Source organism: Pelophylax lessonae (genome assembly GCF_965119305.1).
Source record: "Pelophylax lessonae genome assembly, chromosome: 1".
Classification (NCBI taxonomy): domain Eukaryota; kingdom Metazoa; phylum Chordata; class Amphibia; order Anura; family Ranidae; genus Pelophylax; species Pelophylax lessonae.
The window spans coordinates 544,713,202-544,857,380 of record NC_138768.1 but is presented as its reverse complement, the minus strand read 5'-3'; the positions used below and the strand labels follow the sequence as shown (position 1 = coordinate 544,857,380).

The 144,179-nt window shown below is 43.9% G+C and overlaps 1 protein-coding gene across 1 annotated transcript; it reads right to left on the bottom strand.

Annotated features, from left to right (window-relative positions):
- Window positions 1-56,474: 56,474 nt before the first annotated feature.
- On the bottom strand, window positions 56,475-105,359 carry FUT10 (fucosyltransferase 10). Its single transcript, XM_082243218.1, has 5 exons — window positions 105,205-105,359; window positions 100,045-100,232; window positions 72,502-72,784; window positions 63,890-64,725; window positions 56,475-56,917 (listed from the first exon to the last, which is right to left on the bottom strand). Exons 2-5 carry the CDS (start codon window positions 100,120-100,122, stop codon window positions 56,693-56,695), a joined length of 1,422 nt encoding a protein of 473 aa, XP_082099344.1. The 5' UTR covers window positions 100,123-100,232; window positions 105,205-105,359; the 3' UTR covers window positions 56,475-56,692.
- Window positions 105,360-144,179: the final 38,820 nt, after the last annotated feature.

Here is a 144,179-nt window from a genome sequence, read left to right as displayed (position 1 = left end):
CTCAACCTATTGGGAATGCAGCTGATCAGCTGTGACTGTGTCAGAAAGACAGAGTAATGGGAGAGAGAACTGAAAAAAAATATACAGGCTAGGACAAGGAGTATAGGAAGAACTGCAGGGAGAGAAGTTACTGAGATAACAAACTCACCTAGCAGAGCTAACATTGAAGCCAGGGCTGAGAGGGGGGCCCACACAGGGAGGGGGATTAGTGACAGATGACAATTGTGTCTCTCTTCCTCTAGCAGCTGAAAGCGGGGGGGAAAGAGCAGCTTTCATCTGCTGTAAGAAGAGAGACACAATTGTCATCTGACAGTAATCCCCCTCCTAGTATGGGCCCCCCTGTGTGCTTGGGCCCCCTACAAGAGGACTGGTGGTTCCCCCCCCCCCCCCCATCAGCGGCACTGCTTAAAGGCAAGTGTAAATATTCCTTACCATAGGTAAAATATATATATATTTGCTAACCCAAGAGGGTCTACAGGTAAAGTCTACTACTAAAATCAAGGCATTTTATATATACAAGAACGCTATGTACAGTATATAATGAAATTTTGCATATGCTGAAATGTTTGTGCTGGTAAAAAGAACAACATTATGAATATGTGCCTAGAGATGTCGCGAACATAAAATTTTATGTTCGCGAACGGCGAACGCAAACTTCCGCAAATGTTCACGAACGGGCGAACCTGGGCGAACCGCCATAGACTTCAATAGGCAGGCGAATTTTAAAACCCACAGGGACTCTTTCTGGCCACAATAGTGATGGAAAAGTTGTTTCAAGGGGACTAACACCTGGACTGTGGCATGCCGGAGGGGGATCCATGGCAAAACTCCCATGGAAAATTACGTAGTTGATGCAGAGTCGGGTTTTAATCCATAAAGGGCATAAATCACCTAACATTCCTAAATTGTTTGGAATAACGTGCTTTAAATCATCCAGTGTGTGAATACGATCAGGTATGATGTTGTATTGATCAGGTAGTGTTAGGGCTACGCCCGCTTCACAGCGACAGACCAAACTCTGACAGACCAAACTCCCCGTTTAACCGCAAACAGTCCATTTGCAGTGGGCACAGTACAGTCTGTGGGCCTGACACTCACTGGCAGGCAACTGCAATTATATTACAGAGGAAAAATTAAATATATAAATATCACTACTTGTACTAAATTAATAGACAATGTAATCCACTGCGCTTTAGGAAATACAGGTAACACAAACCTGAAAGGATAACACAAATAACACAAATTGCTGCTACTTAAATGAGTAAATATAATAAAAAATAAAATTCATCCAGGGTGGCACAGCACCATGCAGATAAAAAATTAATTTATTTTTTCCTATAATAAAAAATAAAATTCATCCAGAAAAAACAGGAACTGGCTTTTTCATTCGAATTTCAGTAGTGCAGGGATGGTGATAACCTCTTACCAAATAAATAGGATGATAACATATACCAAAATATATGAATCAGATGTGATAAATATAAGCATAAAATCATAAATACATAAAAGCATGAAATCACATCAATAGGAGTCCATAAAGTCCATAGGTATAAAGTGCATAGAGCAATGAAAGTGCAAACATGAAGGATCACAGGTGCAACTTACGGGGACCACCCTTGCTTGCCACCACCACACCCTTGCTTGTCACCACTACACAGTGCCGGGAGAAGTATCTGAAATTCAGACTCACCAGACGCCTATGCTTCACCACTCTCATGGACTAGCCAACAACAGCATACAGTAAAACCTTGGATTGCGAGCATAATTGGTTCCGGAACCATGCTTGTAATCCAAAGCACTCTTATATCAAAGCGAATTTCCCCATAAGAAATAATAGAAACTCAGATGATTTGTTCCACAACCATTTATTCATAAGTCCTTCGGTTTATAGTCCATATAAAAAGATTCTAGCAATGTGATTGGTTGTGTAACCATAAAATGTCCATCCACAAATAGCCGCTTCCACAAGGGGATTAGAAGCAAAATCCAGCAGGAGCTACAGAGTATTAAAGAGAAGAGAGCGCCTCTAAGTGTAGCAATATAGTTCCATTTAATGAGGGTTCAATATTTAGCAACTCATATGGTTGATGAATAAAACAGGCACATCTAAGTAGGTAGGCATCCGGGGTAAATATGTCCACATAGACTATCTTCTGCACCGCCAGCTGCCAGTCTGTAATCCTGACCAGGAAGACCACCCTGCAGTAAAGCGATCTGAAAGCGAGGGGCAGCATGGAAGGGATGACGTAGATGGCGGTGCGGAGGATGGTCTATGTGGACAGCTTTAGCCTGGATGGCTGCATCCTTAGATGTGCCTGTTCCAATCATCAACCATGTGAGTTGCTAAATGTTGTACCTTCATTAAATGTAACCTTATTGCTACACTTAGAGGCGCCTCTCTTCTCTTTTATACTCAGCTGTGACTTGAGGCTACTTGTATATCAAGACATCGCTTGTATATCAAGTCAAAATTTATTTGAAAATTATGCTTGTCTTGCAAAGCGCTCTTAAACCAAGTTACTCTCAAACCAAGGTTTTACTGTATAGTAAAATCAGGTTTCCTCTAGACCTCTGATTTGTGCTGCAAAGACTCCTCTGGAAGATTTCCTGGTAAATTTATAGTGAGTCTGAATTTCAGATACTTCTCCCGGCACTGTGTAGTGGTGACAAGCAAGGGTGGTCCCCATAAGTCGGAATGTTGCAGTTCTGGCAGGAAGAGGAGTTGGGGTGCTAGAATTGAGGAGAAGGAGTGTTGGGTGTGGGCAGTGAGGGGGGAGAGTTGGGGTGCTAGTTGTGACAAAGAGAAGGGTTGGAGTGGCACTCTATACATGATGTGTTTCTTAAAAAAATAAGGCAAATTACTATTTGCTAAATTGAATTATTATTAATCACTAAAAATTTTTAGTTAGCTCTAGCATAAGCAAAATAACCCACAAATATGAGTTTTATATAGGTCTTAATTACTTATGAACTTGTCCTTGAGCTTGGGTATGGTCTAAACCTTCATATTAGCTGTCATTGCTGGGCCAATGAGCTATAAGGGAGAGTTTTTCGCACCTTGCAGGGGATGCATGCAAAGTGGTGGGGATGCCTATGACAGCAGGCACTTAACCCCCACCACCCCCAGACTCTCCCCCCACCACACACATACACACCACCAGACACACACACCCCTTATACAGTAACATACAATGTAGCACCCTGACCCCTCCAACATACAATACAGCCTTCCATTCTCACACATACATACAGTGAAGCCCACCTGTTCCTCACACATACTGTACATAAAATGCAGCCCCCCATCACTCAAAGCATGCAATTCTGCTCCTTTTCCACTGATAGGTGGTTGGTTTGGTTGTGAAATTGTGCATTACTTTGCTGATTCCAGGAACAGGCTAGATTTGCCTTGGACTCATGCTTGACCTGAACCTCATTCCTACAGGGGATACAAGAGATTGACACTTCCAGAAGTATCACTTTCTCAGCAGACTTTAGAGAAAGCTTTCTCTTTAACATTTGTCAGCACAAGCTTTGTGGACATTTTCTTTTTTTTATCTGACAGGATGGATTTAACAAAAAGGACAGTTACTGTAAATTACCAAATAATTGAAGACTGAACTGTAAACATAAAAAAGTCTGAGTGATGAGGTCTAGGTAATAAATAACCTTTATTTGGAATTCAGATGCACAATCATTTTGTAAATTGTAGAATAAATCAAATACTGGTGGAGCAAGAGTCTGAAGCTGGTGAAACCTGTGCAGTGATAGTAAATTCTTCCTGAACAAGCAATGTTTATTTATAGAGAGGCCAAGTATTTTATACTATTCTTTTCCTTTCATAACTCCTTGTGGAAATAAATCATTAACTTTGAAGTCAGTCCAACTACTCAGCACTTATTTAATTAGAGTAAATTTACATCTTTATTTGGGGAGTAAAAGAGTATCTAGCTTCAAGAAGCCAATGTTGCCTTTTAAATAATCTTAACAAAAAATAGCAGCTCACTAAGCGTACAGAGAATGTGCACAGAGTGCAGTTTTTAAATTGTGAAATATTAATGAATAGATCTTGTGCAATTGTAGGCTGTTTGCTGAATATAAGATACAAATATTGCCCAGAGATTACATTTTTTTTTAGCTATGCATTTGCCTGAGCATTGTGCCACATTACATTTTAAGTGCTACACATTTGAACTTCAGTACCAAGTGGTGAATGCTGCTGTTTTGGATGCTTAAGCCCCGTACACACGTACCGATTGTTGGCCGTAAATATTCGGCCGACGACCGATCGGCCGATTGTAGGCTTGTTAGTATGATGCTTCTGACAGCCGACAGCGCATTTTCGGCCGAACAGAATCTGTCGTGCAGGCATTAAAATTTTTGTTGGCCAACACCAGAACGGCCGATTGTTTGCCAGTCAGTACAGATTTCAGCCGACAGACAGCCAATTAACAAGACTGGGCATGCTCAGAAAAGAAAAAAGACAAGGAAAGTTAACCATCACATGACATCACTTCTGCAGTCGGCTGTTGTTGGCCGACAAAATTCGTGTGCAGTCTTTTGCAGTTTTCAGCAGACACGACAGCCCTGGACAAAAGACGGCCGATCGTTCTGCCGACGATCAGTATGTGTGTATGGGGCTTTAGGCTGCATTTATATACATCCTGCTAGGACACCTATCACCACCCATTTTTGTACATATTTTTACCCCACAATCAGGGTGGATTTGATTTAAATCAAGTTGATTTAACCACTTGCCGACCGCCGCACGACTATTTACTGCGGCGGTCAGCCCCTCACAGGCAAAGCGACGTAGGACTACGTTGCTAGCCTGTGAGGGTCTAGGGAGCGAGCGCGCGCCCCCGCTCGGTCACAGACCCCCCCCCCCCGCGCGCGAGTGCCCGGCACCCGCGATCGTCCGTTACACCGGGAGAAAGGCAGGCGGCTAATGTAAACAAAGCCGCCTGTCATTCTTCCCTGTGAAAGAATGGGGATCAAACGGTTCTGCTATGTAGGACCGTTGATCTCTGTTCTTACACAAGTAGCCACATCCAATCACAGTTAGAAGCACGCCCCTAGGGATACACTTAACCCCTCCCTCTCAAAAAAAGTTAACCCCTTCACTGCCAGTGTCATTTTTACAGTAACAGTGCATATGTATAGCACTGATTACTGTAGTAATGTCACTGGTAACCCCAAAAGTGTCAAAAATGTCAGTCAAGGGTCCGATCTGTCCGCCGCAATGTCGCAGTCCCGCAAAAAAAATTGCAGATCGCCGCCATTACTCGTTAAAAAAAAAAAAACAACAAAAATGACAAAAATCTTTCCCTTAGTTAGTAAACGCAATAACTTTTGCGCAAACCAATCAAAATACGCTTTTTGCGATTTTTTTTTACCAAACATATGTAGCTTAAAACAAATTGGCCTAAAATGTTAAAAAAATTTGGATTTTTTACATTTTTTGGGTGGAATTTCATATAAAAAAATTGGAAAAATATTGCTATTTTTGCAAAATTGACGCTCTTTTTATGTTTATAACGCATGATCAAAAAATCACACAGGTGATCAAATACCACCAAAAGAAAGCTCTGTTTGTGGGAAAAAAAGGACGTTAAATTTATTTAGGTACAGCGTCGCACGACCGCGCAATTGTCCATTAAAGTCACGCAATGCCGAATCGCAAAATAGGCCCTGGTCAGGAAGGGGGTAAAATCTTCCGGGGCTTAAGTGGTTAAAACACAATTTAAATCATGATTTAAATCACTAGTAAAAAGGCTTTATTTAAATCAACTCGATTTAATGCATCATTTTTAAAGAGCAACTGTCATCTCTGTCCTGCAGCAGCTCCTCCTCTGACCCGCTGTTGACTCACCGACAGTCTCATTCACTTTAATGGGACGGCTGGTGATGCGGCAGTGACACAACAAGGTGGGGGACGTGGAGATGCCCGTTAACAGGCACTGCCATGATGAATTTGAAATAACAGGTACTCTTTTTAAATGTAAGGATTCATTCTTGCTGGTAGTTAATGTGAAGTTGTGTAAATGCATCAATGCAGTGCATTTTATCTCATCTTGCAGAGCTTGGATTTATTGAATGCGTTTACCAAAAATGTAAATATTGCAGAATATACAGCCTTATGCTACATAACTAAGCTCAATTTCATGCTGAATAAACTAAATTATTAACCGTTTGCCGACCGCCAACAGTAATATTACTGTGGCAGTGCGGCTCCCCTGCGTCCAGTCACATAGTACTACGTGACTGGAGTGCATGCGATTCCAGTGGCGCGCGTTTAGACACAGTGGGAGGCGGGCCGCGGGAGGAGATGCCGCGATTGCCGCCTTCCTCCCGCAATCATCCGGGAAACGGAGAGAAGACCCGCCTGCTTATGTAAACAAAGCAGGCGGATCTTCTGTGAGACAGGCAGGGACAGATGAGCAGTTTCAGCTAAGTTGAAACTGCAATCTGTCTGTGCCTGTCACAGAACCCCCCCCCCCCCCACACACACACACACACACACACACAGTTAGTAAGCACATAGGCAAACATTAACCCCTTTGATCACCCACAGGGTTAACCCCTTCCCTGCCAATGGCATTATTACAGTAACAGTGCATATTTTTAGCCCTGATTACTGTAGTAATGTCACTGGTTCCCCCAAAAGTGTCAAAAATGTCAGTCAGGGGTCCGATCTGTCCGCCGCAATGTCGCAGTCCCGCAAAAAAAATGCAGATCGCCGCCATTACTAGTAATAAAAGAACATTAAAATTACATAAATCTTTCCTGTAGTTAGTAGACGTGATAACGTTTGTGCAAACCAATCAAAACATGCTTATTGCGATTTTTTTTAACAAAAATATGTAGCAGAAAACAAATTGGCATAAAATGTTAAAAAAATTTTGATTTTTAATTTTTTTTTTGGGAATGTCCTATAGCAGAATGTGAAAAATATTGTTTTTTTCACAATTTTTGCTCTTTTTTTTGTTTATATCGCAAAAAATTAAAAATCGGACAGGTGATCAAATACCACCAAAAGAAAGCTCTATTTGTGGGAAAGAAAAGGACGTAAATTTGTTCGGGTACAGCGTCGCACGACCGCACAATTGTCCGTTAAAGTAACGCAGTGCCGAATTACAAAATAGGGCCTGGTCATTAAGGGGGCAAATCCTTCCGGGGCTGAAGTGGTTAATGTATCTGAACAAAATAACAGAGTGGGCAAATACATGGCAAATGAGATTAATGTAGAGAAGTGTAAGGTATTGCACTTGGGCACTAAAAACATAAACACCCAAAATGCTTTGGGGGGGGGGGGACCCCTGTGGGAATCAAAAATGGAGAAAGATCTGGGAGTCTTAGTAGAAAACAGGATCTTAATTATGAAGAGCGCTTACAAGCTTACAAGCACTAGATTTATTCTCCCTGGAAAGGAGACACCTGAGAGGGGACATGATAGCGATATACAAATACCTCAACGGTGATCTCAGTGAAGAAAAAAAACTGTTCAGTCGCAAAGAATGCATGAGGACACGTGGCCATACAATGCAATTAGAGGAGAAGAGATTTAACCTCAGGCTACACAGGGGTTTTTTTTACAGTAAGGGCAACAAGATTGTGGAATTTCTGTTCCATAAGTGGCAGTAACTGCAGGAAGTATGGCTACTTTTAACCACTTGCTGACCGCTCACATTGAGCGTACTGCGGCAAAGTGGCTCGTTATCGTCCAGCGACGTAGACCTACGTCGCTGGACCCCTCCCCTCGTGGGCGGCGCATGCACGCCGCCGGAGGCTTGCTCCCGCTGTATTCAGACACAGCGGGAGTCGGGCCAGGGGAGGAGAGGCGGTGATCACCGTCGCTCTTCCCCGATCGTCGGGGATCGAGTGAGGAGATCCGCCCACTTGTGTAAACAAAGCGGGCAGATATCCTATGTGACAGGCAGGGACAGATTACAGGATTCAGCATAGCTGAACCTGCGATCTGTGCCTGTGTCACACAGTCCCCTCCCCCCACACACGTCAGTAAGCACCAGGCATACATTAATCCCTTGATCACCAATAAAGTTAACCCCTTCCCTGCCAGTGTCATTATTTCAGTAACAGTGCATATTTACCCCAAAATTGTCACATTTCTATACAATGTTTCTTTTTCATTCTATTTTTTTCTTTTGTGTTCACAACTACAAGAAAGCACAGCGATTATTCAAAATGTATCCCATGCACAGAAATAAATACAAATCATAATCTCTATTCTTCCCATGAGGATGCAAAGATTGAAGTCTATGGATCCACCATACCTCTCTTTGTTTTAACTTTAAAATCCTGTCCCTGCTCCCTCTGTCCCTGGGCACTTCTTCCAAAATCATAAAACGCAGATCTGAATCCTTATGTCCCTGTTCAAGAAAATGTACCGGCAATCCAAGCTGTTTATTCCTAATAGAGCTGCAATGCTTGGCAATTATGTCTTTAATTTTCTGTGTGGTTTCTTCCACATATATCAACTTGCATGGGCACACTAAGAACTAGAATTACTATGGGGAGACATAAAAAAAGATGTGAGGCGATTGCCCTTTTCTATGCAATTTCATAGTTAGCATCTTTAAAATCATTAGACAGCATTGGCCCTTACTGAAACGTGCATACCCACAGATAGACCTTTTTCAACAGGTACCTTTAAAAGCATTCCATAGGAATAAAACATTGAGAGACACATTGGTACAGTCAGAGTTTAGGACTAGGAAGACAGAGGTAAATATGACTTTTCTGGGTAGAAAGAGAAATGGACGCTTCCCCTGCCTGAATTGTATACAGTGTAATCTGATGATGAAAGGAGATAATTATAGTCATCCAGGTAATCGACAGAGATTTTAAATGTAGCCGGGATCGGAGTACTACAATATATATATATGCACTTACACGTTTATCGTTATTGTTGGAATTGCCTGTGTGCCCTTTAAGACTGCTTTCAGAAGGAGATCGGTCTTTCGCAGGAAGTGGAAGAATTGGGTTGTGGCAGATGTAGTCCTGTAGTGGGAGCAGAATGTTATCTGGATTGCTGAAGGAACTGTACTCCCAGGGAGCAATGGGGAAGTGAAGGACCATGGGAGAGACTATAAACCTATCTGCTCAACAGTGTGAACGCTCTCTTGCTTCCAGGACCCAGTGAGTGCGGATCAGCCTGTTGTGTGCTCACAAAATTGTCGGTGGCTGAGACCTGGTACACGAGGCCTAATCCGAGTGCGGAGCTCATCCTCAGCGGAGCGGATGCTGATAGCTACACTGTGGGAGCTGACACAGTATAGGTGAAGAGGAAGCGAGTGGAGGCCGAACGGACAGCCTGTGGCAGCAGAGCATCGCTCACTCCCAGACGCCGGAGCGTGGAAAAGTGCATCGCCTGTCTTGCAGGATCCTCACGGACGGACATCATAGAAAGAAAGGGTGCCTCTGTGGAATCCTAACCACAAGTATAACCTTTACTTCATCAACACACTGACAGCAGATAATATTGCACACGTTATTTTCCTTGGGATTACAAATACCACATTGGACTGTGATAAGAGCTTCAACTGCCGGTGAAGACTGAGCAACGCCTTGCTAGGGGAAGGATGTTGACACCTGTTACATCTTAAAGGGGACACATTTATAAGGGGACACAAATATCCATGCGTGCTGGCCCTCAAGAACACTTGTGACAGATGTTGTTGCAAAACAGCTTATTTTTACTGGACCAGTGCTCAGGATCAGTGCTGCTTTGTCTTCAGCCTCCTGTGTATACTGTGATTCTGTAGAAATAGAAAAAGAGACTGGTGTCTGAAATTACCCTAGGCACCACATCCCCAAATGAAGCACATGGCTAAGGAGGTAGATACAGGATTACAAGGGTGCCACACACAAGATATAATATTAAAAATCTATTTTTATTATAATCATTTAAATATTTTATCAAATAAAAACATTTGAAAGGAATTTCTCTATACAGTACTGTTGCAATGTGTTCATCTCTACATGTTTCGCCAGACTTTGGCTTCTTGAGGACATTTTGAGGAGTTTTGCATAAGTTTACTACAAAAGAGCAATATATTAGTACATAAATACATCAATACAAAAAAAATGCCAATTAAATCTACATTTAAACTTTGAATCATGATATATATATATATATATATATATATATATATATATATATATATATATATATATATATATATATATATATATATATATATATGTTGTTCAGATAGATCTGGGTAATTGAAACCCATAATTTCAATGAGCACACATATTCATGGGTAAACTGAGGGAGTCCTCTCATATTATTGTTTAGTCAATAGGTGTCTGTTAGGAATCCAACATCATATATTGCACAGGGGTATCAGTGACAGCCGAGGGGAGAACAGGAGCTTAATTGACAAACCCACTGCCTGAGGGGGGGGGGGGGGGGAGACACACCCTTAGTTGATTGATAAAAATATGCTGAAAAATGTCTTATAAACCTCACAAGGAGAAAGGAAAATCATACCTCAAATTGACACAAATTAATACAAAATTCCAAGAATATTTGAATGTATCTCTCAAATCTAAGTTTTGAAATCACTATACAGACTTTGTTGATCCAAGAATGAGGTTAGGGGTATGAAAATAACCAAAGATCTTCCATCGGTACAAAAACTGAAACTAAGATAATAGTAAAATATTAGATATACTGTCCCTCTAAAGGCATTCCTTATACCATCAACAAAATTAGTAAACTAGATCTTGTCATTATACTCAGAATGTATTTTGATTTGTCACCCTCAGGCAGAGCTCCAGCATGAAGTTGCCATGTCCTAGGACCCCTTATATTCTCCTCCACACCCCCCCCCCCCCGGCGTCAAATGGCGCCATGGGAGATGCCAAACAATTCCCACCGCGCATGCGCGGTCCTCATCGGAAGTGTCGTATAGCGCAAGCACGATTCATCCAGCGTCTCTATGATGGAAAAGATAAAACTGATGCCCATAGCTGGCGTGGACATGAATACCTGTCAGCCAGGCCCGACATCCACTCAAAGGGAACAGCTGAATGGTCATCAGTAGATTAAATAAAAGGGACTAACACTGATGCACATAGTGGCAAACAGGTGCTAGCAGAGAGACTCAGGAGAAACTGGCTCCCCCCAGTGGCACCCTGGGTGTCCGTAGGATCACCCATCCATCAGGCAAATGAATGTTGGATACCTGCCATCTAGTGGATAAATGATAATAAAATAATGAGTTGAAAAATAGAAATTAATAGATATATTCTAAATCCTTTCATAGGTCAACAGGGATACCCCAGATGACCCTTACAACAAGATATTATGAGTACTCATTAAGTTAAATACCAAATAAGAGCATTAAAATCAAAAAATGTTAATATAAATTTTTATCAAGGTGGCCCGATAAAGAAGGAGCAATTAGGAGAAAGAAGACTAAGTCATAAAAAGGACTTAAAGCTTAGGGATCCATTAAGCCCTGGCATTCTAGTCACTTTTAAAGTATGGATCCTTTTTGTTTCACGTTGTAATAGGATTTTGTCTATGTCACCCTTAGTTCATGTTTAGCTACATATTCGAGTGCAAAAAACGTAATTTTTGTCAAATCAAAGCTATGAAAAAGACCCATGTGTCTACTTATGGGGGTTCCATCCTTTCTTTCTCTTCTTTTTTTTTTTTTTTTTTTAGATATAAGGGACACATGGTCCCTAATTCTGTGGAAGTGTCTCTTAGTTTTTTCCAATATAGAAGGCACATCAAGTGCATTGCATGTAGTACACTATTCCAATAGATTGGCAATTAGCAAAAAAATGTAATCTAAATGTACGACCATTGGGAAAGATGATTTCCCGAGTTTCCATAATAAATTTACAAAAGTTACATTTGTGACATGAGGCTGTGCCAGTTCTTTTTGGCTTAATGTGTCTTTGCTCTGAGTAATGGCTTTGGACCAATTCGTCCTTTTAAAGACTGTGATCACCTATAGGTGATCCGGGGATGTGCTTTAACCACTTAAGGACTGGAAGGTTTCACCTACTCAATGACCATGCCATTTTTTATAAACAAAAAAATAGCGACAATTCTAAAAAAAATATATATATATATATATGTTTATATATATATATATATATATATATATATATATATACAGTATATATATATATATATATATATATATATATATATATATATATATATATATATATATATATATTTTTTTTTTTTTTTTTTACTTTCTGCTATAAAAAATATCCAATAAAAAAAAAATGTAAAAAGCTATTTTTTCATCACTTTAAGCCAATATGTATTCTGCTACATATGTTTAGTAAAAAATATCCCAATAAGTGTAAATTGATTGCTTTGCGCAAAAGTTATTGCGTCTACAAACTAGGGGAAAGATCTATGTCATTTTTGTTTATTTACTTATTTATTTTTTTACTAGTAGTGGCAGCGATTTTTAGCAGGACTGCGACATTGCACATTCCACACTAACTGCTACATGAAGCAACATACATGCACATCGTTTTGCGTAACAGAGCCGACCTGCCGCTGTATAACTATGGCGGATCTGCACTTTCCCCCATATATAGGAATCAGCCACCAAGATGATCGATATTGCAGATATCGTCGTGAAATTGATTGTACCGCTATTGCAGCTAGAGGCATCACCCTGGTACCGGCATATATAGCCGACAGTCTTGTAATGACAACCGTAGCGGCTGAGAAGCCGCTGGGCTTTCATTACAAGGAGCGGGAGGGGACGCCCCCCCCCCTCCCGCCGCCTTCCGCGGCCCGCCCTTATCTTCCGTCCAGGCAACCAGCCTGCACGGCCGCCGAAGACCCGATCAAAACCGCATTCAGCTCTGATCGGGTCTCCATGCAAAAACCCGGAAGTGATGTCATGACATCACTTCCGGGTACTGGCACCAGATTCAAAAAATTACAGCATTCAAAACAGCCAAATTCTGCATTTTGAATGCTTTTAAGTGCAGAGGAGGGGTTTGGTTTGGGGTTTGAGATCCCTCCACAGGAGTACCTGTCAAAGAAAAAAAAAAATTTAAATGTACAAAAATATCGGCCCATATCAGGCGATACCGAAATGCATTGACCAAAATATCGGTATCGGCAAAGAAAAACTGATGTCGGTTGATCACTAGTATATACAGTACATACATATATCATATCATCATTACAACAGTATAGCCAGCTATAGTTATAGTTATGCCCCTGCTTGCAGAGGATTTTGTAATTTCAGGAAGAGAACTCTCAAATTCCCAGGTTCCACCTTATAAAGCTGCATGGAAAAATTAGAAAAATGTGTCACCTGCCTGACTGTGCAGTGCAGAAGACTTATGTGAATAACAAGACTAGCTTAACAAAGTTACGCATTCTTTGGTTTGCCAAACTGTTCAAACATACTGGATTGTGATTCTGTCCATTGTGTATATTCTGTATTTAGCTGTTTGCCCAGAGCACCGCTTACAAATTCAATACTGAATTATGTCTAAGAAAAGCTGAAACGCTTCATAAGGCTGCATTTTAAATTTATTAGGCAATACATTTTATCACTCTTTGTGCCTAGCTCTTCACAACATTCCAAAGGCACAATTTGTTAACATTTCTGGTAATATTCTATTACCATCAAAGGCCACCCCAGATAGATTCAGCTCATTATGTCTTTGCCCCCATTGACACTGCAGCAAACAATGGGATGTAGGCAAATGAGCTTTGCAAGTAAAATATGTAGGATGCTTTATGGTAATGATCTGTTTTGATGAGGGAAAGCTATAAATGTATCCAGTGCCACAGCGGCATCTAGTGGTCAAAATGTATATATACTGTGTATAGCTGCATCTCCAAAAATTTGATCAGCAAAAAGTTAATTTATTTCAGTAATTCAATTCAAAAAGTGAAACTCATATATTATATAGATTCAATACACACAGAGTGATATATTTTAAGCATTTCTTTCTTTTAATTTTGAGGATTATGGCTTACAACTAGTAAAAACCCAAGATTCAAGATTCAAGAATCAATATTGTAGATTCATGGTGTCACACTCTAATCAGCGAATTAACTGAAAACACCTGTTAAGGTTTCCTGAGCCTTTAAATGGTCTCTCGGTCTAGCACGGTAGGTTACACAATCATGTGGAAGACTGCTGACTTGACAGTTTCCCAGAAGACAGGCATTGACACCCTCAACAAATGGGTAAATCACAAAAGGTCATTGCTAAAAAAAAAAGCTGGTTGTTCACAGAGTACTGTATCCAAGCATATTATTGGAAAGTTGAGTGGAAGGAAAAAGTGTGGTAGAAAAGGTGCACAATCAACAAGGATAACCGCAGCCTTGAGAGGATTGTAAAGCAAAGGCCATTCAAAAAATGGGGGGAGATTTACAAGGAGTGGACTACGGCTGATGTCAGTGCTTCAAGAGCCACCACACACAGACATATCCAGGACATGGGCTACAACTATGGTATTCCTTGTGTCAAGCCACTCCTGAACCAGAGATAATGTCAGAAGCATCTTACCTGGGCTAAGGAGAAAAAGGACTGGACTGTTGCTCAGTGGTCCAAAGTCCTCTTTTCAGGTGAAAGTAAATTTTGCATTTAATTTGGAAATCAAGGTCCCAGAGTCTGGAGGAAGAGTGGCACAGAATCCAAGTTGCATGAGGTCCAGTGTGAAGTCTCCACAGTCTGTGATGATTTAGGGAGCCATGTCATCTGCTGGTGTTTGTCCACTGTGTTTTATCTAGTCCAAAGTCAGCGCAGCCCTCTACCAGGAAATTATAGAGCACTTCATGCTTCCCTCTGCTGACCAGCTTTATGGAGATGCTATAAAGAAAATATAGCTGTGCTTGAGCTGCAAAAGCAACCTAGAAAAACTAAACTAAAGTATTGCATAATATTTGAATATCAACATCAAATCACAGCCATAAAAATCAATGTGCAATCCCACGTGAACCAATACAATATATGTGACTTAAAACCAATTTAAGGGATTAGTCCAATATATCCCAAAAATAAATTTAAAAAAAGTTCACCGAACAGTGTGCATATGTAGAAGGCTCTTTACTCTTATAAATTAGGTGCTACACTGAACTCAATAGTTTCAAATGAAAAATTCAAGGAAATATGTGCAAGTTTCGAAGGCTCTTCACTCTTATAAATGAAGTGCTCCACCACCAAACAAGTGATCCTCCACCAGCTAAGGTGCTCACTCACCTTGTTAGTGGACCCATAAACTAATACAGGTCTATCAGGCCTAAGGTAAAAAAGAGAGAAAGAAACGGGACTTTAGGTATTGAACTCCCCCGTCAGGTAGTCATAAAATTACAACTGTATAAATAAAACACTTTCTTTATTGATTAAATTTAAAAACTTCACTCAATGGAGACATAGCATAAAGATCAATTACAAAACATTGAAACGAATGTAACCCATAACACTAGTTCCCCAACAAGGAAACTTGGGGGTAACACCCCGATATGCATCAGCTTGGACAACTGAATAGCCAATGATTTGGGGGACGGGACTCCTCCTGACGTGTTTCGCCTTGTGGCTTCCTCAGGGGTATTTACAAAGGGGCTTCACATGGGATACTATAAACATAAAAAGAAAAATCACCAACTAGATTTAAACATATATACTGTACTGGCAAATATTTTAATGAACAATATCATTTCACAAAAACTCACAAATAAGTAGATAGTGTTGCAGTTTAATGGAGAAAATCAATGAGGATTGCAGCAAGCAATTGAATGGACACTTGCAGCCAAAGAACAGGAGGCAGGAGCAAGGCAATCTATCAGGCTTAACAGGACCACATCAATGATTTGACGATCCTCTGGTTTAATTAATCAGTTTGGCTTCTCTTTACATGTATACAACAACCTCAGAGGGCCCCATCTCCAGCAAGTACTCTCTGCTGCAGCTGCTGACTGGCACTTCCGTGCACCCACAAACAGGAAGCAAAAAACACACATGGGTATGGGTGCCTGGAATTTCACTTGCTAACAACCTCTTACAGAAGCACTCAGATTGAGAGAAGAAATGACAGCACTAGGTGCCAGGTAAGCTCCATGGAAAATATAGTGAAAAGGAATACACTGGAATTTGCTGAGAGAACAGCGAGATTAACATATCAATCTGCTGCTATGCCTTGACTTCAATCAACAGGACGTGGATGTTAAAATGTGTTGTCATCGTCCATGCTGTAAGGTTGAGCTATGTAAGTCTCAGAATTGAATGAATGCTAATGCAAAGATTTGGCATGTAAATCGGCTCCAATATAGGCATTCATCTGATTTAGATGTCTGCCTGGACTTCATCTTTAAAGAGACCCTGTCACCTTTTTTTTAACCTGTACAGTGCCTATATTTAATGTTTTATCACTTAATTTACCATTGGTTTGCACTGTAAACTCTTGTTTAGTGCCTCCTTCCTGCTGATGGCAAATATCTTGCTAACTGCTGCAGGGAACCCATCTTGGATGTGCAAACAGCCCATAGGCATGCGCAGGGGTTGTGCCAGGTGTGCCTGGGCACACCCTAATCACTAAGTGCGGTGCTGATTCCCCCTACTGCCCAAGCTTCCCGCCCCCCCCTTGTTGGCCCCCCACCCTGCAGTACTGCCAGTTTCCCTCCTCTCCTTTCCCCCCGACTGCTGTGGGGGATGTTTCAGGAAGGGGCTAGTAAATATGTCATTTAAATTCCTTCCTTTTCTAAATGAACACATTTGCTCACTGTGTCCATTCACAACTGAAGCATAGTAAACTATGTTTACTATGCTTCAGTTTGTGAATGAATAAGAAACCACTAATCACAGAGCACTTTGCGTTCATTCATTCCCCCGTGCAGCTGATGCTGCAAAGAGAGGTGTGTGTGTGTTTGAGCTTTAGGCTCAGTTCATATATATATGCAAATTAGATGTGTTTTTTTTCTGCATCCAAATTGCATAACATTTGAACTTATGTAAATCAAGTTGCGCTAATGTGATCTATGGAGGTATAAAGTCCACAAAGTCCCAATATTGAGGAGACGGAAAGATGGCCGCCGCGGATAGAAGAGAACATTGAGAGAGAGAGCGAGGATCCCAGAATTCATGTTTGGACCCCGATTATTGATTTCCATACAAGCTTGACTGAGTGTAACATCTGGTAAGAGGCGACCCCTACTGGTGCTTATCTGGTATTGCATCCTGTGTCACTTGGATTGATTTCTACACACTTGCTTTAAACTTGTTTTTGGTAAGAGGCTGATCTAGTTGGTGATGGTCCAAACACATATCTTCAACACTCTATCTTTCACTTGGGCTTATAAGATAATTTTGTCTGGTAAGAGGCAACTCCAACTGGAATATTTTTTGCACCTTATCCTGCATCTGTTTTGTTAGGGTTATTCACCCCAAATTTTTATAAATTTTTTTAAAATTTTTTTTTTTTTTGTTTCACTCTGCTATTTTGGTGGCAGCCTTTTACACGTTTCCCAATCTCCACTTTAAGTCACACTCAAGGTGATACTATATATTTTTTTGTTGGGTTTTACGCTATTGCGTTTGTTTGTATTTTTTACATGATCCAATGACCTCCTAGTTCACTGCTCACACGGGCCTGGATCATCTATCAAAGTGACAAGATTAAGCATATCCGCTTTATTCTTACCTCAATCTGGTAAGCGTACACTCTTAAGGGAGTCGAGTTCAGGATCTTACCCAAGATATTTTCCATCTGTCATCAATATTGGGACTTTGTGGACTTTATACCTCCATAGATCACATTAGCGCAACTTGATTTACATATATTCTTTAGGGTGTGGTCACACTTGAAGTTGCTGCTTGTTTGTTTTATTCCTTTAGCGCGGTTAATTCCCTAATTTACTACATAACATTTGAACTGGCAGCCTTCTCAATGCAGCTGGTCCACCCATGTGCGGGGTGGCGGGGTGCGATTTTAAGAGTGTCCTGTGTGATTTTGGGTCTGGTTCAGGTGTGATTTCAGGTAAAAATACACACCTGAATCGCTCCTGGACCGGTGAACAGAACAATACTGGACTCCCGCACTGAAACCACAGCCGGACATGTGTGAACCCAGCCTTAGGATGCACACCCTAATGCAATAGGCTGCGCACACCTAGGCGACAGCTGTAGTCTTGCATATGTGCTGTATTGTACAAGAGGGGTGTGCGCTCTTCTGTTGTACAGATGTCTAAGGGTCAAGAGGAGAACTTACTAGCATAGACATGAACATTTTATTTATTTTTTTCTTTGTCATCTCCATCTCTGTAACCTCCAACTCAAAAAAGATTCCTCAAGTGATACAAATTTTCTAATTACTTTTACAGCTTTTATATAAAGGTTCCAAAACTACAGTATATGTATACACACAACCACATACACTAATACGCTGCTCAAAAAAATTAAAGGAACACATTGAAAACACATCAGATCTCAATGGGTAAACATTTAATGCTGGATATCTATACTGATATTTACTGTGTAATGTGTTAGGAATGAAAGGATGCCACATCGTTCAATGGAAATAATACTTATCAACCTACAGAGAGCTGAATTCAATGATGCAGCAGGCTAGTCCATTTTGCTGAAATGTTATTGCAGCATCTCAAAATAGTACTCAGTAGTTTGTATTGCCCCCATGTGCCTGTATGCATGCCTGACAATGTTGGGGCATACTCCTATGAGACAACAGATGGTGTCCTGGGGTATTTCCTTCCAGATCTGTGCCAGAGCATCACTGAGCTCCTGAACAGACTCAGGTGCAACCTGGCAGCGACGGATGGACTAAAATATAATGTCCCAGAGGTGTTCTATTGGATTTAGGTCAGGCGAGCATGGGGACCATTCAATGGTATCAATTCCTTCATCCTCCAGGAACTGGCTGCATACTCTCGCCACAAGAGGCTGGGCATTGTCGTGCACCGGAAGGAATCCAGGACCCACTGCACCAGCGTAGGGTCTGACAACAGATCCAAGGATTTCATCCTGATACCTAATGGGAGTCAGGGTGCTATTGTCTAGCCTGTAGAGGTCTGTGCGTCCCTCCATGAATATGCCTCCTCAGACCATCACTGACCCACCATCATACTGGTCATACTTAACGATGTTACAGGCAGCATAACGTTCTCCACAGCTTCTCCAGACCCTTTCACGTCTGTCACATGCTCAGGATAAACCTGTGAAAAGCACAGGGCGCCAGTTGTGGACCTGCCGATTCTGGTGTTCAGTGGCAAATGCCAATCGAGCTCCACAGTGCCAGGCAGAGAGCACAGGGCCCACTAGAGGATGTTGGGCCCTCAGGCCACCCTCATAAAGTCTGTTTCTGATTGTTTGGTCACAGACATTTTTCACCAGTGGCCTGCTGGAGGTCATTTTGTAGGGTTCTAGCAGTGCTCATCCTGTTCCTCCTAGCATAAAGGAGGATACTGGTCCTGCTGATGGGTTAAGGACCTTCTATGGCCCTGTTCAGCTCTCCTAGAGTAACTGCCTGTCTCTGGAATCTCCTCCATGCTCTTGAGACTGTGCTGGGAGACACAGCAAACCTTCTGACAATGGCAGGTATTGATGTGCCATCCTGGAGGATTTGGACTGCCTGTGCAACCTCTATAGCAGGGGTACTCAAATGTAAACTTGAAAGGTCCACTTACCAATTTTCCATTCAGTCTGAGGTCCGGAAAAGTGACCGTCAAATTCCAAATACAGAACGCCAACAACAAAAAAAGGCATTCCCCAAAACTTTTGAACTATACACAAAAAAATTACCTAACAAATACACAACCAATATGTGAAATATGACACTGTTTGATTCATAGATGGGAGAGACTGTAAACAGAATTTTGTGTCTTTTAGCTATCTTCCCATCAGCCTGATTTATAAATGGTGGAAAACAAATATATATGTGCACGTAAAATAAATTTATAATTTTAACTATACAGAACTACAGAAATGTTTTTAAAAAGATGAATGTATTTCATCTGCATACCCACTGAAAATATACAGCAAAAATAGTTTGTACTACTGTAAACCATAAAAATGAAGTCTCACTGAATTTTTAAATAATTATTTTCATTATATGATATGAAAACAATCATTAAATGATATGAAAACAATTCTTTTAAAATACAGTGAGACTTCATTTTTATGGTTTACAGTAGTATAAACAATTTTTTGCTGTATATTTTCAGTGGATATGCAGGTGAAATACATTAATCTTTTTAAAAAACATTTCTGTAGTTCCGTAAAGTTAAAATTATAGATTTATTTTACGTGCAAGCATTCAGCATTCCCGCACTTATTTGTCTTCCCAGTTGCTGTAGAGAAGAGACACCTTTCACTCGGAAGACACTTCAGAACACTTTCTAATAGAAGAGTGGGGGAGCTCAGGCGCAAGGAGGAATAAGTTCATCCTCTGTGTGAATTCTGGGCGGCGGGCGTGTGACGTCAGTAGTTGCTAGACGCCAGGCGGCCGGTGATCTAGCAACCAGTGATCTGGAAAACAAACAGGCAGCTACTTTGGAGCAGACCGCTTCAGTGGTCCAGATTTAAGTGCGCCTGGGTCGAGATGCGGCCCGGAGTCTGCCTATTGAGGACCCCGGCTCTATAGGGTCCAGGTCTCGCCTCATGCTATCAGTAGTGACACTGACCCTAGCCAAATGCAAAACTAGTGAAAAACAGTCACAAAAGATGAGTAGGGAAAAAATGTCCTTGGCCTCCACCCGTAAAACCATTCCTGTTTTGGAGGTTGTCTCATTGCTGCCCATCTAGTGCACCTGCTGTTAATTTAATTAACACCAAAGCAGCTGAAACTGATTAACAACCCCCTCTGCTACTTAACTGACCAGATCAATATCCCAGGAGTTTATTTGACTTGATGCTATACTCTGACTAAAAAGTGTTCCTTTAATTTTCTTGAGCAGTGTGTGTGTATAATATATATATATATATATATATATATATATATATATATATATATATATATATATATATATATATATATATATATATATATATATATATATATATATTTCATGCAACTGTAAGTATGTAGGATAGCCCCTGGGCAGGCATTGGGATATCAAGGAGGTCCAAGAGAGAAGGCAGCCAAGAAAGACTCCATTTAAAATAGACCAGGTTCAAAATAGATGGATTATCAAGCCCCAAACCAATCCAAGCCACCAGAAAACTACTACTGCAATGCCCTTTTACCGTCAGCCTAAGATTTTTTGCTGTTAGACCACTACCAATGCATTCAAACTACCATTGCTATTTTTTTCATGTGTCTTGAAGAAATGAGACACGTGTTGAATTATGAGGATTTATTGCCACACAACATACTTTTTGAACTAGGCAATGAGCCGTCTGTTTTGAATAACATATTATGTTATGTAATATACATAATGCAGTAAATTAGTTGCAGTTGGTTTCTAAGTTGTGCAACAAGCACAAATTGTTCTTATTGACTTATTACAGTCTCTACGTGATTTAAATGTACTATTATTTTGGAATAAAATTTGTATTTTTTATAAATCACAGTTGTGTTCCCTTTCATGTCAGTAAAGTCCAATTGCCTATTAAAAAGCTCAATATACAGTGGGTACGGAAAGTATTCAGACCCCCTTAAATTTTTCACTCTTTGTTATATTGCAGCCATTTGCTAAAATCTTTTAAGTTCTTCTTCCTCATGAATGTACACATAGCACCCCATACTGACAGAAAAACACAGAATTGTTGACATTGTTGCAGATTTATTAAAAAAGAAAAACTGAAATATCACATGGTCCTAAGTATTCAGACCCTTTGCTGTGACACTCATATATTTAACTCAGGTGCTTTCCATTTCTTCTGATCATCCTTGAGATGGTTCTACACCTTCATTTGAGTCCAGCTGTGTTTGATTATACTGATTGGACTTGATTAGGAAAGCCACACACCTGTCTATATAAGACCTTCCAGATCACAATGCATGTCAGAGCAAATGAGAATCATGAGGTCAAAGGAACTGCCTGAAGAGCTCAGAGACAGAATTGTGGCAAGGCACAGATCTGGCCAAGGTTACAAAAAGATTTCTGCTGCATTTAAGGTTCCTAAGAGCACAGTGGCCTCCATAATCCTCAAATGAAAGACGTTTGGGAGGACCAGAACCCTTCCTAGAGCTGGCCGTCTGGCCAAACAGAGCTATCGGGGGAGAAGAGCCTTGGTGAGAGAGGTAAAGAAGAACCCAAAGATCACTCTGGCTGAGCTCCAGAGATGCAGTCAGGAGATGGGAGAAAGTTGTAGAAAGTCAACCATCACTGCAGCCCTCCACCAGTCGGGGCTTTATGGCAGAGTGGCCCGACGGAAGCCTCTCCTCAGTGTAAGACACATGAAAGCCCACATGGAGTTTGCTAAAAAACACCTGAAGGACTCCAAGATGGTGAGAAATAAGATTCTCTGGTCTGATGAGACCAAAATAGAACTTTTTGGCCTTAATTCTAAGCGGTATGTGTGGAGAAAACCAGGCACTGCTCATCACCTGTCCAATACAGTCCCAACAGTGAAGCATGGTGGTGGCAGCATCATGCTGTGGGGGTGTTTTTCAGCTGCAGGGACAGGACGACTGGTTGCAATCGAGGGAAAGATGAATGCGGCCAAGTACAGGGATATCCTGGACAAAAACCTTCTCCAGAGTGCTCTGGACCTCAGACTGGGCCGAAGGTTTACCTTCCAACAAGACAATAACCCTAAGCACACAGCTAAAATAACGAAGGAGTGGCTTCACAACAACTCCGTGACTGTTCTTGAATGGCCCAGCCAGAGCCCTGACTTAAACCCAATTGAGCATCTCTGGAGAGACCTAAAAATGGCTGTCCACCAACATTTACCATCCAACCTGACAGAACTGGAGAGGATCTGCAAGGAGGAATGGCAGAGGATCCCCAAATCCAGGTGTGAAAGACTTGTTGCATCTTTCCCAAAAAGACTCCTGGCTGTATTAGATCAAAAGGGGGCTTCTACTAAATACTGAGCAAAGGGTCTGAATACTTAGGACCATGTGATATTTAAGTTTTTCTTTTGTAATAAATCTGCAACAATGTCAACAATTCTGTGTTTTTCTGTCAGTATGGGGTGCTATGTGTACATTCATGAGGAAGAAGAATGAACTTAAATGATTTTAGCAAATGGCTGCAATATAACAAAGAGTGAAAAATTTAAGGGGGTCTGAATACTTTCCGTACCCACTGTATGACACTCCCGCAAGTATTGGATGAGATGCAGTAAGGCTATGGGTATGTATATGATTTGGTTTAAAGCATGAAGTGTTTAAATGATAAAGTTGGATGTGGTGAGTGGTGACTGAGTCTGCTTAAATAAGATTTAGATCATCAAGTAAATTCATGTTCTGTATGTCAATCAAAATACAAGATGCAGTCTTCTATGCTGCTATTGAAAACATATCATAAGATCAGCAAGCCAGCAATCCTTTATGATTCACCTGATGTCTGAAATGTTTTATTGATCCATACAGGCCCCTCAAGTAACAGAAGTGGACACCCTTCATCCAAATTAGATTTTTGACCTATGTTGCAACCCAATAATTTTACTTAAGAAATGGATTTTGCATTTGAAAAGAACCTATAACTTAAATAACATCTATAGCTATAAAATAAGCTGCTATAAAATAAAGTATATTCATGAATTAACAATCAAAATCTAGATTCAGTAATATTTTTTTTACAGAATAACTCAATATGCAGCTGTAGTTATAATGACATTCTACATTTTAATGTCACAATAGCTGTAATATTTTATTTGGGGAAAGTTGATGACATTTACAAATGAACTACATGTGATAAAGTGTTGCTACTCTGAGATAAGCTTCAACAACAAACCGGAAAAGATCACACACAAAGCACTGCTGCTCCTGGAGGTATTCAGAGATAAACATATTTTGATACTGGCAACTGTAAACGCAGAGAAATGTAGCATTGATTTATTTCTATTTTATAAAGTGAATCTGTTTCAAATCCAAATTCAATTTGAGCGTAAGATGACCAAACTGACAAGCAGAGGGATGCTGGGATACTGTATAAAAGCCAGGAGCACTTGTGCTCGAGTTCTTATGTCTGGATAGTGGAGTCCCAGAGGGAGGGAGCTGCTGCCTCCTTGTCTGTAGAAATGTCATGTGGCCTCTGAACTTAGATCGGTTGTCTTAGAATGGCCAATAATAAAAGTTTGTTCACTATAAAAGGCAGGGTTACCAGTTGTCATAATGGCAATATGCTTGGTTGTGACAGGGAAAGGATAGTGGATAGTCTAGGATAAAGTGCAAAGGAACAGATTAGCATAGAGTTTGTAGGCACTTGTATCTTAACGTAGATGTGAACCCTTCTGTGCATCTTGGTAAATTTAGAGGTGGATGAAGGGAATTTCTTCTTGCTGCAAATGTGTGTCCTACAGCCTCCTCATACATTGTCTACAATCATAACAAAATGTGTGTTTTTTAATAGGGCATATTTTCTATTTTTGCTGGCATCTACAGTAGGGATCCCGGTGGGCAGAGGAAGAGGAGTGCTGAGAGCGCTGCTGGGGCCGGGACCAATGACGCAGACCTGCACTACAGTGTGTCAAGCCAGGGAGACCTGTATCTCAGAGGTGTGATGTATGCAGATTGTGAGGGCAGAGCAAAGGCCGCAAGATGCACAAGCAACCACTGCAACGGCAGACAGTTCCGCTCTTAAAGTGGCAGAGGGGAGTCAATGGAATCCAGGGTTCAAGGCTTCTAATGTGTCCAGTGCGGAGGAGGCTGCAGCCATTGACATAGGGTTGCCCCACTCTCAGTGTCAGTATGGGTCCCTGGAAGAGGGAATTGATGTGTGGAAATTGGTAGAAGAGACTAAATGGGACTGGGGGACAGAGGAGAGAAGCAGCTCTGCAAGTCCCAGTTTGCTCAGTGATGACGAGACTGAGGGGGCTGTTCGCATGCAGTGTGCCATGAGCTTGGGGTCCTGTGAGGCCTATGCCACAAAGGTCCCAGATCTATCCCCACCTCGCACCTACACCCTGGCTCAGGACCAGAATGAAGCCTATGCCAGTCTCATCAAGGAGGAGGAGACCCTATACACCCCCATGGGAGAGGAGACAGACAGACTTCCCAGGTTCTCTCAGTTCCAGCGCCTAGTACAGAAGAAGGTGGCCCTAGAGAATGGGTATAATTATCCGTACGCTCCTCGGGAGATCATGGAAGAGTTTGAGGCCAAGAGAGGGGCTTGGTCAGGCAGTTTGGGACTTTTATATCCCCAAGCCTTATCGCAATAAGACAAAGCCTGAACTGTGGGACACCCTCTTGTCTGTCAAGGCCAATTGGAACCTGGGGCGGTCTATCTACATAGATAGTTTGGAAGTTTGCCGCCCAAATGAAAAAGGCCAAGCTTGGGCCATCAGGATTCGAGCCACCAGAAGTAAGGAGGGGATTCATGAACTATATCTTAAGGTAACCGTGTAATCAGGGGAGACAGGTCCAGTCATCTTCCAGCAGGCCCTACGGGGATAGTGCTAAACTTACAATGCTGGAGTACATTTTCTTATATGCCTTGCCTTTGCGCACAAATCTGTAAAAATCTAAAAAATCCTTTTAAAGTGGTATTAAAGTAATTTTTGAAAAATCAGATAATCAGCGCATACTACAGAGTATGGAAGTGTCTGACAAAGGCTAGTTAGAGGTGAAAAAAGTAGATATATAGGGTCTTCAAGTCTGTATTAGAGCCCAATACATTTGACTGGCTGTTCACCTCTATGGAAGGGTCTGCTGTGAGTGATTGTGCAAGACAATCCTGGTTGCCATTTTGTTGGAGTCCCTGAGGCACCTGGCGAGCTTCAACTGTTCCCATCTTCTCAGTCATATGGTGTAAGCTGAAGCAGAGCGGAGAGAAATGACTGAAGTGGAGTATGGCGGTCGGAGGTTCCGTGTTATATAGAATTCCTTGGCGGTGGAGCGGAGCTCAGAGACTATGCGGCCATCTTTTAGTTCGGAAGTTATAGTTTAAAGTCACTGTTAGTCTTTGGATTGCAAGATGAGGATCACTTTTGAGTTCTGGAATGCATCTTATCTGTACAGGAAGTAATTGCACATTAGCTCTTCCAGTTTGTTTTTCCTATTGGGTAAATGGATCACATGACAGGACATGGTAGTATGATTATTTCTGGTTCCTGTAACATAGGAAGACTTTCAGTTTCTAGTCATGTGGCGCTGCAGAGACCAAAATACAGGGCTTGTTTTGAATTTTTAGCTAATCACTAGTGTTGAGCGAACACGGACTGTATTATTCGTGTTCGTACCGAATAATTGGATTTTTTTTACCCGAACACGGACACGGACACTTTACTGTATGTTCGGGTAAAAATCCGTGTTCGGTCGTTTTATTTCCGGGTTTTGCATGCTTTGGCGCTCTTTTCATGGCGGGCTTTCAACAGCCAATCAACAATCGTTTAACTGGTGTGCCTTAAGCCATCCCAGCCATGCCTGAAAATGTCTTAGTAGCTGTGATTGGCCGTCTGAAGCATGTGACCAAGTCTTTATAAGTTCGAGGCAGCCGCCGCAGCAGCGTCATTCTGCTGCTTAGCTAAGGGACAGAGCACACATCAATGTGCTGGCTGCTGATTAGGGAAAGATAGGCAGGAAAAAACCATTTGTGTCCGGATAGAATTGAGGGACAGGTCGGAGTGTTTAGGCAGGGCGAGTTGTAGGCATTTTAGGGATAGAGTCTGCTGAATTATAGGGTCAGTGTCTTCTACAAACTACAATCGATATTGCTGTGTGGGGGGTGGGGTGAATCTGCACTCAATCCTGATCTACGATCTCTTCTCAATCCTGTTAGGGACAGAGTCTGCTGAATTTTAGGGAAACTGTGTTCTACAAACTACAATCGATATTGCTGTGTGGTGTGGGATTGGAGATAGGCAGGTGTCAGTGATCCACATCCATTTTTCTGTGTGTGAGCTGCAGTGAACACAATCTTTTTGGGCTGCAGTGAACACAATCTTTTTGGACTGCAGTGAACACAATCTTTTTGGGCTGCAGTGAACACAATCTTTTTGGGCTGCAGTGAACACAATCTTTTTGGGGTGCAGTGAACAAAATCTTTTTGGGGTGCAGTGAACACAATCCTTTTTGGTGTGCAGTGAACACAATCTTTGTGGGGTGCAGTGAACAAAATCCTTTGTGGGGTGCAGTGAACACAATCTTTTTGGGGTGCAGTGAACAAAATCCTTTTTGGGGTGCAGTGAACAACATCCTTTTTGGGGTGCAGTGAACACAATCTTTTTGGGGTGCAGTGAACAAAATCCTTTGTGGGGTGCAGTGAACACAATCTTTTTGGGGTGCAGTGAACACAATCTTTTTGGGGTGGAGTGAACAACATCCTTTTTGGGGTGCAGTGAACAAAATCCTTTTTGGGGTGCAGTGAACAAAATCATTTTTGGGGTGCAGTGAACACAATCTTTTTGGGGTGCAGTGAACACAATCTTTGTGGGGTGCAGTGAACACAATCTTTTTGGGGTGGAGTGAACAACATCCTTTTTGGGGTGCAGTGAACAACATCCTTTTTGGGGTGCAGTGAACACAATCTTTTTGGGGTGCAGTGAACACAATCTTTGTGGGGTACAGTGAACAGAATCTTTGTGGGGTGCAGTGAACACAATCTTTGGGGGGTACAGTGAACACAATCTTTTTGGGGTGCAGTGAACACAATCTTTGTGGGGTGCAGTGAACACAATCTTTTTGGGGTGGAGTGAACAAAATCATTTTTGGGGTGCAGTGAACAACATCCTTTTTGGGGTGCAGTGATCAAAATCCTTTTTGGGGTGCAGTGAACACAATCTTTTTGGGGTGCAGTGAACAAAATCCTTTGTGGGGTGCAGTGAACAGAATCTTTGTGGGGTGCAGTGAACACAATCTTTGGGGGGGTACAGTGAACACAATCTTTTTGGGGTGCAGTGAACACAATCTTTGTGGGGTACAGTGAACAGAATCTTTGTGGGGTGCAGTGAACACAATCTTTGGGGGGTACAGTGAACACAATCTTTTTGGGGTGCAGTGAACACAATCTTTGGGGGGTACAGTGAACACAATCTTTTTGGGGTGCAGTGAACACAATCTTTGTGGGGTGCAGTGAACACAATCTTTGGGGGGGTACAGTGAACACAATCTTTTTGGGGTGCAGTGAACAACATCCTTTTAGGGTGCAGTGAACACAATCTTTGTGGGGTGCAGTGAACAACATCCTTTAAGGGTGCAGTGAACACAATCTTTGTGGGGTACAGTGAACAGAATCTTTGTGGGGTGCAGTGAACACAATCTTTGGGGGGTACAGTGAACACAATCTTTGTGAGGTGCAGTGAACACAATCTTTGTGGGGTGCAGTGAACACAATCATTGTGGGGTGCAGTGAACTCAATCTTTGTGGGGTACAGTGAACACAATCTCATACTTCTGAAGATTTGAGGGTGCTGCCTGTTCCATACTCCCCCTACTCCTCATCTAGCCTTTTAGGGGTACAAACAATAGTAATTGGGGCCTAGTGTGGTTGTGTACGTGTGATATACATACACTTTTTTTGGATCATATTTTCTATTCCGCTATTTAATCAAAAACCTTTGGGGATCAGTTAAATTGGGGGATAGTCTGTGTTGGTACGTGTGAGAGAGATCCACCTTTCCAAGTTGTTGGGGTTCATCTCATACTTCTGAAGGTTTGAGGGTGCTGCCTGTTCCATACTCCCCCTACTCCTAGCCTTTTAGGGGTACAAACAATAGTAATTGGGGCCTAGTGTGGTTGTGTACGTGTGATATACATACACTTTTTTTGGATCATATTTTCTATTCCGCTATTTAATCAAAAACCTTTGGGGATCAGTTAAATTGGGGGATAGTCTGTGTTGGTACGTGTGAGAGAGATCCACCTTTCCAAGTTGTTGGGGTTCATCTCATACTTCTGAAGGTTTGAGGGTGCTGCCTGTTCCATACCCCCCCTACTCCTCATCTAGCCTTTTAGGGGTACAAACAATAGTAATTGGGGCCTAGTGTGGTTGTGTACGTGTGATATACATACACTTTTTTTGGATCATATTTTCTATTCCGCTATTTAATCAAAAACCTTTGGGGATCAGTTAAATTGGGGGATAGTCTGTGTTGGTACGTGTGAGAGAGATCCACCTTTCCAAGTTGTTGGGGTTCATCTCATACTTCTGAAGGTTTGAGGGTGCTGCCTGTTCCATACTCCCCCTACTCCTCATCTAGCCTTTTAGGGGTACAAACAATAGTAATTGGGGCCCAGTGTGGTTGTGTACGTGTGATATACATACACTTTTTTTGGATCATATTTTCTATTCCGCTATTTAATCAAAAACCTTTGGGGATCAGTTAAATTGGGGGATAGTCTGTGTTGGTACGTGTGAGAGAGATCCACCTTTCCAAGTTGTTGGGGTTCATCTCATACTTCTGAAGGTTTGAGGGTGCTGCCTGTTCCATACCCCCCCTACTCCTCATCTAGCCTTTTAGGGGTACAAACAATAGTAATTGGGGCCTAGTGTGGTTGTGTACGTGTGATATACATACACTTTTTTTGGATCATATTTTCTATTCCGCTATTTAATCAAAAACCTTTGGGGATCAGTTAAATTGGGGGATAGTCTGTGTTGGTACGTGTGAGAGAGATCCACCTTTCCAAGTTGTTGGGGTTCATCTCATACTTCTGAAGGTTTGAGGGTGCTGCCTGTTCCATACCCCCCCTACTCCTCATCTAGCCTTTTAGGGGTACAAACAATAGTAATTGGGGCCTAGTGTGGTTGTGTACGTGTGATATACATACACTTTTTTTGGATCATATTTTCTATTCCGCTATTTAATCAAAAACCTTTGGGGATCAGTTAAATTGGGGGATAGTCTGTGTTGGTACGTGTGAGAGAGATCCACCTTTCCAAGTTGTTGGGGTTCATCTCATACTTCTGAAGGTTTGAGGGTGCTGCCTGTTCCATACTCCCCCTACTAGTCATCTAGCCTTTTAGGGGTACAAACAATAGTAATTGGGGCCCAGTGTGGTTGTGTACGTGTGATATACATACACTTTTTTTGGATCATATTTTCTATTCCGCTATTTAATCAAAAACCTTTGGGGATCAGTTAAATTGGGGGATAGTCTGTGTTGGTACGTGTGAGAGAGATCCACCTTTCCAAGTTGTTGGGGTTCATCTCATACTTCTGAAGGTTTGAGGGTGCTGCCTGTTCCATACTCCCCCTACTCCTCATCTAGCCTTTTAGGGGTACAAACAATAGTAATTGGGGCCCAGTGTGGTTGTGTACGTGTGATATACATACACTTTTTTTGGATCATATTTTCTATTCCGCTATTTAATCAAAAACCTTTGGGGATCAGTTAAATTGGGGGATAGTCTGTGTTGGTACGTGTGAGAGAGATCCACCTTTCCAAGTTGTTGGGGTTCATCTCATACTTCTGAAGGTTTGAGGGTGCTGCCTGTTCCATACCCCCCCTACTCCTCATCTAGCCTTTTAGGGGTACAAACAATAGTAATTGGGGCCTAGTGTGGTTGTGTACGTGTGATATACATACACTTTTTTTGGATCATATTTTCTATTCCGCTATTTAATCAAAAACCTTTGGGGATCAGTTAAATTGGGGGATAGTCTGTGTTGGTACGTGTGAGAGAGATCCACCTTTCCAAGTTGTTGGGGTTCATCTCATACTTCTGAAGGTTTGAGGGTGCTGCCTGTTCCATACCCCCCCTACTCCTCATCTAGCCTTTTAGGGGTACAAACAATAGTAATTGGGGCCTAGTGTGGTTGTGTACGTGTGATATACATACACTTTTTTTGGATCATATTTTCTATTCCGCTATTTAATCAAAAACCTTTGGGGATCAGTTAAATTGGGGGATAGTCTGTGTTGGTACGTGTGAGAGAGATCCACCTTTCCAAGTTGTTGGGGTTCATCTCATACTTCTGAAGGTTTGAGGGTGCTGCCTGTTCCATACTCCCCCTACTCCTAGCCTTTTAGGGGTACAAACAATAGTAATTGGGGCCTAGTGTGGTTGTGTACGTGTGATATACATACACTTTTTTTGGATCATATTTTCTATTCCGCTATTTAATCAAAAACCTTTGGGGATCAGTTAAATTGGGGGATAGTCTGTGTTGGTACGTGTGAGAGAGATCCACCTTTCCAAGTTGTTGGGGTTCATCTCATACTTCTGAAGGTTTGAGGGTGCTGCCTGTTCCATACCCCCCCTACTCCTCATCTAGCCTTTTAGGGGTACAAACAATAGTAATTGGGGCCTAGTGTGGTTGTGTACGTGTGATATACATACACTTTTTTTGGATCATATTTTCTATTCCGCTATTTAATCAAAAACCTTTGGGGATCAGTTAAATTGGGGGATAGTCTGTGTTGGTACGTGTGAGAGAGATCCACCTTTCCAAGTTGTTGGGGTTCATCTCATACTTCTGAAGGTTTGAGGGTGCTGCCTGTTCCATACTCCCCCTACTCCTCATCTAGCCTTTTAGGGGTACAAACAATAGTAATTGGGGCCCAGTGTGGTTGTGTACGTGTGATATACATACACTTTTTTTGGATCATATTTTCTATTCCGCTATTTAATCAAAAACCTTTGGGGATCAGTTAAATTGGGGGATAGTCTGTGTTGGTACGTGTGAGAGAGATCCACCTTTCCAAGTTGTTGGGGTTCATCTCATACTTCTGAAGGTTTGAGGGTGCTGCCTGTTCCATACTCCCCCTACTCCTAGCCTTTTAGGGGTACAAACAATAGAAATTGGGGCCTAGTGTGGTTGTGTACGTGTGATATACATACACTTTTTTTGGATCATATTTTCTATTCCGCTATTTAATCAAAAACCTTTGGGGATCAGTTAAATTGGGGGATAGTCTGTGTTGGTACGTGTGAGAGAGATCCACCTTTCCAAGTTTTTGGGGTTCATCTCATACTTCTGAAGGTTTGAGGGTGCTGCCTGTTCCATACCCCCCCTACTCCTCATCTAGCCTTTTAGGGGTACAAACAATAGTAATTGGGGCCTAGTGTGGTTGTGTACGTGTGATATACATACACTTTTTTTGGATCATATTTTCTATTCCGCTATTTAATCAAAAACCTTTGGGGATCAGTTAAATTGGGGGATAGTCTGTGTTGGTACGTGTGAGAGAGATCCACCTTTCCAAGTTGTTGGGGTTCATCTCATACTTCTGAAGGTTTGAGGGTGCTGCCTGTTCCATACCCCCCCTACTCCTCATCTAGCCTTTTAGGGGTACAAACAATAGTAATTGGGGCCTAGTGTGGTTGTGTACGTGTGATATACATACACTTTTTTTGGATCATATTTTCTATTCCGCTATTTAATCAAAAACCTTTGGGGATCAGTTAAATTGGGGGATAGTCTGTGTTGGTACGTGTGAGAGAGATCCACCTTTCCAAGTTGTTGGGGTTCATCTCATACTTCTGAAGGTTTGAGGGTGCTGCCTGTTCCATACTCCCCCTACTCCTCATCTAGCCTTTTAGGGGTACAAACAATAGTAATTGGGGCCTAGTGTGGTTGTGTACGTGTGATATACATACACTTTTTTTGGATCATATTTTCTATTCCGCTATTTAATCAAAAACCTTTGGGGATCAGTTAAATTGGGGGATAGTCTGTGTTGGTACGTGTGAGAGAGATCCACCTTTCCAAGTTGTTGGGGTTCATCTCATACTTCTGAAGGTTTGAGGGTGCTGCCTGTTCCATACTCCCCCTACTCCTAGCCTTTTAGGGGTACAAACAATAGTAATTGGGGCCTAGTGTGGTTGTGTACGTGTGATATACATACACTTTTTTTGGATCATATTTTCTATTCCGCTATTTAATCAAAAACCTTTGGGGATCAGTTAAATTGGGGGATAGTCTGTGTTGGTACGTGTGAGAGAGATCCACCTTTCCAAGTTGTTGGGGTTCATCTCATACTTCTGAAGGTTTGAGGGTGCTGCCTGTTCCATACTCCCCCTACTCCTCATCTAGCCTTTTAGGGGTACAAACAATAGTAATTGGGGCCTAGTGTGGTTGTGTACGTGTGATATACATACACTTTTTTTGGATCATATTTTCTATTCCGCTATTTAATCAAAAACCTTTGGGGATCAGTTAAATTGGGGGATAGTCTGTGTTGGTACGTGTGAGAGAGATCCACCTTTCCAAGTTGTTGGGGTTCATCTCATACTTCTGAAGGTTTGAGGGTGCTGCCTGTTCCATACTCCCCCTACTCCTCATCTAGCCTTTTAGGGGTACAAACAATAGTAATTGGGGCCTAGTGTGGTTGTGTACGTGTGATATACATACACTTTTTTTGGATCATATTTTCTATTCCGCTATTTAATCAAAAACCTTTGGGGATCAGTTAAATTGGGGGATAGTCTGTGTTGGTACGTGTGAGAGAGATCCACCTTTCCAAGTTGTTGGGGTTCATCTCATACTTCTGAAGGTTTGAGGGTGCTGCCTGTTCCATACCCCCCCTACTCCTCATCTAGCCTTTTAGGGGTACAAACAATAGTAATTGGGGCCTAGTGTGGTTGTGTACGTGTGATATACATACACTTTTTTTGGATCATATTTTCTATTCCGCTATTTAATCAAAAACCTTTGGGGATCAGTTAAATTGGGGGATAGTCTGTGTTGGTACGTGTGAGAGAGATCCACCTTTCCAAGTTTTTGGGGTTCATCTCATACTTCTGAAGATTTGAGGGTGCTGCCTGTTCCATACTCCTCCTCCTACTGCTCAACCATCCTTTTAGGGGTACAAACAATAGTAGTTGGGGCCTAGTGTAGTGGTGTACGTGCGAGATACATACACTTTCTTTTTGATCATATTTTCTATTCCGCTATTCAATTAAAACCTTTGGGGATCAATTCAATTGCGAGATAGTCTGTGTCGGTACGTGTGAGATCCACCTTTCCAAGTTGTTGGGGTTCATCTCATACTTCTGAAGATTTGAGGGTGCTGCCTGTTCCATACTCCTGCTCCTACTGCTCAACCATCCTTTTAGGGGTACAAACAATAGTAATTGGGGCCTAGTGTGGTTGTGTACGTGCGAGATACATACACTTTTTTTGATCATATTTCCTATTCCGCTATTCAATAAAAACCTTTGAGGATCAATTGAATTGCGGGATAGTCTGTGTCGGTACGTGTGAGATCCACCTTTCCAAGTTTTTGGGGTTCATCTCATACTTCTGAAGATTTGAGGGTGCTGCCTGTTCCATACTCCTCCTCCTACTCCTCATCCATCCTTTTAGGGGTACACACAATAGTAATTGGGGCCTAGTGTGGTTGTGTACGTGCGAGATACATACACTTTTTTTGATCATATTTCCTATTCCGCTATTCAATAAAAACCTTTGAGGATCAATTGAATTGCGGGATAGTCTGTGTCGGTACGTGTGAGATCCACCTTTCCAAGTTTTTGGGGTTCATCTCATACTTCTGAAGATTTGAGGGTGCTGTCTGTTCCATACTCCTCCTACTCCTCATCCATCCTTTTAGGGGTAGAAACAGAAGTAATTGGGGCCTAGTGTGGTTTTGTACGTGCGAGATACATACACTTTTTTGGATCATATTTCCTATTCCGCTATTCAATAAAAACCTTTCTAGGGCAAGATCTTAAATTACAGAAATATGAGGAGACCGTCAAATAAGGGCCGTGGCCTGGGTCGTGGTGCTGCTGGTAGAGCTCCTGTTGCAAGGAGAGGACGTGGTCGATCTGTGCCAGCTACACGCACAAGTGAAACACCTTCCTCAAGTGTGAGTAGGCGACAGAACCTGCATCAGTATTTGGTAGGGCATCAAACGCCCCTAGAAGTGATGAGGCCAGAACAAGTTGAGGCGATAGTAGATTGGTTTGCTGCTGACAGTGCCTCCAGTTCCTTCACATTGTCTCCCACCCAGTCTACTGCAGAAAGGTCAGAGTTGGCACCTGCAGCCAATGTCCAACCGTCTTTCACCTCACCCCCTTGCAAATCAGGCCAGCAGTCTGAGCCCCAAGCCATACAGCAGTCTCTTATTCTTTTTGAGGACTCTGTCAGCAGGGTTTCCCAGGGCCATCCACCTAGCCCTGCCCCAGAAGTGGAAGAGATTGAGTGCAGCGATGCCCAACCACTTATTTCTCAAGATGAGTACATGCAAGGATCATCGCAGCACGTCTCCGATGATGACGAAACGCAGGTGCCAACTGCTGCGGCGTTCAGCATTGTGGAGACCGACAAGGAGGGCAGGGGTGAAGACTGGGTGGAAGATGATGTGGAGGACGATGAGGTCCTCGACCCCACATGGAATGAACGTCATGCAGGTGACCTGAGTAGTTTGGAGGAAGAGGCGGTGGTCGCACAGAGCCACCAGCACAGCAGAAGAGGGAGCAGGGTGCAGAAGCGGAGCGGCCGTGCCCTAGACACTACGCCCGCTACTGCCCAACGCAGCAAGGGAACGAGCGCACCAAAGTCAGCTCAAAGGAGTTCTCTAGCGTGGAAGTTCTTTAGAAAATGTGCTGATGACAGGACACGAGTGGTTTGCACCCTGTGCAATCAGAGCTTGAAGCGAGGCATAAACCTTCTCAACCTGAGCACAACCTGCATGATCAGGCATCTAAGTGCAAAGCACGAGCTGCAGTGGAGTACACACCTTCAAAACCAAGAAACGTCTCTGGCTCATCCTGCTTCCTCTTCTGCTGCAGTCTCGGCCGCTCCAGCCACATCTGTAGTGATACCGGCACCTGCCACCCCGCAAACAGACGATCTGTCAGCAACACCACCACCTGGGTCACCAACAACCATCTCCACAATGTCCCGTGGAAGCGTTCAGCTTTCCATCTCCCAAACACTTGAGAGGAAGAGGAAGTACCCCCCTACCCACCCGCGATCCCTGGCCCTGAATGCCAGCATTTCAAAATTATTGGCCTTTGAAATGCTGTCATTCCGTCTGGTGGAGACGCACAGTTTTAAAAACCTTATGTCGGTGGCTGTCCCACAGTACGTCGTGCCCAGCCGCCACTACTTTTCCAGGCAAGCCATCCCTTCCCTGCACAACCAAGTGGGGGAAAATATCAGGTGTGCACTGCGCAACGCCATCTGTGCCAAGGTCCACCTAACTACGGATACGTGGACCAGTAAGCACGGTCAGGGGCGTTATATCTCCCTAACGGCACACTGGGTAAATGCAGTGGCGGATGGGCCTGAGGCGGATAGCAATTTGGCGCATGTCCTTCCACCACCGAGGATTGCAGGGCGCTTCAGTTTGCCTCCTGTTCCTAACTCCTCCTACTCCGCTTCCTCATCCTCTACCGCCTCCTCATCCGGACAGCGTAACACCTTCACCACCAACTTCAGCACGGCCAGGGGTAAACGACAGCAGGCAGTTTTACAACTTGCCTGTTTGGGGGACAAACCACACACCGCGCAGGAGTTGTGGAGGAGCATGGAACAGCAGACAAATGAGTGGTTGCTGCCAGCGAGCCTCAAGCCCGGCCTGGTGGTGTGCGATAACGGGCGAAATCTCATAGCAGCTCTGGGCCTAGCCGGTTTGACGCACATCCCTTGCCTGGCGCATGTGCTGAATTTGGTGGTGCAGAGGTTCCTTAAAAACTACCCCGATATGTCAGAGCTGCTGCAGAAAGTGCGGGCCGTTTGTGCGCACTTTCGGCGTTCTCACCCTGCTGCTGCTCGCCTGGCAGCGCTGCAGCGTAACTTCGGCCTTCCCGCTCACCGCCTCATATGTGACGTGCCCACAAGGTGGAACTCCACCTTGCACATGCTGGAAAGACTGTGCGAGCAGCAGCAGGCCATAGTGGAGTTTCAGCTGCAGCACGCACGCGTGAGTCGCTCTGCGGAACAGCACCACTTCACCACCAATAACTGGGCCTCCATGCGAGACCTGTGTGCCTTGTTGCGCTGTTTTGAGTACTCCATCAACATGGCCAGTGGCAATGACGCCGTTCTCAGCTTAACTATCCCACTTCTATGCCTCCTTGAAAAAACAATTCGGGCGATGATGGAAGAGGATGTGGCACAGGATGAGGAGGAGGAGGAGGATGAAGAGGTAACATTTCCAAGGCTTTCAGGGCAGTCATTCACAAGGGGCTCCGAGGGTGGGTTCCTGCACACGCAAACGCCAGGGACGCAATTGTCCAGCAGGGGCACAGTTCTGGAGGATGAGGAGGATGAGGAGGAGGAGGAGCTGGAGGAGGAGATGGAACCATGTTCACAGCAGGGTGGCACCCAGGCCAGCTCATGGCCATCACTGGTGCGTGGCTGGGGGGATACAGAGGACACGGACGATACACCTCCCACAGAGGACAGCCTTTCGTTGCCTCTGGGCAGCCTGGCACACATGAGCGATTACATGCTGCAGTGTCTCCACAACGACCGCCGAGTTGCCCACATTCTAACTTGTGCTGATTACTGGGTGGCCACGCTGCTGGATCCCCGTTACAAGGACAACGTACCGTCCTTAATTCACTCACTGGAGCGCGATCGCAAGATGCGCGAGTACAAGCGCACGCTGGTAGACGCCATGCTGCTGGCATTCCCATCTGACAGCGGGGCCACAGTGGAAGCACAAGGCAGAGGAGGAGGAGGAGGAGGTCGCCAACGCAACCAGGGCACCGCCAGCACCTCAGAAGGCAGGGTTAGCATGGCCGAAATGTGGAAAAGCTTTGTCAGCACGCCACAACAAACAGCAGCACCAGCAGCTCAGATGGAACGTCTTAGCAGGAGGCAGCATTTTACCAACATGGTGGAGCAGTATGTGTGCACACGCCTACATGTAGTGAATGACGGGTCTGCCCCCTTCAACTTCTGGGTCTCCAAATTGGGCACATGGCCTGAGCTTGCCCTTTACGCCTTGGAGGTGCTGGCGTGCCCTGCAGCCAGTGTATTATCTGAACGGGTATTTAGCACGGCTGGGGGCGTTATAACAGACAAGCGCAGCCGCCTGTCCAGAGACAATGTGGACAAGCTCACGTTCATTAAAATGAACCAGGCATGGATCCCACGGGACTTTTCCGTACCTTATGCAGAATAGCAATGGATACCGACCTTACCCACCCATTGTTCCATTTTTGCTCTTTCTCACTCTTTTGGGGTGTACCCTCATTTAAAATTTTTGAAAAGAAGCAGTGTTGGCTACCTCGTCCTCCTCCTCAGGGCCAGATTAATGTAGGGGCTATTGGAGCTGCAGCTCCAGGCCCCTACCTTTTATATAGGCCCCGGGTTGGCCATATTCACTGTTACCGCTCTTCTGTCACTTGTAAACACAGAAGTCTGGCTTCTATGCTCGCTTCCCCAGGCAGCACCCTCAGAACCTCCCCACACAGCGTGAAGGCCGGACAAGGAGGGACAGTTGGCGATGCATGGATGTGTTTATGGGCTTCAGAGACAGCATCCCATGTTGAATTAGGCATGCATGGCTGCACCCTTCCTCCTCTGGGTGCATGGCAAGGCACGGCCCTTAAGGCCCTTCAAAATCCTCAGCACCAAGCCCATGATGCTGTTAATCCGGCCCTGGTCCTCCTCCACCGCCGCTTCCACCTACACCGCCCATAGGTGTGCGCAGCCTATTGCATTAAGGTGTGCACCCCAAAGTTGAAATACACATGCATGTGTTTGCCAGCAGGGAGAGTAATGTATCGGGGCCATGTACCTGTAGGCAAGGAGAAATAGAGCAGAGCAGGTCCCAGGGAGATCTTTCCCATCTCCTCACTGGCAATGCTATGTGCCCTAGGTGATTAGGGTGTGCCCAGGCACACCCAGCACACCCTGTGCGCACGCCTATGTCACCGCCACATCCACCACCACCTCAACCTCCCTCCTACTCCATATGGGCCTCGTCCTTCAGAGATGAAGAAGAACATTGTTTTATTTTTCTGTTTTTTTTTGTTGTTTTAAGTTATTTCCCTATCCACATTTGTTTGCAGAGCACTTGCCATGCTCTTAATTACGTTTTGCTGCCATTTGCAGCACTCTAGCCCTTTCCTTTGGTGTTTTAGAGCCATTTTAGTGCCTTAAAGTTCGGGTCCCCATTGACTTCAATGGGGTTCGGTGTCCGGGAAAAGTTCGGTAAAAGTCCGGGACACGGACCCGGACTTTTTTTTAAAGTTCGGCCGAACCCGTCGAACACGGACATCTAGGTGTCCGCTCAACCCTACTAATCACCATTAATTTTTAGCATGGAGTTTTGGCTTTTCAGATTGTGCTCTGTCATGCCCTGGGGAATGTGTTTCTGGCAACTGTATTCACACAGCTGAGATGAATTTTCCTTAATCACTTGTGTATAGTTTGTGTTGCCTCTTACATTTCTTAAGGTGACAGAAAGTCTTTGTGGCCCTAAAATATCAGTGGTATTTGTTATTGATTTTGCTTTTTGTATATGGCTTCTGCATTTTGACCTGAATAAAATTGGGAAGTGTATTGGCTGAATGCTGGTGTCTTGATCGAATGGTTGTTGATGGGGCCACAATGGACCATGCACTTCCTAATGAAGGAAACATATGGGTGTGGTGCTGGATAGATTTATAACAAAAGTTTTTGTACTTGAACCAGAGCTTCCTTACCCTATGTGGGGCACAGCATATTACAGGATTCCAGCACAGCCATATCCATCCGGCACCCTAAATCCAAAGATCTTAGCAAACTTAGGGCTTGTTCACACTTGACTAAATTTCTAACGCTTAACAAATGCTCCTATAGTGTTTGTATAGCGTTAGTATGGGTGTCAGAATGGCGTCAATGAGCTTTAGTATGGTGTGTTTTACAAGCATTAAAAACGCTCCCCAAACTCCCTATGCACGGTTTTGAAGCATTTGATGAGCGTTAGGCATTAAAAGCAGGAGTTTGAGAGGCGCTAAAAATGCCCCTCAAAAATGCCCCACATGGTGCTGTTTACACTATCAAAACATGAAGCCTTAGCATCACGTCGCTTCAAAATTAAAGCCTCATGTTGAGTCAGGAGGCGTTTGAAGCCTTTTTAACTCCTCTCACTCAAGTCTATGGTCAGGCAGGCAGTTGCCGAGCAATTGCGGGGCGTTAAGATTAGCTTATTAACTGTAATGGAATAGGCATTTGTGGAGCAGTTTTAACACATCTTAAAGCTCATCAAGCGCTTCAGAACTGCCCATAGGGCATTTGGGGAGCATTTTTAGCTCCTCGTTAATGCTTAGAAAATGTCTGTCTAACGCCCATACTAAGGCTATAGGAGTGCTTGTTAATCGTTAGAAATTTTGCCAAGTGTGAACAACCCCTAATGCACGCTAAATCCGCTCTACAATGGGAAGTGACAGAAATAAACAAATTTTAACGCCCCGCCACCGCACTGCAACCATGCTGCAAACGCCTGCCAGTGCATTTGCTGAGCGTTGCCAAAGACTTGAATGGAAGGCGTTGAAGGGTTTCAAATGCCTTCTGACTCAACATGAGGCTTCAATTTTGTAGCAAAGCTAACGCTTAATGTTTTTGTATTGTGAACAGCAATGTGTGCTGTCTATTGAACCTTGTCCATAGGCGTTTGAGTGGTGTTTTAATGCCTCTCAAACACCTGCTTTTAATGCCAATTTTGGGTTTGTAGTCTTTTCATTAAGCAGGCCTATAATAATTTCCTCATGTAATAGTCTGCACCGTGCTACTTACTGTCTCAGCTCACTAACATAGTGCTGAATACTCCCCGAGCCTTACAACATCTGTGGAAATGAACTCTGACCACTAAAGCATTTGTAGCTGGTTTAAAATACTGTTCCAAGGCTTGAACTGAATCTACGTAAGAAGAATCGAATCCCAGAGTTGAGACATCCTATTGTATTCGGAACCTACTGAGTTAAAGGGTAACTCCACTTTTGTGGGGAAAAAAATAATATAGCATACACAACTGCGACACAAGTCATATTGTAATTGAATGTTATTAAAAAATACATTTCCTTTTCAATCTGCAGCCGCTGTAATTTTCTGAAATTACAACGCAACATGGCTACCAGGAGTTGTTCAGTACACAGAATGTGTACTGACCACACCCCAGAAACACCATTTCCTGCTTGTGTGATTGGCTTACTGATTTTCCCGTAAGTCTGCACTAAGATACAAGTAAGATTTCAGGCATGTCCTGGAACAAAAATTTCATTTTTGGTAAGATACTACCAATAGAAACACGTCTAAAGCGATGCAGGCCCAGCAGCTTTCCTCATTAGTGCTCTGCATGTGCACAGCTGATTGATAACTATTAAACTACTCCCATTAGACTCACTTAACACAGGGGCACAGAGGAACAAACAGTGATTTCTTCAGAATAACAAAAGGTAGGAATCTGCAACAAAGGTTGTTTTAATTCTTGCAATGTACAGAGATCACCCAAAGGGGAATGTTTTTTTTATCAACAAAAGTTGGAGTTACGCTTCAAGAAGCAAGGCCATCTGTCTCTCAGGTGAGGCCCCATCCCGGCCAGGTGCTAGTAAGTAGGTAGGACATTTTCATATCCGAGATCCCAGGGCACTGCAGGCTAGCCAACATACTGCAGATATTTCTGAGGAGGCTGCACACAGGGGTCAAGTATCTTTGTTACCATTGTTGTGTTTCAGCCGTGCAGACAGACTGTTAACAGGTCACCATCTTTATTAAAGTATAACTAAAGGAAAAATGTTTTTTTTGTTTTGGATAGAGTGGAGAGGGAGTAGAACGCTTGTCAGTTTTTATTGCTATCTGTGCCTCTGTTAGGGAGATTCCCCCTCTCTATTTGCTCTGTTTATCATTATTGAAAATTAAAGTAAAAAGAAAATCCCAATATTTGGGTTGTCCCCAGAAAAGTAATAGAGGAGAAATCTTCCAATGGGGATACTTGTTCTGGTGACCTGGGGGTCCCTAAGGAATTCCCTTAATTTGCAGGGACTTTCTCTCACTTCCTGTTTGGCTAGGGGACAGGATGTGAAGGGAAATCTCTGTGTAGCACCCTCCTAAGTAGGTGCTAGGTGAAACATATATGTGACCCGGTTCTGCTTATCAGGAGGGTCTGATATGTCAGTTAGCCTGTCACATGTTTTCAGGTGTGTTCTGTTGAGTCTGGGGAGTCTCCCCACTGTATCCAATGAGGGACCTTGTTGGACAGTGGAGGAAACCTAGCCAATAGCACACCAGGGTTTATGACTGTCCCAGTGGGTGGGCATTGCTGCAATGCATCCTGGGATTGGTAATAAATCTGGAGGGAGCATGTGACTGAGTGTCTGGGCAGGAAGCCAGGTCCCAGTAGGAGGGTGATGGCTGTCTCTCCTCCTGTTGCTGAGGAAGGTGGTCCAGGCAGTCGGCCTAGGGACCAGGGGATGAGCTGTGCTGTAGAGGATCCAGTGTGTGCTGACCAAGTAGAGCTGTGGGGCAGGATTCTTCTGGAAAACAGTATCGTGAGTACCTAAGCATCTGCCCGGGGGGGGTCTGCCTAAGAGAGTGGACCGCTCCAGAAAGATCAAGGGGATCCAAGAGCCAGCTAACCCAGAGTGTTACTGTAAAAGGGGGTGCCAAGTTGTAAAGCCCTGAAGATTAGGGAGTAAAGGGGGCGTCAGGAAGGGCCCTGAAGTTGCTCAGCACCTTTGGGAAAGGAGTGCCTTAGAAAGCTAAAGGACTCTTTCACAGTTAAAAGGCAAAGTGAATTAGGCAGCCTAGCCGTGACTAGCTTAACTCAGCATTACTCAGCATTTAACCAGCTTTAATCAGCATTTAATCAGCATTATTCAGCATTTATCATAGCATTTTGCCCCTGCTTATTGTGCATAGTTTAGTTCCGTTGGGAGTATCCCACTCATCCCTTCTCCTATCCAAGTTCCTAATAAAACATAAAAACCAAAGAAACTGGACTGGTCCTTGTCTGAGGTAAAAACACTTGGAAACATGTCAGAATGTTCTACTGTTGCTAATGGTAACAAAGGGGAACCTGTCATCAGCAGCTCCCTTGGGAATAGTGCTACGTCCGCAATGGGACACAGATGGCGAAAAAAAATCTGACAGAAGTTATAATATAAAATATAAATATTTTGCCTATATTTCTACTTTAATCACACAAACTTCCTGCTCTAACTTCTATTACTATTTGTTAAAGCAGAAATGCCATAACATTTTCATAAAATGGCAATACACAGTACTTAACAAATATACAACACAGACCCTCCAATTCAGAATGAGTCTGATATATGGTGAAACAAAGAAAAGAAAGGAAGAGGAGGCGCAAACACCTAGTGCATTACCCGTGGTCAATGTAGCTAATATTTAATAAAAAATGCCAAATGCATACTCACAGACATAAAGATAAAAACATGTTACAAGAATCCACCATGTGTGAACTGGAACAAGTCCTTCAGTCAGGACCGCTAACGCGTTTCGGGGGTCAGGCCCCCTTCCTCAGAGCTGGTCTTACCACATGCATATCACAAATATATATAACAGCTTTAATTGCATCAGTTCAATCCCCCTCCCTCCCTCCTCCCTTTAGGAGAACGAGGGCGGGACCATCCAGTGCTTCTAATAATGGCTCTCTCAGCCTTATGTGAAAGTTAACCCCTTGCTCATCTTGGTCTGAAAGATCATAATGTGCCCATCAGAAAGTGTGCATATATGGGCCAATGAGTCAGGAGTGAAACCATTAGGATGACTATTGTTATTGGTATATGTATGTTCATATATGTATGTTCAGAGTGGACACTTGTTAACAGGAAGCTGGATGGTTAACAACATATTAGGGAGATTGCATACACTTCGTACATACCCCGCCATGATTACTGGCCCATATCCTCCTGTTCTATGTAGCAGCGGCATCGGTGGTGTAAATGTTTCCCCCTGTTGTGTACATGTGTCCGCAGCTTCCTGTTCGGGATCGGCGTTGGTCCCGGGTCTCAGGACGCTCACCCGCCACTCTGCGCCCTGGGACCCGTGTCAACATACTTCTGGGATCGTGATGCAATGTGAGGCCCGCCCCTGCTGGTTGCCGTGGGAACCTGTAAACGTTCTCCACTCGTTTGGCATTAACTGCCGCCACCTAGCGGCTGCAGTGATGTACTGCACCCTGAAGATGTAATCTCGCATAGCTATGTTAGTGCGAGTTTGCCTCAAGAAAAAGGCCCCAAACGTAGGGGTAGGAGGAAAAGTTCCCTTTCCATCACTGTAACCGCTGGCTATGCAGGGATAATATTCTCCAACCCGGAGTCCAATAACAATGCATAAACATGTCATCAATCCAATCGTGGATTGACCGTGTGCATGAATGGTGTGCATATACCCATATATATAGATATATACACACTCGTATACCCGTGTGGAGCACTGAATAATCACGTCCCCTCCCTCCTGGCATATATCAAATACAAGCATCTTATAGCTATCAAATATATAAAATATGGAACTAAGGTTAGTTGAGACACATTAATTTGTATGTGCATCCAACCCGTAGAAAGTCCATATCCAATGTGGATGCAACTAAAATCATTTAAAACCATTATTTGATTAATCTGCTAAAGTGCAATAGTGGTTAAAATTATAATAATTTTCATGTAAAATATATTATTTGTTAAATTTATAAAAATTTTTTATAAAAAACAACAAAGAATTGTGGACCAAGTCCACCCTAGGTGCTCGTGCCCAAATGATGTCTCGTATAGTGAAAAACCTGACTGCTGTTACTGCCTAACACTTGGAATTCTTCAGTGATCCCCTGAAACCTCTTCCATCTCACCCCCCCCCCTTTCCCTAATCCTGTCTTCACTCTATATTTTCCTTGACTACGGTGCTGGGTGGCACAAGACCTACATCAACGGATCACAGCTGAGATGTCTAAGCCCTCATTCAATCCCCTGGGAGCCAAAGAACCCAGTAGGTGAATCCAGTATGTTTCTCTACTGCACAGCTTTTGGAACCTAAGGCCAGCATCTGTGTAGCCTGTAATGGACTCTATTCCAAAGGCTCTCAGACCTATGGATTTTTTGTCATGTACGTCCCGGAAGTGGCAAGAGAGGGAATGTTTGTCAAAGCCTTTGTGGATGTTTCTTTTGTGTTCACCAAACCTAGTTCTAAAGGTACGTGAGGTTCGTCCTACATAAAGAAATCCGCAGGGGCAGACCAGGCCATATACCACAAACTCGGTGGAACAGTTAATGAACTGTTTAGTGGCATGTACTCTCCCATCTATCCCCATGACCTCTTTTTTCCGGTGCCACATATATTGGCATAATCCGCAATTGGACACTCCACATCTGTAGTATCCCTTCTGGTCGAAAATGGTCTTCCACATTGGTGCCATCTCTTTCTTACCAGGTTTAACTCGACTAGGTGCTATCACACTCTTCAAATCTCTTGGTCTGCGATAGATCACCTTAGGTTTCTTTGGGATTGCTCCTGAAAGTAGAGGGTCTTTTTCTAGGATGCCCCAATGCTTTTCCAAGATGTTTTTAATAGCAAATGCCTTTTGATTGTACTTGGTGCAGAATGTCACTTGATGGTCTTCTTTTTCATGACTGTGTCTGCCTCTCCTAGGTTCCCTCCCATCGGTGTATTCCTGCCTATATTTTACATAGGCCCTATTTATACATTGGCATTTTTTATTAAATATTAGCTACATTGACCACGGGTAATGCTCTAGGTGTTTGCGCCTCCTCTTCCTTTCTTTTCTATGTACCCGCTTTGGAGTTCCCTGCCTGAGGAGAGCAGCACGCCAGTCTTCCCATTCGGAGTGAGCGCTGGGCTGAATTTTTTGTACTATGGTGAAACAAAGACCTAGTTCTTCATAGTAACAAAAGGTCGGAATCTGCTGCAAAATTTGTTAAATTCACTGCAATGTACATTAATCACCCAGAGGGGATTGTTTTTTCCCCAATAAAAAATGATTTACTCTCTAAGTTTTTACTCCTTGTTTAGGTTTACTGGTCCGGAAAAGGCAGTGTTAGTTGAGCTCATGTCCAGTGCAAGGCGATGGGCTTTGCATTGGACTTGATAACATTAGAGGACCTGTGACCACTGGAGCATAGGAAGAAGGAGATGCAGGGATTGGTCCAAAAGAATGCAGTAGAAGGGGATTGGGTAGGTAAACATTTTTTGCAGCCCATAAATCAAAGTGAGTGTAGCACAAAGAACAGATTGGTCTGGTGATTTGGTCCCGGGTTTAATTCACTAATAGACACACAGCAGCCAAGCACACAACATTTCAGTATCCAGAATCAGTGAACATGCCGTGCAACTCTTTTTGTGTTTTTTTTTATTTTTGAGGTAGAACTTGGATTGGGTAGGGTTGAGCCTAGGGATACTCCAGGCAACAATACTTGAACAATGAGGACTTTAAACTTAATCAAAATTTCAGAGTGAAAATAGTTGTAGATCCGAGCAGCAAACAAACAGGAATCCAAAAAGATACCCAGTCCTGAATGCAAAGGGTAGCAACCAAAGGTCTTCCAAAGAAGTTAAGGGAAGTCTATGGATCCAATTAGCAAGTATTCACTGTTTCTGATTTTCAGACAGCCAAGTGCAGGTTCAGCAAACTTCAGTACTTCAGTTGTCTATGTACCAGATCTGTAGTGGACTTTCTGAAAGTCTGAAGGATAGGTCAGAGACTCAGAGGTCACCCAGCCAAGCTGTAGCTGGGACCCCACAGAAATGCTGCAGTCCACGTTGCCGCAGCCCTCAGGCTGGGACTTACTCCCCCAGGACCAAGAGCCCTCTGCTCTGGACTCTGGCCTATTTATACCTCTCTCAGCCCCCTGCTGGTCACCTGCATAATAACCAGGGATTGCCTGAGAACATATCAATATGCAGGCTTGGTTCAGGATTCCCCCACCCACTATGTCCCAGGATTCCCTGGGAGACAGAGGGAAGCTAATGAACCCATACCTTTGAAGTCTAGAGCAGACCTGGCTAATCAAACCATGTCTCCCTGATTACAGAGAGGCCAAAAACGAAATTTATCAGAACAGTAGCTCTGAGGGCTCTACATGAGCATTTAACCTTTGTAATGCAGGGGCAGGCCCACTGCAAGGGAGCATTTTAATTACCCTGCAGTTGACAGTTGTGGATCTTTTGTTCTTTCACATCTACATTGTAGTGACATTGAAAGGGTTAATAAAGCCCAGAATTCAATCTGTATGGGTACCAAACATATCCTACAAGCCTCCCCTCTGCAGTATGCAATGCTCTTCAGAAGCTGCTGCATCTGAAAAAGTTAAACATTCTTCCAGCACTGGAACTTGCTAGGAGAATGTTTAGGGAGCGACAGATTTGCTTGCAGACAAGGACTTTTTACCTTATGTATCTGCCCAAGGGACATAGGGTTCATACACACTGGGCTTAAAAAATGCTCCTTCTACAGGAGTTTTGCCTGTAGAAGCAGCTTGTGTTCATGCACATTAGGACGCTTAGAGGCGTATTTTAAGCTCAGCGTTTAGATGCAGAAAAACCCTTCTGGTTTGCGTTTATGAAAGGAGTTTTCTGGCAGAAGAACCAGCATTTTTTTAAAGCCCAGTGTGCATGGATTCTTACAGTAGAACTATAGGCAAAACTTATTTTTCATTTTGGATAGAGTAAGGGAGGGTCATAAACCATGAAAGGTTTATTTTTACCCTCTTTGCCCAATGGGGAGAATTACCTTCACTTACTGTCCCATAGCCAAAACAGGAAGTGAGGAAATCCCCGCAAATTAAGGGACTCTCTTGGCGTCCCCATTAGATTTCCCCTCGATTACTTTTCTGGGGAGAACCCAACATTTTGGATTTTCTTTTGCTTTCGTTTTCATTAATACTGGTAAACAGAACTAATAGAGAGTGTGAATCTCCCTGGAGCACAGACAGCCACTAAAAACCTGACAGGTATTCTAATCCATCTCTACCCTATCCAAAACTAAAAAAAAAAGTTTTATTTTTAGTTATACTCTAAGCTGCCTGTAGATTGATTGGAATTTGGTTGGTTCAGCAGTGATCTGCCCAATATCAATCAATGTATGGTCACTGTGGTTGTACAGAAGTTGATCTTTCAATTGACTTCTGTACAGCCGCCCAGCTGGAAAACTTCCTCTCAATCAATGCTGTAGTCTATCGATTACAACACTGCTCTGTGTATTCTGATGGAGGAGAAGTTTCCCCTCTGTCAGAACACAATGACACAGCTGGTAGGATTCACCTATTCACCACTAATGTCTGTGTAGCGCTACCCTCGCAGGAGCCACTGGAAGTATTGGGTCCTCTGCTCATTCTCTGGCCGTAGCCAGAACCTTAGTCTTACTGGTACCACCAGAATACCTCAGTCGGGAACTCCCAGCAGTTATGCAAGAATAGCATACACTGCTTAATGGAAGATAAACAGTTTATATTGGCAAACCAAAGTTGACAGTAGCGCAGTAAATAGGTAGTTCAACATTAACACATAAAAGACCAGTTCAATAACTGATACAATGCAGTCAACTCAGGTACCTCAAGGGACGAACTTGTGTGCACTGCAGTACCAAAGCATAAACAATAGCTCTCCGCCTGAGAGATTACATACTAAGTGACCAAAGAGGAAATAACAATAAATGCTCAGACTAATTCTCTTGAGGACTCTCAGACAACAGGGCCAGGCTTAAGCCCGAGAATTTGGCACACTACCCGCAACCCAGCAATGCCTCCAGGTAGAGTACAACTTCTGGACAGCTCTGGATGTTAGCTTCTGCCAGCTCAGGTGGGGCCCTTTAACACTGGCCCACACAAACTGTTTTGGGGAAAATAGAGTTCAAGAACAGGAAAATAACAGGTTATTATCCTTTACAATGCGCTAGCCAGTGCACATACTTCTATTCTCTAAATTATAATTAAAAATACAGTGTCCAGTGCTTCAAAATATTAATAAAGTTTATCAATACTATAAAACAATCCAACATGGAAAACTTCAGCAGAGATATTCCATGTGAACTTGTAGAAACCAGCTTCCTAAAGTGCCAACGTGCTGTGCAAGTATTGCAGACAAACATAAGAGCTTTCTGTGCTATATTTCAGTGCTCCATCACCATAGTCGCACAGGAAAACTCACCAGATTTCCATGACCACCCACTACAGGTAAGTCATATAAGGCATGAGTATTGCACCAGGGTTCTAGGTGTCTCTATCTTCCTCTCTTTATATGTCTTATCCACCAGGGTTCACTCCACCAGGCCCATCGGCTGTTTAAAAAAGCAGAAGGGTGCCAACATAGTGGGAAATCGAGTCCCAGCCAGGCCATTGCAAACCACAGTTTTACAGATCGATGGATTTTTTATTTAAAGCGATAAAATCTACCCATGGAATGTAAGTTTTTTTGGATGCTTGGATCCTATGAATTTCCAGAGAAAGTGGAATTTTAACTACAGCCTGCTAGTGTGAAACCCCTGGAACCACTCAATTGATCACTCCTGTGGTGATTTATCTCCCTGTCAGACTGTTTAACTTAGCACTGCAAGGTTTCTGAGTCCATGCTTTCTGGTAAGCGTATATATTTTTCTTGGTGGTGGATATCACGTCCCTGGTGTTCTACTTAACGTCCTGTTGAGAACAGTCTACCATCACAGAATTTCTTCACACTTTATAGGATTGATATATATATGTATATATATATATATATATATATATATATATATATATATATATATATATTTATTTGTAGTTCAACACTGGATTATTTGCACTGTATAATTTGGAATTAACACCACCTCTACTCGGAGTACATGCACTTTAGGTCCACAAGTTTATTTCACTATTTTTTTGTAACACTTGTTAGGTATTTTGGTTTATATGTCATACATGTAACCTCAATATAGTACTTATGTACATTTTGCACATTATTTATTTTGATCACATTGGTGTGGTTCCCTTCATTGAACCACTAAAACTTAAGCACAGCACTTTATCACACAAAACAGAAACATACCGTACATTGTTAAAAACAACCTGCTGCCTGTACTCCACCCATTGGACCTATGATGTAAGGGTATTTTATGCAGGCATAGTCCCTTCAAAAATCCTCCACTGGCAAGATTTTATATGGCCATCAAAGTAAAGAATCAGTGTGATGGAGATGAAATAAGAGACTTTCCAAAAGATTTATTAAATTGAAGCCTAATGAGGTTGCGTCAAGTAGGCTTAACTTAGGAGATAAAGGTTGCAAACAATTCCTCAAATCATGGTGCTGAGAGTTCCATTGATGGGTAGTTGTACACAAAATCCTGGAAAAGAGCATGCATAATACATATAATACATCTTGTATAATCTCAGGTAAGTCAAGGAACCAACTTCTAAGGAATGTGGGTCGTTTGGGATTTTAGACAAGGACCGATGGATTCACCATATCATGGTCTAGAGGTGGTGAGTGACACAGGGGGATGGGGACACACAGGCCTCAGATAACTGGAAATAGTTCACACTGCCTAACCCCAGTCATCTCCCTCACACTGATAAATCAATTAGTGCTTGGTATGCAGCAGTTATTTCCTGTTCTAGAGGAGATTACCGTAATAAGCTTGTATTGTTATGTTTACTCCCTGTTTCATTTCTTATTTTATAAAGGCATGGATTCTTCTCCCTCACGGGGTGTCTGCTCTGCTCACATATTGATCAGGGTGCAATAATAAAACTTTCAAAGTGTTCACAGCCACTCATCAACAAGATGTATTCAAGATTATTTAGCGCTGAGAGTCCAAAGTATTCCATAGAGTCTCCGCTATTTTCAAGCATCCATGTATTCCAATATAGCCGATGCATAAGGATTCCAACTTTGATGGCTTTGGAGAGTATTGGCCACATGTAGCAAATGTGCAACAAAAACGTCTTTGCCAAAGGAATGTTCAATACTTCTCAAACAGCCTGGTTCTTCCTATTGTGGGGTTGATTAGCTCGGTGGTAGGCGTAGATGACCCCTTGGGGGGGTTCGTTACACAGGGAGATAGCCGAGAAGTGGTTGCAAACAAAACAGTTTGTTTATTCTTGCTATTTTCTTCACACAAGTGCAAGCATCAAAAACATCAAAATAAAAATAAAACACAAAAGAAATCCTTGCCACTGTGGGCGGCTACCTTCTCACATACCGGAACCTATCTTATGAAGTCTGTCCCCAACCTACTGTTGGGCAGACTTGGCTGATCATACAGCAGACTCTCAATAGTCCATGTTTTATCTTCACACAACAAATGTCCATTGAACATGTCCCTTTTGCTCTTCACATTGAACATGTCCCTTTGCTTGTCGCTTCACATAACAAACAGTTAATTGATTTCTTCCACATAGAAATAGTTCAAGATCTCACCTTGAGTAGTCTTCAGTCTTAATTAATTTTCCCTTCACACAGGAAATGTCCATTGGTTTCTTTTCACATAGAAACGATCCAAGACCTCACCTTGAGTAGTCTTCACACTTGTTACCCTCCTCAGCTTCACATCGCTTCAGGAGGTCTTCCCCATGCTCACACAGCTTTCAGGGGGCACACATCTGCCTGTCCTCCTCTCCCAGCCCACACGGCGACAGGAGGCAGCAATCCTTAGACTTCCTTTGGACAAATTATAGAGACCTTAACTTCCTCATTCCGAACAGCTGAAGGCCTTTCAACTTGCTTAAGCCGTCCTGGCTACCTTTTCAGCCGACACCCTATAGTAATTGGTGAACTTTCTACACCAGGTGGAAATGTATCTCCTGTCTGTGACTACATCCACAGATTTACCTGACTTCCTGTCACACTATGTATACAGATCATGTAAACAAAATGGCTGCCAGTGATGCAATTGCGCATGCCTGGTGCGTAATGATGTCACAACGCAAAGCGCGATGACGCACGTGGTGTCCTAACGTCATCCGCAGCGGCCATTTTAAATCCAAAGCAATCAAAGCCATTGAAGATGAGGGAAGGGTTTACAGGGGGATATTAGTAGCGTGCATTCTCAATAGACACCATTAGATGTCTCACTAGTACATCTAGCTTCGATCAAACATGAATTTATATTGTATATAGAAAAGATACTATCCCTTGCTATGAAACCCCTATGCCCTCAATACCCTCATGCCACAATTGCCATAAATGATATAGACAGCAATCAGGAGCTGTCATAAACTCTAGATATGACGTATGAGCATTTCCTAATATTATTGATATTATTATTATTACCCACTTGCTTTTTTAAAGGAAAAAAAAAAAAAGAAGAAAAGAAACAGAAAAGAGCTCTTTTCAAGGCCAGAATAGAGTAAAGCTTATACCACAGGTGTCAAACACAAGGCCCGCGGGCCGAATCCAGCCATCCAGGCCATTTCATGTGGCCCTTGCACCTCTCATGCAGCTGCTGCATCTCCCTCATCTCTGCCCCCACCTTGTCTCAGCAGATGGCAGCAGAGAGGAGAGATCTCCTCTGCCAGATCCTGTGCTTCCCCCTGCAGATGCAGAGAGGACCCTCCCAAATTAGCAGTTGGCAGTAGAGGTGAGGACACAACTCCTCCTACAGATCCTGCACCTCTCTGCAGCTGCAGCTCCCCCTACTCTCCACCTCCACTGGTCTCAGCATTCAGCAGACTCCAGAAGCTGACTCCAGCCCTCCTCCAGACACTGCAGTTGCTGCTTCCCAGCTCTGCCTCCAGCTTCTTCCCAGCAGCAGCACATGGTGAAGGAGATACACTGTGATGTGAGGGATGATAGGGTAGGGGCTCTTGACTTCTGATAGTGGTGGGCTATAGATAGAACTGGCCCTCTGAGGGCGACCAAAATGGGGATGCAGCCCACCATGAAATTGAGTTTGACACCTCTGGCTTAGACCATCATTGAGGCCTGGTGGCTTGGTCGCTTCCAACTCCCAGATCCACCTGACCTCATGTTGTAAAAGTATACGATCAAAATCTCCCCCCTGGCGCTACAGGAAACTACTTCACCAACCTAACAGCTTAGATATTTTGGGTCTCTATTGCGTTGTAAGCATACATGATGGGCGATGGGAGCTTTTAAATGGTATGTTGAAATCTCATAAATATGGACTCGTAGGCGTCTCCTAACTGTGTGGATGGTCTTCCCAATATGGAAGGATCCACAGGTGCACCCACAGATGCAAAGGAGGACATATGCCACACCCACATGTCACATGTCATCTGTTAATTTCCCCTGTAGGTAGGATTGAGTTAGAACCCTTATAAGGGCTTTATTGCTGTCTGTGTCGCCATTGGGAAGCTTCATTCTAATTGTCTTGGTGATTATGGTCACTGGGACAGAAAGTGGGGAATATCCAATATTTTGAGATATCTTATATAGTTGTTCCAGTGACAACTAAGAGAGGTAGGTAACGCTAACTCTAAAGAGATCTCCATTCACTTCATGTTGTGCCTTGAAACAGTAATCCAGAAAGGAAAAAAAAACTGACATGGGCTTTTACTATTCCCTACAAAAAAAAAGAGATATACTAAGAGTCGGTTCACACTATGGCGATCCGACTTAGGGGGGCGACCTGTGAAGTCGCGTGCAGCGCGACTTCGGCGCGACTTGCACGGACTTCATAAAATTAATGTCTATGCAAGTCACTCCAGGTCACCCGTAGTACAGGAACCTTTTTCTAAGTCGGAGCGACTTGTGTCGCTCCTATTAGAACCGTTCCTGTATTAGACAATGGACCGCGACTTGTTTGGCTGACAAGTAGCCTGACAAGTCGTATTGGTGTGAACGGGCTCTTAAAGTTGCTAAAAGCGCAACATTTTTTTTCTAAAATAACAAACATGTTATAATTACCTGCTCTGTGCAATGGTTTTGCAGAGAGGCCCCAAACTTTTTCTGCTGCCAGAACCTCCTTATCTTTGTATGCCTCCCTGAGGGAGGAGAAGGACAGGGACTTCCGGTCAGACTGATTTGGGGGCTGGTGATGCACCGAGAGAGATTGGTATACACCTAAGCCGGGATCAGTTGATTTCCTCTTATAAATATTGAGCTTAACCATTGGAGATAGATGGAATATATTGCTGAAGATTGAGAGGCCGGGAGGAGTTAACAATTACATCATATAACGCTCGTTCTGAGTGTTGTGGAGGTGAGCGGCCACTGCATTCGGTGTTGGATTGCTTGCTCACCTGCGCACATTTACCTGGCTGTAACTTGAAGTTTGATTGCACCCTGTTTATTCACCTGGATTCCTTTATTGAATTTCCTGAGCACCCTGCACCTTAATCACCCAAATATATTTTTGAAGGACTTATGGACATTATGCACTTTATGTAGCACTACTGCACTTTGTATATCTACTTCATTCATTCACTTATTTATATTTAAAGTCACATTGATTATTATTATTACTATTTATTTCTTCCACGATTTATCCATTTTGTGGTTTTTCACAAGATATTTTTTTCAGATTTCTGCATTAATTTATGCCTTGTATTAATACCGATTATTTTATTCATTCACTGATAGTTGATCACTGAATATTGTTACGGCATTTTATGCACATTTCATCAATTTGATATTTATTGTTTATGAATTTTATTTCATTCACCATTTAATTTTTTACATCGATTACCAATAGAACCTCATTCTGATCTATTTCCTCTATCATTACCTGCAATACCTCTGTGCTTTCGGATTTTTCTGGAGATTTTAATTATTGTGATTGGAAGGTTTTTAATTATTGTGATTGGAAGATTCTTATCTATACTATCTCCTACTGTTATTTAATTTCTATGGAATATTGATTTTAGATTGGCCGACGTTTTATCCATTCTGTGTTTTTTAGAATCTTCGCGTTTATTTCTGGGATTGATACAACTAGAGTGGTTCATCTTAAGAGTGGAGCGCTGATTTTTTGCTTTTCAATAACACATTGAACATGTAGTCACAAGTAAGATTTTTATTTCTATTTCAGTCAGTTTAGTTAAAGTGGTATTGAACACTCCTTTTAAACAATACATAATTATTTGCAGACCTCATGTACTCGTATAGCTGCTTTTCTCTTTTTCTTTATACTGTCTTTTTGCAGTTAAAGTTATAGACTTCTCTTTAAAGCAAAGCTCAGTTGCCTTGCAGGGGCTCCCTGGGGCCACCTTCACAAATGCACTCCCCGTCAAGACTGTGTGCTGTTTTGCATGAGCACAATAAGCTGAAGATAAATGCACAGGCAAAGCGTGCATGCTCAATGGGCAGTTGGTGCAAAGAGTCATGGGCGACGTAGACCCAATCCAGTATATCATCTGAGTGTTACTTGATATGAGCAGTTTGCACTCCCTGGCAGAAGTTCAGGGTAGCACTGTAATGACACTGGCAGCTACAGGAACAAAAAAGTGAGTCTTTGGGGTAAAATGAGAATAAGTGAACTGGTAATAATTAAAAATCATGTGCTGTCAAAGGAAAAAAAAGCTTTTATTCCTAGAGTTTAATACTACTTTAACCACTTCCCTACCGGCGCATTGTAAAATGACACCGGCAGGAACACTTTCTCCCTCCGGGCAGACGTCATATAATTCATATGTCTCACACATGTGGTATCGCCATACTCAGGAGGAGTAGCAGAATTTATTTTGGGGGGAATTGCAAGTATGCATATGCTGTGTGTTAGAAATAACCTGTTATTATGACAATTTTGTGTAAAAAAAAAAATGTATTTCCTAATTTTCCCAAGAATTGTGGGAAAAAAATGACAACTTCAAAAAACTCACCATGCCTCTTACTAAATACCCTGGAATGTCTACTTTCCAAAAAGGGGTCATTTGGGGGTATTTGTATTATCCTGACATTTCAGGGCCTCAAGAAATGAGATAGGCCGTCGATACATCAGGTGTGATTAGGTTTGATCAATTTTCAATGATTGGCACAAAAGCTTGTAGACTCTATAACTTTCACACGGACTAAATAATATCCACTAATTTGGATTACTTTTACCAAATATTTGTAGCAGTATAAATTTTGGCCCAAATTTCTGAAAAAAAAATAACTTATTTGCAAAATTTTATAAGAGAAACTAAAAAAAAAAAAGTTTTTCGTTTTCAAAATTTTTACTCTTTTTTCACTTATGTCCCACAAAATAAAAAACCCAGTGGTGATTAAATACCACCATAAGAAAGCTCTATTTGTGTGAAAAAAAATGACAAAAAATTTGATTGGGTAATAAAATAAAGCCTTGGACCCTTTTGAGGAATCCTTGATGACATTTCTTCACTCTGATATCGAAGTACAACTCCAGGCAAATACCTAAAATATAAACATATAAACTGTTTTAATTACCACCCTCCAAAGTTTTTTGTTTTTTAATTCTGTTCAGCCGCTCTTGTTGTACAGGCAGTCCTGCATATCAACCCAGCCCGGTCAGTGGCCTAACTTTACTTCCTTGCAATTCATAAATACAGATTGCTCACCTACACACCCCAGGCTCATGATAATTAATTACAACCACCACATGATGGGCTTGTCACTCTGTTTTTCTCACTGTTAGCATTCTCCCAGTATTAGACTGACAGCACTGTGCAATGCAGTAAAGTCTGCACACTAATGTCAAGTCCTCATACAGACTGATATGTAAGGAATTATACAAAGCTGATATACAGAGAGATTCAGGTAAATATCTACTAAATGTATTTAAACATACATTTAAACATGGTTTTGAGGAATATAGAACTGAATTTTTTGGCATATGCCTAGACTTCAGTTTAATGTTTGAAAACAAGGTTCCAAAAGTCCTGAGTGGTAAAATTTTTGTTTCTGTCAACCAGTAGTCTGAGTGCCTGAGCTTCTCTTTTTGACTGTTCAAAGCTGGGCTTCCACATGTCTCTCATACTAGACTTTGATGCACGTTCTTGGAAGAATGAAAAGGATTCTGGCACAGGACATGTTAGGTGAGTCACCTCTGCTTTCCACTTCTTTTCTTTTAGACCCTGTAAAAATATAAAAATAGATGTCAATTGACAAGTAGAGGGCACATGGACCGCAAATCACTGCAGCTGCTTTTACCTACAGTATGTGCTAACTGTTAAAATATAATAGTTTTGGTGTAAAACCTTTAGGATATTTTTCACACTCTTTACTATGACATAATAGACACATTAGTAGACCTAATAGACAAATAGGAAATAATTATCGATCTTGACACATGCTGCTGCGAATACGTCAATTCTGATGAAATGCGTAGGTAGTCCACACTCATGATATCACCACGCCCGCCGATCATACGAGGCGGTCAGTTTGATTCTGGTATATGCTTCTGCATATATGCTTGCTTTTATCTATCATATTGTGAAAAGTTGGTGATTTTATTTTTAAGCAATTTTATATACAGTTCTACACTATTGGAATACTTTTGATATACAGTGGGTACGGAAAGTATTCAGACCCCCTTAAATTTTTCACTCTTTGTTATATTGCAGCCATTTGCTAAAATCATTTAAGTTCATTCTTCTTCCTCATGAATGTACACATAGCACCCCATACTGACAGAAAAACACAGAATTGTTGACATTGTTGCAGATTTAATAAAAAAGAAAAACTGAAATATCACATGGTCCTAAGTATTCAGACCCTTTGCTGTGACACTCATATATTTAACTCAGGTGCTTTCCATTTCTTCTGATCAACACCCCATTTTTGCATTCGCAGAGAAAAGAAGAGGTCTTTTTTTTTTTTTGGCATGCTATGTCAAAAATATCCCAATATGCTCTTTATAGACTTTGTGATATAAAAATCGAATATGCACTGTAAGTTTTTCCTCCTTTAAAAGGATCCAGGTTTTTAGTGTGGCCACCTAAGTTACCCTCTGGTTTCCTAAAACAGTGTGGCCACCTAAGTTACCCTCTGGTTTCCTAAAACTATAGTCCCACTATAGTCCCACTATAGCATCATCTATCTTGAAAATTTCAATTTTTTTCCCTAACCTTGGGGTATTCCCAGCTATTTTGTGGCATCTCCCCTAATATGAAAGAGATCAAACAGGGAGAGTGGTATCTCCTTCTAATGGCCTGCTAACTCATACAAAGGGATCTCACTGCTGGAGTTCCCATTGCACAGTCATATGGGGACTCTGGGAGTGTAGAAACAAGAAATCTGTGGGAATACAGAGGGTGTCCAAGATTAAATAGACAGAGAAGGTAGAAGTAAAAAGTCCAGAGAGATAAGGAAGCAGCTGGTATGCTAGTTCAGCTGGCTATACATGGATTGAAATTTGGACAGTTCAACAGGGACCAACAGAATTTCAATGCATGTATGGGCAGGCTGGGATACATGAAGGATCTACGGATTGACTTTTGCACAACTACCCTGGTCAGATTTCCCCACTAGATCAGCACTGTAGGCTATAGCTTGCAACACTGATCAGGGAAGTCTCCCTGCTGTCAGAATACAATAGCTCAGCAGGGAGGTTTCCCCCATCCACATTGGGAATCTAATCAACTTTTTTTTCATTCAACTTTCCTCCTGGGACTGCCTTAGGGATCAAAGACAAGACACAAAACTAAAGCCCCGTACACACGTACCGATGGTCGGCTTACAAATGTTCCTCTTTTCTCCCCGGGATGTCGGTGTCTGCTGAAAAGTGCAAAGACAGCACAAGGACAGCACAAGAATTTTGTCCGCCGACTGCAGAAGTGATGTCATGTAATGGTTAACTTTCCCTGTGTTTTCTATTTTCTGAGCATGCCCAGTCTTGCAAATCTGCGGTCTGTCGGCCGAATTGTGTACTGACAGGCGAACAATCGTCCGTTCTGGTGTCGGCATACAAATATTTTCATGTTTGCACGAAAGACTTTTGTCCGCGGATTGTGCGCAGACATCTGTCGGAGGCACCATACTAACACGCGTACAATCGGCAGATCCTTCGTCCACCGACGTTTGTATGCCGACGATCGGTACGTGTGTACGGGCCTTTAGTGTAGGTCTCAAATCAGAGCAGACTGTACAGGAAGATAAAAGGAAATGGTAGCATAGATAGGCAAAGCCGAACTCCAGGCAGATATAAAAGATACAAATTAATTATGGTATCAGCCTTTTGCAGTTGTTGTATAGCAAAGCTCAAACTTGCAGAGGTAGAAGCAGCAAAAGCAGCCAATCAGTTGTGCCGAAATGCAAAAAGCACGCTGATATGAGGAGAGAGATGAGTGACAGACAAAATAGCTAATCTGTCCCCTACTTCTCCATTTACTGTACAGACACATGTTGGAGATGAGGAGAAGATCTGTGTCACTTAACTGCAGCAGAAAAATCAGATCTGCCAGACAAGGCTTTGCTATGTGGCAGAGCAGTGTAAATCCCAGAACTGGATAGAATGAAATACAAAAACTGTTCCCATGCATGTATTTTATTTGTGAATCTATGTTTGTGCCTGGAGCTGAGCTTTTTGTAGAACATACTGTAGAATCAGTAAGGCTAGCAAAATTGGGGAACATCAGTAGTCACTTCCAGTTTTGGTGGAACGCGCGCTGGGCGAGTCAGCGGTGCTTCCTGCTTATTTACTTTTGTATGCAAATGCTTCAGTCAAATTGTAAGTGCAATTTTAATACTCGGGGTTATTAATAAAATGTTTTTACACTATGGGAAATCTTTCCTTGCTGTTTTTTAAATACCATTATATTGAGGATATATGTGGATCCATTTGATGCACTAGTGAGATTGACTCAAGTGCTTCAAGAAATATCTCCAGATAACAGCGGATGGTCGGATGATGAGGCACACTTAACACTAATGCCCCATACACACGTGCAGATTATCTGCAGACTTTTGTCTGCAGACTTACCTTTTCTTTGTAGTGCAAGGGCCTGCCGGATTACATACAAATTGAAAGTGTTTAGATTTGACCTCATATTATATGGTTTTGGTAAGTCTGCAGACAAAAGTCTGCAGATAATCTGCACGTGTGTATGGGGCATAACCTTGATGTATTGGTGTGAGGTTACACCAGCCAGTGCTTTTTAGACTCAAGTGCACTGCCCTGGAGTCAATTGGATCTGGTTTCATGTGCCTTTTTTGTATATAATTCTCATAAGGACGGACCAATTGAGGACGCATTATTAAAGCAGAGTTCCCGCCTGCTGACTTTTACTATAAGGACACTTACCTTTCCACGGAGTCCGAAATGTCGGCACCCCAAGCCAATCCATCCATCAGCTCTGAGTGCAGGTGCCGGCATTTCTAATAAGGAAAAATGGCAGCGAAGCCTGCAGGCTTCACTGCTAGTTTCATACTGCGCATGGGGGAGTCATGCGGCGCTTTTTGAATGGTCCCGTTGTCTTCTGGAACACAAACAGGTCCCAGGGGAAGGAGCAGGGCATGCTGCAATCGCGTCAATGACATATCTCAGGGCGACAGAAGACAAAAGTCCAGAAGAAAAAGAGCAGAAAAGGTACCAAAAAGCCAAAAAAGAAGAAAATATATACAGTACCTCAAATTTCTGAAAAACTTTTATTATATCTTTTCAGGTGACAACACCAAAGAAATTACACTTTGCTACAATGTAAAGGAGTGAGTGTACAGGTTGTATAACAGTGTAAATGTGCTGTCCTTCAAAATAACTCAACACACAGCCATTAATGTCTAAACCGCTGGCAACAAGTGAGTACACCCCTAAGTGAAAATGTCCAAATTGGGCCCAAAGTGTCAATATTTTGTGCGCCCACCATTATTTTCCAGCACTGCCTTAACCCTCTTGGGCATAGAGTTCACCAGATCTTTACAGGTTGCCTCTAGAGTCCTCTTCCACTTCACCAGGGCGACATCATGGAGCTGGTGGATGTTAGAGACCTTGCGCTTCTCCATCTTCAGTTTGAGGATGCCCCACAGATGCTCAATAGGGTTTAGGTCTGGAGACATGCTTGGCCAGTTAATCACCTTTACCCTCAGCTTCTTTAGCAAGGCAGTGGTCATCTTGGAGGTGTGTTTGGGGTCGTTATGTTGGAATACTGCCCTGCGGCCCAGTCTCTGAAGAGAGGGGATTATGCTCTGCTTCAGTATGTCACAGTACATGTTGGCATTCATGGTTCCCTCAATGAACTGTAGCTTCCCAGTGTCGGCAGCACTCATGCAGCCCCAGACCATGACACTCCCACCACCATGCTTGACTGTAGGCAAGACAAACTTGTCTTTGTACTCCTTACCTGGTTGCCGCCACACATGCTTGACACCATCTGAACCAAATAAGTTTATCTTGGTCTCATCAGACAACAGGACATGTTTGCAGGCTTTCTTGTGAAGAGGCTTCCTTTTGGGACAACAACCATGCAGACCAATTTAATGCAGTGTGCGGCGTATGGTCTGAGCACTGACAGGCTGATCCCCCACCCCTTCAACCTCTGCAGCAATGCTGGCAGCACTCATACATCTATTTCCCAAAGAAAACCTCTGGATATGACGCTGAGCACGTGCACTCTTTGCCATGCGGTGTCATGTTGAACTTACAGTGACCAGTATGAAAGAGTGAGAGCACACCTGAGACCTTGTAACACTAACGAGTCACATGACACCAGGGAGGAAAAAAATTGTTAATCTGGCACAATTTGGACATTTTCACTTAGGGGTGAAAAATCACTCACTTTTGTTGCCAGCCGTTTCAACATTAATGGCTGTGTGTTGAGTTATTTTGCAAAAGTAACACTGTTATACAAACTGTACACTCACTACATTACATTGTAGCAAATTGTAGCAAAGTGTCATTTCTTCAGTGTTGTCACATGAAAAGATATATTAAATATTTACAAAAATGTGGAAGGGGTACTTACTTTTTGAGATACTGTACATCTTCAAAAATAAGGGGGGGGGGTTGGGGTATACTGTTTGTTAAGACAGAGTTGTCTTTTTGCCTGGAACTCCGCTTTAATCTTAGGTTTGGTAAGGTATATAGAGTGATTTATGCTCATATATTTGCATAGTGGAGCTGACAGTGGGTTTTAAAAGAATACACACATAAATCAACACACTTTTGTGAGTAATTTGATTTTTGATTTGTGGTGATCAAGTTATGTTGCAGTATTACACTATGTGATTTCACTTGATTTTTCGGAGCTTCCAAACACTGATTTCAGGAGAGGGGAGGAAGAATCATTCTGGAGGAGAAATAAAGATACAGAATGACAGCCACGTTGGAACAATATAGAATGCTCTACTTGAGATATTTGAGAGTTATAATACATAAATAAGAACACATTTGTGGATTCTGTGGAGATAGTCTATGATATTGATGTAAGTACAATATAAACATATTATCTTTCACATTAACTGGATTAGACATACTACACTATACAGCATTTTTGTTTTAAGAGATTTTTTTTACTGTTGTGAGGGAAATACTACAAAGGAGTTACAACCAGAGAGGACAATACCGATGTTGCCTGGTCTACATTGGACATTGAAAAGTTTGAGAGAAAGATTCTTTGGAAGGACATGTTTTTGGGATTGGGACTTTAGAATTCTTTTAAGTTTGCAAATAGTGAACGTTGATTTTATATACAAATTATCTCCCTATTGGGATTACAGGGTTTTTCAGCTGTTGCTAAAACATCTGGGTGGATATTGGTATAGCCCCTAGTACCCTATTTGTGCAATATCCTTCTAGATAAGTATAAATGTTTGCTATTTTCAACTCCCACACTTCTCTTTTAAATAGTCAGAAGGCACTGTTTATATAAGACACGGATATGAAGAACACAGAGACACAAACTAGGGCAAGATGCAGGCAAACAGGAAATAGAAAAGACATGAGATACAGAATAATAAAGTGGGTAAAGTTGGCCATACATAGGTTAAAAATTTGGCCTGCTGAATAATCTGAAATTCAAGCCTTGGGTTGCCTGGTTGGCACTACCCAGCTAAATAAACCTTGAATGAAAAATCAAAGGAGGCAGGTGGAAAACTGTTGGCTGAACAGCGACTGAATCCTATCAGATGCAATCACTGTTCTTGTGTTCAGACAATTGTGGGCACTGCTGTCTAAACATGATAGCTGGCAGGAGATATTCTTCCATCCATGTGGTTTAGTGTGGATGGAGAAATCTATGTGCGTATAACTAGCATTACTGGTGGAGGACACACAGAGAAAAGACCAAGCTACAGCTTTAGCAATATTTTTGCTTTTTTGGAATATAAGAAACTATTAGTGGACATGTGCTAGAAACTAAATTTCAATTTCAGAGTGTTCTCAGATACTGGAAACACAAAATCCCAATGCTGTTAAAACAATAAAAGATCTTACCATATCTGTCCAATAAACTTCATCTGTGCTTGTTTTGTTCCCATACATCATACCCTGTATCATGTTTTACTCCAAGGATTATGATGCCACCATTGAGTAAACATATCCTTCAACAAGCCTCCTTCTTGGACTGAGCCAGTCCATAGGTGACGTCAGTAGAGCTTGGAGCTCCCAAAGGACTTAAATGTTGCATTAGGTGACCAATTAGGTCACCGTTCCACTAGAAATACTGTTCATTCTTTGGCATCTTATAGATGCTGAGAGTATATATGCAGCAGGAATAGGGCAGATTACAGAGAAACAGATTACCATAAAAAGATTATAGTATTTTATGTTCCTGTATAGATTTTCTAAACTATTAATATATCCTGAGCGTACTGTAAAAAAAAGACTGATTTTGGGTTTTCACGTTAAAAAAAAAGAACCTTTAAAATAAAATTATCATGCCAGAACAAATAAATTATTTAGGTCAATAGAAAGTTTGAAAACTGTCTTTGACCATGAACAGTTCATTATGATTTAATGCACAGGTTAACAAAAATAAATCCAGCAAGCAATGAGATCACTTGTTTAGATGAAATAACATGTCTGCTGGTTTTAAAATATTACTAAAATGTCGTTCATGTTCAAATTTGTGACTAGCAATAGTTTGTTTTTATATTATGATATTCACACATACCTTTTCTGTCAGCCTTATGTTATCCCAAACTCTTGTACAGACCATGCATTCAAATGCATCAATATAATTGTCTTGTGTTACATCTTGTACACCCCATTTTCTTTCTTTGATAGCAGTGACCAAGTGCATGTTGCTAATATGACCTTTTAGTTTCCAATCTAAAAATTCCATGTACAAGCTGTCATTTTTGTCCAGCTGTTTTATATACCTTGCTAGTTCTCGTGGATGTGAAAATTTAGTAACAATGATTGCACTTTTATTACTGGGCAACCAGTCCTTGACATTTGGGGCACCATAGTAGATGGGCACAGATCCTAGCTTAAGGGGTCTCCACAACTTCTCTGTTATGTAATCCTCACAAACAGCATTTTCAAATGCCAGGATAAATTTATACTGAGCAAGGATTTGATAGAACTGTGCATGATCCATAAATGAAGGGTTGTTCACCTCTGAAGGGAGATCACGATTATGTAAGCATTCTCCATAGGAATCCACAGGAATGTATTTCATTAGTTCTTGAATGTAAGTGTCGCGATCTGATGGTGGGTCACAATCTGACTGCACATATACCACTGGAGCAAGTTTCTTCCTTAGGGCATTCTTTTTTCCTACAGCCACAAAGTACTCAAGTGATGTTAGTATTTGTAGACCTTCCAAATACTGGCTTGTCAAAGGCAAGTGGGAATGTCGGCTAAATGTCGCTGTGTGGTTAAAAAGGGCAATGGTGGGTGGATGGAAGAGTTTGTAATTGTTTTTTGGAGACTCCTCGTGAAATAAAGCCCATTCGTGATGCCATTTACGTGGAATTGGTAAACTGTCTATATTGAAGTCTGTGCCTAAGAAGAAAAAAAAATTCACATAAAATATTACCGGATGACAGACTTATGGTACGTACCTACAAATAAAAAGTTAGTTTGCTCTTCTTAAGCATTCCTCAAAGAGTGGAATGTGTACACGCACTACATTTCAAATTGTGTTAGCATTAACTACAGGCCTATTTTAATTTCAGCACTTAGCTAGCCACAGTGCAGAAAATATAAGTGTGTAGCCGGGATCTGACTACTGTAACCTGATGTAGCAGACTCAATCTCCACTTCTTTAAACTATTCCTATTTTCCTCCTAGTGCTGGACTCAGATCAATTGCATCACACTCCTGAGCCAGTGAAGGGGAGCATTGTGGGAATTGTAGTCCTCTGCGCAGCCATCACTGTACTGCTGAAACCTTAACAGACTACATCCCCCAACAATCCACCCTCTCCAGGGGAGAATTATGGGAGAGGCTATAAGAGCAACCTCCCAATAGGCCCGCACACTCTTCTTCCTGGGACCCACCATGTGAGCACCGTTTCACTGCTTTGCTAAGGGTTTGCAGCCCACCATGGCGCCAGAGGTTAGTGCTGTTTATGCCCAAACGGATCTGCTGTGCAGCACCACACTAAAAACCTCCTGCGACTTCTGGCAGTGACAGGGAGACAGTGCAGTGGGTGACAGCCCAGACTGCTGAATTTATCAGATGGATCCATTGGATTCAGCCCCTGCTTACTGGTGTACAGATCATGCATGGTTTCCTGTGTGTGCATCAGCCATCCCCAGGATCTGGTGAGTGGGCTCATGCCCAAATCATCTACAGTCTGTCAGTAACTATCACTATATGGACACTGCATGCAGACAACATAACCTGGATTAGCAAGGGATTTGACACAGTGCCATGCCTAGCATTCTTCTGCTGATTATTAACCCCTTATGTTACACACTGAGAATTCCCTTTTTACACCTGAGCTCCATGGAAGACAACCCTCAGCCCTAACATTTTGACTACTACCACTTTCTTGCTTTCAAAGGGTAGAGAGACTGGTTCCAATATAGTTCAATCCCCTCATTTGGATTATAATCTATTTAGGCCGGCCCTTGCCCTTTTAGTGGTAGCATAATCAGCTAAAGTAACTCTGATAATCTCATTGCTAAGTGTCTATATTGCTTTGTACATTGGAGTGTTGCTGTCATCTACTGTTATTGCTATTTGTGTATATCAGACTGCTGGGTTTTCAATTCAACCGGATTTTGGGGTGCTTTCCCAGGATTAGGCTAATTGACGCGCTTATACACCCCGTTTTTCTGTCTTGATAATTCAAGTACTGTTGAACTCAGTTTGCATTGTGTCTGTGTTTTACTTAAAGGGGTATACACTGTGTCAGAACCTAGGGTGTCAGATGGGCTGGGAAGTTCCCAGGGCAGCACAGGAGGACGAGAAATATATACACAGGAGGACGAGAAATATATAGTGGCCCCCACAGGGGGATGGCACTACATTTGAGGGCTCATCCAGGATGTCCTTTGCTGCAGGCCTCAGCCAGCCCAGTTACGAGCCACCGAGTGAGCAAGATATGGATTCAGCCACTGAAGCCACTTGGGGACAAGCGCAAGGGGCTCAGATGGAGCGTTGCACTGTCATAGAGGTCCCAGGGAGCGAGTGCACCGAGAGAGATCCAACAGTGGGTGAGAGCCCAAGTACCAGACCAGAGAGCATACATTTTGGATGTGAGGGCAGAGTTCATCCTGGACTGTGTTCGGATACTGATGAAATGGGCGGAAGACATACTCGCCTGCTTCAGGGAAGAAGAGGTTCACCTAGCGGAGGGGGTAGATGCCTGGGGGATTCTGTTATTGTCAGGAGAAGAAAGGCAGCCACAGGCCAGTGCAGGGAACATGGGACTGACTGGCCCAGACTACTGTAGGGCCAGGGCCCCCCTAAATCGTTATATGCCGATATGACCCAGCTAGTTGAGAGTCTTGTTAAGAATTGCTCTGCCACTGCCAACAAAGGGTATAGGAAACTTTTCTTTTCAAAGGGTATAGGAGATCTTTTTTTCCTCAGAGCAAATACCAACCCCTCAGGGTGAAGAAGAGTTTAAAACATGGATGAGTCAGGCCACCCAGGCAGTAGAAGAGTGGAGCGATCTGGAAGCTGTAAAGCCTTAGAGGTCCAGCGGCAGGGATAATTCGTAACTTGTGAATGGGAATGAAGGACTGTGTAGCTATGGACTAAATAGAGGCCTTGTACACTGTATTCAGAAGGGTAGAGAAGACCTCTGATCTCTTGTATAAGTTTAACCACACTCCCCAGCGAAGGGACAGAGAATTTCAGAATACGTCTCCCGAGTGGATAGAGTGTTGCACCATATCATCCTGAAGAGGGGCATAGATCCCATGGACACTGACTGAGCCTGCCTGGATCGAGTTTTACAAGGTGCATGTCCAATTCACCCAATTGTTTTGAAGTTACTGTTGAAGGGAGCTCAAGCTTTTCCCACTTACCCAAATTTGATGAGAGAAGTGAAGGAAGAAGTTTTACTAGAAAAAAAGTCAGAAGGCAAGAGAGTCGGCTGCGGCTAGGGGAAGAAGGGAGAAAGTATCCGTCCGTGCAGCTCAAATGGAACCCGGCTTCTTGGAGGAAGATAGCAAAGCAGAGACAGAGCGAGAGGGGCATGACAGCCAAAAGTTAGTTAGTGAACCAAAGCAAGTGGAACTGCTGACCCGAATGCAACAGGCTTTGATGCGAGTGATGGAGACTCAGGGGAAGATGCATGAGTCAAAGTCTGACTCAGGAGGTCCGAAGTTGTCCCAAGTCAGAGGAAAGAAGTGTTTCAGATGTGGGGACGTTGGGCATTTCAGGGGCTCAATGTCCAAAATAAGGAATTAGGCCAGAGTGGTTAGCAGAGGTGTTAAAGGCATTACAGAAGCTGCTCTTTGGAAAGCAAGGGGGGAAATTCAGAGGGCCTCAGTGAAGGAGCCAACTGAGGGGTCCCAGGAAGAATCAGAGCTCCAAAGCTTGGAAAGAAACGAGGCAGAAATGTCAGGCAAGATCTTCCAGCTGTCCTCCTGCGCTGTCTTTTGGATCTAAAGATGAGCCACCTAACCAGGGGAGAAAGCAAAAAGTCAATGCACTCCCTTCTACTTGATCAAAAAAAAAAAGTAATCACAGCAAAGGAAGAGATCGAGGGTACAGGCGGACAAGCCTAAAGCAAAGAACTTGCCGAAAACCCTAGTAGGTCCATCCCAGATAGTCTCGTTCCAAGTAGAGGGAATCTATATCAAACCATTGTTAGATACTGAGGCTCAAGTGACTTTATTGTAGAGGGATTCCTACGACAAGTATTTTAAGCATATCCCACCGTGTAAGCTGAAAGAGCTAGAAATCTAGGTTTTCAGCACTAAAAATTTACCTTATGATGGATACATCCCTATTAGGATAACCTTCGGCCCCTTTTTGACTGGGAATGAGGAGACATTTGACACAATGGCAGTTTTCTGTCCTCTGCCCCCTGGAGCAGGTCAGAATTCCTTGTTTATCGGACCAACACTGATGTTGTGAGAAGATACACCCACAGCTGAGACAGGCGTAGTCCAGGAAGAAAGGGCACCGGCTGAAGGAGTGGGAACACTATGGTGACTGGACACCAGAGAGAGAGAGTGTTGCAGCCAGGAGAGAGAGCTTGCATGAAGGCTACAGTCAAGCTGTCATGGGATCAGCCCCGTCCCTTCATAGTGCTGGAAGCTGACCCTTTGGGAGAGGAGACAGGGATAGAAATCGATTCCAGAAATAGTGCCCAGTAAGATGCGATTGAGAAATGGGGGTAGAATTCCAATTATTGTTCTGAACATCAGCAGTCAACCTGTCAGCTTGAAGCCTCATATGGTGATAGGACGGGAGAGTACAGTTAGTCCTATGGTGCCAGGCGATTTGGCCCAGAGAACAAACAGCGAAGGTCGTGAAATGAGAGTTACATGCTCAATGCTCCATTCTGCCCCCCAAGAGGGAAGAGAGGGTCAAGGCAAAGCTAGCCAGATGGGAAGAGATGTTCTCTAAGAATGACTTTGATGTGGGTTGTACGGCTGAGTGAAGATAAGCCTTTCAGAAAGAGAGCTTGATGGATACCTTTGAGTGATTGAGTGATCTCAAAGATCTCAGGGAACAGTTGGCTGAGTTGAAGAAATCTCGAGTCATCAGCAGTGGTGTATTTAGGTTTTGTGCTGCCCTAGGCCTGATTAAACTTGTGCACCCCTAATTTAAATATGACCCACCCCTTCCTGTAAATGCAATACCCCTTCCTATTTATGACTCATCCTGCCTCAGTGGCCATCAGTGCAGCCCCATCATTGGCCATCAGTCCAGCCCCATCATTGGCCATCAGTCCAGCCCCATCAGTGGCCATCAGTGCAGCTCCATCAGTGCAGCCCCATCAGTGACCATCAGTGCAGCCTATTAGTGCATCAAATCAGTGCTGCCTTATTGGTGCAGCCCCATCAGAGCAGCTCATCAGTGCCGCCTCATCAGTGGCTCATTAGTGCCTGTCAGTGCAGTTTCAGTACCCACCATTGCAGTCTCATCAGTGCAGCATATCAGCGCCCATCAGTGCAGCCTTATCAGTGGCCATCAGTGCAGCCTTATCAGTTCCACCTCATCAGTGGCCATCAGGGCAGCCTTATCAGTTCTACCTCATCAGTGGACACCAGTGCAGCCTTATCAGTTCCTCCTCATCAGTGGTCATCAGTGCAGCCTTTTCAGTTCCACCTCATCAGTGGCCATCAGTACAGCCTTATCAGTAGTGCCCATTAGTACTGCCTTATGTCACTGGATTAGTAAGATTACTCCTTTCTTTTAAGATATTTGGACTTGTATTTGCTGCCACTGAATGTAATCATAGGATTATTTCACTTATTTGTAAATTGACTAGGAAGTCCATAGTCAGACAAATAAGTGAAATAATCAATGGCAGCAAACACAAGTCCAAATATCTTATAAAATTGGAGTAATCTAAATCAACCGAGTGACATATTGCAATAGCCTTAATTGTATATGATGCAACTCAATATGCTTGTTCAAGGACAAGGATGTTTAAAGAAATGAAAATTATTGACATGATGCTTGCCATACCTGGGGGCAGAGTAGGGAAGGTGGAGCATTGGGCTGCAGTGCCACATTTATTAGCATTGGTTGCCATTGGGCCAGTTGTATTAAGTGTGGTCGGCGGCCTGCAGTCTGTCCGAATATCCTCACCAGCTGGTATTATAGCGGCAGGTAGCAGTGTGACCGCTTTATAGGGGTGCCAGACTGATTTGTTTCTGCCCTTTGGCTCAATTCGCCCCATAGGACTGCCACTATATGAAAAGTGTAGCGCAAGCCAGTGGGGACCCTTTTCGTGCTGGAGTCGGGAGGGGGCTGCGGGTTTTTTTTTGTGTGAGGTACAGCTTTTTTGCTGCCCCCTGAAAAGTGTCGCCCTAGGCCTGGGCCTTGTCGGCCTAGGCCAAGATACAGCACTGGTCATCAGAGAAGCCAGGAGTCCTTACACATCCCCCATAGTGGTGGTACGCAAGAAAAATGGGTCCTTCTGGATGTGTATCGATTATCAAACACTGAATCGAAGAACAATCCCAGATCAGTACCCCATGCCCCGAATAGGAGATGCTCTGCAGTGTCTGTCCAGAGCGAAGTGGTTCAGCGTGTTGGATCTGAAGAGTGGGTATTATCAGATACCAATGCACCCGATGACAGAGAGAAGACAGCTTTCATTTGTCAGTCGGGTTTCTTCGAGTTTGCAACAGGATTTGAGAAGGGATCCGAACGAGGATCCACTAGGTAACCTTATTAGTAAGGCGTTAATAGCTCAAGACCCCCAATTATGCTAAATTGCTCCATCAGGGACTCCAGTATAGTTCATAGAGAGTGGGAACTAATGCATTTGTAAGATGGTGTCATTTTCCGGAAAGGCTCCGAAAATTGTTCCTCCCTGAGAAGCATCGGCATGTAGTATTGACAGCAGAGCCCCCCCCCCCCGCCCCCAAAACACCCCTCATGTTGAGGGCATGAGGCCTGGTATGGTTCAGGAGGGGGGCGCTCCCTCACTCCCCCCCTTCTCCTTTTCCTGGCCTGCTGGGCTGCATGCTCAGATAAGGATCTGGTATATAGTTTGGGGGGGGCTCCAAGCCATTTTTTCATTCTGGTGTGGGATTCCCCTTAAAATTCATACCAGACCCAAAGGGCCTGACATGGATTGGGGGGGCCCCTACGCGTTTTTTTTTTCTTCAAATTTTTCTATTACCGGCAATATTTTTTTATTTTTCATTTTGCTGTCAGCAGGTAAGCCCACTGACAGCTGGTGACTCATCCATTGTTAAGGACTGAGTGGCCAGCTTCCAGGTCTTAAAGTGCACTGTGCAGCACAGAGTGCATTGCGGAGCACTCAGCGGGTGAACATCCCGCAGAGCACTCCGCAAATTTACTTGTTCACGGAACAGGCGATGTTCGGGCTGAACTTTTGCTTGGCTCGAACTGTTCGCACAACTCTAAAGGGCAGCAATGGACCCAGCTAATGCTATCACTATAAGTCTGTTATTTTTAACTTCGTTTAACAGACCAAGCTGTCCAGCAAAGTGGCAGTTACAAGGTTGGGACTAACCATTTTCTACTGACAGAGGTAATTACCATGATCAGTTTTTATTCATTTATGTAAAACGTTTATTCCACAAGGAAAAAAAAACTGTTGCTGGAACTGCTTAAAAAGTGTTAACTGGTGTTCAGCTTTAATTTGTTAGTCAAATCTAAATCTGTTAGTACATTTTACACTACCCTCTTCTCAGATTGACAATGCTTCTGTCCAGACTCCAGAGGTGTCTCTGTTGCACCATCCTTCCACCAGGGGAGGACTGGGCCAGGGGGCAGGGGGGCAATTGCCTCCCGGGATGCTCTGATGCCTCGTAAAAATGCTGCACCGCTTCTGCCACAGACATGCCTAAAGGATTCCTGGAGAAGAGAAGTAAAAATTCCCCCATAGCTTACCTACTGAAAGCGGGATGAAGAAAAGGACAGAGAGCAGGCCTCCCCATCCCCCCCCCCCCAGCATGGATGATGTAAACGGTGTCTGAGCAGAGGCTGGTTCCATGCCCCACTGGAGACTCTCCCCCCCCGGCCAGCCCCGAGTTCAGCCAGTGAGTAGAGAGTACCTGGAGTGGAGCTTCAGCCTGGAATGGGGGTGAGGAGGCCAGGAAGCCGGAGAGTGGGACGAGGGCCAAGTCGCTGCACCATGGGCCTCTGGTTTGTACTTGCCCCCTGGGCTGAAAGTTGCCAGTCAGCCCCTGCCTTCCAACCTAAGACAGGAAACATGTTCCTAGTCAGATCCTCAAATAACAAACTAATGCAGCCACCACATTTAAGAGTTTTAAAAGGTAAAATAGATTACATTTACATGCAAAGTAAGTAAGTAAACCCAACCTTATTCTTAGGAAATTATAGGAATGACAAAACTAATATATGGGGGAACATTCTATCTTTACTTCTGAATAACTAGTTATTTAGAACCAGAACAAAGTGGATAATCATTTCAAATTTACCCATGTACAAACATGTTCTATAAAGAACAAAATCTACATTTTATTTTAAAAGTCTGTAATATTTATGAATAGGTTTCATGACATATCACAAAAACCTTTGTAAATGCATGTTAAAGCAAAATTCATAAAACTGAGATGTAGTGGTCAAAATTAACATTTTAACAATATGAACATATAACATTGTCACAGAGAAGAAAAAAAAAACAAAAAAAAAAAAACATACCATAAAACAGGACAGCTTTTGTCATAGGATGATGCAGGTATGTTCGGTTTATAGTGAAAAAACATGAATTGTCTCCACATCGTCCCAGCCTTCCATTCTCACCAGTCAGTGGAGACCACCAAAGCATGATAGGATATTTGTCCAATCCATTGTCAAACTTTTTGACGAAGAGATTTGCTTGTAATCCAGTCAGCAATGATTGAGATTGTTTCTGGTGTTGTAAATCCTGTAAAGAAACACCTTTTTTCTTCTGTTTTTCAAATCTGCCTAGTTCAACCACCACCTTTGGGAAAAATAATGTTAGATAATAATTGGGAACATTATGCCAAAATTATATTTTTGAACACACACTTGGTAAACTGCATAAGAAAATACAACCTAATTCCAAAAAAGTTGGGACACTGTACAAATTGTGAGTAGGGATGATCGAACGGTTCGGGTCGACCATCGGTTCAACCCGAACATTGACTGTTCGAGGTTCGGCCGAATTTAGAACTTTTCACTGAAAAAGTTCGGAATTCGGCAACCAGAACCGACCAAAATGCAATGGGACAGGAAATGGGCTTTAAAGGCCCATGATTGGACCAGAACCATTAGTAAAAGCCAATTGAGGGGGCAGGAGAATGCTAGGAATGTGATTGGAGTGGTCCAGAGGCCAATCATTAGTGAATACGCCCCCCAGTATATAAGATAGCCCCGCCAAATTCCTAGCATTTTAATACAGGGACATGGAAGAGAGTGGAAGCAGTTCTGTTACTTCTGCTTCAAAAGTGTCATTTAGCAATTATTAGTGTGAGGAAAGGGATATCTAGTGTAGTTAGGGTGCTATTTTCCACTATAGTTAGCTTCAAAAATCTAGTTTCTTTAGGGAAAATGTTAAGTGCCAGGGTGACCGTAGTGTAGTGTAGGGTGAACTGACACTGACTGCTATGGCAGGGTGACCAAACCCTTCCATTTCAGGGTGACCGCTATAGAGAAAAGATCGTTTCTCTTATGTGACTTACAGAGCAGCGATATGGCTTCTCGCCGGTCAGCCTGCTTTTTGCTGCAGGCGTTTATAGGGCTTTTTGAGGACATCTTTGGAGGCAGGCATGAAATCTGAACTTGTGTATAGGGGTATATATACACACACATGTATGTATATATACACCTACACATATATAGGTGTAAAAAGAGCAGAACACTATGCTTGCGCTAATAAAATAATTAACAGGCATATGGCTCCGCTCCTATCAAGCGTTTTTTTGGGCATTTTTTTGGGGGTCTTTGGAGGCAGGCATGACATCTGAACTTATAGGGGTATATATACACACACACACACTTATATGTATTATACACATATATAGGTGTGATAGGAGCGGAGCCATATGCCTGTTTATTTCATTAGCGCAAGCATAGTGTTCTGCTCTTTTCACACCTATATATGTGTAGGTGTATATATACATACATACATGTGTGTGTATATATACCCCTATACACAAGTTCAGATGTCATGCCTGACTCCAAAGACCCCAAAAAAATGCCCCAAAAAAAACACCTGCAATAACACACCTGGGCGTTTTGGGCATTTTTTTGGGATCTTTGGAGGCAGGCAAAACATCTGAACTTCTGTATAGGGGTATATATACACACACACTTATATGTATATATACCCATACACACATATAGGTGTGAAAGGAGAGAAGCCATATGGGTGTTAATTATTTCATTAGCGCAAGCATAGTGTTCTGCTACTTTCACACCTATATATGTGTATGTGTATATATACATATAAGTGTGTGTGTGTATATATACCCCTACACAGAAGTTCTGATGTTATGCCTGCCTCCAATAACCCCTCTAAAAAATGCCCAAAAAAACGCTTGCTACAAAACCGGCAAGGTGTGAAAATAGCGGAGCCATATCCCTGTTCTATAAGTGACCTAATAGAAACAATCTTTTTTTTTCTGGTTCTGGACATGCTACAGAGCTGAAACTTCACAGGTACACTTTTTAGACCCCCCAGACACTAAATCAAAAAATCTCATTTTTTTTTTCAATAATTTTTTCAATAATTGGCTCTCTATCAAAAATGACAATTTTTAAGAACTTTTTTTGTGTGATTAATAGTCTCTGGGGCATGACCCAGAACCCTAGGCACTTTTTAGGGGCATTTATTGGGTTTTAGGGCTTCAAAATGGGGTTTTTTGATTACCGAAGTTCGGGTCCCATTGATTTCAATGGGGTTCTGAAATTCGGGCCGAACTTTCTGGAAGTTCTGGTGTTCTGGTCGAACCAAACTTTTGAAAAGTTCGATCATCCCCAATTGTGAGTAAAAAAATAAAAAAAATTTACAAATCTCATAAACTTATATTTTATTCACAATATAATATAGATAACATCAAATGTTGAAAGTGAGACATTTTTAAATGTCATGCCAAATATTGGCTCATTTTGGATTTCATGAGAGCTACACATTCTAAAAAAGTAGGGACAGATAGCAATAAGAGGCCGGAAAAGTTAAATGTACATATAAGGAACAGCTGGAGGACCAATTTGCAACTTATTAGGTCAATTGGCAACATGATTGGGTATAAAAAGAGCCTCTCAGCGTGGCAGTGTCTCTCAGAAGTCAAGATGGGCAGAGAATCACCAATTCCCCCAATGCTGCGGCGAAAAATAGTGGAGCAATATCAGAATGGAGTTTCTCAGAGAAAAATTGCAAAGTTTGAAGTTATCATCATCATCTACAGTGCATAATATCATCCAAAGATTCAGAGAATCTGGAACAATCTCTGTGCATAAGGGTTAAGGCCAGAAAACCATATTGGATGCCCGCGATCTTCGGGCCCTTAGACGGCACTGCATCACATACAGGAATGCTACTGTAATGGAAATCAAAACATGGGCTCAGGAATACTTCCAGAAAACATTGTCGGTGAACACAATCCACCGTGGCATTCGTCGCTGCTGGCTAAAACTCTATAGGCCAAAAAAGAAGCCGTATCTAAACATGATCCAGAAGCGCAGGTGTTTTCTCTGGGCCAAGGCTCATTTTAAATGGACTGTGGCAAAGTGGAAAACTGTTCTGTGGTCAGACGAATCAAAATTTGAAGTTCTTTTTGGAAAACTGGGATGCCATGTCATCTGGACTAAAGAGGACAAGAACAACCCAAGAGGTTATCAGCGCTCAGTTCAGAAGCCTGCATCTCTGATGATATGGGGGTTGCATGAGTGCATGTGGCATGGGCAGCTTACACATCTGGAAAGGCACCATCAATGCTGAAAGGTATATCCAAGTTCTAGAACAACATATGCTCCCATCCAGACGTCGTCTCTTTCAGGGAAGACCTTGCATTTTCCAACATGACAATACCAGACCACATACTGCATCAATAACAACATCATGACTGCATAGAAGAAGGATCCGGGTACTGAAATGGCCAGCCTGCAGTCCAGATCTTTCACCCATAGAAAAATTTGGCGCATCATAAAGAGGAAGATGTGACAAAGAAGACCTAAGACAGTTGAGCAACTAGAAGCCTGTATTAGACAAGAATGGGACAACATTCCTATTCCTAAACTTGAGAAACTTGTCTCATCAGTCCCCAGACGCTTGCAGACTGTTATAAAAAGAAGAGGGGATGCCACACAGTGGTAAACATGGCCTTGTCCCAACTTTTTTGAGATGTGTTGATGCCATGAAATTTAAAATCAACTTATTTTTCCCTAAAATGATACATTTTCTCAGTTGAAACATTTGATATGTCATCTATGTTGCATTCTGAATAAAATATTGAAATTTGAAACTTACACATCATTGCATTCTGCTTTTATTCACAATTTATACAGTGTCCAAACTTTTTTTTGTAATCAGGCTTGTATATGCTAGTAGTCACAAGTTACACGTCCCATAGTATGGGCTGCATTGTTTTTTTACTACCAGCAGGTAGTTCCAACTAGCCTTAGGCTCCATTCACACCTGGGTGTTCTAAAATCATGGGCAGAATCAGGCGATTGTGTCCGCGATTCCAGAATTGCGGCAAAATGCGGGACACTATGCCATTACTACTTAATGGCACCCCAATCACAGTACAATTTTGCTGACGTTGTCCCACGATATGTTTTCCTGCAATTGCGGCAAAGAAAATCGCAAATCATGAAGCTTGTCACTCATAAAAAAGGAGAAGGAGCGAGCTTTTTTTTGGGTGACAGCGTCTCTACGATTTCAGCACGATTTATCATTGGACAACCATGGCAAAATCGCGACGCGATTGGGGTGCCAATGCCATTGGGGTGCGTCCCGCATTTTGCCCAGGTGTGAATGGAGCCTTAAAGGTAGTACATGCTCACTGCTATGGGGAGCATTAAAGGGAACTAGTGGGTTTAATAAGAATAGAAAAATGTGTCCACTTCTCCAAATCTAAAAGGGCCATTTTGGATATAGCAATGCCTTACCGGACTTGGGATGTCTTGGAGGCTAGATGATATTTCTAGATGATAGTGGAGCAGGATACATGTAAATAAACAGGGATATAGGAACTGTGCATTTTGGGACCAGTTCATGGACAAGAAAACCGCATTGCAGCAATGCAGATCTGTAGCTCATACTTTGTGATTATAGTTTATGACTGACCACTATTTTACAATTAAAAAATCTAACTCAAAGGATAGGGGTGGGCAAGAGGAGCGGCTGCCCTGGGCACTGTGGTATCATGTGAGAGGGGTGCTGCAAGAAGGTTGGGGAAGAGGGGATTTTGGGGGCAGCAGGGGTTAAGTAGTGTTCTAGGAGGGAAAACTGGGGGGGGGGGGGTTCTACGAGTGGTGATTTATGGGTGGGGGGATAAGATTTGTGCTAACAGGAGGGATTGAGGGGGGAATTTGTGCTGGGGGGGGGATGTGTACTCAGAGGGTATATTTCATGGATAGAGGTTTATGCTAGGAGGGGTGATTGTTTCTTTTGAGGGGGGGGACATTTCAGCAGGGGGCAGATTTTTACTGGGAGGAGGACTAATTTTTCCTTAGGGGGTAAGCATGCAGATTAGTGCTCAGTTTTTTGTAGGGAGACTTTTGCTCACATCTTGGGGGGGGGGGGGGGTTGAGGTTGCAGTTTGGCATGTTTGCCCTGGGCTCTAGATTACTTTTTACCAGCAATGTGTCCAAGTAATACTCCAGCATACTCGTTAATAGAATAGCTTATTTTATTTTTTGGAACAGTTTTGAAAAAAAAAAAAACATTTTTATTGGGGTTACATTTTTTTATTTGCCATTTATTCCCAACAAATGTGGTATTACCCTTTAACTATACAACTGAAAATAAGATATAATTTACAGCCTCTCAAGAGTGGTGACCACACATGTATGGCACTTCTATGTACAATAGGTAGTATACTTTTTCCAGGTCAGTAATTAGAAACACTGAAGCCAAAGTATCAGCATGGCAGCAAGGCACATTGTTCAGAAAAAGACAACAAGGATGGCAGACTACATAACTTTCGTCTTAGGATGGTATAAAACATAGCAACACATAAAATCAAATAGGCATGTGTTCACTAAAAAAAATAAAAAAATCATAAAGGGCCCATGCACACGGACACATTTCTTTTTACAGTATAAACACACTGCATATTGTGGTGCACCGGAGCTTCTGTTGCTGCATACAGCCGCCCATTGACATGAATGGGTGTAGGCAACTGTACACAGATATGCGCATCTACTTGCTTTAAGGGGTGCTGCATACAGACACAAGCCTCCAAACATAGAAAATCTGCTTTCGGGACCTTACAGGTAGACATGGGCTGAACACCCCCCTGTTCAGTTCACAGCAGAACTCCCGAACAGGAGAAATGTTCTAACCTGAACTGCGAACCCCATTGAAGTCTATAGGGGCCGAACAGAAAAAAATCAAAAGTGCCCATTTTGAAGGCTTAAATGCAAGTAATTGGCCATAAAAGGGGCAGGGGGGTCTGGGTACTGCCTTGGGGGACATATATCAATGCAATATTTTCTTTTAAACAAAAAACAATTGTTTTTTTCAGGGGCAGAGATTTTAATTAGGTTTAAAGTACAACAATAAAAATTAAAAATTCCTTTAACCACTTCCATACAGAGCAGTTACACCCCCTTCCTGCCCAGACCAATTTTCAGCTTTCAGCGCTCTCACACTTTGAATGATAATTATCATACAACACTATACCCAATCACATTTTTTCCACACAAATAGAGCTTTCTTTTGGTAGTATTTAATCACTGCTGGGCTATTTTTTTTTTTTCTGATATAAGTGAAAAGAGAGCGAAAATTTGGGAAAAAAAACATTTTGTTTTAGTATCTATTATAAAATTTTGCAAGTAAGTAATTTTTTTTCATAAATTTGAGCCAAATTTTATACTACTACATACCTTTGGTAAAGATAACCCAAATTAGTGGTTATTATTTAGTCTATGTGAAGGTTATAAACTCTACAAGCTATGGTGCCAATCATTGAAAATTGATCACACCTGATGTATCGATGGCCTCATTTCTTGAGGCCCTGAAATGTCAGGACTGTACAAATACCCCCAAATGACCCCTTTTTGGAAAGTAAACATTCCAGGCTATTTGTAAGAGGCATGGTGAGTTTTTTGAAGTTGTCATTTTTTCCCACAATTCTTGGGAAAATGAAGAAATATATATATATATATATATATATATATATTTTTTTTTTTTTTTTTTTACACATAATTGTCATAATAACAAGTTATTTGCAATTACACCCCAAAATACATTCTGCTTCTCCTCCTGAGTATGGCGATACCACATGTGTGAGACTTTTACACAGCCTGGCCACATACAGAGTCCCAACATGCAAGGAGGATAGGAGCATAAATTACACATATAATTTCCTGACGACCTATCACACATTTGAAGGCCCTGGAGCACAATGAAATTACCCACAAAATGACCTCATTTTGGAAAGCAAACACCCCAACGTATATTCTATGAGGCATAATGAGTCTTTTGAACATGTCATTTTTTTCCACAAGTTTTTGGAAAATGTGGAAAGAAAATGAAAACGCATTTTTTTTTTTTTTTTTTACACAAAGTTGTCAATTTATAAGATATTTCTAACACATAACATGTACATAGCAAAAATTACACCCCAAAATACATTCTGCCACTCCCCCTGAGTATGGCGATGCCACATATTTGAGACTTTTCCACAGCCTGACCACATACAGAGGCCCAACATGCAGGGAGCACCGTCAAGTGTTCTAGGAGCATAAATTACACATATAATTTCATTACAACCAATCACACTTTTGAAGGCCCTGGAACCCCAGGACAATGGAAACCCCCACAAAATGACCCAATTTTGGAAAGCAAACACCCCAACACATAATCTAAGAGGCATGGGCTGCGGATAGGTACTCAGGTACACTGATCGGCTTCAGAAAGGTACTCGGGTACTCTGATGAGCTTCAGAGAGGTACTTGGGTATTCTGATGGGCTAGAGACAGGTACTCAGGTAATCTGATGGGCTGCAGATAGGTACTCGGACACTCTGGGCTGGAGACAGGTACTCGGGCACTCTGATGGGCTAATGACAGGTACTTGGGTACGCTGATGACATGTTCTCGGGTGGGCTGCAGAGAGGTACTTGGGTACTCTGGGCTGGAGACATGTACTCGGGTATTCTGATGGGATACTGAGAGGTACTCAGGTACTCTGATGGGCTGTTGACAGTTACTCGGGTACTCTGATGGGCTGGTGGCAGGTACTCGGGTACTCAGATGACAGGTACTCGGGTACTCCGATGACAGGTACTCGGGTACTCCGATGACAGGTACTCAAAGTACCTGTCACCAGCCCATCAGAGTACCCGAGTACCTGTCATCAGAGTACCTGATGGGCTGGTGACAGGTACTCTGTTGGGCTGATGACAGGTACTTTGATGGGTTAGTGACAGGTACTCTTTATTGGGGGGGCAATCAGTGTGTTTGGGGTGCACTATAATCGGTAACTAGCTGTTACCTCAATCTCCTCTGCGCTTTGACATTTCCTATATAGGTAAGGGGCAAGGCCACCTGGCTATGTCACTCAGTGGCACCGCCCCCTTGTGATGTCACAGACTGGTGCTTACTAGGGGGAAGGTGGAGGGGCCATCAGATGATGCTGCCAGGTGGTCCCGCCCCTTACCTATTTAATAAAAATCAAACCGTAGAGGAGGCATTTGGCTGGAAGCCGTCCCAGAAGGCGGAGCATTTTTCTTTTCTGGGTTGGTGGGCGGCCTGATTGACGATAGATTTACATAGAGGGACGCTGTTTTTTATTTTTTTTTCAATAAAGGTTTTGTCAAAAACTTGTCTCTTGTTTTCATTACTTTTTGTACACATTTTTGGTGAATGGGTACTATGTACCCCATGTTCATTCACATAGGGGGCAGGATCTGGGGGCCCCCCTTCTTAAAGGGGGCTTCCAGATTCCGATAAGTCCCCCACCCGCAGACCCCCACAACCACTGGCCATGGTTGTGGGGATGAGGCCCTTGTCCCCATCAACATGGGGGCAAGGTTCTTTGGAGTACCCCAAAGCACCTACCCTACCATGTTGAGGGCATGTGGTCTGGTATTGTTCAGGGGGGCACTCGCTCGCCCCCCCCTTTCCTGACCTGCCATGCTGCATACCCGGATAAGGGTCTGGTATGGATTACCCCCAAAACGCCTGGTATGGACTGGGGGGGGGGGACCCCACTACATTTTTTTCTTTATTTTTTAACCAGCAGTTTTTTTTTTTTATTATTATTTAGTGGTCAGTGGGGAAACCCATTGACAGCTGATCGGTTGTCTAGAATGCCGCAGCCGGCTTTCTGGCTCCACTCTTTAAAGTGGACCTTCAGTCATTTTTTCATCTTTCCTTCAATTAAACTTTCTGCTCTTGCTGTATTGTCTTTGGAAAGCAAAACTGTAGTTTGGTGGCAGTAAATACCTTATTCTGTGTACTTTCTCTTTCATTGCTGATAAAACGCAGAGGCTACTGATGTGGATTTCTGTATTTGCACTGACTCAGGGAGAGAAATGTCAGCTATCCCAGTACTGGTAGCATAACAAGCATACCGTAGTATGTGCACCTAACTTGACTGTTTCTGTGTTCCATGTTGTTGATACTTTGTTATAACAGGGCATGAACTTGCAAAGAAGCTGCCATTCCTATGGCAACTTATCAAGAACAATTCCCACAGTTTCCTTACTGCACGAGACTATGAAGTAAATGCTACACAGCACAGAAATCCAGGAAGTAGAAGGGCAGCAGCTTCAGCTGCCCACAGTTAAAATGGCTGCAGCCAGAATTTGTGGTGAAAGATTCCTGCAGCATTTTTAGCAAGCAGAGAATCACAATACATACAGTGCCTTGCGTATTCGGCCCCCTTGAACTTTGCGACCTTTTGCCAAATTTCAGGCTTCAAACATAAAGATATAAAACTGTATTTTTTTGTGAAGAATCAACAACAAGTGGGACACAATCATGAAGTGGAACGAAATTTATTGGATATTTCAACCTTTGTTAACAAATAAAAAACTGAAAAATTGGGCGTGAAAAATTATTCAGCCCCTTTACTTTCAGTGCAGCAAACTCTCTCCAGAAGTTCAGAGAGGATCTCTGAATGATCCAATGTTGACCTAAATGACTAATGATGATAAATAGAATCCACCTGTGTGTAATCAAGTCTCTGTATAAATGTACCTGCACTGTGATAGTCTCAGAGGTCCGTTTAAAGCGCAGAGAGCATCATGAAGAACAAGGAACACACCAGGCAGGTCCGAGTTACTGTTGTGGAGAAGTATAAAGCTGGATTTGGATACAAAAAGATTTCCCAAGCTTTAAACATCCCAAGGAGCACTGTGCAAGCGATAATATTCAAATGGAAGGAGTATCAGACCACTGCAAATCTACGAAGACCTGGCCGTCCCTCTAAACTTTCAGCTCATACAAGGAGAAGACTAAACAGAAATGCAGCCAAGAGGCCCATGATCACTCTGGATGCACTGCAGAGATCTACAGCTGAGGTGGGAGACTCTGTCCATAGGACAACAATCAGTCGTATACTGCACAAATCTAGCCTTTATGGAAGAGTGGCAAGAAGAAAGCCATTTCTTAAAGATATCCATAAAAAGTGTCGTTTAAAGTTTGCCACTAGTGTTGAGCGAACACGGACTGTATTATTCGTGTTCGTACCGAATAATTGGATTTTTTGTACCCGAACACGGACACGGACACTTTACTGTATGTTCGGGTAAAAATCCGTGTTCGGTCGTTTTATTTCCGGGTTTTGCATGCTTTGGCGCTCTTTTCATGGCGGGCTTTCAACAGCCAATCAACAATCGTTTAACTGGTGTGCCTTAAGCCATCCCAGCCATGCCTGCAAATGTCTCAGTAGCTGTGATTGGCCGTCTGAAGCATGTGACCAAGTCTTTATAAGTTCGAGGCAGCCGCAGCGGCGTCATTATGCTGCTTAGATTCAGGGACAGAGCACACATCAACGTGCTGGCTGCTGATTAGGGAAAGATAGGCAGGAAAAAACCATTTGTGTCCGGATAGAATTGAGGGACAGGTCGGAGTGTTTAGGCAGGGCGAGTTGTAGGCATTTTAGGGATAGAGTCTGCTGAATTATATAGGGTCAGTGTCTTCTACAAACTACAATCGATATTGCTGTGTGGGGGGTGGGGTCTGCACTCAATCCTGATCTACGATCTCTTCTCAATCCTGTTAGGGACAGAGTCTGCTGAATTTTAGGGAAACTGTGTTCTACAAACTACAATCGATATTGCTGTGTGGTGTGGGATTGGAGATAGGCAGGTGTCAGTGATCCACATCCATTTTTCTGTGTGTGAGCTGCAGTGAACACAATCTTTTTGGGCTGCAGTGAACACAATCTTTTTGGGCTGCAGTGAACACAATCTTTTTGGGCTGCAGTGAACACAATCTTTTTGGGCTGCAGTGAACACAATCTTTTTGGGGTGCAGTGAACAAAATCTTTTTGGGGTGCAGTGAACACAATCCTTTTTGGTGTGCAGTGAACACAATCTTTGTGGGGTGCAGTGAACAAAATCCTTTGTGGGGTGCAGTGAACACAATCTTTTTGGGGTGCAGTGAACAAAATCCTTTTTGGGGTGCAGTGAACAACATCCTTTTTGGGGTGCAGTGAACACAATCTTTTTGGGGTGCAGTGAACAAAATCCTTTGTGGGGTGCAGTGAACACAATCTTTTTGGGGTGCAGTGAACACAATCTTTTTGGGGTGGAGTGAACAACATCCTTTTTGGGGTGCAGTGAACAAAATCCTTTTTGGGGTGCAGTGAACAAAATCATTTTTGGGGTGCAGTGAACACAATCTTTTTGGGGTGCAGTGAACACAATCTTTGTGGGGTGCAGTGAACACAATCTTTTTGGGGTGGAGTGAACAACATCCTTTTTGGGGTGCAGTGAACAACATCCTTTTTGGGGTGCAGTGAACACAATCTTTTTGGGGTGCAGTGAACACAATCTTTGTGGGGTACAGTGAACAGAATCTTTGTGGGGTGCAGTGAACACAATCTTTGGGGGGTACAGTGAACACAATCTTTGTGAGGTGCAGTGAACACAATCTTTGTGGGGTGCAGTGAACACAATCATTGTGGGGTGCAGTGAACTCAATCTTTGTGGGGTACAGTGAACACAATCTCATACTGAAGGTTTGAGGGTGCTGCCTGTTCCATACTCCCCCTACTCCTCATCTAGCCTTTTAGGGGTACAAACAATAGTAATTGGGGCCTAGTGTGGTTGTGTACGTGTGATATACATACACTTTTTTGGGATCATATTTTCTATTCCGCTATTTAATCAAAAACCTTTGGGGATCAGTTAAATTGGGGGATAGTCTGTGTTGGTACGTGTGAGAGAGATCCACCTTTCCAAGTTGTTGGGGTTCATCTCATACTTCTGAAGGTTTGAGGGTGCTGCCTGTTCCATACTCCCCCTACTCCTAGCCTTTTAGGGGTACAAACAATAGTAATTGGGGCCTAGTGTGGTTGTGTACGTGTGATATACATACACTTTTTTGGGATCATATTTTCTATTCCGCTATTTAATCAAAAACCTTTGGGGATCAGTTAAATTGGGGGATAGTCTGTGTTGGTACGTGTGAGAGAGATCCACCTTTCCAAGTTGTTGGGGTTCATCTCATACTTCTGAAGGTTTGAGGGTGCTGCCTGTTCCATACTCCCCCTACTCCTAGCCTTTTAGGGGTACAAACAATAGTAATTGGGGCCTAGTGTGGTTGTGTACGTGTGATATACATACACTTTTTTGGGATCATATTTTCTATTCCGCTATTTAATCAAAAACCTTTGGGGATCAGTTAAATTGGGGGATAGTCTGTGTTGGTACGTGTGAGAGAGATCCACCTTTCCAAGTTGTTGAGGTTCATCTCATACTTCTGAAGGTTTGAGGGTGCTGCCTGTTCCATACTCCCCCTACTCCTAGCCTTTTAGGGGTACAAACAATAGTAATTGGGGCCTAGTGTGGTTGTGTACGTGTGATATACATACACTTTTTTGGGATCATATTTTCTATTCCGCTATTTAATCAAAAACCTTTGGGGATCAGTTAAATTGGGGGATAGTCTGTGTTGGTACGTGTGAGAGAGATCCACCTTTCCAAGTTGTTGAGGTTCATCTCATACTTCTGAAGGTTTGAGGGTGCTGCCTGTTCCATACTCCCCCTACTCCTAGCCTTTTAGGGGTACAAACAATAGTAATTGGGGCCTAGTGTGGTTGTGTACGTGTGATATACATACACTTTTTTGGGATCATATTTTCTATTCCGCTATTTAATCAAAAACCTTTGGGGATCAGTTAAATTGGGGGATAGTCTGTGTTGGTACGTGTGAGAGAGATCCACCTTTCCAAGTTGTTGGGGTTCATCTCATACTTCTGAAGGTTTGAGGGTGCTGCCTGTTCCATACCCCCCCTACTCCTCATCTAGCCTTTTAGGGGTACAAACAATAGTAATTGGGGCCTAGTGTGGTTGTGTACGTGCGAGATACATACACTTTTTTTGATCATATTTCCTATTCCGCTATTCAATAAAAACCTTTGAGGATCAATTGAATTGCGGGATAGTCTGTGTCGGTACGTGTGAGAGAGATCCACCTTTCCAAGTTGTTGGGGTTCATCTCATACTTCTGAAGGTTTGAGGGTGCTGCCTGTTCCATACCCCCCCTACTCCTCATCTAGCCTTTTAGGGGTACAAACAATAGTAATTGGGGCCTAGTGTGGTTGTGTACGTGCGAGATACATACACTTTTTTTGATCATATTTCCTATTCCGCTATTCAATAAAAACCTTTGAGGATCAATTGAATTGCGGGATAGTCTGTGTCGGTACGTGTGAGAGAGATCCACCTTTCCAAGTTGTTGGGGTTCATCTCATACTTCTGAAGGTTTGAGGGTGCTGCCTGTTCCATACCCCCCCTACTCCTCATCTAGCCTTTTAGGGGTACAAACAATAGTAATTGGGGCCTAGTGTGGTTGTGTACGTGCGAGATACATACACTTTTTTTGATCATATTTCCTATTCCGCTATTCAATAAAAACCTTTGAGGATCAATTGAATTGCGGGATAGTCTGTGTCGGTACGTGTGAGAGAGATCCACCTTTCCAAGTTGTTGGGGTTCATCTCATACTTCTGAAGGTTTGAGGGTGCTGCCTGTTCCATACCCCCCCTACTCCTCATCTAGCCTTTTAGGGGTACAAACAATAGTAATTGGGGCCTAGTGTGGTTGTGTACGTGCGAGATACATACACTTTTTTTGATCATATTTCCTATTCCGCTATTCAATAAAAACCTTTGAGGATCAATTGAATTGCGGGATAGTCTGTGTCGGTACGTGTGAGAGAGATCCACCTTTCCAAGTTGTTGGGGTTCATCTCATACTTCTGAAGGTTTGAGGGTGCTGCCTGTTCCATACCCCCCCTACTCCTCATCTAGCCTTTTAGGGGTACAAACAATAGTAATTGGGGCCTAGTGTGGTTGTGTACGTGCGAGATACATACACTTTTTTTGATCATATTTCCTATTCCGCTATTCAATAAAAACCTTTGAGGATCAATTGAATTGCGGGATAGTCTGTGTCGGTACGTGTGAGAGAGATCCACCTTTCCAAGTTGTTGGGGTTCATCTCATACTTCTGAAGGTTTGAGGGTGCTGCCTGTTCCATACCCCCCCTACTCCTCATCTAGCCTTTTAGGGGTACAAACAATAGTAATTGGGGCCTAGTGTGGTTGTGTACGTGCGAGATACATACACTTTTTTTGATCATATTTCCTATTCCGCTATTCAATAAAAACCTTTGAGGATCAATTGAATTGCGGGATAGTCTGTGTCGGTACGTGTGAGAGAGATCCACCTTTCCAAGTTGTTGGGGTTCATCTCATACTTCTGAAGGTTTGAGGGTGCTGCCTGTTCCATACCCCCCCTACTCCTCATCTAGCCTTTTAGGGGTACAAACAATAGTAATTGGGGCCTAGTGTGGTTGTGTACGTGCGAGATACATACACTTTTTTTGATCATATTTTCCATTCCGCTATTCAATAAAAACCTTTCTAGGGCAAGATCTTAAATTACAGAAATATGAGGAGACCGTCAAATAAGGGCCGTGGCCTGGGTCGTGGTGCTGCTGGTAGAGCTCCTGTTGCAAGGAGAGGACATGGTCGATCTGTGCCAGCTACACGCACAAGTGAAACACCTTCCTCAAGTGTGAGTAGGCGACAGAACCTGCATCAGTATTTGGTAGGGCATCAAACGCCCCTAGAAGTGATGAGGCCAGAACAAGTTGAGGCGATAGTAGATTGGTTTGCTGCTGACAGTGCCTCCAGTTCCTTCACATTGTCTCCCACCCAGTCTACTGCAGAAAGGTCAGAGTTGGCACCTGCAGCCAATGTCCAACCGTCTTTCACCTCACCCCCTTGCAAATCAGGCCAGCAGTCTGAGCCCCAAGCCATACAGCAGTCTCTTATTCTTTTTGAGGACTCTGTCAGCAGGGTTTCCCAGGGCCATCCACCTAGCCCTGCCCCAGAAGTGGAAGAGATTGAGTGCAGCGATGCCCAACCACTTATTTCTCAAGATGAGTACATGCAAGGATCATCGCAGCACGTCTCCGATGATGACGAAACGCAGGTGCCAACTGCTGCGGCGTTCAGCATTGTGGAGACCGACAAGGAGGGCAGGGGTGAAGACTGGGTGGAAGATGATGTGGAGGACGATGAGGTCCTCGACCCCACATGGAATGAACGTCATGCAGGTGAACTGAGTAGTTTGGAGGAAGAGGCGGTGGTCGCACAGAGCCACCAGCACAGCAGAAGAGGGAGCAGGGTGCAGAAGCGGAGCGGCCGTGCCCTAGACACTACGCCCGCTACTGCCCAACGCAGCAAGGGAACGAGCGCACCAAAGTCAGCTCAAAGGAGTTCTCTAGCGTGGAAGTTCTTTAGAAAATGTGCTGATGACAGGACACGAGTGGTTTGCACCCTGTGCAATCAGAGCTTGAAGCGAGGCATGAACCTTCTCAACCTGAGCACAACCTGCATGATCAGGCATCTAAGTGCAAAGCACGAGCTGCAGTGGAGTACACACCTTCAAAACCAAGAAACGTCTCTGGCTCATCCTGCTTCCTCTTCTGCTGCAGTCTCGGCCGCTCCAGCCACATCTGTAGTGATACCGGCACCTGCCACCCCGCAAACAGACGATCTGTCAGCAACACCACCACCTGGGTCACCAACAACCATCTCCACAATGTCCCGTGGAAGCGTTCAGCTTTCCATCTCCCAAACACTTGAGAGGAAGAGGAAGTACCCCCCTACCCACCCGCGATCCCTGGCCCTGAATGCCAGCATTTCAAAATTATTGGCCTTTGAAATGCTGTCATTCCGTCTGGTGGAGACGCACAGTTTTAAAAACCTTATGTCGGTGGCTGTCCCACAGTACGTCGTGCCCAGCCGCCACTACTTTTCCAGGCAAGCCATCCCTTCCCTGCACAACCAAGTGGGGGAAAAAATCAGGTGTGCACTGCGCAACGCCATCTGTGCCAAGGTCCACCTAACTACGGATACGTGGACCAGTAAGCACGGTCAGGGGCGTTATATCTCCCTAACGGCACACTGGGTAAATGCAGTGGCGGATGGGCCTGAGGCGGATAGCAATTTGGCGCATGTCCTTCCACCACCGAGGATTGCAGGGCGCTTCAGTTTGCCTCCTGTTCCTAACTCCTCCTACTCCGCTTCCTCATCCTCTACCGCCTCCTCATCCGGACAGCGTAACACCTTCACCACCAACTTCAGCACGGCCAGGGGTAAACGACAGCAGGCAGTTTTACAACTTGCCTGTTTGGGGGACAAACCACACACCGCGCAGGAGTTGTGGAGGAGCATGGAACAGCAGACAAATGAGTGGTTGCTGCCAGCGAGCCTCAAGCCCGGCCTGGGCGAAATCTCATAGCAGCTCTGGGCCTAGCCGGTTTGACGCACATCCCTTGCCTGGCGCATGTGCTGAATTTGGTGGTGCAGAGGTTCCTTAAAAACTACCCCGATATGTCAGAGCTGCTGCAGAAAGTGCGGGCCGTTTGTGCGCACTTTCGGCGTTCTCACCCTGCTGCTGCTCGCCTGGCAGCGCTGCAGCGTAACTTCGGCCTTCCCGCTCACCGCCTCATATGTGACGTGCCCACAAGGTGGAACTCCACCTTGCACATGCTGGAAAGACTGTGCGAGCAGCAGCAGGCCATAGTGGAGTTTCAGCTGCAGCACGCACGCGTGAGTCGCTCTGCGGAACAGCACCACTTCACCACCAATAACTGGGCCTCCATGCGAGACCTGTGTGCCTTGTTGCGCTGTTTTGAGTACTCCACCAACATGGCCAGTGGCAATGACGCCGTTCTCAGCTTAACTATCCCACTTCTATGCCTCCTTGAAAAAACAATTCGGGCGATGATGGAAGAGGATGTGGCACAGGATGAGGAGGAGGAGGAGGATGAAGAGGTAACATTTCCAAGGCTTTCAGGGCAGTCATTCGCAAGGGGCTCCGAGGGTGGGTTCCTGCACACGCAAACGCCAGGGACGCAATTGTCCAGCAGGGGCACAGTTCTGGAGGATGAGGAGGATGAGGAGGAGGAGGAGCTGGAGGAGGAGATGGAACCATGTTCACAGCAGGGTGGCACCCAGGCCAGCTCATGGCCATCACTGGTGCGTGGCTGGGGGGATACAGAGGACACGGACCATACACCTCCCACAGAGGACAGCCTTTCGTTGCCTCTGGGCAGCCTGGCACACATGAGCGATTACATGCTGCAGTGTCTCCACAACGACCGCCGAGTTGCCCACATTCTAACTTGTGCTGATTACTGGGTGGCCACGCTGCTGGATCCCCGTTACAAGGACAACGTACCGTCCTTAATTCACTCACTGGAGCGCGATCGCAAGATGCGCGAGTACAAGCGCACGCTGGTAGACGCCATGCTGCTGGCATTCCCATCTGACAGCGGGGCCACAGTGGAAGCACAAGGCAGAGGAGGAGGAGGAGGAGGTCGCCAACGCAACCAGGGCACCGCCAGCACCTCAGAAGGCAGGGTTAGCATGGCCGAAATGTGGAAAAGCTTTGTCAGCACGCCACAACAAACAGCAGCACCAGCAGCTCAGATGGAACGTCTTAGCAGGAGGCAGCATTTTACCAACATGGTGGAGCAGTATGTGTGCACACGCCTACATGTAGTGAATGACGGGTCTGCCCCCTTCAACTTCTGGGTCTCCAAATTGGGCACATGGCCTGAGCTTGCCCTTTACGCCTTGGAGGTGCTGGCGTGCCCTGCAGCCAGTGTATTATCTGAACGGGTATTTAGCACGGCTGGGGGCGTTATAACAGACAAGCGCAGCCGCCTGTCCAGAGACAATGTGGACAAGCTCACGTTCATTAAAATGAACCAGGCATGGATCCCACGGGACTTTTCCGTACCTTATGCAGAATAGCAATGGATACCGACCTTACCCACCCATTGTTCCATTTTTGCTCTTTCTCACTCTTTTGGGGTGTACCCTCATTTAAAATTTGTGAAAAGAAGCAGTGTTGGCTACCTCGTCCTCCTCCTCAGGGCCAGATTAATGTAGGGGCTATTGGAGCTGCAGCTCCAGGCCCCTACCTTTTATATAGGCCCCGGGTTGGCCATATTCACTGTTACCGCTCTTCTGTCACTTGTAAACACAGAAGTCTGGCTTCTATGCTCGCTTCCCCAGGCAGCACCCTCAGAACCTCCCCACACAGCGTGAAGGCCGGACAAGGAGGGACAGTTGGCGATGCATGGATGTGTTTATGGGCTTCAGAGACAGCATCCCATGTTGAATTAGGCATGCATGGCTGCACCCTTCCTCCTCTGGGTGCATGGCAAGGCACGGCCCTAAGGCCCTTCAAAATCCTCAGCACCAAGCCCATGATGCTGTTAATCCGGCCCTGGTCCTCCTCCACCGCCGCTTCCACCTACACCGCCCATAGGTGTGCGCAGCCTATTGCATTAAGGTGTGCACCCCAAAGTTGAAATACACATGCATGTGTTTGCCAGCAGGGAGAGTAATGTATCGGGGCCATGTACCTGTAGGCAAGGAGAAATAGAGCAGAGCAGGTCCCAGGGAGATCTTTCCCATCTCCTCACTGGCAATGCTATGTGCCCTAGGTGATTAGGGTGTGCCCAGGCACACCCAGCACACCCTGTGCGCACGCCTATGTCACCGCCACATCCACCACCACCTCAACCTCCCTCCTACTCCATATGGGCCTCGTCCTTCAGAGATGAAGAAGAACATTGTTTTATTTTTCTGTTTTTTTTTTGTTGTTTTAAGTTATTTCCCTATCCACATTTGTTTGCAGAGCACTTGCCATGCTCTTAATTACGTTTTGCTGCCATTTGCAGCACTCTAGCCCTTTCCTTTGGTGTTTTAGAGCCATTTTAGTGCCTTAAAGTTCGGGTCCCCATTGACTTCAATGGGGTTCGGTGTCCGGGAAAAGTTCGGTAAAAGTCCGGGACACGGACCCGGACTTTTTTTTAAAGTTCGGCCGAACCCGTCGAACACGGACATCTAGGTGTCCGCTCAACCCTATTTGCCACAAGCCACCTGGGAGACACACCAAACATGTGGAAGAAGGTGCTCTGGTCAGATGAAACCAATATCGAACTTTTTGGCAACAATGCAAAACGTTATGTTTGGCATAAAAGGAACACAGCTCATCACCCTGAACACACCATCCCCACTGTCAAACATGGTGGTGGTAGCATCATGGTTTGGGCCTGCTTTTCTTCAGCAGGGACAGGGAAGATGGTTAAAATTGATGGGAAGATGGATTGAGCCAAATACAGGACCATTCTGGAAGAAAACCTGATGGAGTCTACAAAAGATCTGAGACTGGGACGGAGATTTGTCTTCCAACAAGACAATGATCCAAAACATCAAGCAAAATCTACAATGGAATGGTTCACAAATAAACATATCCAGGTGTTAGAATGGCCAAGTCAAAGTCCAGACCTGAATCCAATCGAGAATCTGTGAAAAGAACTGAAAACTGCTGTTCACAAATGCTCTTCATCCAACCTCACTGAGCTCGAGCTGTATTGCAAGGAGGAATGGGCAAAAATTTCAGTCTCTCGATGTGCAAAACTGATAGAGACATACCCCAAGCGACATACAGCTGTAATCGCAGCAAAAAGGGATTTTTGTAAGATCTTACCGTAAAATCCTTTTCTCTTAAGCTCATTGACAGACGTAGTCCTCCTTGATTAATATCAACTCGGGTTATACTGCCCTCTACAGGAGTAGGACTAGACAGGAAAGAAAACGTTCTGGCCACACCTTAGGGGCAGTCCCAGAGAGTATATCCTCTCACTTCCTGCTACAGCAAATCAGTTATGTCACAAAGCAGTGTTTAGAGAATTTAACCCAACCCAACTCAGAAAACAAAGGGGCGGGTACTACGTCTGTCAATGAGCTTAAGAGAAAAGGATTTTACGGTAAGATCTTACAAAAATCCATTTTTCTCTGTCGCTCATTGACAGACGTAGTCCTCCTTGATTAATATCAACTCGGGACGTCCCAAAGCAGTGCCACAAATGAGGGGTGGGATAACAGAAATCAAAATCCAGAAGGCCCAGCCGGAGCCAACCAGAAGCATCAAGGACTCATCGAGCAAAAAGATGAGACCTAAGTGAAAAAACCCAACAAACCCTCGAGGTAGACCAACGGTCTCCTCAAATTGCGGCCTGCAAAACCTTGCAGCCAAATGAGGCATCCGACGATGCCATCACATCAACTTTATAAAATTTTGTAAAGGTATGAACCGACGATCAAGTAATCGCCTTGAAAACCTGGACCCCTGACGCCTGATGGTGGAAGGCCCAGGAAACACTAAGCGCCCGAATAGAGTGCGCCTTAACAGGGAACGGAGGATTCCGACCCTTAAATAGAATAAGCCTGTACCAACGTCTGTCTAATCCATTTGGAGATAGTCGCGGCAGATGCAGGCAACCCCTTTCTGGGGCCATCCGTGATCACAAAAAGTGAATCCGTTTCACGGAACAATTCCGTAGTCTTCAGGTATACCCTGATTGCCCGAACTACATCCAAGGAATGCAACGCACATTCCCGAGGATGATTGGGCTTAGGACACAAGGAAGGTAGCACAATATCTTCATTCAGATGAAAATCTGAAACCACCTTAGGAAGAAAGGATCGCTTCGGATGAAGAACTACCTTATCCCTATGAACCACTAGATATGGGGAATGGCATGATAATGCAGCCAGTTCTGACACCCTGCGTGCAGAAGTGATAGCCACCAAGAAGGCCACCTTCTGGGATAATGTAAGCAAGGGAATCTCCCTGATATTTTCAAGGGGAGGTTTCTGCCGAACCGACAAAACAAATTAAGATCCCAGGGCGGTAAGGGCACGCGCACTGGCGGAGCCAAGTGCTGCACCCCCTGGATGAAATTCCGCACCAAGGAATGAGTAGCCAGCGGCTTCTGAAAGAAGATTGCTAACGCTGAAACCTGACCCTTGATGGTGCTCAAGGATAGTTTCTGCTCAACCCCCTTTTGCAGAAAAGCCAAAATTCGGGTCACCAAATAGGTACGTGGGGGAAATCCCAAAGATTCACACCACGCAATATAAGTCTTCCATGTGCGATAATAGACTTTGCTGGAAGTCGCTTTCCTTGCTTTAATTAGAGTAGGAATAACTGAAGCTGACAATCCTCTGTCCTTCAGTACCTGGGTCTCAATGGCCAGGCCGTTAAAGCCAGCCACTGTAAAGCACAATGGAAGATCGGTCCTTGAGACCGCAGATCCTCCCTGAGAGGAAGTCTCCAAGGAGCGTCCGCGACTAGCCTGTCCAAGTCGGCGTACCCGGCTTGACGAGGCCAGCCTGGAATTTCCAGGATAACTGGAGTTCCCTCCACCTCTATCCTGCGGAGAAATCTCAGCAGCAACTTGAGAGGGGGGAAGACATATAATAGCTGATACTGCCCCTACGGGGCGCTCAGCGCGTCTGCTGCGTCCGCTAGAGGATCGCGGGCACGAGCCCTGTTGAGCCGACATGCCAACAGATCCATATCCGGGGTGCCCCAATGAAGGGACAGCTGGTGAAATACCTCTGGATGAAGAGACTATTCCTCTTGATCCAGAATCTGACGGCTGAGATAATCTGCCTGTCCACCCCCGGGATGAATATCGTGGAGAGAGCTGGAACAACTGTTCCGCCCAATAAAGAATGTTGGCCACTTCTATGGCCGCCAGGGCACTCTTGGTGCCCCTTGGTGATTGACATAAGTCATGACTGTGGCATAGTCCAATTGGATCCGAACCGGGCTGTCCTGGAGCTGCTCGGTCCAGTAAATCGGACAAAGTCTGATCGCTCTCAGTTCCAACACATTTATCGGTAACCTGGAATTTATCAGAAGAAATGACTTCCCCTGGCTGAGCATCGGAGATCGAAGCCACCAGACCAGAGCCTCCCTGGTCTGCTCGCTCAATCGGATCCGATTGTCCAGGGAATCGGGATTCCGATTCCATTTGAGAAGAATCTCCTCTTGGAGAATTCGGGTATGAGACTGGGCAAACGGTACTGCCTCTAAGGAGGCGACCATCAGTCCCAGCCAGCTGATGGACAGCAACATCCGAATCATTGACTGAATCTTCTGGAGTTTCTCCGCATGGAGAAACACTCTTGCCAAGGATGTATCCAAAATTAGGCCCAGATAGTTCAGTGTCCTGGTAGGAACCAGCCTGTGAAGATGGGGATATGAAGATAGGCATCCTGAATGTCTATGGACGCCAGGAGATCCCCCTGATGCAGGGAGGCCACCACTGTTCGGATGGACTCCATCTCTCCCAAGACCAGAATTGGACGCACCTAGCCCTTTTTCCTGGGCATTGTGAACAGGTTCGACTAGAACCCCTGAAACTGTCCAAGGAATGGGAACTCCCACTCCTTGTTGCATCAAGCTGTCCCCCGCAAAGCTTTTTAAGCGACCCAGGGATGTCGAATATTGGATGGGAAGAATCGCACCGGTGGAAGTGATCGAAACTCGATCTTGTATCCCGACCGTATGACCTCGCGAACCCCTTTATCCGGGATTCTGGAAAGCCATGGATCTGGAAACCGGTGAAGACGTCCCCCCACCCTAGAGATGGGTGGGGGCCCATTCTGTCAATCCAACGGGATAACAGTGGCTTTATTTAGTCTGGCAATCGGTGAGTCCACTATTGGTGGTACCGTCCATCTTATAATGAGGGATACCTCAAACTGATAGCGCCTAGCAATGCGTTTGGAAATAGCAGGGGTTCGTTTTCGGACGACCCCATTTGGGCAAGGGAAACCCTTCGCCATTTTGGTAGGCTTGCTAGTACCAAAAAAAGGAATATCAGTCTCAGCTACCTCTGCCGGTGTAATCTCAAGATTTAAGGTTTCCCGGACAGACACAACTAGTGCCTCCACCAACGCTTCTTGTGCTATGGCGGAGGCAGAAGCGTCCTCCTCACTGTCTGAGGAGACCGTACCTGAGACAACAACCCCAGAAAAGGGGCTGCAATGACCAGCTCAGAATCCGTATCTGAAGTATCAGATGAAAGAAGGGTAGGCGGGGGTCGCTTTTCTTGACCCCCGTCCCTGACAGGCTACCTCCACCCGGGATACCAAAGACTCCAAACTGCTGATAATACATCATCCCAAGTGGGGTACTGGAGGGTCCTGCGGCCACCTCGAGGGGATCAGGTGGGGATACATGTGTGGCAGGGTTCATGATTAACAAGACACTTGCCAGCAAACACAAAAAATTAAATGCAATAAAAAACATTTTTTTTTTTTTTTTTTACTTAGTCCCCCAGCGCAATAGCGCCCCTCAGTGTACCTGCTTGGACCCCTCAAAGAGAGAGAGAGAGACCCCAAGGCTCACCTGATGCACAGAAGTTTCTTATCAACCTGCTTCCAGCACTGTCTGTTACAGACAGGAAGTCTTTGGCTTGCTTTCCCGGGCCGAGGAGGCGGCTCCGCCCCCTTTACACACCTTCCGGCGCCTCCCCATAGCTCCTCGAGGTGTTTGGTCACCTCAAACCTGGCCGCCCCCATGCTGGAGACACGAGGCTACGCCAATATGGTGGCCCCGTGCGATCAGCAGGAAAATGGCGGCGGCCTGTGTAGGATAGCGGCGGCTTGCAAGCTAGCAAGCTAGCAACGGCCTGCGGGAGGTGTGCACTCGGCCTGTGCGGCCTGCGGGAGGTGTCCTCGGCCTGTGCGGCCTGCGGGAGTGTGCACTCGGCCTGTGCGGCCTGCGGGAGGTGTCCTCGGCCTGTGCGGCCTGCGGGAGTGTGCACTCGGCCTGTGCGGCCTGCGGGAGGCTGTGCGGCCTGTGGAAGTGACCGGCTTTCTGGAGGGATGGCGACCTGCGGATGCAGTAACTCAGGCATAGGCATCGGCCTGTATACACACTCTGACAGGTAGGATACCTCTATACCTCAATAGTAATGCCTTTTAGTAGTCTGCCACTGACTTCAGTCACCCTTACAGTCATATAGTGACTTTAGATAGTCAGCTCCCAAAACAAGCCTCCTGGTTTCTTATTCACAAATCACACTCAAATTGGGGGATCTGTGACCTGTTATAGGATAGAGGGGGGACCCAGAAACTGAGTGTCCGACCATCCCAGAGAGGGGCCCGTGTCCACCAACAAACCCGACAGGGGGAGAGGGGGAACATTCTACTCACCATACCGGTGTTCCGTGAAAATTACCTACGTGTGAGAAAAACCTACCCTCGTCACTTCTGGTTGCACGGCACTGTGTCTAATGCGGCGTTTACATTAAAACAGCTGGGCTGCTATACGAGTGATCTCCACTCCTGTCCCTGTCACTTCCCTCATCTCGGCTAGTAAATATTAAAGCGGCGGCGGGTGTATGCGAACATAAATCACGGAGCCGAGACCCGCTTTTATATTTACTAGCCAAGATCAGGGCAGTGACAGGGACAGGAGCGGAGATGAATTATATTGCAGCACAGCTGTTTTAATGTATGCGTGGCGTGGGTAGGTTTTTTTCACGGACACCGTGATAACTTCCTACTAGTGCGCATGCGCACTAGTCACGTCCTCAGCTGTTTCATTAGGTATCCGGGGCTGTGAGCGGGGATTAGGTATCCGGGGTAGGTAATTCTCACGTTACACCGGAACCAGGCGGGCGCCAACTCCTGACAGAACCCCTCTCCACCGGGGTGGTGGGGCTGTCGACCAATACGGACGCCGTGACTCAGTTTGCAACTGGTCATTGGCGTCCAGGCGAGACGTTTAACTCGCAGGGTCAGTTCCCGTCCAGTGGGACTATGTCGCGGCCGACCCAGCGCGGAGCTATGGCCTGCATGCGCTCGTAGGCTGAACTGGGATGACCACTGGATCTCAACATCCAGCCCGTCGCCCAGTTTCAGCGTACTTGCTTGAAGATCTCACAGGAACACTGGAGAAGAAAAGCTGCCTAAAAAAGTATTTCAAAAAAATCTTGCCAGGACCAAAGATCCCAGCAAGGAACTTAGGTCCTTACTCCTAACTAGACAGAAAAAAACAAATTTGCTGCAGCAGGAAGTGAGAGGATATACCCTCTGGGACTGCCCCTAAGGTGTGGCCAGAACGTTTTCTTTCCTGTCTAGTCCTACTCCTGTAGAGGGCAGTATAACCCGAGTTGATATTAATCAAGGAGGACTACGTCTGTCAATGAGCGACATAGAAAAGGTGGCGCTACAAAGTATTAACTTAAAGGGGCTGAATAATTTTGCACGCCCAATTTTTCAGTTTTTTATTTGTTAAAAAAGTTTGAAATATGCAATAAATTTCGTTCCACTTCTTGATTGTGTCCCACTTGTTGTTGATTCTTTAAAAATTACAGTTTTATATCTTTATGTTTGAAGCCTGAAATGTGGCAAAAGGTCGCAAAGTTCAAGGGGGCCGAATACTTTCGCAAGGCACTGTATAAAATATGCAATGTGGTTAGAGGAAACTTTTAGAATGGCAAAGATGTTTTTATTACAACCTATGTTACAAGACTGCAGTTCCTCTTTAACAACCAGCTCTCACTGCTCCCCGATTGGGCAAATCTTTGCCCAATCAGGGTACAGAATACACTGTGCTGCGCTCAGTGCATTGCAGGGTGTTCATCGGGGCGAACACCCAGGGAACATCCTGCAAATTCAGGTGTTCTGCGAATGGCTGGGCAGGCAAATGTTCGGCCCAAACTCATGCAGGGGCCGAACCATTTGCCCATCCCTACTTACCTGTGTACTACCGCTTTACGCACCACCCACACCCAACCATAAACGAGTGTAGCTGGCTATACGCAGCTCCAGAGGCTCCTGGACACCACAATATGCAGCATGTTCACACTGTACAGAGGAATATACCCATGTGTCTGATTCCTAAGAAGATGAGATTATCGGACAAATGGTTTTTGTTGAATGCTAGTCTCCATATTGAAAATTAGGAGGTTACTAAAGTTATTAAAAAATTCTTGTACGACAGAATACAAATTCAGAAGTGATCTCATGTATGGTATTGTATTTGTATTGTATTTTAGGACAAAGGATGTACTGATTAAGCGTAAATTGTACAATCTAGTATCGTACGAGAAACATTTTCGTGTTTGTCCCTTTGGATAATATCGGATGAACTGTTGTGATCGCCTCTTGAAAGCTTTGTACTAACCCAAAGTTGGCAACACTCTCCAAAAAATTTTAAGGACACTTTTTTTTTTTATGTCGGTGGAGTATTATTTTAATTAGGGGAGGGTAATTCATTTGTAGGCATGGCCTAGTAGGAGAGAAAAAAAATGTGGCACGCTAAGCTAAGAAATGGGTGTAGTTTAAATTACGCTAAATACTAGGCATGGCTTAAAGGGGGTGTGGTTAAATAGAGTCTGAAAGGTCTTAGGCTGGGTTCACATATATGCGAATTGGATGCATTTTTAACTGCAATCAATTCGCAAAACATGTGAATGTGACCGGCTTTCAATACAGCCAGTTCACACATGTGCAGGGTGCCCCCAGTGCAGTTTGAGAGACAGGGAGAGAAAGAGAGACAGGGAGAGACAGGGAGAGAAAGAGAGAGAGAGAAAAAGAGAGAAAGAGAGAAAGAGAGAAAGAGAGAAAAAGAGAAAGAGAGAGAGACTTTTAATTACTGTTTAGGCATAAGAGAGTTTCTTCTTCCTCCCCTCATGCAGCTTGCAGAGCAGCTCCATGCCACAACACTGAAAGCCCGGACAGCGCCCCCATTGACTGGGACCTGGTGCAGCCTGCCCCCTGCTACCTCCTCCACCAATAGGTAGCTGCAGTTTGCTTGCATCCCTCCCAGAATCTCCCAACTTCCAGCAAACCCAGCTTACTATGTAGGCGGGCAACCATTCCGCACGCTGCCTTTTTATGGGGGGAATCAGACCCCCTCGGCACAGTTCGCCCCTGCCTGGGACAAAGCCTATTTTCTGGGATTCTGTCCGGGACATGCTCAGACTGGGACATGGGTCTGAATTCCGTGAATGTCCATGGCAACTATGCTAACCATCAGATTATCGTATGATCGCTTTGAAAGCAATATTTTTCGTCCAATTTTCTGATCGTGTGTACGGGCCTTAAGTGTGTTTAAAAGCAACCAATGTAAGTACTCAAAATTGACATGGCATTAGCTGTTTGTTTAATCCTGTACAGAGCAGAGATCAGACTAGTAAAGGAGAAGCAGCACAAAATCCAGTCAATTGTGTTAAAGTGCTCACATTGTATAAGGAACATACTGAAAGGAGGAGAGAGCAAAGTAACAAGCGTATTAGCCTGCTACTCCTTTTTTACTGTACAATCACAGGCAGAGAATAATTAACTTCAACCCCCTCCACCCCAGCCCTGGCCATGCCACAATATTCTAAGGGCCAATGTGGTATGCAGAATCAGTATACACAATGACATCTGATTGTGCTGTGCAGCACGCCATATTTTTCACCATCTTACCTGAAATGTAACTAGGAGAAAAAAGAAGGCTACAATCAGACACGTGATCCAAAACTTTGTGCCCCAAATTCGAATCATTTTTTTACTTTGATCGCCATCAGTGAATACTCTTCAAAGAAACGCTTCAAAGAAACGTGCCTATACACGGTTATGGAAACCATATGTCTCATCTTTTGCAGTTTAAAAATCTATAAAAAAAAAAAAAAAACAACAAATAAATTGTAAGGGATGTGCTAACCTTAGCAAACAGCTTTACTTTCCACTTTAAATATAACAGATCTGCAGACAATGCCTGAAATGCTTTTTTGATATAGTGAGAAACTAGATAGAACTTAAAGTGATCGTAAAGTCTTGTTTTTTTTTTTTTTAATAAAATAACAAACATGTTATGCTTACCTCCTCTATACAGTTGGATTTGCACAGAGTGGCCCGGATCCTCCTCTTCTCTGGTCCCTGGCTGCAGCTCCTGGCCTCTCCCTCCTGTTAAGTGCCCCCACAGCAAGCAGCTTGCTATGGGGGCATCTGGGCTGAGTCACAGCTCGTCCATTTAGGTGGCGACAACCCGTGAACCCGAAAGGAAGACCGGATGAAGGTAGAAGCCTCTACAGTGGTGACAGTGCGCCACTGGAGGTATGCTCTGCATACTAGCACATTGTGCCCTTAACTTGCAGGGAGAATTTTTTTTTTTTTCGTTTAATGTGCTTACGTTTACAAGCGCTTTAACTTGTACATTTCTAGGATCACAAGACACAGGTTTATAGGTAAAAAAACCCTTCTTAGAAGCCGAAAATTGCGTACCTTGTCCTCTTATGACCACCTTCTGCTATTTTTCATAAAAGGTTCTGCATGGTGGGAAAAAGTTAGAACTTATCTCATGGTTTTAGGTGTCTTGCTTTCACATAGGGAGAGGCTAAATCTCCAAAGGGGACATTCACAGCAAAGGAGACACAGACAGCAATACAAAAACTGACAGAGGTTCTAAAAATGTACTTCTAAGGATTGTTTATACTTTGATCTGTGTTTTATTGCCCTTTAACCACTCCCATTTAGCTGGGAAAGACAATGGCTGGGGTTGTACACATGCCGCTGTACGAATTATACACATTTCGCACTCAGTTGGCACTATCACCCACTGAACACAACACATTTAGATGAATAGGGCCACGCTGCAACTACGCACCATGCATGTAGTTGCGGTGCATTTTGGGAGTCAAAAAAAAAAAAAAGGAGGTGAGGAGGCAATACAATAGGGATCGATCGATTATCGGCAAGACCGATATATCAAGGGCCGATATGCACTTTCCCCGATATTGCCGATATTTTTGTGACGTCATTCTGCCTTCTTAGGCCACCTCCCTCGCCTATAGCTACCACAGGGTGCCAGACAGCTATCCACCCACCACAGGGTGCCAGACAGCCAGCCACCCACCACAGGGTGCCAGACAGCCAGCTATCCACCACAAGGTGCCAGCCAGCCAGCCACCACAGAGCGCCAGCCAGCCACCCACCACAGGGTGCCAGCAAGCCACTCACCACAGGGTGCCAGCAAGCCAGCCATTAAGCATTAAACAAAAACCAGATTTGTGTCAAAAATTGTCTATATTTTTCAAAACTTTAAATGTACAAAATATCGGCCGATATCGATATGCGATGGCCAAAATATCGGTATCAGCATGGAAAAACTGATATCGGTCGATCCCTACAATACAACACCTCCTCATTGCCTGCCAAATGCTCTCTGAAGAGTGATGTGAACGTAGATTGCTCTTCAGAGAGAAAGCCAAGCGTAAATAACGCCATATTGCTCTAACCTCATTGCGCTCATGTCATACTATTGATAACTTGCTTATGACAGGCGGGGGGGGGGGGGGGGGACGAGTTTCTGTGGCTGTTAATGAGGGAGCATTGCCTTGCTCTCCTGCTCAGCAAGAGAGCGAGGCAGTAGAAACAGATAAGTGGTTTTTGGTGCATTTTTAGTAAATTTTATTTAGTCCCCTCTGGTGATCCTGCCACTGGCAAGTCATGGCAAATTACTGAATTGCTACAGAGGGAAGAAAATACTCTACTGTCTACGGCTGGCTGAAAAGATGAGAAACTAATTCGCCAGTAAAAGGAGCAATGCCTCGCTGTCCAGGACAGCTAGGGAACACCGCCATAGAAATAGATGAATTGTTTTTTAAAGGTTTTTATTTGCCCCTTCTATTGACCCTGTTTTCTGGCAAGTTGGTACCCGTTACAGGATTACTAATGTGACATAGGCCTTAGAGAGACTTCCCCTCACTTCCTGTCCTGTGACCACACAGGTAGTGAGAGGAACTCTAGGCTTTGGAGGAACAGACAGTAATAAACAAATCTGAATATTTCACTGTATCTAAATGTTTTGGCAGAAGTTCCTCTTTTATTATTATTATACTGGATTTATATTATGCCAACAGTGCAGTACTTTACAAAGCAAAGTGAGACAATACAAACCAATACAAGGAGCTAAACACAGTGCTCATTTGGTCCACTTCCTTATAAACCAGCCAAAATTCACTTCATTGGTTAGCTCCCTCCTGTCCAACATCCTTTGATTACCACTAGAGATGGATTCAGGCACGTTCGGAAACGTGGTCCCAACCCACCTGCCCGATCCTGCCAGGAAGACGACACCACACACCGCTATTTACAGGCAGTAAGACATTTCCCATTCCGCAGCTGCACAGACTGGGCAATGTCTCAATGCCTGTGATTAGCGGGGTGAAGTGTTGGCTTCCTGGTGGGATCAGGCAGGTGGGTTGGGACTAGGATCCCCAACATGCCTGAGCCCATCTCTAATATCCACAGTGGCCTAGTGATTAGCACTTCTGCCTTGCAGTACTATGGTCATCGATTTGAAACCCAACCCAGACACTACCAGCATGGAGTTTGCATGCTCTCCCTGTGCTTGCATGGGTTTCTCAGATTTTCTTTCTCAAAGGCATACTGGTAGAATAATTGCCTCCTGTCTAAATTAACCTATGTATAGTATGTGAGGCAGAGGTCTAACATTGTAAGCTCCTTGAGGGGCAGGGACTGATGTGAATGTGCAATGTGTAAAGCACTGTGTAAACTGTCGACACTTTATAAATACCTGTAATAAATATTTTAGATTGTAAGCTCTAATGAGCTGGGCCCTGATTCCTCCTGTATTGAATTGTATTGTAACTGTACTGTTTGCCCTATTTTTGTAAAGCACTGCACAAACTGTTGGAACTAAATAATTCCTGTACAATAATAATAATAATAAATTTTAAAAAAATTGAAGGAGCTGAGTGGAACATTGTCAGCCAAACCCCACCTTTGCTTGGCTTGAGAGGAGTTTTGAGGATGCCCAAGCTCATCTCTATTTATAATCTTTATAAATAAACTTTTTCAACTTCCCTAGACTTTGCAGTAGCCGATCGTGGATGTTGCTCACTTTTATACCCTATGGCACATGTGTCAAACACAAGGCCCGTGGGTTGAATCTGGCCATTATACTTGGCCCACGCACCTCTCCTTTATCTCTGCCCCTACTTTGTCTCAGCAATCGGCAGCAGAGAAGAGGACAGAACTCCTCCACTAGATCCTGCGCTTTTCTGTGCAGCCAGGGAGAGGGTCCTCTCTGCCCCTGTCTCAGCAGAAAGGAGGACAGAACTCCCCCTACAGATCCTGCGCCTCTCTGCACAGCCACAGCACACCCTCGTCTCCACCTCTGCTGGTCTCAGCATTCAGCAGACTGAAGCAGCTGACTTTCACCCTCCTCAGGTCTTCCTCCAGACTCTGCACCTTCTGATTGTCAGCTACTACCCCAGCTTCTTCCAGGCAGCTGGTAAGTGGGTGCACTGTGATATAGGATAAACAATATTAAAAAGGTACCCTGACCCGTGACCACGTCCTTTAGGACGAAATGCGTCAGTGCACTCTTTTTGCATTTGATGTCCCTGCTGCCGTGCAAATTCCGGGTCGCCAGCAGCATTCTATTTGGATACTGGTGTGGTGGTTCATTCTTTTCGTTGGTATCCAGATATATTACTGGCTTGTTACAAATAAGTCTCTTGTGCTACTGTAATGACAGCAACATCATCTGGTGAGTATTCAATCTCCCTAGTGGCGGTGTTTCACGATTGATCTATGATTTGCACCTTCCATTGACACATCTGATGCTTATGATCTTTGCTTTGGACTCCAATAAAATTTTAAAATGAACTTGTATACAGATATTCACTGTTACTAGTGCTCTACACTTTTTACTGTGATATAGGAGATTTGGGGACGCTTGATGTAAGGGGGGGTGGGGTGCTCTGGACATCCAGTCTTTCAGATACAACCGGCCCTTTGAGGACAACCATAATGCTGATGCGGCCAGCAAATAAATTGAGTTGGACACCCTTGCCCTATGGTTTTTACCCTCTCCAGTTAATTTCACATGAAATAAAATGATATATTAATCCTGTATTATAATAATAAAACATCCATAAATACAAATACCTTTTTCTTGCTGGACGTGTCAGACTTAATTTGGAAAAACCTGCTAAGCGAAGAAAGTATGAAAAGCGATCCGCCTATATGTAAATTGCAATTTTTTTGTATTTCATTTTACAAACCCCATGTGAAGAGTCATTTATGATGGACCTGTCTGGGAGAGATTCCCTGTTCAATGTAATGAACAAATAGATAAATCTGCCAACAGCAGCAAGTTAGTAATCTTTGAAAATGTACATCACAGCTTTGCACTTCAGGACAGGAAGACTCTAATTTTAGATGCCCTCTTCGTTCACTACCTAAAACCAGTAGACATGGATTTCTGCTTTCTATAGCGTGCAAGACTATGAACACAGCACGTAAGACAGAATACCGCCTGTCAATCAGTATGGGGTCTTTAGGCAGACATTAAACAGTCCATAAGCTTTTAATATACATAATAACAATGATTATATTTCTTAGAAAACAACGCTAACGTGTCATTGATTTTACACCAAGGTATACATTAGGGACTCCCATAATCCTATAAAACATCCTATAAACATAAAGGAAAATGTGAAAGCATAGATGAGCAATCAGTGCAGCAACACCTCTTTAAAAGCGAACAGGAAACACACAAAAAGAGAAAATGACACAGTGATGGAGTGACAATCTCAGACATGATGCCTCCCTTACCAACCAGGCTTTCCCCGCAGTGTTTACATTCCCTATGGTTCAGCACACTAGTCAGCTCGTTAGAAACTGGGACTGGATTATGTCTGTCCTGGGTGAGGGACTAATAAGGCTGCTGCTAGTACAGCTCCAGTCATTCACAATGGATCCAGCTCATGTCTTGTCTCATGAAAGCAGCTGGAGGTGGGGGAAGCAGACACACAAGAAATCCTGGCCTAGATTCCCTACAGCTGCCTCTCTAAGCTGAGGAATTTAATGAGCGGCCTTCATCCAGCAGGGTTTCTATTCATAAGGATGTCGACGCCACATTTTTTACATTGCCTCAGTAAATACGTGTTCTGTCTTTAAAGAGCAGTACAAAGATTCTTTAGTTTTCCCTTTTTTTAACTCCTGAATGGCGGAAAGGCAAAACAAATGCCCAAATGCAGTTTTGCAACGTTGCCATGTGTTTGTAAAACTGAAATTACTTTGTGTATCCATATGAATTATAATATTTCTTTTTTTCAGGATAAGTAGGACTTTTATTTGGTAGCAAATGTTAATAGATATCTTTTTTGTTTTGTTTTTTTTTTAATTGTCAAAAGAATACTGACCCAAAAAAGTAAAATAAAAAAAGTATATTTCTTACCATTGCCATGACCCACCACCAAAAAAACAAAACACAATCTATATTCTCCTACTCTTGATGTTCATAGTGATACCATAAAGGTGTATGATATTTTTTGTCTGTATCTGTAGTAGGGACAAGAAACAATAGTGTGCATTTCGTTTTGTTTAGCCTACCTAAAACAAACTGGCACTAAATGCAAATTTTGCTTTTTTTAGAGCCCAATTCCAGACTAAAAAATAAAATCCCTTGGCAATGGGACTGTGTCCACAATGCAAGGGTTACCAATAGTTTTTGTCTAGGGGATCTGGTACTAATCCTCCTATTAAATGTATATGTAAAGCGCTGCGTAAATTGACAGCGCTATATAAGAACCTGAAATAAATAAATAAATAATTATTATACTGGAAACAATCTATTACCCCCTCACATTTGGAAGTGATCCGCTTAGCAAACATGCAATTTTCACTGGAAAAGGCATATGCATACTCTATATTCAAAGGGGATAGTTTTCATAATGCTTGGCTTGTTTGGCTTCAAGGTCCATACTTCAAATCAGTTTAGGGTGCTTTATTTCTTTATTGGACCCATGTTTTTCCCTTGTATTGCTTCAAGGTATTAACTGATAATGTTTCTGATGTTCCTCGTTTGACAACGAAACTTTCAGCAATTGCTCAGGTTCTGTAAAAATGCTTTATTACCATGCTTTATATCCTGTTTGATATATCCGTTTATATTTCCTGTTTTGTGTATTTTTTTTTCTCTCTGTACTGTTGGAAATTCTAATGAAAACTATTGCAACTAAATAAATAATTATTATTATTTATTTCAGGTACTAATATAGTGCTGTCAATTTACGCAGCGCTTTACATATACATTGTACAGTCACCTATGACCCCTGTAAAAGACTGGTCCCTGTGGCCCTTGCACCCCCACACCCCCCGCTTCCCTTCCAGTCTACAGGCCTTGTGCAGTGCAGTGGAGTGTTAATAATGTCATCAAGCCCATAAATTTGCTCTGCAGTTGAGGACATCAGGACATAGGACAACAGACCACCACTGGATTGTGGGGGGATGCCATTTGCAGGAGCTATCCACTTTTAAAGATTTGCCTTCATTTTCGGAGTTTGATCAGAATCTCAGTGCTAGAACTGACAAATTTGAAAAGGAGATCATGAATGGCAAAAAAGAAAAGTTTCAGCGTGATAAAGTGGATTATGAAATGGACAATGTATATGTGTGGAAAAAATCGCAGCGATGGAATCGCCACCAATTTAAGAAAAGAGGGAGCTTTTCCGATCCAGAAACAAGCGTCATAGAGAGTCCCTATGGTACACCTGGCTCGGATAGCTCTCCTGATCATGCTCAACTCCCTAGATCAGGAGGTACACCGTACAATACCCCTTTTTCAAAAAACGGTCAGAGAAGGGAGAAAAAGCCCCAGAAAAAGAAAAAACCGCAAAGAAAACAAGGAGGGGAGGAAAGAAGCACCGGAGGCCAACGGGATCACCACTATTCATTGCGAGCTCAGAGGAAATAAAACATGAGGATGAGACAAGCAACAATGTGATTAATCTATCACAAAAGATCCTAACGGTGGGGGAATTGAGCCTTTTAACGAAAGGATTGAACTTTTGCCCTCATACACATTTCGATCCGTTTTCCACGATCTTGGATATTAATAAATTTGTCCGGAACTTGACCTTACGCAAGCATTTTCTGAAGGATGATACAGCTTTACAGGTTTCTCAGGATGTGGACAATGGTTTGGGTGTGGATCAACCTGTGACAATATTGGGGGATAATGGCCCAGAATCACCGAGATCTTTTAGAGAACATTGTGCGACCATCGATCTGGAGGACTTAATGATGGAAAATCGAGATGCTGTACAGGAGAAAGAGGATAATGTCAACAAAGTTTCATTCAAAGTACCCTCATATTTTTATCCTGTTCAGTCACGGGTACCCCAGATGGACACCTTTCAAAAACGAATCGAAGAGGACATTTTTGAACTGAAACAAACGGTTCCCAATAAGGTACAGGTGAGAAATGACAATCTGAATGTACAGGAAAGGAATGCTTTAATATCTTTGATGGAGGATGACTCTATTGTTATTAGGAATGCGGATAAAGGGGGATCGGTAGTCATATTAGACAAAGGTGAATACAAAATGGAAGCTCTCAGGCAATTGTCTGACACGGATACATATATAAGACTAAGTGGTGACCCCTTGAATAGGTTCAGAGCCATTTTGCGAGAGCTTATTGATAGAGGTGCCTCTATGGGTATCTTTACCCCTAAGGAGTCTGATAAACTGATACCGGAATATCCCATCACCCCAATTTTTCATCACCTCCCTAAGGTGCACAAGGGGGCACGCCCGGTTCGGGGGAGGCCCATTGTCGCTGGCATCGGGTCTCTCAATGAACGACTGGGAGAGTGGCTTGATGGCCAGCTTCAACCCATTGTGCACACTCTACCCAGTTACCTAAGAGATACTATGCACCTCTTAAATATCACCAGTGAGATTTGTTGGCAGCCAGATTACCAGTGGATGACTTGTGATGTAGTGAGTCTCTACTCTTCGATTCCCCACAATCTAGCTCTAGTAGCTGTACATTTTTCACTTACCCACTATACTGATCTGGCTGAGGTGGCCAAGACATACATTTTGGAGGTCTTGGAATACCTCCTTGGGCACAATTATTTCATGTTTGATGGGGTTTACTATCTCCAGAAGTGTGGGGCAGCCATGGGGGCTATTTTTTCACCCTCCCTGGCCAACCTTTACATGGGGTGGTGGGAGAGGGTCCACATTTTTGGAGATAGTAACCCCTACAGGAATCAAATTGTCATATTCTTTTGTTATATAGATGATTTGATCTTTATCACTAGACAAGGCCTTCCTTTTGACCTATTTTTGGAATATCTTAATCGCAATGATTACAATCTGGCATTTACTGGCCAATTCAATGTTGATAGGATTGATTTCCTAGATGTTACCCTTGAGCATCGACAAAATCAGGTGGTCACTAGCCTATATAGGAAACCCTCAGCTGGTAACAATTTGTTACATGCTGACTCCAGTCACCCATTTCATACTCGAAAGGGTATACCGGTAGGTCAATTCCTTCGTATCAGAAGGATATGCAGTGACTTGGACGTTTTCAATAAAGAGTCAGCACTTTTGTATAGTCGCTTTTTGGCTAGGGGTTATCCAAAATGGACCCTTGACAGGGCATACTCTATTGCCCTTAATAGGGACAGGAAAAGCCTCCTTACACCAAAGAGACATTTCAATGAATCTAAGACTTCTGGCAATAATGGCTCCATTAATCTCACCATCCCATACAGTTTGGAATTTAACAGGATCAAACAAATTATCAATAAACATATTCCCATTCTGTATGGTGATAAGGACTGTGCCAGGATCTTAGAGGGAGGAGTGAATATTGTCGCCAAGAGGGCCAAAACACTGGGAAACCAGTTATCCCCAAGTCTGTTTAGCACTACAATTAAAAATACATCAGAAACATGGTTGCATCTGAAAGGTAATTTCTGATGTGGGGCTAAGGACTGCATTACATGTCCCCATATTCTAGGGGGTGTTAACTTTCAATCCTCTATTGAGAACAAAACATACAAAATCAACAGGTTTTTTAATTGTAACACTACATACCTTATTTATCTCATTACTTGCAGAGAATGTTTTGTACAATATGTGGGTCGCACCACACGAAAACTTAAAGACAGATTTAGGGAACACCTTAGTGATGTCAGATTGAGGAAATCCACGAATGTGGCCCGACATTTTAATTCCGAACATGACGGTGATCTGTCTTTGATATCGGTCCAAGTGATCGAACGTGTGGTTGCTCCTGTAAGAGGGGGCGATGTGTTCCGCCTTCTGTGTAAGCGGGAGGTTTTCTGGATTCATAAACTCCAGACGCGCTTACCTGGTGGTTTAAACTTTGAATGGGATGTTACTCACTTTTATTCCCAGTAATGATTCATGTATCTATTCGTGGGTACATACATTTAACTATACATACAAAGAGGGCTACCTGTATCCCATACGCATACATGGTACATGTTTCTTTGATTGACCATTTTATGTCTTAGTGTTTCTTTGTTTCTTCTTTTCTCTTTTTTTTTTCTCATTTTTCCTTCCCTTTTGTCCCATTTCGGTCTCTGCATTTTTTTTTTTTTTTTTTGGAATGCATGTGTTCTTCGATATATATGCATGTTGTTCCGTTCGGCTTGCCTCCATGGCTATATATTTATGCAATGTGTGGCTGATTCCTTTATGGATATTGATTGTGCTATATGCACGGTGGATCACACATGTGCATGCTATACTCTGTGTTCAGTATGATCTAAGTCGACATGTACACGTAAGCATATATATATATATATATATATATATATATATATATATATATATATATATATATATATATATATATATTTTTTTTTTTTTTTTTAGATCGATGTGGGATATGCCTGAGACGTTACCAATGTCTTGGGTATATATCCATTTAAATGTCCCTATTTTTATATATTTATAGGGGATAATAATACCATTATGCTGATAAAGACACACAGGACAGTCACCCGGCCTGGATGGACTCCCGATAGAATTCTATTCTATGTATGTTGAAGACCTTGTCCCACGCCTACTAGCGTTGTTTGAGGATATCTTTGAGACATCTTCCCTACCCCCGTCCATGCGGGAGGCTCTGGTGGTTCTGATACCCAAGCCTGGTAAGGATCCGCAATGACCTGAGTCCTACAGGCCGATATCTCTCCTCCAGGTAGATGTTAAAATTCTAGCGAAAATATTGTCTACTCGGGTCAACAAGATTATTCTCTCATTAATACACACTGATCAATCGGGCTTTATGCCTGGCCGAAATACTTCATTCAACCTGCGAAGGCTATTCATGAATTTACAGGCCACTCATGACAATGTGGGAGCCAGGGTAGTTGTGTCCTTAGACACGGCCAAGGCCTTTGATTCTGTGGAATGGGGATTTCTATGGAGATGTTTAGAATGCTATGGCTTTGGCCCGCGGTTTGTCCGCTGGGTGCAGGTTCTGTACCAGGCCCCGGTGGCTAGGGTGCTGGCCAACGGCTGGACGTCTGATAGTTTCCCTCTGAGTAGAGGGACGCGCCAGGGCTGTCCGCTGTCACCACTATTGTATGCCCTGGTCGCCGAACCTTTGGCTATTGCTATTAGGGATCACCCGGGTATCAAAGGTCTCCGCGTTGGGCCCCTGGAGGAGAAAATCAGTATGTACGCTGACGATACGTTGCTGTTTCTCGCTGACCCGGGGCCCTCGTTGAATACTGCACTCTCCCTGATTGGTCGATATGGCCAGTTTTCTGGTCTGAAGATCAACTGGGACAAGTCCCAGATTTCACCTATTGATGATATTTCGTCATTCCCTTCTAATCCCGAGTTCCCCTTGTGCAGAGTAGATCGCATTAAATACCTGGGGGTTCAGGTCACGGTGAGGCCGACAGACTATGTGTCGGACAACTTGCTACCCCTCCTTACTATGATTAAAGCGAGGACTCAGACGTGGACTAGACTACCGCTGGGGGTAATGGGTCGAGTTAACCTGATAAAAATGGTGTTGCTTCCTAAATTGCTTTATGTGCTGTGGCATTCCCCAATTTATCTTCCGCTCCGTTATTTTCTCCAGCTGGAGTCTCTCCTCAAACCGTTTGTCTGGGAAACCTCCAGGCACAAATTGTCCTGGCGGAAGCTGAAGAACGCTACCAATCTGGGTGGTTTGGCTCTCCCTGATTTTAACTTATATTATATTGCAGCGCAGCTGTCTCATTTTTTCCATTATAATTCCTCTGACAGGGATAGATTTCTGGCACTTCTGGCACCGACTCGGACCCATGCACTCACAGACCCCCTCTCTCTTATTGTATCGGGGATTCGGGGGGCGGATCACAGGGATGGTCGGGCATCAATGCTATACCAATACAGGAGGTTGTGGGACGTTGTCTCGAGCAAACTGGCTCTCCCTGGGCTCCATGACTATACCCCGCTGTGGTACAACGTGTCCCTCCCTGAATTCCGAACTATCCCTGATGTGCATGTGTGGGTTCGACACGGTATTATCTTTCTGACTCATATCGTTGCGAATGGGGCGCTTAGGAGCTTTGAGTCCCTGGCCGCTCAATTTCACCTCCCGCGTACTATGCTCTTCCGGTACTTTCAGCTGCGGCATGCGTTCCACACGCAATTCCCTCAACCGGTGCCGGTTCTGCCCCCGGTCCCAGTACTTGAAGTGGTCAGTTGCTCGAATCCTAGTCACCTTATTTCGATATTGTACACTATGCTACACGAGCCGGCCTCCACGGTCCTTGCGTATGCACCTAAGACTAAGTGGGAGGAGGATGTGGGTCCCCTGGAGGATGACGAGTGGAGTGACGCTCTGGATGCCTGTAAATTAGTCTCCCCTAAACTATCCGACCGACTCACCCAGACTTACATCTTACATAGGGCATACCTTACCCCCCTGCTGACTGCCAAATACCGACGAGACGCCACGGACGCATGCCCTATGTGTAGCCGAGAGCGGGGTACTTTTTATCATTTGATATGGAGCTGCCCCGAAATCCAGGGTTACTGGACTCAGGTAGTTAAATTCCTTCATGACACTATGGGCTCCCCCCTCTCCCTGCTCCCCAAACCGTGCTTGTTGGGAATTTTTCCTGATACCAGTATGAATAAATTTACTACTATATTCTTGCACGAAACTTTATTCTCTGCCCGGAAATTGATAGCGCGCCGATGGATGCGTGATAGACCCCCCACGTTTCACGACTGGCTTAGGGAAGTTAATACTGCTGTGCCCTACAAGAAGCTGTTGTACACACATCGGGGTTGCCCCACAAAATTTAATAAGATATGGGACAGATGGACGCAGGCCCCGGAAACGTGTGTTTAGTCTGGGTTCCCCTCTTATGTTGTGCTGTGCAGATGGTCTGTCGACCGGCTATTGTATGCCTCGGTCTTCGTGTTTTATATTCGGACTTTGTTCCACACAGGAGACGCCTCCTTGACACACTTTTCGCACTGTACATGTTTGTGTTTTGCTTTTTTATTTTATTACGCCCTGTTTGATACTTATGTTCAGATGTATCTTGAGTTGCTCACTTCATTGACTGTGATTCACTGCATTCCTCTGTTACTGTTGTTTACGAATACTTGTACAATAAAGACTCGTTTGATTTAAAAAAAAGACACACAGGACTTCTACAGTGGGTACGGAAAGTATTCAGACCCCCTTACATTTTTCACTCTTTGTTATATTGCAGCCATTTGCTAAAATCATTTAAGTTCATTCTTCTTCCTCATGAATGTACATATAGCACCCCATACTGACAGAAAAACACAGAATTGTTGACATTGTTGCAGATTTATTAAAAAAGAAAAACTGAAATATCACATGGTCCTAAGTATTCAGACCCTTTGCTGTGACACTCATATATTTAACTCAGGTGCTTTCCATTTCTTCTGATCATCCTTGAGATGGTTCTACACCTTCATTTGAGTCCAGCTGTGTTTGATTATACTGATTGGACTTGATTAGGAAAGCCACACACCTGTCTATATAAGACCTTCCAGATCACAATGCATGTCAGAGCAAATGAGAATCATGAGGTCAAAGGAACTGCCTGAAGAGCTCAGAGACAGAATTGTGGCAAGGCACAGATCTGGCCAAGGTTACAAAAAGATTTCTGCTGCACTTAAGGTTCCTAAGAGCACAGTGGCCTCCATAATCCTCAAATGGAAGACGTTTGGGACGACCAGAACCCTTCCTAGAGCTGGCCGTCCGGCCAAACTGAGCTATCGGGGGAGAAGAGCCTTGGTGAGAGAGGTAAAGAAGAACCCAAAGATCACTGTGGCTGAGCTCCAGAGATGCAGTCAGGAGATGGGAGAAAGTTGTAGAAAGTCAACCATCACTGCAGCCCTCCACCAGTCGGGGCTTTATGGCAGAGTGGCCCGACGGAAGCCTCTCCTCAGTGTAAGACACATGAAAGCCCGCATGGAGTTTGCTAAAAAACACCTGAAGGACTCCAAGATGGTGAGAAATAAGATTCTCTGGTCTGATGAGACCAAAATAGAACTTTTTGGCCTTAATTCTAAGCGGTATGTGTGGAGAAAACCAGGCACTGCTCATCACCTGTCCAATACAGTCCCAACAGTGAAGCATGGTGGTGGCAGCATCATGCTGTGGGGGTGTTTTTCAGCTGCAGGGATAGGACGACTGGTTGCAATCGAGGGAAAGATGAATGCGGCCAAGTACAGGGATATCCTGGACAAAAACCTTCTCCAGAGTGCTCTGGACCTCAGACTTGGCCGAAGGTTTACCTTCCAACAAGACAATGACCCTAAGCACACAGCTAAAATAACGAAGGAGTGGCTTCACAACAACTCCGTGACTGTTCTTGAATGGCCCAGCCAGAGCCCTGACTTAAACCCAATTGAGCATCTCTGGAGAGACCTAAAAATGGCTGTCCACCAACGTTTACCATCCAACCTGACAGAACTGGAGAGGATCTGCAAGGAGGAATGGCAGAGGATCCCCAAATCCAGGTGTGAAAGACTTGTTGCATCTTTCCCAAAAAGACTCCTGGCTGTATTAGATCAAAAGGGGACTTCTACTAAATACTGAGCAAAGGGTCTGAATACTTAGGACCATGTGATATTTCAGTTTTTCTTTTTTAATAAATCTGCAACAATGTCAACAATTCTGTGTTTTTCTGTCAGTATGGGGTGCTATGTGTACATTCATGAGGAAGAAGAATGAACTTAAATGATTTTAGCAAATTTCTGCAATATAACAAAGAGTGAAAAATTTAAGGGGGTCTGAATACTTTCCGTACCCACTGTATGTTTATGCATTTATGTATTTATTATTATTTTTATGGTAATGTTTAGTGTTCTTACATATCTCATTGGTTATTTTTATATTCTTTCGATTGGGTGGATTGCCCTATGTATGTGAACACAGTTGCAGATATACCACTCAATGGATGGGGTTATACGTTTTTGGGGGTTGTGCTCATACCTATTACATATGTGTACAATTCCCCCCCCCCCCCATTTATCTATTTGTTTCATATGCTATATGGATGTGATGTATGTGTTTGTGGTTACACATTTATTATTTTTATGTGTACCACTTATATATTTACACATATATGCTCTTCATGACTATATTATACACCATTTCTTTTTATACCATAGTTCCATCTGGGTATGAACACATCTATATGCTTCCGTTTTACTGTTTTCTTTTTCTTTGTCTTTCTTTTTTCTTTTTCTTGTTTTTTTCTTCCCCCCCCCCCCCCTTTCTTTTTTTTTCCCTTCGTTTTTTTCCCTTCGTTTTTCTTTTTGCTTTTCTCCCTTTACTTTGTTTTTGTTCGTTTTTTGGCTTCTACCAGCTGTCTTTTTATATTATCACTACTGTTTTTTCCTTATTTTTATTGAAAGCTTTTTCGCATATGCATTTATAGATTTTTTTTGCTATGCGTTTTTGGACAAAAGGTGAAGCAAAAACAAACATACAATTCCTGCTGGGCTGTTTGTGTGCCCTTAATTGGGATTTAGTATCTGCAGCTGTGTGGGCTCAATCAAGCACATTCTGGGAGGTACATGTTATTTGAAATGCCTTTTCCTCTATATATAGCAGTGTCTTGTATTGTACAGCATGGTTACGACTAAGCGGAAGACTCCGTGAAACGCGTCAACCGCCGTGCTCCCCTTTTCCCCCCCATGTCTCCGACTGTTTTGGTTTCATCTTGGATGATTTTATCTTTTTGCCTGCAAAATAAATTTGGATTTTAACTTTTTGCATCTTCAACCGGTTCAACCGGTTGTGCGGCTTTTTGTGCTCTTCCATTGGATGCCATTTGCTGCCAGAGTGGAGGAACAGGTGAGTATACAATTTTCTCCTCTCCCCTGTCTTTTACCTGACTTTTGATCCTGACCATGTCCCTAGCCTTGGCACTGATATACACTATATTATCAAAAGTATTGGGACACCGTCCTTTACATGCACATGAGCTTTAATGGCATCCCAGTCTTAATCCGTAGGGTTCGGTACTGAGTTGGCCCACCCTTTGCAGCTATAACAGCTTCAACTCTTCTGGGAAGGCTGTCCACAAGGTATAGGAGTGTGTCTGTGGGAATGTTTGACCATTCTACCAGAAGCGCATTTGTGAGGTTAGGCACTGATGTTGGACGAGAAGGCCTGGCTTGCAGTCTCCGATCTAATTCTCCCCAAAGGTATTCTATCGGGTTGAAGTCAGGACTCTGTGAAAGACAGTCAAGTTTCTCCACCCCAAACTCGCTCATCCATGTCTTTATGGACCTTGCTTTGTGAGCTGGTGCGCAGTCAAGAGGAAGGGGCCATCCCCAAACTGTTAAGTTTAAGAGTTCCCCTCACTGGAACTAAGGGGCCAAGCCCAACCCCTGAAAAACAACCCCACACCATAATCCCCCCTAATTTCTACTGTCACTGGATATGGATTTTCTTTTCTTAAAGGCAGATGTCACTTTATAGACTTTTAGATAATTTTTTTGGATTAATATTTTGCACTGATCTTTTCTGATTTTTTTTAAATCTAGTCACTTTATTCGAGATTATTATTGCTAGCATCACTTTATTATATGTACATAATTTTTATACATGAGTTTAAGCACATCATGATTTTTTATGTATGAAACTTTATTGGCAACGATTTAGTCTCGATTCACACTTGTGCGATGCGGGAAGGCTGCGAATTCGCAGCCTGTTCCCGCATCGCAAACACACATCTGGCAGTTCCCACTGCCATATGCGATACACAGGGGGTGTCAATTAAATGTTAACGACACCCCCAGTTTGATCGCATATCGCAGTGCGATCTGACAGTTCGCACAGGATGGGATCACACAAGTGTGAACCACTGTACGATCCGATCCTGATGCGGCTGGAAAAAAGGGTCATGTGCATGTTTGGTGCGGATACAGTGCGAATTCAGCCGTACAAAGTGTATGGCTGAATTTGCATCCGCACCTCCGATCGCCTGTAATGAAGGAGCAGTGCGCTCCGAATTACATGCGATCGCCGCACTCGCAATAATGTGAACCGGCGCTTAGGTTTATACACAGTAATTGAAAACAGGCTTATTAGACTATACACCAAATAAGCAGCGCCACACCTATCTCTTCTCATAATAAACATTGCAGACTCCACAATTGTGATAGTTTTGATAGGGGAAGCAGCTTAAACACATTCCAATAACTTTGACCATATAACATTTTCCTATTTTTCTTTATAATCCCCCCTTAAGCAAATGATTTGAACCAGTGCCGATATTTTGTACATTTAAAGATTTGCAAAATAAACACAAATTTCGACACAAATCTGTTACTGAACATGTTAGGGTCCATGTACATGGCACGCTGGAAATGGCCGTTTAGGAGCAGTTGGGCGTTTTTTTTCAGAAGCCCCTGAACGCAGATCCATGTTATCTTATCTGTCCATGTACACATTTTCGTTTACAGTCATTTGCAGGCAGTTGCGTTCAGGGACTTTTTTTAGAATGCAATTATTTGCGTTCGAACGTGTGTTTCCTGGCGTTTCAAACGCAGAAACGCGGCCGAACGTGACCAAACGTGACTGAACGTGATGAACCTACGTTCAGCCACGTTATAAGTTTTTTTTCTTCCATTCAAAATCAATGGTTCCCTATGGGAGCCTATTGATTTGAATGGAAGTCGCACCGCAAGTCGGATCCGACTTGCGGCGCGACCTGCACTGTGAGAATCTTGAGGGGGAACTCCACGCCAAAAATGGGGAAAAAAACTGCGTGGGGGTCCCCCCCAGGTTCCAAACCAGGCCCTTCGGGTCCGGTATGGAATATGAGGGTAGCCCCACGCCGAAAAAACGGCGTGGGGTCCCCCAAAAATCCATACCAGACCCTTACCTGAGCATGCAGCCCGGCAGGCCAGGAAAGGGGAGGGGACGAGCGGCCCCACCCCCCCTGGACCACACCAGGCCACATGCCCTCAACATGGGGGGGTGTTGGTGCTTTGGGGCAGGGGGAGCTCGTCTTGTCTTCTCCTCTCCGGGGTCTTCTCTCCGGGGTCTTCTCCTCTCCGGGGTCTTCTCCTCTTTTGCTGTCCGCTCCTCTCCGGGGTCTTCTGCTCTTTTGCTGTCCCCTCTTCTGCTGTCTTCTCTTCTTTTCCTCTCCTCTCCGGTCTTCTGCTCTTTTGCTGTCGGCTCTTCTTCTTCCTCCGGTCCTCCTCTGACGACGTCTCCGGTGATTATGCCGGTCTCTGCAGCTTATTATATAGCCATTAGGGGCGTGGCCCCGATGACGTCATCGGAGGCCCCGCCCCCTCGTGTCACAGATGTCTTCAAGACATTCCCATTTATCCTACCCACATACCGCTGGAAAAACAAATTATCTAATTAGCTTTAAAAAGGAAAAGGGAGGAATAAAAAGGTGAAGCAAGGGCAATTACCACCGGAGTTGAAAGTAACTATACAGACTCCGGACTGCACACCTACACCCCGGATTTATTTTCCAATGATGTTAACTGAAGAATAGCCATCCCATTAGACCTATCTTCCAGAACCACAATTTTTTCAGAATACTTTTATTTAGAAGCTTTTTGATCAATATTCCGTTTGTCCACAGACACGCATCACAGGAAGACACACAAACGGTAATTCACCATGAACAGTGAAAATTAGCCCTGTGAATAAATCATTATGCACCGGCCGGTACTGTGTTAAATGTTTATTGTTTTATGTTGTATGTCTTGTTCCTAATGAATATACTGGTACACAAAAGAATTGAATATCTGTACGGTTATGACAAACACGAATTCTTTCATTAATAAAACTGCTATTATTTAAACTTACTTAATATTGAGTTCCTATATTTTGTTTTGACCATCTAACCGTCTATAGTTCTGAACGCTGTACAGAACACCTTTCTATATGCTTATTTAGGTTAGGTCAAACATGTATTATCTCAATACAGGGACCTCTAATAGCAATTTTTTGAACCCGAATGCTCCTTATAGTAACCTTATGCAATAGTTTGTTTTCGGATCACGAGTGATCCATTCCCTAGGAGCAAGAACCGTAAAAACAGAAAAAATATTTAGAGAACCAGTATAGCACTTGTAGAGTCATATCACTAAGTAAAGATCCATTGAAAATGGCTTATTCACTGGGCGAGGAATTTGACTCAGAAATAAGGGATGCCTTTAATAAGTACAACACCACAACACTAAGTAGACAAGAAGAAATTGAAAACAGATTCAAAGAACATAAGAAATATATAATCAAACATCTCAACAGAAAGTGGGATGTCTCTTTCCTGGAAACATACATAAAAGAGAAAATAATACCTAGAGGGCTGCGGGATAGAGTAATCCCGGCTGAACACCTCCAAAACGAACGATTTCTACCGAAATGGCAAAATTTATGTATCGACCATGGAATAGAAGTGATGAAGTTGATCGTGGAAGAAGAGAGGATTCAACTTGCAGAGCTCACAGAACAAATCACAGAGAGCATCAAAGGACTGGAACCATTTAAGGACTGTGAGGAATTTAACACACAGAATGACAATCTTAAGAAAGAGGTGGAAAAAACCCAACAAAATCTGAAGAAAACAAAGCAATCAAAATATAAAAGGGACATTGAAGACTGGGAAAATGGTCAAATATTTGACCTATCGAGAAGACGCAGAAGATATAGATCAAGAAAGAGGGGCTCAAGGTCAAGATCAAGAGAGGACCGTAACTCAAGCGATACTGATGAGGAAAGACGAAGCAAATCAGTGTCTTTTTTAGTACCGGGGGAGGAGCAAGACAGGGAAATAGAAACCCACTCAGAACACCCCAACTCCTCCCAGAACAAACCCAAACAGAGGAAGCCGGCAAAACAAAGAGGAGGCGCAAGAACCAGGAGTCAAAAGAACTAAAAGAAATAGATGCACAAGCAATACCAGAAGACGACATGAAGGTAATTAACCTATCCGACTTTAAATTAGAAGAACGTCATGTAACACTCCTACAAAGAGGCCTATCATTCTCACCCAAGGCGACAATGGATGAATTCACCATTTTCAAAGATGTAGTGCTCTTCCTACGAAAAGTATACTTACGCTCTCTTTACAGTAACCAAACAACACCAGATGAAGAAAACGAACTACAAGACGAAAACGACAAAAAAATCTTAGAAATTCTTAATGAACTACTTCAAGAGAACGAAGATAACCCCCAGGAAGACCAACAGGAGAGATTTAGGAAATCTAGCATCCGTATAAAATCCCTTAACATGCCCCAACTACATAAGAACAAATGGATAAGCGTGTTCCTCAATCAGGTCCAAATGGACTTACATAAAATAAACTGGTCATTTATAGGAGGAGACAACATATCCAAGGAAGAACGTAGGGCCATCAGGGAACTAAATGAATCAAAAAACATAGTAATAAAAAGAAGCGACAAAGGAGGCAACGTCGTATTGATGGATGCAAAGAAATATGAAAAAGAAGTCCTGAGATTACTAAACGCAACAGACACATATAGAAGACTGGAATAATCCAGTAATGGAGTAATGGAGTAATCCATTCCCCGAGTTAGTGAAAGAACTAAATGAAAGAATAAAATGGGCAAAAGAAGAAGGCCTACTCACTAAGCAAGAAGCGGAATATATAAACGTGAAGGAATACAATGTACCAGTCTTCTACATAATCCCGAAAGTGCATAAATGCCTGAAAAAACCCACCCGGGAGACCAATCGTATCAGCAATAAACGGACCCCTCGAAAAAGTAGGAAAATATCTGGATGCACTCCTCAAAGAAATGGTCACGAACCTAAAGTCTTATGTTCAAGATACGAGAGACGTCCTAGAAAAAAATCGATAAAATAAAAATAGAGGGACCAATCTTACTAGTGGAGATTGATGTCGAATCCCTGTATACCTCCATACCACATGAATGGGGAATAAAAGCCGTAGAAAGTTTCCTGGAAGAACATTATGCCAACTTTAGCCACCAAAATGAATTCCTGTCTGACCTCATCCGATTCACTTTGAACAATAACAATTTCCAGTTCCTCTCTCGTTATTACAAACAAATACAAGGTACCTCCATGGGAGCGTCATGGGCACCAGCTTACGCGTGCCTACATCTAGGCCTGTTGGAACAAGAACTGGTATACACAAATGAACTATACAAAGAAAACGCACATACCTGGCTAAGGTATATTGATGATGTACTGATGGTCTGGAAAGGAGACGTAGAGACACTACATACGTTCATCAACACCCTGAATACAAACAACCAAAACATCCGACTAACGTACATCTATGACAAATCAAAAATATCATTTCTAGACCTGTGGATCAACAACCAGAACAACAGCCTGACAACAAATACCTTCCGTAAAACAACGGCAGCAAACACCTTATTGAAGGCTGATAGCCACCACCCTCAATGGCTAAAAAACGGGATACCCACAGGCCAATTCTTAAGGATTAAACGGAACTGCTCGAGACAGGATGATTATTATCATGAAAGTAAAGAATTATATAGACGGTTCCGAGAAAGGGGATATTCCCACAGACAGTTAAGAAAGGCCAAAGAAAAAGCCAGTAAGCGGGAAAGAAAAGAACTTCTAGCAAGAAAAAATCAACACAAAAAAGACGCGATTGGAGCCACGAGAATAATTACACAATATGGAACGCAATGGGAGTCAGTACGCCAAGTTCTCAAGAAACATTGGAGCATTTTAAGCAACACACCGACTATAAAAGAGATAATAGGCGAAAGTCCAAACATGGTGGCAAAAAGAGCAAAAAACCTGAAAGACATCTTAACCAAATCGGAATTTTCAAAGGAAACAGAGGACACATGGTTAATGAAAACCCCAAGAAGCAAGGGCATGTTCTCTTGCGGGAGATGTCAAATATGTCCATACATTGACAGAACCGACACTTTCTACGATGCGACAAGAGAGAAGGAATACAAAATCCATAACCTCATAAATTGCGCTACAACTAAAGTCATTTATATGATTACGTGCCCATGTAAGAAAAATTACATAGGAAAAACAAAACGACAACTAAGAATCCGCATCGGCGAACATATGAGAGAAATAAAAGAAAAAAATCCAGACAAACCACTTCCAAGACACTACACCCAATACCATAACGGAAACCTGAGAGGAACAAAAATAAAAGGAATTTATGAACTAAAAATCTCCCCTAGACGGGGTGACTTTAACCGTATCCTCCTACAAAAGGAAAAATGGTGCATATTTAATTTAAATAGCCTGACACCAACGGGGTTAAATACAGAAATGAACCTCCAGGTATTCCTGGAAAAATAAGAGAAATAAGAAAAAGAAACGGACGCGAACTCATAAAACCACCATAAAGTGAGAAATTCCCACGCTTGAATAAGAGAAAAGAGAAATATAGTAAAAGGGGCCCTTCCTGCAAAAAAGAAAGAAAAAATCCTGAAAAACACATCATTTCACATTTAAAATACACACACATATAGTCTAATTGGATCAAAATCCAGTATGATTTACAATGTTTGTGTTGTCATTATGTTGTCCCGTGATTTAGATATGCCCAAATTTATTATCTGCTCTCAGAAATAACAAAGGACAATTTTTTGGAAGAATAGTAGGCATACACAGACAGATTTACCACAATATCGTCTGTGAAATGAAAGGTGATAATGTCCCCCAGTAAAAAGTAACTAAGAGTCAAAACTACTGACCAATAAGAGTTTATCAAAAGCTGATATACGATATATATCCATGCCCAAAACAGCTTGGGAAAGCACCCAGTGTATAAGAAGCAACCCGGTGTATGACTAAGAACACTCAGGAAATCCCAGAGCACGTAATTAAAAACTTAAACCCGATCACCTGTGGAGACATATACTTATAGGGCACAGGCATCGGGCTTACGTACGTCCAGACGAAGCTACGCCATTTAGAAGCGAAACGCGTTGACGTCATCATCACCGCCGGCACGCCCACCAGTGTCTCAGACGCGGACAACGGAGCAAGCGAGCAGAAGCAAGAGGTCGGGGATCGGCGACCGCAACAAACAGACAGCGGAGGGTAGCAAACAGGACGAGCGGCTATAGAGTGGAGGTCAGGTAAGTGAAAGACAGCACCGGAGCATATCGGAGGAAGGGGTGAAGCATCAGCCATACGGCTGACAGAGTGGGGAAAAGGCAATAGGGCTGCACAAAAGGAGTCATATCCAAGTGGCTAACATCTATCCGCCCTACCAAAACACTCTGCATAGTCCCCAATAGATATGCGGAATACCTAAACATCATCAACACCCCTGACACTCCCCTATACACCCGCATTAGAAAAAGAGGGAAACTACACATGACTATAGGACTTCAAGACATTCCCATTTATCCTACCCACATACCGCTGGAAAAACAAATTATCTAATTAGCATCAAAAAGGAAAAGGGAGGAATAAAAAGGTGAAGCAAGGGCAATTACCACCAGAGTTGAAAGTAACTATACAGACTCCGGACTGCACACCTACACCCCGGATTTATTTTCCAATGATGTTAACTGAAGAATAGCCATCCCATTAGACCTATCTTCCAGAACCACAATTTTTTCAGAATACTTTTATTTAGAAGCTTTTTGATCAATATTCCGTTTGTCCACAGACACGCATCACAGGAAGACACACAAACGGTAATTCACCATGAACAGTGAAAATTAGCCCTGTGAATAAATCATTATGCACCGGCCGGTACTGTGTTAAATGTTTATTGTTTTATGTTGTATGTCTTGTTCCTAATGAATATACTGGTACACAAAAGATTTGAATATCTGTACGGTTATGACAAACACGAATTCTTTCATTAATAAAACTGCTATTATTTAAACTTACTTAATATTGAGTCCCTATATTTTGTTTTGACCATCTAACCGTCTATAGTTCTGAACGCTGTACAGAACACCTTTCTATATGCTTATTTAGGTTAGGTCAAACATGTATTCTCTCAATACAGGGACCTCTAATAGCAATTTTTTGAACCCGAATGCTCCTTATAGTAACCTTATGCAAGAGACCGGAGACCGGCATAATCACCGGAGACGTCGTCGGAGGAGGACCGGAGGAAGAAGAAGAGCCGACAGCAAAAGAGCAGAAGACCGGAGAGGAGAAGAAAAGAAGAGAGGACAGCAGAAGAGGGGACAGCAAAAGAGCAGAAGACCCCGGAGAGAAGAACACAAGAAGAGCGGACAGCAAAAGAGGAGAAGACCCCGGAGAGGAGAAGACCCCGGATAGGAGAAGACAAGAAGAGCCGGATGAAGATTTTTAATAAACTTTCCAAAACGTCTCCTGTCGTTATTTCCACACACTGCCTTTTATGTGGTGAATGAGTAGGGGTACAGTGTACCCCATACCGATTCACATAGGGAGGGGGTCTGGGATCTTGGGGGCCCCCTTGTTAAAGGGGGCTTCCAGATTCCGATGAGCCCCCTGCCCGCAGACCCCCACAACCACCGGCCAGGGTTGTGGGGATGAGGCCCTTGTCCTCATCAACATGGGGGCAAGGTGCTTTGAGGTGGGGGGTGCAGAGCTCCCCCTGCCCCAAAGCACCAACACCCCCCCATGTTGAGGGCATGTGGCCTGGTGTGGTACAGGGGGGGTGGGGCCGCTCGCTCATCCCCTCCCCTTTCCTGGCCTGCCAGGCTGCATGCTCGGATAAGGGTCTGGTATGTATTTTTGGGGGACCCCACGCCGTTTTTTCGGCGTGGGGCTACCCTCAAATTCCATACCGGACCCGAAGGGCCTGGTTTGGAACTTGGGGGGGACCCCCACGCAGTTTTTTTCCCATTTTTGGCGTGGAGTTCCCCCTCAAGATTCTCACATTGCAGGTCGCGCCGCAAGTCGGATCCGACTTTGCGGTGCGACTTCCATTCAAATCAAGAGGCTCCCACTGGGAACCATTGATTTTGAATGGAGGCAGAAAAACGCTGCTAAAAGCAACGTGGCCAAACGTGCAATAACGCAAATGGAAAAAGCTACTGAAAGCACGTTTAACAGCTGCTTTGCAGGACGTTTTTTCTAACGTCCCGTGTACATGGAGCCTTAATGTTTATATATTAACTATTTTAACATTAAGGGCTCGTTCTTCACACCTTAACTGCATGAAAACTGATAGGAAAAATGCACTTGCAGGGACATCAGTTTCACATCATCTGATTGTGAATGATGCATAAACTGCTGCAGTAGTGCACTCACTGCAATAATTTTAAATCACTACTGCAGCAGTGCAGTCAGTGGAAGCAAAACTGCTAGAAACAAGCTAGACAACAGATAGACAGTGGATTGGAGTTAGTGGACTACCGCTGCAATAGTGCACTCACTGCACTGCAGTCAGTGCAAAACTGCTAGATAAAAAGCTAGACAACAGCTAGGCAGTGGATTGGACTGGAGTCAGTGGACTACTGCTGCAATAGTGCACTCACTGCAATGATTTAAAATCACTACTGCAGTCAGTGTAAAACTGCTAGATTAAAAGCTAGACAACAGCTAGGCAGTGGATTGGACTGGAGTCAGTGGACTGCTGCTGCAGTAGTGCACTCACTGCAATAATTTTAATCACTAATGCAATCAGTGCAAAACTGCTAGAAAAAAAGCTAGACAAAAGCTAGACAGTGGATTGGAGTGGACACTAGTACTACTAGAAAATATTATACTGCAGAAAGTAGAACATTTCAGCATGTTCATGTTCACCTGTTAAACAGCTTCTTTTTTTTTTTTTTTTCCATTCAATGCTGCCACTTCATTAACATCCTCACTTGGTACAGAAGGAGAGGAGGGCAGAGGAGCAGAGAGAGAGAGATATCTTCTAGCATGAGAAGTGAGTCTTTTGCAGCGTGCCTCATTTTCTTTCCACCACTGAAGAGGATCACCACTTCTTCTGTCAATTACTGGTTCCTTCAAATAGAGACGAAGTTCATCATCCAGGCTCATTATTGCAGATTCAGAAGAATCCTCAGCATAAGGCCCCAATAAAACACTGAAAATTTCATGATCAATTCGACCATGATGAAGAAGATTCTCTTCTGTTTGTTGACGTCTTTTTGGACATTTTTCTGTTTTTGCAGCATGCTGCTCTTTCAGATTATAAAAATTATGTTCTGGACTTGTCTTTTCGGCAGGAACCTCCTGCACCTCCTGTTGAATATATCTTCTGTTAGCCATTGTTTTGCCTTGGCCAATACATCATCAGAAGAGAAAGCATGGTTCTTGTATCGAGGATTCAAAAGACTTGCCAGCACAACATTTTTAATCTCTTCATGCTTCTCAAGACATATATCAATCAAAGCTCTCTGGTTTGACAGACCATAATTTGAAAGTTGGAGGTTGTTGTGTGCTATGACACTGAGGTCTGACATATTAGCAAGCCTCATTTCTTTCCGCATGTTTGCTCCACTGTCTCGAAGGAGCACAAGCATCACTCGGTCTTTGGCGATTCCCCATTCTTGAAGCATGCCCAGAAACATTTCTCTAATGTACTCCCCAGTGTGGGATCCTTGCATCACTTTTGTATTCAAGACCAATTGCCTTTTTGTCCATGTGCTGTCAATGAAGGGGCATGTAAGATTCATTAGTGACTCTGTTTGTCCTCCTCCTGACCAGCAGTCAGTCGTGAATGAGTGTGAGTTGCCAGCATTCTCTGGTTGCAGTATAGCCTTTACTTTCTCAACAACCTTTTGGTGAATCTTTCCCATCATTTCAGTTCGATAATACTTCTCACTCTTCAGCATGTACCTTGGCTCAAGTATGGACATCCATCAAGCACTTAAATCCTGAGTCAGACACAATTGTAAGTGGCTGGTTATCAGTAATCATCATCTCTGTGATTACTCTGTCCAGCAGTTGTGATCTTCCATCTTAATCTAGACTGTGACACCTGTTTTATTTTTCTGAAACATATCTGTTATTGTTGCCTGGGGTAGTGGAGGAGGTATTTCAAAATCACATTGATATTCAATTGTTTTTTTTCTGTGCTGCATGATATAATTCAATATGATGAACTCTTAGATGGGCCCAAAGATTTGACGTATTTTGTTTTTTTGCAGTTACTGATCCTATGCTTATATTGTTTGTGCATGTGTTAAACACTGTGCAAAAAAGCTATCAGCGCAGATATGTGAAATAAATAGAAAAAGATTTTTTGAAAAAAATATCCGGCAGCCACCACCAGATAGTGTTATCCACTTCCACAATATAAGTAATTTAAAACAAACAGGTGCTGCTCCAGAAAAATGAATAGTGAATATGTCAAAAACAAAAAATGATATGTATAATGACAATATGTGTAAATAATAAGCAAACTCAATGACCTTAAATCATAAGTGCTTCCCAATATCACACAAAAAAAAAAAAAAAAAAAATTAAGTGTCAATAAATCAATATGTGCATACACTCAAAATCATGAAATTAAATGTCCATAAATAGGTGCATTCCAATCCTCAAAGTAATGGCCACCACAGACGTGATTAATATATGATATTGTGCTTCACTCCACTGCCACCAGAGATCAAAGCCTCTCACCTTAATATTTGACCCAGAACACTGAGTCAAAACAGCTTTTTTACCCCTCTGGGGTCACAGGCAGATGTCACCAAATGGTAACGAGGTCTCAGACGGATGCACAGGGACAAGGTAACAGCGATGGTGCCGCTTTCACACAAGGCACATAGAGATCACCACATAAGCAAAAAGAAATCTAATGCTCTCCGTGCGGATAAGCTGGTAACAGCTGTTTATTAAAATCAATATACTCACAAACAGCCACTTGGAGTCATGCTTGTAGCAATGAGATCGCACAGCTGAGAGGATACACCGAGCAGCAGGGAAGGCTCCGCTCCCTATGCGCATTACGTCTAAGCCTATTGGGCGCTGACTTCAACAGTAGAGGTGGAGCCCACACACTAACGGCAGTCTTTTAAAGCCGGCCCGATGGACAGCCGGTATACATCATTGGAGGAAATATGAGTATCCCCGCCTATCCAGGAAGTATCAAAGAGCAGTGTCTGCATTAGGTAAACATCATTAGAGGAAAGACGAGTATCCCTGCCCAACCAGGAAGTATTCACAGTCACAGGATACAGGATAAAGAAGTAAGTGTCGGCCATAAAAGGCCCCAAAAATTAGCCCACATGGGTTTACTTGACAGCTAAGAACATTGTATTCTGTGGCTGGAGGTACATTAGGCATTCACAGGATACAGAAGTAAGTGTCAGCCTTAAAAGGCCCCAAAAATTAGCCCACATGGGTTTACCTGACAGCAAAGAACGTTGTATTCTGTGGCTGAAGGTATATTAGGCATTCACAGGATACAGAACTAATTGTCGGCCATAAAAGGCCCCAAAAATTAGCCCACATGGGTTTACCTGACAGCTAAGAACATTGTATTCTGTGGCTGAAGGTACATTAGGGATTCACGGGGTAAATAAGTAAGTGTCGGCCATGAAAGGCCCCAAAAATTAGCCCACATGGGTTTACCTGACAGCTAAGAATGTTGTATTCTGTGGCTGAAGGTACATTAGGCATTCACAGGATACAGAAGTAAATATCGGCCATAAGAGGCCTCAAAATTAGCCCACATGGGTTTACCTGACAGCTAAGAAAGTTGTATTCTGCGGCTGAAGGTACATTAGGCATTCACAGGATACAGAAGTAAGTGTCGGCCATAAAAGGCCCCAAAAATTAGCCCACATGGGTTTACCTCACAGCTAAGAACATTGTATTCTGTGGCTGGAGGTACTGTCAGGGAACTACCAACAGTTTGGCCAATCAGCAGATTTGCACATTGGCACGAATGCGCATGCGCGGCCAATTCCGGGCAAACACAGTCAGGAATGTGCAGGTGCCAATGCGCACGCGCGTGCGCCGTGCGTAATGGCACTTGGCGCCAACCGGCCTATTTAAAGCCAGCAGCTACAGTTACTAGCTGCTGGATGATCGTCAGCCTCCTGTGTTCCCTGTGCCTTGTTTGCTTACTGATCTTTGACTTCCTGTTGCCGACCCGGATTGCTTGACCTTGATTCTCTTGAACCCCTGGCTCCTGACCTTTTGGCGTGTTCCTGGTCTCTCTCCTGCCTTCTCCAGTGTCTGACCCGGCTTGGCTCCTGACTTCGCTTTACAAGTGTTCCTGTTTATTATCCAGCTTACTTCTGTTCCTGCAGCACGTCTGCCTGGCTTGCCAAGTGTTCCAGATCTGCCTTGGACTTTATCACCTCACCAATTGGTTCCTGACTCCAGCTGGCCATCCCTGCCGGCAACGCGTGCTACTTCGGGCACAGCACTCCCTGTCCCACTTCCAGGGATGCTCTGCACCTAGCCGCAAGGGGAGCCCTCTCAACACTCCGGCTTCGGATGAGGTACTTGACAGTATCATCCAGCCATGTCAGAAGCCGAGAGAGGTGCTTCCCCGCTGGAGGCCTTGTGCCAGCAAGTCGCAGCATTAACCCAGGCTGTGAAAAATCTCCAAGATGGTTACTTCCAGCTGGAAGGTCGCCTACAGAACCTGACTATACCATCTCTGGCAGCAACCTCCAATCCATCCGCTGCAGTCTCCACCTCCGCTCCCTCAGTTCCCGGGACATTCAGCTCCAGCTCCCACTGTGATGGCTCCTCCTCCTGAACCAAGAGTACCTACTCCTGAACGCTTCTCTGGTGATCACAGGAAGTTCAAATCATTCAAGAACGCCTGCCTACTATACCTGGCCTTGCAACCCAGAACTTTTTCCTTAGAGACAGTTAAAGTGGGGTTTGTTATCTCTTTGTTGTCTGATGAACCCCAGTCCTGGGCCCACCATTTACTGGAACAGAAAGATCCTGCTCTTAGTTCCATTGATGTTTTCTTCAAAGCTATGGCCCAACTGTACGATGACCCACAACGTATGGCCACTGCCGAGGCAACGCTCCATAAACTACAACAAGGCCGACGCCCTGTGGAAGACTATACTGTGGACTTTCGTAGGTGGGCTGCAGACACGGGTTGGAATGAGGCCGCCCTCAAATACCAGTATCGGTCAGGCCTGTCTGAAACCCTTAAAGATGAGCTGGCACTAGTAGAGACCCCCACCACATTAGAGGGGCTCATTCAACTTGCCATCCAGCTGGACAGACGCTTGAGGGAGCGTCTGTCTGAACATGCACAGTCCTTTCAGCCTACCTGGATGTTACCCAAGGTTCCACCATCTCCTGCACTTCTACCCACTGCTACCAACCTGATGTCTCCTGAAGAACCTATGCAGATCGGGGTGGTCCATACAGCTTTAACCTCTGCTGAAAATCTTTGTCGCCAGCAAGCGAACTTATGTCTCTACTGTGGGGGATATGGACACTTTCTCCGCAACTGTCCGGTGAGACCAAGTAAGCCCTCTGCTCACAACTGTGTGCACCTCCAGATTCCGGGACCTTCCCCAACTCACCTAGTCCTCCTTGTTTCGTTACAGGTGGCGGGAAGGGAGATCAAGCTGCTAGCAATCATTGACTCCGGAGCCTGCAGCTGTTTCCTGAATTTCTCTTTAGCAAGAAACCTTCATATTCTGCTCCAGACCAAAAGCCATAAAATGGAAATCCACCTCGCAGATGGCACCACTCCCAGATCTGGGCCCATCACTCAGGAAACCCTACCTGTACTTGCCACAACCGGCCCTGGCCATCAGGAACTTCTCCACTTTGATGTTCTTCCCTCACCCATGTTTGCTGTAATTCTGGGAATCCCTTGGCTACGGGCACACAACCCACTGATAGACTGGTTCAAAGGGGAAGTATCCTTCAAATCAGCATACTGTCTCCAACACTGCATGGTTCCTGGGACCCTGCCTCCTGCCAGCTGTTTCTCCATTCAGCCTGTCTCCAATGCCAGCCAAGATGTTCCCTCCGTCTATCATAACTTTCTGGACGTTTTTGATAAAAAGAAAGCGGACTCACTACCACCTCACCGTCCTTATGATTGCCCGATAGAGCTGTTGCCTGGTGCTGAGACCCCTTTTGGCCGTATTTTCCCGCTTTCAGAGACTGAACTTAAAGCCCTACGGCTATATATCGATGAAAACCTCAAGAAGGGGTTCATTCGTCCTTCTTCTTCTCCGGCTGGAGCCAGAATCTTCTTTGTGGAGAAAAAAGACCATACCCTTAGGCCATGTGTGGATTACAGAGACTTGAATGAAATCACCATAAAGAACAGGTATTCTCTTCCTCTCGTTCCTGAGCTTTTCCAGAGGTTCCGTTCCGCTCGAGTCTTCACTAAATTAGACTTACGAGGTGCTTATAACTTGGTGCGGATCTGTGAGGGCGCTGAGTGGAAGACAGCTTTTCGAACCCGCTTCGGGCACTTTGAATACTTGGTTATGCCTTTCAGATTGTACAATGCCCCAGCCACCTTCCAGCACCTAGTAAACGACATCTTCAGAGAATTCCTGGACAATTTCCTTATTGTTTACTTAGACAATATTCTTATTTTTTCTGCCACCCTGGAGCTGCACAGAATACACGTACAAAAAGTATTGGCCACCCTCAGAAAATACAGACTTTATGCAAAAGCAGAAAAATGCGAATTTGAGAAGTCATCGATACAATTTTTGGGCTTGATTATCTCCACAGACGGAATAGCAATGGATCCTCAGAAAGTGTCTGCCATCCTGGAATGGCCTGCCCCCACTGACAAAAAAGGCATCCAAAGGTTTGTGGGTTTCGCAAATTTTTATCGGAAGTTCATTAAAGACTTTTCCCGCATCATTGCCCCCATTACTTAAATGACCCGGCAACACACTAGTTTCCAATGGTCCCCAGAAGCTCAAATGGCATTCGACAGGCTCAAGACTGTGTTCACCAGCGCCCCCGTGTTACAACACCCAGACCCGGCCTTGCCTTACGTCCTAGAGGTCGATGCTTCGGAAGTGGCCACAGGAGCAGTCTTATCTCAACGCCAGGGACCCAAGGCATTGCTTCACCAAGTAGCTTTTTTTTCTCGAAAGCTCAGTCAGCCCGAGAAAAACTACGATGTAGGGGACCGAGAACTGTTGGCCATCAAGGCTGCGCTTGAAGAATGGCGATATATGTTGGAGGGCGCAGCCCACCCAATAATGATATTCACTGACCATAAAAATTTTGAGTATCTCAGATCAGCCAGATGTCTAAGACCTCGACAAGCCAGATGGGCACTATTCTTTTTGAGGTTTAACTTCCACCTCACGTACCGGGCCAGGGTCCAAGAACGGGAAGGCAGATGCCCTCTCGCAAATGTTTCCTGAAACTCCTGTGGATGCCACCCCTAGCACAATCCTGTCCTCTCAAAATTTTCTTTTAATTCAACCTGATCTTAGGACCACCCTTGTACTAGCCTCTGCCCAATGTTCTGCTCCTGAGACTTCTACACTCAAGAAACGGGGGAAAATTTTTCTTGCATAAAAACAAGATCTTTGTACCTCAGGAAGCCAGACTCACGGTCCTTAAAGCTTTCCATGACCATCAATTAGCTGGTCACTTTGGGGTCCGCAAGACACTGGAACTCATTCAACGATCCTATTGGTGGCCAGGCTTAAGACAGGACTGTAAGGACTATGTGAGTTCCTGTACGACCTGCCTTCGGAGTAAAGGCAGCCACATCCAGGCCTGGGGTCTGTTGAGACCACTTCCTGTTCCGAATCAACCGTGGGAAATGTTGTCCATGGACTTCATAGTGGACCTACCTCCTTCGGAGGGATTTTCCACAATCATGGTGGTTGTGGATCGCCTATCTAAGATGGCCCACTTTATGCCCATGGTAGGCACTCCTTCAGCCGTGGACACGGCACACACTTTTGTCAAAGAAGTCGTAAGGCTACATGGTCTACCTGGCAGCATTGTGTCCGATCGTGGAGTACAATTCACTTCCAGATTCTGGAAGGCTTTTTGTAAGGTCTTGAACATCGAAGTCTGCTTATCTTCAGCCTATCACCCTCAAAGTAATGGTCAAACGGAAAGGACAAACGAGACCCTAGAGCAATATCTCCGCTGCTTCTCCACATTCATGCAAGACAATTGGGTAGCTTTACTCCCGTGTGCCGAGTTCGCATACAACAACTCAATTTATGCTTCCACCCACCAATCTCCATTTTTTGCAAACTATGGTTTCCACCCATCTTTTTTGTCTAACCCTATGCCTGAAACTGCGGTACCTGCTGTTCAAGATAGGGTAGCCTTCCTCCAAGAAAATTTTCTGCTCTTACAAAAAACCATGCAAAAGGCACAAGAAGACTATAAGGAATTCTACGACAAGAGGAAGAAAGACAGTCCAGCCCTGAAGGTGGGAGACAAAGTGTGGTTATCCAAAAAGCTGGGTCCAAGGTTCATTGGCCCCTTCCTGATCAAAAAAGTGATCAACCCTGTGGCCTTTGAATTATGTCTTTCAAGTACGTACGGGATTAATCCAGTCTTCCACGTGTCTCTGCTTAAACCAGTCAATCCTGGTCCCTTTCCTGAAAGAGATGACTTGCCTTCACCTCCGGTTACGGTAAATGGAGAGACAGAATATGAAGTGGAATCCATCCTGGATTGCCGAAGAAGAGGAAGGCAGGCCCAGTATCTAATAAAATGGAAGGGATATTCACCGGAGGAGAGTTTTTGGGAACCTGCAAAAAACATACATGCTCCCAGACTTCTGCGTGAATTTTTCAAAAAATTCCCTGGAAAAACAGGTCCATTTAGGCATCCGGAGGCTGCCCCTCAGGGGGGGCACTGTCAGGGAACTACCAACAGTTTGGACAATCAGCGGATTTGTGCATAGGCGTGAATGCGCATGCGCGGCCAATTCCGGGCAAAGACAGTCAGAAATGTGCGGGCGCCAATGCGCACGCGCGTGCACCGTGCGTAATGGCGCTTGGTGCCAAACGGCCTATTTAAAGCCAGCAGCTACAGTTACTAGCTGCTGGATGATCATCAGCCTCCTGTGTTCCCTGTGCCTTGTTTGCTTACTGATCTTTGACTTCCTGTTGCCGACCCGGATTGCTTGACCTTGATTCTCTTGAACCCCTGGCTCCTGACCTTTTGGCGTGTTCCTGGACTCTCTCCTGCCTTCTCCAGTGTCTGACCCGGCTTGGCTCCTGACTTCGCTTTACCAGTGTTCCCGTGTATTACCCAGCTTACTTTTGTTCCTGCAGCATGTCTTCCTGGCTTGCCAAGTGTTCCAGATCTGCCTTGGAATTTATCACCAATTGGTTCCTGCCTCCAGCTGGCCATCCCTGCCAGCAAACCCGTGCTACTTCGGGCACAGCACTCCCTGTCCCACTTCCAGGGGTGCTCTGCACCTAGCCGCAAGGGGAGCCATCTCTACACTCCGGCTTCAGATCAGGTACTTGACAGGTACATTAGGCGTTCACAGGATACAGAAGTAAGTGTCGGCCAGTATAGGCCCTAAAAATTAGCCCACATGGGTTTACCTGACAGCTAAGAACGTTGTATTCTGTGGCTGGTAGTACATTAGGCATTCACACGATGCAGAAGTAAGTGTCAGCCATAAAAGGCCCCAAAAATTAGGCATTCAATGGACATGAAATGCCTTTTCTGCCGCTGTATTTACCGAAGACAAGGACCATGAATTGTTGTGGGTGGATGGCAGTCTGGCTGATATTTGTGGCCTGTCATGAGGAATTGTAATCAAACATGGTCTACTGGTCACATGTGTTGAATTCCTCTGAGATCCATGCCTCATTCATTTTTATAAATGTGAGGTAGTCAACACTGTCATGAGCTAGGCGAGTGCGCTTATTGGTCACGATCCCCCCTGCTGCGCTGAACGTCCTTTTGGACAGGACACTGGATGGGGGGCAAGCCAGCAGTTCCATTGCAAATTGTGCAAGCTCTGGCCAGAGGTCAAGCCTGCCCACCCAGTAGTCCAGGGGTTCATCACTCCTCAGAGCGTCCACATTGCCCGTTAACCCAATGTAGTTGGACAAATGTTGGTCTAGGCATTCCCTGATGCTGGATCCGGAGTACATCTGTCGATGGGTCGGCTGAAAGAAGGATCTCATATCTGAAGTGACCAACACATCTTCAATACGCCCTCTTCTTGCAGGCACTGTTGGATTGCTACCCGCAATTATTTCTCTGTGAGTGGAAATTCCTCTTCCAGCGCACGCAAAAGCAGAATGCAGCATTTCTCGCAGCAAGGCCTGGAAGTGCTGCATTTCGACCGCCCTCTGTGATGGTGGTAACATTTCCGCCATTTTTTGTTTGTACCGGGGGTCTAAGTACATTGCCACCCAGTACTGGTCCTTGCCCTATGCTTTTTATACGGGGGTCCCCCTTAAAACACTGGAGCGTGAAGGCCCCCCATTCGCACTAAACTGGATGCGGTGTAGTGGCCTGGCTCCAGCTCATCATACAGGATAACCTCGTCCGTGTTCTCCTCCCCCCATCCACGGACAACACCAGGGATCCCAGACAGGTTTAAAGCATGCTCTTCTTGCTCCTCCTCATCCGCCCCGGCACCATCCTCCTCTGACTCCTCTTTAGACTCCTGTTGTTGACTTGTCTCAGATGGAGTAGCACCCCCTGGGAATTCATCCAACATTGCGACTTCCTCATCTTCCTGCTCCTACTCCTCGACGGCTTGATCAATGACACGACGCAATGCATGCTCCAGAAAGATGGTACGATGTCACTGATGGCACCCTGGCCGTGACTGATCAGTTTGGTGATCTCATCAAATGGCCGCAGAAATCTGCATGCGTCGCTCATGAGCAGCCACTGGCGAGGTGAAAAAAAAACCCAAGCTCCCCAGAACCTGTCCTGCCGCAGTGTTCATACAGGTAGTCGTTAACTGCACGTTTCTGCTGGAGCAGCCTATCAAGCATATGCAACGTTGAGTTCCATCGTGCCAGGCAGTCACAAATAAGACGCCTGACGGGCAGGTTGTGTCGCCGCTGAATGTCAGCAAGGCGAGCTATGGCTGTGTAAGATTTTCTGAAATGGCCCGAGATTTTCCTGGCCTGCTGCAAGATGTCCTGGACCCCAGGGTATATGACAACGAATCGATGCACGACAAAGTTTAGGATGTGAGCCATGCATGGCACGTGTGTAATTTTGTCCTGTTTCAGCGCGCTCAGCAGATTGGCACCGTTGTCGCACACCACTTACCAACTGTCCAATTCAGCGGTGTCAGCCATTAATCTGCCTGTGAACGCAAAGCTGAAAGGAGTGCAGGACCAGTGTGGCTCTTAGCTTCCAGGCACAACAGACGCAACACAGCATGGCAACATCTCACCTGGCATGTGGAATAGTTTCTGGGGACCTTGGGGCGGCACAGCAGAATAGACGGTAGCAGCGGAAAAGGAGGAGTCAGCCGAGGAGGAGAGGGAGGATGGAGTAGGAGGAGGAGAAGAAGAGGCAGGCCTGCATGCAATCCATTGCGGTAAAACCAAATCTACACGGGTGCCACGGTTTACATGCTTGATGGCCGTCAGAAGGTTCACCCAGTGGGCAGTAAAAGTTATAAACCTTCCCTGCCCGTGTTTGCTAGACCATGTGTCTGTGGTCAGATGTATCTTGGCACCGGCACTGTGTGCCAGAGATACATTCACTTGCCGCTGAACACGGCCATACAGCTCTGGAATGCCCTTCTGCGGGAAATATTTCCTGCCTGGGACCTTCCATTGTGGTTTTCCAATGGCCACACATTTCCGAAAGGCCTCAGAGTCCACCAGTTGATAAGGCAGTAGTTGGTGGGCTATCAGTTCCGACAATCCAGCAGTCAAACTTTGGGCAAGAGGGTTATCCGGCGTCATCATTTTTTTACGCTCCAACATTTGGGCCATGGAAGCCCGCCTTTTTCCAGAACAACGTGAGGATGGCATGATGGAAGGTGGAGTGGAGGACAATTGTGAGGAGATAAGGAGAGAAGGAGAAGAGGCTGGATGGTGAGAGCCTGGAGTGTGGCTTTGTGGGTTCTGATGGCGTTGCTTCCATTGGGCTCGGTGATGGGAGTTCAGGTGCCTTCTTAAGGCAGTCATTCCTAGGTGAGTGTTGGGCTTACAGCGACTTATGCGTTGACTGCAAAGGCTGTAGATGGCAACGCTGTTGTCAGCAGCGGACACATTAAAAAAAGCCCACACTGCAGAGCCATGTGCCGGTGTCCTAGGAGCGCAAGATGTGACTGTATATGGTTGATGGCTCGCTCCTGATACATTTGCAGTCTGCTTTGTCCCTCCTGTGCAATGCAAGTTCCGCCAGCTTCTCCTCCCTATCTGCTGGTCCGTCTCTCCCTCTGAACTCCCTTCCTCTTCCTCTCTTGTGGCCACCCATGTGACGTCCATAGACACATCATCATCCACGTCACCTTCCCCACCACTAACATTCGAGATCTCGGAGTAGGCAGCAACAGCGGGGACCAACCTCCTTGGGCTGATCTGGGTACTGTCGTCAGACTGCTGAGTGGCAGCTGTTGGTACCTCCTCTTCCTGATCCGATGCCAACAATGGCTGCGCATCACAAATGTCTTGTGATGGATCGGAAAATAATTCCAGTGACTCAAGCGGACGGTATATGGTGGTGGTGTCTTTGGGGGTACACACAGCAGAGAGTGAAGAGGGTGCAGATAGAGAGGATGAGGAGGGTGCAGAAGAGGAAGGCTAAGTGAGCCACTCAACCAAGTCTGGTGCATCCTTTGACGTAATCGAACGCACCTTCTTAAACTTCACACTTTGGCTCCGGCCTACTGCTCCTGCCCTACCCCTACCACCCCTGTGTAAGGGCCTGCCTCTTCCTCTGCCTTTCATTTTTTAAATTACCCTGTGACAAAAGTCTCTAGAGAAGCGCAGTATATGTGAACAAGGTATATAAAACCCTGCTTCAATCTGTGGTATTGGGGGGCCACTGGTTTATCACACAAGTTCTACAAAAAATTGCCCAGTAACTGTTGTCACTGTGTGTAGCACAGTTAACACAGCAAAAGAGGCCAAACTTTGGCAGGACTAAAATACACTGTTATAAAAGTACTGTATTTATCGGCGTATAACACGCACCGGCGTATAACACGCACTTTAATTTAGGAGGGAAATTTTAGGAAAAAAAGCTTAAATTTGAAATAAACAGCATTGAACTCAGAACATTTTTTTAATCAAATGCAGTCTTTTTTTAATCAAATGCAGTGCCCGTGAATGCAGCCTCATCAGCGCAGGGTTCATGCAGCCTCATCAGTGCAGTGTTCATGCAGCCTCATCAGCGCAGTGTTCATGCAGCCTCATCAGCGCAGGGTTCAAGCAGCCTCATCAGCGCAGGGTTCATGCAGCCTCATCAGCGCAGTGTTCATGCAGCCTCACCAGCGCAGTGTTCATGCAGCCTTGCCAGCGCAGTATTCATGCAGCCTCGCCAGCACCATGTCCATCAATGTAGTCTTGCCAGCGCCATGTCCATCAATGTAGTCTCGCCAGTGCAGTGTCCACCAATGCAGGGCAACAGCAACAGTAGCCTCGCCAGCGCCATTGCACAGAAAAAGAAAACAGGCTGAAAGGCAGAGGGGGGGGGGGCGACCGGACCGAGGAGAAGTGAGGAAGAGCAGTGATATACCAGTATTTTTTAAAAAAAGGCTGAGAGGCCGGACCGGACCGAGGAGAAGCAAGGAAGAGTGGCCACTGTATTCAGAAGTCCTGGCGCCTATGATAGACGTCACAGGTCCCGCGTCCCGGCATTGGACCACTGTGCTGTCTATCATAGGAGGCGGGACTTCCTATGACAGCAACCGCTCGTCCTTCCTTTTACTCGGCCCGGCCCGCCCCCTCCTCTGCCCTGTCAGCGCTGCCTGGACTGTTTTTTTAAATACATCAGCGTATAACACGCACTGGTGTTTTGTCCTCCATTTTTAGGAGGAAAATGTGCATGTTATACGCCGATAAATACGGTATACTGTTAAATAACACCCCACTTCAATATGTGGTATTGGGGGGCCACTAGTCTATCACACCAGTTGTACAAAAAATTGGCCAGTAAGTTTGGCACTGTGTGTAGCAGGGTTAACGCAGTGTATTTGTGTTGCAGGACACAAATACACTTAGACAAGTATAGTCAGATAACACCCCACTTCAATCTGTGGTATTGGGGGGAAAGCTGGTTTATCACACCAGTTGTACAAAAAATTGGCCAGTACGTTTGGCACTGTGTGTAGCAGAGTTAATGCAGCAAAATGGGCAATATTTTTGCAGGACACAAATACACTTTTAAAAGTATACTGTTAACACCCAACTTGAATATGTGGAATTGGGGGCCACTGGTCTATCACACCAGTTGTACAAAAAATTGGCCAGTAACTGTTGTCACTGTGTGCAGCACAGTTAATGCAGCAAAAGAGGCCACATTTTTGCAGGACACAAATACACTGTTATAAAAGTATACTGTTAACACCCAACTTCAATATGTGGTATTGGGGGGCCACTGGTCTATCACACCAGTTGTACAAAAAATTGGCCAGTGAGTTTGTCACTGTGTGTAGCAGAGTTAACACAGCAAAAGAGGCATTATTTTTGCAGGACACAAATACATTTATAAAAGTATACTCAGATAACACCCCACTTCAATATGTGGTATCGGGGGGCCACTGGTCTATCACACCAGTTATAATACTTTTTTAAAAGTGCTTTTGTCACTGTTTGTAGTATTGCTGCAGAGACGCTCACCACACCAGTCACAATGCTGAACAGTGCACAATACAAATCCACTATAATATGCTTTCTATATTAGAAAGTATATTATAAGTGTATTACACCCCTATATAGTGCACTGCACACCAAAGAATAGTACACCTATACCAAATACCAGTCCTTAAAATGACTTTTGTGGACCTTAACAGAGCGAATTGTGTCACTGACGATCTGTCCCTGGTGCACACTGCAAACCTCTCCCTACACTGACAAAAGAGACAGTACACCTATGCCAAATACCAGCCCTTAAAAGGAGTTTTGTGGACCTTAACAGTGCGATTTGTGTCACTGACAGTCTGTCCCTGCTGCACACAAAAAGCAGAATGTGAAATCGCCGCCAGGTCAGGTCTACTTATAAGGTAGGGGGTATGTGCTGAAATGTTTCAATTGGCTGTCCCATTCCACCTGATGGCTGTGTCATGGGTCAAAGTTCTCCCCAATGTAAACTAATATGGCCGCCGCGAACAACGCAATATGTTCGCAAAATCGGCGGGCTGCGAACAAGCAAAGTTCGCCGCGAAACGACCGCCGGGCGAACCGCAAGGCCATCCCTAGTCACTGGTAACACCAACAGCACATTTAGGCTGATTGCCCAAGTGTGAGATCTGAGACAATGAACAGTCCGGCATCTTTGTTTTGTTTTGTTTATTTTATATTTGGATGGGAGAAGGGAATGAGTGGGATACTCCTCTGGCTCAACTAGGTACAAATTGGGACACTTGAGCAAAAATGCCTTTCAGCGCTGACTTGACGCCGGCTGGATGGCGACCAACACTTGCTGGCGCTTGAAATCACTGACTTGCTGTACTGTATTGAAAACTGACTTCTGACACTCTGGTTAGCTCAAAAGTCCTTGACTGTATTGAAGACTAACTTCTGACACTATGGTTAGCTCAAAAGTCTTTGACCCTGCTCCCTCCAGCCCTTCCTGACTGAGGTAGCCGTTTGTAATGCTGTTGCAACTCTTAACACTGTACACACTGCACTGTGCACTAGCAGACAAGACCTACTACACTTTACCTAGCACCTACCTTGTAGGGTGCTACATAGGAAAATCAGAGAGCCAATCACACAAGCAGGAATTTATGTTTCTGGGGTGTGGTCAGTACACATTCTGTGTACAGGACATCTCCTGGTAGCCATATTGAATTGCATTTTCAAAAAATTACAGGGGCTGCAGTTTGAAAAGGAAAGGTAATTTTAATAACATTCAATCACAATATGACTTGTGTCGCAATTGTATACACTATATTATTTTCCTTTATTTTCTATTTTCTGTCCCCACAAAAGTGGAGTTACCCTTTAATTTTCCCCTGTATTAGGTTGTCAGTCTATACCACTTTAAAGCCCCTTGGTATTCTTGCCAATTTTTTTTTAGGAGTAAACAAAGGGAATGCTTAAGTTTGTCCTTTCAACTTTTTTTAAAATAATTTTCCCCTAAGAGAGAGGGTTACAAACCGGGAGTAAATGCTGTATAAATGCTGTACTGTTTAAAATAGAAAGACTAAATTAGCTTTCTCTGTGTAGTAAATCTCATGTATCTCACACACTAAAATAACATTTTTACAAGTGCAAAAATTAGACTCATTTATGTTTTTGTGTAAATGACTATTAGGAAATGGCCATAATTGAAAATGCTGGCCTGTTTAAATACAGTATGTGCTCTTTTTTATATTTGCTTTATTCATCATGCTGGAAGAAATTGTTGTTAGATTGTGATTGTATTTACTGAAAAAATAACTTGTCCTAATCAGTCTTCCTACAGAGCAAAACTGCAAGTCTTTTGCAGACCATACTTCTGGATCTTTATTGTCATTGCTGGAACATCTGTTGATGCTGCATTATAAAAAATAAATTTATGCTTTCACTTAATTTATTTTCACAGTTGGCAAGCGGCTGCTCGGTATAGTGCCAGTGAAAGCATTACTGCTGATGGATTTTGGTGAATTCTGGTGTTGTAAAAGTGATAAATGCATTTACTTTACTCATGACTGTTTCATTCCTGCAATGCTTTACAGTGAGGCACATGGCAAACTCAGCTAATGATCCTACTCAAAACTTGAGATAAATGCCAAAAAAAGCTAAATGTGATTAATATTATAATGCTTCAGGCTTTTTTAAAGTATGTTGTATGCTTGTGATTTTCATGAGTCTGCTCTCCTCTTAATACTCTTTAGTAATGTTATCAGTGATCTGAAAAAACTAAACTAATTGAACTAAAAAAAAAAAAAAAAAAAAAACTAACTAAATTATTTCACAGTTTCCCCACATCCCGTCTCTGAAAAATGATTTTAACCAATTAAGGAATAAATTAATTTTTTTCAATTTGGCACTAGGTGAATTTAACTGGTAATTGCGCAGTCCTACAATGCTGTAACAAAACTAAATGTACAGTGCCTTGGGAAAGTATTCGGCCCCCTTGAACTTTGCGACCTATTGCCACATTTCAGGCTTCAAACATAAAGATATAAAACTGTAATTTTTTGTGAAGAATCAACAAGTGGGACACAATCATGAAGTGTAACGAAATTTATTGGATATTTCAAACTTTGTTAACAAATAAAAAAACTGAAAAATTGGGCGTGCAAAATTATTCAGCCACTTTACTTTCAGTGCAGCAAACTCTCTCCAGAAGTTCAGTGAGGATCTCTGAATGATCCAATGTTGACCTAAATGACTAATGGTGATAAATAGAATCCACCTGTGTGTAATCAAGTCTCCGTATAAATGCACCTGCACTGTGATAGTCTCAGAGGTCCGTTTAAAGCACAGGGAGCATCATGAAGAACAAGGAACACACCAGGCAGGTCCGAGATACTGTTGTGGATTTGGATACAAAAAGATTTCCCAAGCTTTAAACATCCCAAGGAGCACTGTGCAAGCGATAATATTGAAATGGAAGGAGTATCAGACCACTGCAAATCTACAAAGACCTGGCCGTCCCTCTAAACTTTCAGCTCATACAAGGAGAAGACTGATCAGAGATGCAGCCAAGAGGCCCATGATCACTCTGGATGAACTACAGAGATCTACAGCTGAGGTGGGAGACTCTGTCTATAGGAAAACAATCAGTCGTATACTCCACAAATCTGGCCTTTATGGAAGAGTGGCAAGAAGAAAGCCATTTCTTAAAGATATCCATAAAAAGTTATAATTTTGTACTCCCAATTTTTCAGTTTTTTATTTGTTAAAAAAGTTTGAAATATCCAATAAATTTCGTTCCACTTCATGATTGTGTCCCACTTGTTGTTGATTCTTCACAAACAATTACAGTTTTATATCTTTATGTTTGAAGCCTGAAATGTGGCAAAAGGTTGAAAAGTTCAAGGGGGCCAAATACTTTCGCAAAGCACTGTATGTCCTTTTTTCTCTCCACAAATAGAGCTTTCTTTCGGTGGCATTTGAACACCTCTGCGGTTTTTATTTTTTGCGATATAAATGAAAAAGGACTGAAATTTCTGAAAAAAAATGACATTTTCTACTTTTTCTCATAAAAAAAATATCCAATAAATTCAATTTTTGTCATACACTTAGGCCAAAATGTGTTTAGCTACAGGTCCTTATCTTTGATTTTAAAAAAATGTCAATAAGTACTGTATATATTTATTGGATTGCGCAAAAGTTATAGCGTATACAAACTATGGTGTATATACTGGAATTTACGCAGCTTTTATTTTCTGACTGCCTATCTCATGTTAAATGGCAGGGCAGTAAACCTCCCCCTCCCCCCAAAAAAATTACCCCTTTTTGGAAAGTAGACACCCCAAGGAATTTCCTGAGAAACATGTTGAGCCCATTGAATATTTAATTTTTTTGTCACAGGTGTTTGAAAAATGACAAAACAAATATATATATATATATATTTTTTTACACAAAGTTGTCAATGAAATGATATATTGCTCACACATGCCATGGGTATATGTGGAATTACACCCCAAAACACATTCTGCTGCTTCTACTGAGTACAGGGATACCAGGTGTGAGACTTTTTGGGAGCCTAGCTGTGTACAGGACCCCGACAACCAATCACCGCCTTCAGGTTTTCTAACGGTAAAATTTGCTCATTTTACTTCCTCACTACTTATCACAGGCCCTAAAATGTCAAGACAGCACAAACCCCGCCCCCCAAATGACCCCATTTTTGAAAATTAGACACTCCAAGATATTTGCTGAGAGGCATGTTGGAAATTATAAAAATGTTTTTTTTTTTTTTACACAAAGTTATCACTTACCCCCCATGTGTGAGAATTTTTGGCAGTCTATCCGTGTACAGAACCCCCGAAAACCAACCACTGCCTTTAGGCTTTCTAATGGCGAAACTTGTTGATTTAACTCCTCACTACTTATTACAGTTTTGGAGGCCATGAAATGCCAAGATAGCACAAAACCCACAAATGACACCTTTTCAGAAAGTAGACACTCTAAGCTATTTGCTGAGAGGCATGTTGAGTCCATGAAATATTTTATATTTTGCCACAAGTTTTGCGAACATGACAAAAATGTTTTTTGTTTTCATTTTTTTTTTTTACACAAAGTTGTCACTTAAGGCTCGGTTTCCACTAGTGCGACTT

Excerpts from the sequence above, each read along its gene's own strand:
- FUT10 (XM_082243218.1), bottom strand. The coding sequence starts at position 100,122 with ATGATTCGAATTTGGGGCACAAAGTTTTGGATCACGTGTCTGATTGTA. Across the intron at positions 72,785-100,044 it reads TTCTCCTAGTTACATTTCAG|GTGGTGGTTGAACTAGGCAG; the intron begins GTAAGATGGTGA and ends TTTTTCCCAAAG. Across the intron at positions 56,918-63,889 it reads ACATAAGGCTGACAGAAAAG|GGTCTAAAAGAAAAGAAGTG; the intron begins GTATGTGTGAAT and ends ATATTTTTACAG.